We start from the raw sequence: 125526 nt of genomic DNA, 5'->3' as shown, positions 1-125526 counted from the left end.
GAAATCCTGGGAGCACTTAAACATGGATCTTCAGGTTTTCCTTCTTCACCTGGTTAATGGGGAACACACTGCAGGCACTTCTTCAGCTCTTGGACAACATGGATTTGGGACAACATGGATTTCACCTCGACTCTGTGTCCAGTTGTGGCTCCTGCAGGAGAGCCCTGGAGGGGCTGGAGCGTGTCCAGGGCAGGGAAGGGGCTGGGGAAGGGTCTGGAGCCCCAGGAGGGGCTGAGGGAGCTGGGGAAGGGGCTGAGCCTGGAGAAAAGGAGGCTCAGGGGGGACCTTGTGGCTCTGCACAAGTCCCTGCCAGGAGGGGACAGCCGGGGGGGTCGGGCTCTGCTCCCAGGGAACAGGGACAGGAGGAGAGGGAACGGCCTCAGGCTGGGCCAGGGGAGGCTCAGCTTGGCCAGCAGCAGGAATTTCCCCATGGAAAGGGGGCTCAGGCCTTGGCAGGGGCTGCCCAGGGAGGGGCTGCAATCACCACACCTGGAAATGCCCCAAACCTGTGGATGTGGCACCTGAGGACAATGGGGCTGGTGCTGGTTGATGGTTGGGCTCCATGATCTGAAGGTTCTTTTCCATCCTAAATGATTCCATGATTCTCTGATTCCCTGATCTGACCAGAGACCCCTGGATGGGTTTCCCCAAAGGAAGGTGCCATTCCTAAGAGTCACCTGTTCCTAATCCCTTCACTGCTGAAATTCTGGCCTTGGGAAGAGCTGCCCAGGGAGGTTTGGAGTGCCCATCCCTGGAGGTGTCACCTGGAGGTGGCACTCAGAGCTCTGGGCTGGGGACAAGGTGGGGATTGGTCACAACTTGGATTCCATGGGCTGGGAAGGCTTTTCCAGCCTCAGAGATTCTGGGATTCTGTGGAAGTGTTGGACTGTGAACTCGGAGGCAAGAATAGGAATTTTATTTTCTCTGTGACTTTGCTTTTCCTGTGTGTTCCTTTAACACCTCGATGGTCTTTGGGCCCTTCCCACTCTGTTCCTGATCCTGACAGAAAGGATTTGGGTTTGTGAGTCAATTCTCAAGCTCAGCTCAGAAATCACAGAATCCCAGGATGGTTTGGGTTGGAAATAACCTTAAATCCCATCCAGTGCCATGGCAGGGACACCTTCCACTGTCCCAGGCTGCTCCAAGCCCTATCCAGCTTTCTATAAAAATTAAAAATAATTTCCATTCTGTCCCTTACTCCAGTCTAAAATACTAAGAACATATCATTAATAACATTATATCACAACATTTTTGACTGGTGTCTTGTAGCTATAATGCACCAATGAAAAAAATCTATTTAAGGGGCTGAGTTACACAGTTTTCCTCTTATTTGACAAGAAAAAAAATCTAAAAAATCTGTGTTTATTGCCTCAGGAAGCTCCAACCACCTGAGCAGTCAGGGTGGAAATATCCTGCCTTTAACACACCTCACACTGCACCCCCAGTTACACACTCCTTACAACCAGGAGAAAAAAAAACAACCCTGAGCCATGAATTGTAATCTTACACTTGGAGTTTCAAAAGCTATTTATGTCACAGGAAAATGTAAACAGCTGAGGGTGTGGAGATCACTCTCACTGGTACAAGTTTTTTTTCCCCTGGTCCCAAATCAATATTTAAAAAAAAATTAATTTAAAAAGTTCTGTTCCATTCCAGTCCCCTTTGAGGTCACTACCAAACTTTTTCTTCCACATAAATGTTGGGCACCACAATTTTTCTTTAATACAACTGTCAGTGGTTTCAATATCTTTATTCAATATCTTTATTCAATATCAATATATTTAAATCCCAAATTGTTTTTCAAGGGCTATCAGCACTCAAAGATTCAGTCAATTCTACACATTAATTTTTCATTATTACTTTAATATTATTTGAAAATACTTTTAACAAAACACCTTTTTTTTTATTTTAACACTGTCTACTACAATTCATTGCTGCTGGCAGAATAGACAAGTTTTAGGTGCAATGTACATTTATTTTGTATTTATTTGTGGTTTTATTTTCCATACCTGTATCCTGTCATAGGTTATCTGCCAAATTCCTAAACAATTCCTCCATATCCATCAGTTTTCACACACAGGCCTGCAAAACTCACTGTTTTGTAAAGAAGGGTTGTTTTCACAACATTTTTAAAGATATCAACTTGCTCATCATCCTTCAGAATCTCACAACATCCAGTAATAACCTTTTACTGGGAAAAATTACCTAATTAATATCTTTAATTTTTTTCTGATTCCTAAGTACTTTTTATTCAGTCACTGTTTTCTTTCCCTGCCAAACTCTTGCAATATATTTTTAATTTCTAAACCACTTGTTTTGTTTTGTTTTATCCACTGTTCTTGTCTCCCCTGCACATTTTATAACATTATTTTCCTTATTTGCTAATTCTCTTCAGTGGCAAGTGATGCTCAGTGCAATTTTCACTCAGTCCAAGCCCTTTTTAAAGTATCTAATGACAGTTCCTTGGAGGAGATTCCCTTCAAAACGGTGTATTTTGGCTGGAAAATTAATTCATTCTCAAATACCTTTAAAAATCCTTGACCAATGTTGTGTTTTATGGGGTTATCTAATTTTACTGTACCTCTCTCAATTAAAAACAATTTATTTAGGTTTTTTTTTTCCTGGATATTCCTCCAGCTTTGTTTCATCTCAATCAGTTTTTCTCACCTTGCTGTGTGAGTAAATAAGTTTATTTTGTTGCCTTCTATAGTGTTTTCTCATTAGTTCTTTGAAGTCTGCTATACTTTAAAGCATAATTTTTAATAAAAAGGGAAATTCTTTGCAGTGGGGAAACATTTTAGAAAATATTGGTGAGATTAAACATGTCTACAGTCCATCTATCAGTGCAGAGATTTTAATTTCTTTTTTATCACCTTCCTTCTTTCAGGAACACCATCACTGGTGTGGTGCAGAGCTGATTCCTCCACCAAAAAAAATGGATTTCAATTTCCTTCCTGTTGTTCAGGGTATCACTTCTTTCTTCTCTTCCGTCCTTGGTGTTAAAGAACAGCTTTTCCACCCAGGGGCCCTGAAAAACAATTTGTCAAATGTATTATGGAAACCATGGAATGACCTTGAGATTGTCCAACACATGAACAAGATTTGAAATTACTTTTTAATTAGACTTAATTATCTCTGAGTTCCTTAAAAGTTTTGTTATAACTTTGTATAAACTGTAGAACTTCTCCCATTGAATTTCTTAAGTCAAATCCCTTTCAATCCAAACCATTCTGTGGTTCTACACCACTGCCCTTCGAGAAAAGATTTCAAAATAATTAAAAAAAAAACCCAAAAGACCAGAAAAACAGGTTCTGGATACCCCCCCAAAAAAAAGTTTGGGTAACTATAGCTTCCCTGTGGTTATTCCAAATGAGGAATGCTGTCATTCTAAACCAATTAATCCATACATTTCACCCTTGGGTTGAGGCAAATACAGAAATGGAATTATTCTGAACAATTTAAATCTATTTTCTGAATGATATCTCAGAAATAACCAGGTAGAAAAGTGGAAACGGTTTGGAACTGGATGATCTTTAAAGTCCCTTCCAACCCAAACCATTCCACGAGGATTCTGTGATAATGAGGAACAAACACAAATGTGTGGATCATTCTCAGTTCATACAGTTTTTCCCTTTGCTTTCAGTTCAGGTTCATTTGTTACTGGAATTCTTCTATTCAGTTCTGGCTCAGCAAAACTTGAGAACAACAAATAAAGATCCAAGTCAAGTTTGGATTTGGTTGACTCCACAAGTAGAGTTACATCCAAAATGGATTTGAGCAAAATCTGTACTCTCCTGGTTAGTTCTTTGTGATAAACTCAGTAATAATCAGAATATATTTATTTAATCCTGTTCTTGCAGCTGAACACGGCAATGCATGAACCAACAGCAGTAACAATTATAGAAATTAATTATAGAAATCTTAATTAAGATTAAGAGCTGTCCAACCACAGTAGCTACAACATTTCTACATGAATTCAGAGCTCCTCAATTACAGAATCCCAGAATAGTTTGGGTGGGAAAGGACCTTAAAAATCATCCAATTCCAACTCCCTGCCATGGGCAGGGACACCTCCCACTGTCCCAGGCTGCTCCAAGCCCCAATGTCCAACCTGGCCTTGGGCACTGCCAGGGATCCAGGGGCAGCCACAGAAAATCTGGGAATTCCATCCCCTCACCCTCCCAGGGAACAATTCCTGCCCAAAATCACATTTAACCCTCCCTTCTGACAATTTAAAATCATCCCTCTTGTCCTCATGAAAATTCCCTCTCCAGCAACAGGATTTCTTTTGGTTGATCCAAATTATAAATTTATATCCACCTCCCACTGAATCATTTTGGAAAATTTCAGCAAAATCAGTGAAAGAGTTGAGGCGGCAGAGCCAGGCTGGAATTTTGGGCACTGAGCCCTCTCATTGTCAGGAGCCTGCTGCCTTCATCCACTTGGAAAATCCTCCCCAAATTTGGGCAAATGGTGAGACTGACAATTTTTGGCTTCGTTTTGGGGAACAGGAATTCCTTCAGAAAATCAAAGTTAAAGGGGAAAGAGGCTTCTCAGTGGAATGTTGGTTCCCACAGCCTGGAGACGGGAAGGGAATTCACCTGTCACTACAGCTGGGCTGAGAAGTGATTACCTGTCCCACATGGGGATATTTCTCTCCTTGAAGTAGTTGTTTTATTCCTCCTGCTTTCTGGGTTAAGGAATTTTTGGGTTTATTTGTTTGTTTGTGTGTTTGTTTGTTTTAGGAGTTTGTTTTGCTTTTTGAGGTTTTGTTTTGCTTTGGAGGTTTGTTTTTTTTTTTGGGTTGGTTGAGGGGGTTTTGTGGGGTTTCTTCGGTGTGGTTGGGTGTTTATTTGGTTGGTTGTTTCTTTTTGTGGGTTTTGGGTTTTGTTTTTAAACAATTTTATTTACTCCACCTGCAGAGCTGCCCCAGCCCTGGGGCCCAGCCCAGGGAGGACGTGGAGCTGCAGGAGAGAGCCCAGAGGAGGCTCCAGGATGAGCAGAGGGATGGAGCAGCTCTGCTGGGAGGAAAGGCTGGCACAGCTGGGATTGTTCAGCCTGGACAGGAGAAGCTTTGGGCTGAGCTCAGGGTGGCCTTGCAGGGCCTGGAGGAGCCCCAGGAAACCTGGAGAGAGACAATTCCCAAGGGCTGCAGGGACAGGACACAGGGAATGGCTTCAAACTGAGAAATGACAAGTTTAGGTGGGATGTTGGGAAAAAAATCTAGATTTTCCAGATTTGCTGTGGCTGCCCCTGGATCCCTGGCAGTGCCCAAGGCCAGATTGGACACTGGGGCTTGGAGCAGCCTGGGACAGTGGGAGGTGTCCCTGCCATGGCAGGGGGGTGGAATTGGATGATTTTTAAGGTCCGTTCCCACCCAAATCATCCTGGAATCCTTTCTACAGAACCACCCTGAGGCTGCTGAGCTCTCACTGGGTTTGGACACGGATTCCTCAGGTGTTCCCTGGGTTTGTTTGTGGGCTCTGTGTTGCCAGGCACAGGGGCAGCTCCTGCCTGCACCAACAGGAGCTTTTCCTGGACACGAGGCTCCAGTTCCTAGAAACGAGTAACTGAAGTACCTTGGAAAAAGTTTCCCAAGAAAAACAGCTGATTGTGAAAATAATGGCAAAATAAATATCTCTACATGCTCAGAAATGCTGTCCAGGCTTTTATTTTCCCCTTTTGAGTTCTCCTTGTATGGAAGAAAAATCAAAACAAAAAAAATCCCTCTTTATCTGTCCCACAGTAATTAATTACAGCAATTAGCTGAGTCCTGCCAGTAATATTCGGTGATCCCATAAATGCTCCTTTCTCTCCCTCTCTTCCCTGAAATGTGGAATAACTTTGCTATCTCACTTTTTTCCCCAAAACAGGAGCGTGCAGTGGGTTTTGCCAAGTTTTCCATAAGTGCTGCAGGAGGAAGGGACGTGGATGGGTTTCAGCACTGAAGGGGTGAGGAGGAAAAGGACAGAACCATCTTCCAGGTACTCCCACCACTGCGAGTATCCGTTTATTTTATCGATATAAATCCGAATTTAATCTACTTTTAATGAATAACGCGTGAAGAATGAGGTGAAAATAATTCGGAAAGGAATAAAATTCAGAACTCGGCTCCTGCTTTGGAGATTTGGAGATTTCCCGCGATGGAGAATTCCTGTTCCGCTGGAATCGCAGGAATTCCGTCCCAGGCCACACCTGGAACAGACGGAAGCACTTCCCTCACAATTCGGACATTTCCACACCCAGCGTTTCCGTGCTCCAAGTTTTTAAGGCGAAATTCCTCACTGCGTACAACTGCAAAAGGCTTTGACTTCCTGAATTTATCGGACAAGTAACTGTGGGGACTGAGGCCGGGCCGCGTTTGGAAATTCAAAGCGATGAATCCCGTTTGGAATTAGAACGGAGACAAGTTCGCTCCTTGTTTACGTCGGTGCTTGTGGCTTTACAGTGTATTCAGAGGGATAAATTTCATAACAACGAGGCCTTTCACGGGCTCCCATTGTCACCGCGATAAGCGACACTCGCGGGCCGCTTAAGGCGGTGGAGGTCCCGCCTACAACTCCCATCAGCCCTCGCGGCGCCCCAACCCGCAGCGGGCGCTGCCGGCCCGCAAAGCACGCCGGGCTCTGTAGTTCCCCAGCGGGGGTGACCGCGTTGCGTCACTCACCCCGCCCGCGCGTTGCTATGACAACCGAGGGGGGCAGTGGGCGGGGCCGCGCGGGAAGCGGCGTCAGCGGCCGGGAAGTGACGGCGGGAGAGGACCCGGATGTGGCGGGGGGCGGGGCTGCCATTGGCCACGCCCCTCGTGTCACGTGAGGCTGCGGTCACGTGACGGGCGATGGGGACCTCGCTGGACGTGCGGGTGAAACGCGCCGGGAAAGTCTATCGCGATGGGGTCAGTCTGTCGCGATAGAGCCGCGGGGAACAGCGGGGAACGAGCCGGCAGAGCGGGCAGGAAGGCCAGTGCTGTCCTGGGGAGCATGGGGAGGAGAATTCCCAGCAGGTCAGGGGTGATCCTGCCCCTGTGCCCAGCCCTGGAGGCACCTCTGGGTGCTGTGTCCAGCCCTGGATCCTCAGCACAGCAGGGACAGGAGCTCCTGGAGCTGAGGAAGGGCCTGGAGCATCTCCGTGCCCAGGAAAGGCTGAGGGAGCTGGGGCTGCTCAGCCTGGAGAGGAGCCCCAGGGAGAGGGACATCAGTGTCCCTGGGTGTCCCATGTCTGTCCCTGTGTGTCCCTGTGTGCAGGGAGAGGCAGAGCAGGGCCCAGAGCCATTATCGAGCCCAGCAATTCCCTTGCACAGGAGGCACAATTTTCTCTCCACGGACAAAAGATGGCAGAACCCAGGAACAGCAGCTCGGGGAGAACTTGGCATCTCCTCCTCTGGAGATATTCCAGTCCCACCTGGACACTTCCTTGTGTCACCTGCTCCAGGTGACCCTGCCTTGGATCATCTCCAGAGGTCCCTTCCAGGCCCGGCTATTCTGGGATTCCCTGAGCCTATTGGGGACCCTCAGGCTCTGTCGGGGCCACTCGGGCTCTGTCGGGGATTCTCGGGCTCAGTCGGGGGCTCTCGGAGACTCTCGGGCTCAGTCGGGGCCACTCGGGGACTCTCGGGGACCCTCGGGGACCCTCGGGCTCAGTCGGGGCCTCTCGGGCTCTGTCCCGGCCCGGCCCGGCCGTGGCTCCTCTCTGGGCTCCGGGCCCGTGTCCCGGCCTGGTTTTCCCGCTGGGAATGGCCCGGGACCTTCCTTGGCAGCGGGAATTCCTCGGGAAGCGGAGTCGTTCGCCCTCTCCTGTCGGTGCTGTCGCGGTGTCGGCGTCTTTCCCTTGTGTCCCGGAGCTTTCCCTTCTGTCCCTGTCCCTGTGTCCCTGTCCCTGTGTCCCTTTCCTGGAGTTTTTCCCCTGCCCGGAGCTTTCCCGATCCCAGCCCGGGTTTCCCGGTGTCCTCCCCGAGCCCACAGGTGCTCAACTCCGGGATTTTGGGCATCGCCTTTGGGATTAAATGGTGCTTTTTTTGTCTTTCCCCTTTTCCTGGGTACCGTGGGAAGACCCTGACCCAGCTCTGCAAATCCTTATTTGGTTGGAAGGAATATTTTTAATATTTTGTCACTATTTACCTAAAAAACCTCAGTTTCTCACCAGCAATGTTCAGGTCTTTCTTTTTTCTTATATCATAAAAATCCTTTCCATCCACCAAAATTCCATTTATTGGATAATTTTAATCCTGGAAAACTGGATTTGAAAGGAAGGGTTTGCAGCATCTGTCCTACGATTGTCAGATTATCTGGAGAGTGGCTTTGGCAAAGCTGAGTTATTCCCTTTAGGAATGGCTCCAGAGTGGGAAATACTGTGTCTCACTTTCACATCATTTTGAGCATTATAAAATTATAAATCATTAGGATTTTGTTTATTTATCTATTTCATTTTCTCAGTGCTGTATCCGTTTTCAATTTGACTGATCTTGACTTGCTTTATATCACTTTTAAATGGATTTTTTTTTTTTTGTATGGAAAGGAATATTCTCTCTGTTTTAAGCTGAAATGAGGATATTTCTTGGTCAGTCAATCGGTCAGTTTTGTATTTACCTTCTGCTTTAAATCCATGTGGAAAGGTTTGAAATTTTAGTTCATTAGCAAGGAATCTGTAAGTCTGGGATGGAAACACAATGGAAGAGCTGGGATGCAACATGGATTTTTTGATAGGAATCTTGTAGGGACAGAAAGGAATTGAAAGAACCTTAAATTTCATTCAGTGACATGAGCAGGAGCACTTTCCACTGTCCCAGGCTGCTCCAAGCCCCAGTGTCCAACCTGGCCTTGGGCACTGCCAGGGATCCAGGGGCAGCCACAGCAGATCTGGAAAATCTAGATTTTTTTCCCACCATCCCACCCAAACTTGTCATTTCTCAGTGTGAAGCCATTCCCTGTGTCCTGTCCCTTTGGCCCTTGGGAATTGTCTCTCTCCAGGTTTCCTGGGGCTCCTTCAGGCCCTGCAAGGCCACCCTGAGCTCAGCCCAAAGCTTCTCCTGTCCAGGCTGAACAATCCCAGCTGTGCCAGCCTTTCCTCCCAGCAGAGCTGCTCCATCCCTCTGCTCATCCTGGAGCCTCCTCTGGGCTCTCTCCTGCAGCTCCAGCTCCTCCCTGGGCTGGGATCTCCCCTCAGCAGAGAGACAAAATTTTGAACCATTTTTTTTTTCATTTCTGAAGAAATACTGAACGAAAAAATTATATTTAACTTCAAGTCATCCTTTGTTTTCCTGCTCCCAGGCTGTGCCCCCTTCTCACATTTAGGGAGCAGCTCTGGGGTGAGTTGTTGCTGTGGGACAGGAAACTTCTCCTTTGTTAAAGCAGTTCACATGTTCAGGGTTGTCCTTGCTTCTCAGAGTTGAGCTGGACTCATTTTTTTTTTTTTTTTTAAAGCAATAACCTAATTGCTTGTGCTAATTAAGGCCCTTTAGCAGAGCAGTGCAGAATTTAGGTCAGCTTTTCTTTGCTGCCCCTTTGTGCTCCTGCCTCCTGTTCCGGCATCTCCCACTCTCTGCAGATCCTCTTCCCAGGCTCTCAGGATGTTTTCCTGATACCTCGACCCCCCTGACCTGAATTTGCCATCCTGTCCCATCAGGAAAGACAAAAATCTGCCAGAATTCCCAGTCTGCTGGAGAGATCCTGGTTTGGAGTGGTTGGGGGCAGAGTGAGCCGTGAGGATTTTGGAGGAGGGAGCCCTACCTTGGTCCTGTTTACCTGAGGAAGGAGCAGGAGAGGAGATTTATCCCCAGGGAACTTCTCAGTCACCTCCTGTCCTTTCCAGCTGGGAATATTTCAGAATTGAAGCAGATTTTCCAGGATGTTTTCCTGCTACCTCAACCCCTCTGACCTGAATTTGCCATCCTGTCCCATCAGGAAAGACAAAAATCTGCCAGAATTCCCAATCTGCTGGAGAGATCCTGGTTTGGAGTGGTTGGTGCAGAGTGAGCACTGGGATTGTCCCATGGGTTGTCCTTGGGGCCTGTTTGTCTGAGGAAGGAAAAGCAGAGGAGATTTATCCCAGGGGAGGAACCTGCTGTCCTTTCCAGCTGGGAATATTTCAGGATTGAAGTAGATTTTCCAGGATGTTTTCCTGCTACCTTGACCCCTGACCCCATCTTTGCCACCCTGTCCCATCAGGAAACACAAAAAATCTGCCAAAATTCCCAGTCTGCTGGAGAGATCTTGGTTTGGAGTGGTTGGGGGCAGAGTGACGATTGTCCCGTGGATTGTCCTTGGGGCCTGTTTGTCTGAGGAAGGAAAAGCAGAGGAGATTTATCCCAGGGGAGGAAACTGCTGTTCTTTCCAGCTGGGAATATTTCAGCATTGAAGCAGATATTCCAGGATGTTTTCCTGCTACCTCAACCCCCCTGACCTGAATTTGCCATCCTGTCCCATCAGGAAAGACAAAAATCTGCCAAAATTCCCAGTCTGCTGGAGAGATCCTGGTTTGGAGTGGTTGGGGGCAGAGTGAGCCGTGAGGATTTTGGAGGAGGAAGCTGCACCTTGGTCCTGTTTACCTGAGGAAGGAGCAGGAGAGGAGATTTGTCCCCAGGGAACTTCTCAGTCACCTCCTGTCCTTTCCAGCTGGGAATATTTCAGAATTGAAGCAGATTTTCCAGGATGTTTTCCTGCTACCTCAACCCCTCTGACCTGAATTTGCCATCCTGTCCCATCAGGAAAGACAAAAATCTGCCAGAATTCCCAGTCTGCTGGAGAGATCCTGGTTTGGAGTGGTTGGTGCAGAGTGAGCACTGGGATTGTCCCATGGGTTGTCCTTGGGGCCTGTTTGCCTGAGGAGGGAAAATCAGAGGAGATTTATCCCCAGGGAACTTCTCAGTCACCTGCTGTCCTTTCCAGCTGGGAATATTTCAGGATTGAAGTAGATTTTCCAGGATGTTTTCCTGCTACCTTGACCCCTGACCCCATCTCTGCCACCCTGTCCCATCAGGAAACACAAAAAATCTGCCAAAATTCCCAGTCTGCTGGAGAGATCCTGGCTTGGAGTGGTTGGTGCAGAGTGAAGATTGTCCCGTGGTTGGAGGGAGCTGCACCTTGGTCCTGTTTGCCTGGGGAAGGAGCAGGAGAGGAGATTTATCCCCAGGGAAGGAACCTGCTGCCCTTTCCAGCTGGGAATATTTCAGGATTGAAGCAGATTTTCCATTGTGGGAGAAGGGGAGGATAAACTCACAGAGTGTGTGAGGGGAGCTGTGTGCTGCTCTCCTGCAGTTCATCAGTTTTTCAGCATTAAAAACTCTGAGGTGACGCTCTTAGGATGCAGCAAGTTTGTACAAAGAATATTTTGTGCAAAGGACATCCTTTGCATTTTTGCGCAAGGGATATTTTATGGACAGCACATCCTTCATGGGATGATGAGTGACAACATCCCTGGAGTCACACAACTCCTGCCTTTCATTCAGATTCACTTTGAAACTCTTTCTTCATGTTCAATTTCTATTTTAAATCTCTTCTGCTCCACTCTGGAGGTGAATTTTACCTTTTCCAGTTGTGCCTTCCCTTGGCTGATCATCCCAATTTTCATACAGCAATTCCTCCTGGCAGTTTATTCCAACACATCAAACAGAACTTGACTGACCCAATGAGAGAGTTTTTCCATCTTCCTGGACAGGAAAAATCTTTATTTCTTTAAATCTTTATTTATTTAAACCTTTTTTTTTCTTTAAATCTTTATTTCTCGGTTAATGCATTATTAGTTTATTAGGTTTGAATGTTTCTTCTTCTGAGGATCAGGAGAAAAGTGAAGCAGGTTTAAATCTTAAAAGGTGTAAAGACAGATTTATTAATCAACACTGACAGAAAAGAATGAGAATCAAAATGAAACTTTTAAAAATACTTTTTTTTTTCTCTTTGCAAACCTTACTTTCTGACAACATAAAGAGAAAATTTACGATTTTTTAGTTAGTTTCATTACTTAAAATAATATTTTATCATTTTTTAGGGAGAGGAGTTTCTCTTAGAACTTTTATGGAGACATTGCTATAAGAAAACAGTTTTTTGGTGGCTCTCATCTCATGAATTTGTAGCTGCTTGGAAAAAAAACAACTTTGTAAACTGTAAAATTCTTTCAATTTAACAGTTTTTCTCTTAGCTGTGCTCATGGGCTTCTTTAGGATACTGTTTAAAGATGCTTTTTTTAGTATAAAACAAAAGTTTTTTTCTGTTTCTAAAATGACCTCAAGGAGCAGAGGGTGGTTTTTTAATCTTTATTTTCTTCTGTTCAAAATTCTCCATTGGATTAGAGTTTATATCAGCCTACAACTATGACTGGAACTTTGCAACTTAGATTTAGAAACTCAGGTTAATACTTCAGCCAAGAGGAGGGTGATATTTTTAAGAAAAAAAATCAAAATTTGCAGAGCTCTGATCCTGAATTCCTTCCTTGGTGTTTGTCTGTCCTGACAAGGTCACACCATTCTTTGAGAACAGGATTTTTTTTTTTTTTTTTCCAGTTTGGAGATCTCAAGAGTTCCACAGTCTAAAAAAATTGAATTTAAAGAAATGTTTTCCTCTTTTCCTCTTAGGAAATTCTTTCTGGAGTGGTGAAAAAAAAATAATTTAAACAAATGTTTTCCTCTTTTCCTTTTAGGAAATTCTTTCTGGAGTGGTGTAAAAAATGGATTTAAACAAATGTTTTCCTTTCAGGAAATACTTTCTGGAGTGGTGGTGTAAAAATATGAACTTAAACAATTGTTTCTGTCTTTTCCTCTTAGGAAATTCTTCCTGGAGTGGTGGTATAAAAAAATTAATTTAAACAAATGTTTTCCTGTTTTACTCTCAGGATATTCTTTCTGGAGTGGCGTAAAAAATGGATTTAAACTAATGTTTTCCTTTTTTCATCACAGGAAATTCTTTCTGGAGTGGTGTAAAAAATGAATTTAACCAAATGTTTTCCTCTTTTCCTTTTAGGAAATTCTTTCTGGAGGGGTGTTAAAAATGGATTTAAGCAAATGTTTTCTTTTCAGGAAACTCTTTCTGGAGTGGTGTAAAAATGAATTTAAACAAATGTTTTCCTCTTTTTCACTCAGGAAATTCTTTCTGGAGTGATGGTGTAAAAAAATGGATTTAAACAAATGTTTTCCTTTCAGGAAATACTTCCTGAAGTGGTGGTGTAAAAAAAATGAATTGAAAGAAATGTTTTCCTCTCAGGAAATTCTTTCTGGAGTGGTGTAAAAAAAAAATAATTTAAAGAAATACTTTCCTTTCAGGAAATTCTTTCTGGAATGCTGTAAAAGAATGAATTTAAACAAATATTTTCTTCTTTTCCTCTTAGGAAATTCTTTTTAGAGTGGTGTAAAAATTGAATTGAAATAAATGTTTTCCTGTTTTCTTCTCAGGAAATCCTTTCTGGAGTGGTGTAAAAAAATGAATTTAAACAATTGTTTCTGTCTTTTCCTCTTAGGAAATTCTTCCTGGAGTGGTGGTATAAAAAAATTAATTTAAACAAATGTTTTTCTCTTTTCCTCTCAGGAAATTATTTCTGGAGTGGTGTAAAAAATGAATTGAAACCAATGTTTTCCTCTTTTTGTCACAGGAATTTCTTTCTGGAGTGGTGTAAAAAAATGGATTCAAACAATGTTTTCTTTTCAGGAAATACTTTCTGGAGTGGTGTAAAAAATTGATTTAAAATAAATGTTTTCCTGTTTTCCTGTCAGGAAATTCTTTCTGGAGTGGTGTAAAAAATGGATTTAAAGAAATGTTTTCCTTTTAGGAAATTCTTTCTGGTGTGGTGGTGTAAAAAAATGAATTGAAACAAATGTTTTCCTCTTTTCCTCTTAGGAAATTCTTTCTGGAATGGTGTAAAAAATGAATTGAAACAAATGTTTTCCTCCTAGGAAATTCTTTCTGGAGTGGTGTAAAAAATGACTTGAAATAAATATTTTCCTCCTAGGAAATTCTTTCTGGAGTGGTGTAAAAAATGAATTGAAATAAATGTTTTCCTCTTTTCCTCTCAGGAAATTCTTTCTGAAGTAGTGTAAAAAAATTGAATTGAAACAAATTATTTCTTTTCCTGTTAGGAAATTCTTTCTGGAGTGGTGTAAAAAATGAATTTAAATAATTGCATTCCTCTTTTCCTGTTAGGAAATTCTTTCTGGAGTGGTGTAAAAAATGAATTTAAATAATTGCATTCCTCTTTTCCTGTTAGGAAATTCTTTCTGGAGTGGTGTGAAAAAAATGAATTGAAACAAATGTTTTCCTCTCAGGAAATTCTTTCTGGAGTCATGGTGTTAAAAATTGAATTTAAACTAATGTTTTCCTGTTTCTCTCTCAGGAGATCCTTTCAGGAGTGGTGGTCATCACCAGCAAGGACACGGTGCAGCACCAGGGGATCTCCCTCACCATGGAGGGCTCGGTCAACCTGCAGCTCAGTGCCAAAAACGTGGGTGTGTTTGAGGCCTTCTGCAACACTGCCAAGGTGAGAGCTGCACAGGGGAATGTTTTTAGCACAAAACCCCTTTTTTTTTCTCCAGTTAAACCTTTCCTTAAAGGCTCCCAGGTGGTCAGAGCTGCTCATGGTGTGGAAGGGATGGAAAGCAGGAAATGCTCAGTTTTCTGTGGAGATCACAGAGTTCCAGGATGGGATCCAGGATCCCAGGGCACAGGATTTGTGTCCAGACAACTCTGGAATATCCCCAGGGAAAGATAAATGAGGACATTTTGGGGAAATAACTCACACTGATGGGAGAATTTTCTTTCAGGCTGAAATGCTCTGCCATAAATAGTTTAAAAAAAAAAAAAAAGGTTATTGGATGATGCATTGAAGGGCTGTGATTTAAAGAAAAATAATGAATTGTGTGGTGGTGTTTTTTTTTTTTTAAGTGACTGGGTTTAATTGGACTTGTACCAGTCACTGTCTGTGGAGGCCGTGGAGAGGTTCATGAGACAAAACTTGGCAGATTCCTCTGGAGGAAAAGGGACCTGTGGAGCTCCTGGAAGGGCTCTGTGCTGCTCCCCAGCTCTGGATCCCAGCAGGGAAACTTCTCCCAGGCTCTCTGGCTCTGTCCAGAGGCAACTCCATTTGGAAAATGGTTTGGCTAAATTAGGATGGCCTGGAATCAGGGAATCACAGAAATTTTGGGGTGGAAGGGACCTTAAAGATCATCCAGTGCCACCCCTGCCATCGGCAGGGACACCTCCCACTGTCCCCAATGTCCAACCTGGCCTTGGACACTGCCAGGGATCCAGAGGCAGCCAAAATCTGGGAATTCCATCCCAGCCCCTCCCCACCCTCCCAGGGAAGGATTTTTTCCCAACATCCCACCTAAACTTGTCATTTCTCAGTGTGAAGCCATTCCCTGTGTCCTGTCCCTTTGGCCCTTGGGAATTGTCTCTCTCCAGGTTTCCTGGGGCTCCTTCAGGCCCTGCAAGGCCACCCTGAGCTCAGCCCAAAGCTTCTCCTGTCCAGGCTGAACAATCCCAGCTGTGCCAGCCTGGCTCCAGCCCTGGGATCCATTTAGTGACTTCTGCACTCACCCAAGAGCTTCGTTTCTTCCTTGTGTTGGAAGCCCAAGAGTTGGGGACGATAATGGTAAAACTGCAGAGAGAAAAGAAATGTCATGTCCAAGTCACCTCCCCAGTCAAACCAGAGTCAACCCTCACTCCAGTGAGAGACCTCCCCAAAATAATAACAAATTTTCCCCTAAATAATAATAGATATTCCCCTAAATAATAATGAATTTTCCCCTAAATAATAGTAAATTTTCCCCCTAAATAATAATAAATTTCCCCTTAAATAATAACAAATTCCCCCTTAATAATATTTTCACCTAAATAATAATAAACTATCCTGTAAATAATAATAAATTTTCCCTAAAGAATAACAAAATTTCCCCTAAATAATTATATATTTTCACCTAAATAATAATATACTTTCCCCCAAATAATAATATTTTTTTTCCTTAAATAATAATAATTTTTCCCTTAAATAATAATAATTTTCCCCTAAATAATAATAGATTTCCTCTTAATAATAATAAATTTCCCCTAAATAATAATAGATTTTCCCCTAAATAATAATAGTTTTCCCCCTAAATAATAAGTTTTCCCCTTTAATTAATAATAAACTTTTCCCCTAAATAATAATAAACTTTCCCCTAAACAATAATAAACTTTGGGAGGGGATGGCTCAGTGCTCACCTGCACAGCCTGGGTCATTCCTGCTGCTCTCAAGGATCATAATTTAGTAAACGAAGCTCCACTTCCCAAAGCTGGAGCTGCTCCTGATGAACCTCCCTGAATTTCTTTGGTCATTAATGTGATGCATTTCTAAAACTGAAATTTGAGCAAAATACTCATGTTTCTTTTCATTGTAAAAAAGGATATCCCAGAACTGTGTGTCCTGAAGTGATCCCAGGGATGGTGGAAATCCAGGAATTCTGGTAGAGTTGAGATGTTTTTGGTTCTCTGTCTCAACCTAAAGCTCTTTAATATTTATCCTTTCAGCCTATCCAGATCATCAGCAGCACCATAGAAATGGTGAAACCAGGGAAACTCCCCAGTGGAAAGACAGAAATTCCCTTTGAATTCCCGCTGCAAATGAAAGGCAACAAAGTTCTGTACGAGACTTACCACGGAGTTTTTGTCAATATCCAGGTGAGGAAACAGGAAATTTCATCTGCACAATCTCTTCTAAAGCAACTTTTAATCCATGGAGATTGAGGATGAGGTTTGATGGTGGTTTCTTTTCACATTTCCAGCCTTTATCCAGTCAATCTCTAAGGAATGATGGCACAAACAAGATGTTTTACCTGCAATACCTGTAACCTAAATTTGATCCATCCTGGTGTTGTGGACACTGATTCTGTTCCCTTCCTGGAAAAAAAAAACCCAAAGAAACAGCACCACAGTGTGGTTTTATTCCAAATAAATGTGTGGAATCTCCTAAGGAAAACTCCAAGTGTTGAGAGCAGCACAAATCAGGAATTATTTGCTTTGCTGGGGTGAGGAGCAGGAACATTCCCTGCCCAGATCCCTGTGGAATTCCTGCTTGAACACAATCTCGTAGAAATACAATTTTGAAATTTGATCTTTTTTTGGTTAAAAATTGCCTTAGGATAGGTGGGTTGGGCAATTTTTGGGGAGTTTTTTTAGGGGAAAGTCTTTCTTCAGTCATCTCCTCAAGGTAAATTCTGTGTTAGAAATGTTTTATTTTATTGGAAGGAAAAAACCAACCTAATAAACCAAATCACCCCCCCAGCAGCCTATCAGAAGGAACTAAAATAAATAAATCCCTTGGGTTTTTTTGGTTTTTTGTCTGTGTTTGGATGCTTTTTAAGTATTTTCCATTTATTTGATCACTTTCGGCTTCTTCTTTCATGTAACAGCTGCTGTTTGTGGTAGGGATGTCAAAAATGGTGCAGCACTGGTTGAGTTGCTTCCCATATCCCAAATAACTTGCCGTGATCACTCAGTCAGCTTGAGGTGCACTTTAATGAGGAATATTTGTTCTATTTTGTCATTCCTTCTCTCCTCTGTGTAGCTTTTCTTGGATAAAATACCATTTAAATTTAATCATTTAAATTTCAGCCAAACTTGGAGAGTCCTGCTCTCCTGAAGAGGGAATTGTGACATTGAGGTGCTGGTTAAGAGACACTTCCTAAACCTCTGGGGAGTTTCATTGTGCTTCTCTTTATTGATTTAGGGATTAATTGTGGGTTCAATTCTCTTTTCTGATGCAGAAACTTTGAATCAGACACTGCTGAGGGGTTGTGGGCATAAACCCCCAAATCCCTGGTCTGAGGGAGGAATTAAAAATCAAACAGAACAAAAAAACCCATCCCAACAAATTCCCTGTCCTATAAGGACACTGAGATGGAGTTTGTTGGAAGTGTAGGATTTCTGGGATAACCAAATTTTTACTATTTTTCATCCAATGAGTTTATGGCTCCCATTTTAGAGGAGTAAATTGGAAGCAGATTCACCTCTTTGCCTGATTTTAGTGCTGCTTTGAGCTCAGCTCTGTGGCTGAAGTTCCTCATGGAATATCCCAACAACTCTTCTCACTGTGAATTCAATCCCACAAGAAAATCAGAATTCAAGGGGCTGTGAATACACCACACTGATAATCCTTAAACCAAAACAGGCTGAAAAAACACCTCTAACTGCACAGAACACTCTGCACAGAGGCAGAAGGGAAGTGAAAAATTGGGAAGGAGGGAGGAAATCTGAATTAAAACTTTTTTTTCCCTCTTTTTCACCCATTCCCCCAGTACACCCTGCGCTGTGACATGAGACGTTCCCTGCTGGCCAAGGACCTGACCAAGACCTGTGAATTCATTGTCCATTCCCTGGTGAGTTGTGGTTTCTGTTCATTTAACAATAAATTTATTTATTTATTTTTGATTGATTTTTTTTTCCCCCTCACTTCACTTTAAGGGGAAAAAAACCCACCCAAATAAACCCATGGAAATTGTGATAGTGACACGAGAGATTACAGAAGTGTAGAGTGAGAATATCCTGAGTTGGAAGAGACCCCAAAAATCATCAAACCCAACTCCTGGCCCTGCACAGGACACCCCAAAATTCCACCCTGTGCCTGAGACCTTTGTCCAGAATGTAGAAATAAAGAAAATCTGCCCCCCCCAAAAAACATCCCAAAGAGCTGTTGCTTCTGATTAGAAAAGCCCATCCCTCTCTTAATTTTAAAGGACAAAAAGGAGTTGGTTTTCAGATGTTTTTACAGCACCCTGAGTTTATTCTCTTATTCATCCTTTGAGTTCTGAGACAATGGGGTGGTCACATAAGTACTGATGTCATTTTTCCAAACACTGTTTTGAGTTACCCCAGGAGTTCTCAGCCAAAGATTCCAGGCTCCCACAGCCCTGGAAATGGGACTTGGGGGGTGAAAATATCTGATTTCTGCTCTGAGTTCTGATTTAGAGCCCTGAATTCAGAAGCATCACAGCTGGGTCTGCATCAAGGTGGAAATCATGGAATCTTCAGGATGGTCCAGTCCCATCCTCACCCCAAACCATGTCCCACATCCAGATCCTGAACACTTCCAGTTCCTCCCTGAGCAGCTCATTCCATTGCCTGAGCATTCCTTGCGGGGAAAACTTGTTTCTAATCCCAATCCTTGTTGGGAGGAGGTTGGACTCCCAGAAAATGCTTTGCTGGTTGTTACAGAAGTTCCTGTGTTGAATTTGGGGCTGGTTTAGATTGAGCAGGACAGAGAAATGTCCCTTTTTCCATCTGTAACTTGCTGGAACATCCTGCTCCTATCATTCCTTTGAACTCTTAACAGGACAGTAAATATCAAAATCCTTTGTGTTAACTCAGGACTTGAGGTGGAAATGTTATTTTAGTTCTAAAGCACCTTTTTAAAAGATTTAGTTTGGTGTTAGAGACAAGTTTCCTGCTGGTAAGATTTCAGTGTTTTCTGCAATATGTGATGCTACATTTTATTGGTCCATTATTACATTTATAAATGAGCCACACTTGTCAGAGGAGTGACAAATCACATCTCCTGCAGTTTTTCCAGGGTTTATTTCTTGTTCCCACTACAGCACTTCTGAGCTCACCAGTCAGTAAATCATGAATCCCTCAGTCAGGGTGAATTAATGAGGTTTTACTGAACATATAATTCTCACTGTCAGTGCTCAATGTACCATTTCCCTTCAGCTTATTCTGTGCCAGAATTTGTCATTTTGGGAAAAAGCAGCCAATCTTTTGCTAATCTCTCCCATCTTGCAGCTGGGCAGCAGCAGCTGTTTTGAATTCTTGAGCAGTGAGGGCAGATCCTCACTCCAGAGTTCCAGATCAGCCTCTTGCTGGTGGAGAACAGGAATTTATAAAACAGATTTGAAGCAATGGACACACACAAGTTCATTTAGAATCTCCCCAAATTTAATAAGGAAAGGAAACATTCCAAGAGACGTGTAAAATGAATTTATTTTTGTGCATAAATGGGAAATTGAACTTTTTTTTTACTCTTTGCTTCAGATGGGGAGGGTATTCCTGCTTCTCCAGGTGGTTTGGGGCAGGCAGCTGTTGTGCTTTTTAATATTCTGTGTTTTGGGGATCACATTTCAGTTTAACCCTTCCAATTCCTGCAGTCACAGAAAGGGAAGCTGCTGCCCAGCCCTGTGGACTTCACCATTACTCCTGAAACTCTGCAAAACGTTAAAGAGGTAAAAGGATTTTCTTATGATTTTATTTTAAATGTAAAGTTTGTGTGTTTCTGAGTGAGACCAGAGGAGTGAAAAAAATCTACCTTGTAGATAATCACTTCTTTTTTTAAATTATTTTTCCATTTTCTTTTTTACTTTTATAAGCAAACAAGTGATTCTGCCTCATCTCTTGCACTGTGGGGACCAGCTGAAGGTGGAACTTTACTCAGGAGTGGTTAAATATTTTTACCCCTTTCCTGAGTGAAAGGTGGGAATGGAGCAAGGAAAAACATTCTATACCATGGACAGCCAAGAGCCTTGAAAAATGTTCATTTTGAGCCTTGGTTGTGCCTTTTTTTACAGCCCTCCGTGGCTTTGGGGAGCCTCGAGGAGGACAGGCTTAGATGGGATATTGGGAGGGAATTTTTCATCCCAGAGTGGCTGCCCCTGGATCCCTGGAAGTGTCCAAGGTTGGACATTGGGGCTTGGAGCAGCCTGGGACAATGGGAGGTGTCCCCACCTCCTGCAATACCTGATTCCAGATCCTGGATGAATCCAAACAGCCAAGCTCTGTCAGTTCTTCCCAGGAAAAGTCCATCCATGGGGTGGATGGAGGAGCAGGAAGGACACATGTCAAGGCAGAAGATTGTAGGAGAAATCCTGATACAAAGTGAAAGAAATAAATTTAAGCTCCACGAGGAATTTCTGAACTCTTGAGTTCTCAACTTTGGAACTTTGGAGGAATTTCCTACTTGTTTCAATAACTCCTCATAAGGTTTATTTCTTTTTTTTCTTACTCTGCTCTTCACATTGTCACCTTTTTCTCCTCCCTCCAACCCTTTTTTCAGAGAGCCTCCCTGCCCAAATTCCTGATCAGGGGGCACCTGAATTCCACCAACTGTGTGATCACGCAGCCGCTGACGGGGGAGCTGGTGGTGGAGAGCGCCGAGGCCGCCGTCAAGAGCATCGAGCTGCAGCTCGTGCGTGTGGAGACCTGTGGTGAGCCCACCCCGGGGCTCTGTGCTGCTTTGGGAGGACAGGAATCTGCCAGGGAAAAGCCAGAGATTCCCTTGGAATGGAGAGTGTAAACCCCATGTCTCTGGAAAGATGTAATTTTGAGATTAACGGGGGTTTCGGACAAAGATACGGGGGTAGGAAGAACAGCTCTTTACTAGGAGTATTAAAAATAAAAATGTAATAGTACAAAAAAAAAAAAAAAAAAAAAAAAAAAAAAAAAACCAAACAAAAAAGAAAATGCTGCCAGGGTCAGAATATAGCTTGACACCCTGTTGGTTGCAGTCCAGTCGAGCCCTCCTGCAGTGACAGATGTGGTAAAGCTTTTCCCCCATGGATCAAAGGTTGTGGAATCCCCTGGAAGTGCCCAAGGCCAGGCTGGACAGGGCTTGGAGCAGCCTGGGATGGTGGGAGGTGTTTGTGTTGGCTTGGAAAGACAGGTGTCTGCCAGGGAAAAGCCAGGGCTTCCCTTGGAATGGAGAGTGTAAACACCATCTCACTGGATTGTTGTAATTTTGAGATTAACGGGGCTTTCGGGCGAAGATATGGGAATAGGAATAACAGTTCTTTATTAGGAATATTTAAAATAAAAATGTAATAGTACAAAAAAACCCAAGCAAACAAAAAAGAAAATGATGCCAGGGTCAGAATATAGCCTGACCCCGTGTTGTTGCTCAGGGTGTTGGTGTCAGCCCAGCCCAGCCCTCCTGCAGGGCCAGATGTGGTTCTGCTGGAGCAGAGATGATCCTGTAGAAGGTCCAGTGGTGCTGAGCTGGGTCTGCTCTCCCTCTGGGAATCCAAACAGGCTGTGCTGCTGTTCCCAATGCCAGGTTTGATCCAGGTGGGAATGCTGGGCTCCTCCCCCTGGGTGGAGCATCTCCCCATGGGCTGATGGAATTGTCTCAGCCCTGCAGTGAGCCTGGATGGGCCAAGGACAGCAGAGATCCCCTGAGGGGAGGATGGGGCCTGGAAGGGATAAAGAAACACTGCCCCAGCTGGTTTAACAGCTGCCCATTGACAGGAGAGATCACCCTAGGTTTATGAGGGATGGGTCATGGAAGAGATAAAACACCTCCCCAGGGGTTTCAACAGATGATAACAGAACACACACTTTTGGTAACCCAAGGCAGTGGCAAGGGCAGGGAACAGGCTGCAGGAATTCCCTCCAGCCCTTCACAGGGGATGGGCAGTTTATAGATACAAGAACATAGAGTTTATTGTGCCCTGGATTTCATGGAAAGTTCTGTCATTCCTTACAATCTCTGCTGTTTAATCTTCCAGAGATAACACAGAAGAGTCACTGACAATTCTGCCTCATGGCTGTTATTGGTTGTGAGCAGTTCTAGTGGTTTTCTGTGTTTTATCTCAAGGTCATAAATACATGATAGTTTAGAAAGGTGTTATCTCAACTTCCCATGATGATTAGTGCTGATCTATTGATTATATGATGTAAAATTGTTCATTTTTTATATTTATAGTTGATTTCTTATATGCTTTAACATCTCTTTTCTAATTACCCAAAAGACCCAAAAGGTCCTTCCTTTTATTTTCTAGCTGCTTAAGCATCTATTAACTGCTCTTGTTAAGAGCCTTGTTTTTAAAATGTGTTAAATGACGTCACTCCAGTTTAGGGCCTGAACTGGTTGAATTTTTAAATTAAACAATACTTAAACTCCATATGGATAAATTTTGGCAAAAGGAAATCTTAAACTACATTAATTTAATAAAACTTACATATAACAGAATTTTCAGTTATCAGAATGTAAATCTAATACCAGTTAAATTTTAGAAGACTTAATAGAACTTAAAAGTAACATCACCTAAATTAAATAACACTTAAACTTAAAACTTAAATTTAGCATAAACTTAACAGGGCCTAAACTTAACAGAACTTAGAAAAATATAATTTAAATTGAGCAATACTTACACTGAAACAGGGAACAGCATGAAAGAAAGGCCAGAGCATTGAGGCTTTTTTAGGGTTTGCACTTTGGAGGAACTCTGATGTTAATTTAAATTATCTCTGTGATCCTTAACTCTGAGAAAACTTGCAGAGCGTTTTCCCCCTTAATCCTGGTGTATCTTCATTGTAAATTTTGGCTGCTGGTTTCTCTCATCTCCCTCCATTTCTTTCCTTGTGGGTTTTTTATCTTCTTTTCTTCTGTCAGAGCTGGAATTAACTGCCCAGGAGATGCAGTTTGTGTTCACACTCAGCTGTTTATTAATTCTTATCTCCAGAACAACTCAGAAGTTGTCAGTTCTAGCTACAAGGTGAAAAATGGCTCTAACTCTTTCCAAGGTCTTTTAAGCACTAATTGTCCAATTAAGAGATGACACCTTTATTATTTTTATTTTTAACCCAATAACCAAACACCTGTGGCCCGCAATGGGGACTTTTTATTATAAATAAAATTATAATACGTCACCCAAACCCATGAAGGAAAAGGTGAAAAAGAAGGACTCAGCCTATACCCTAAAATCTCCATCTTGCTTTATATTACTATAGTCTAAAGGTTTAAAATCCGAGTTTTGCACCCTGTGATATCACGCACTCCTATCCAAACTCCACACCCACAATCCCAGGGCTGTCACTCAATTTTGGGAGCCTTTTCCCCAACCTCAGGTGAAATGCAGTGTTTGCTTGGGGGGGTCAGTGCCTGTCAGCACAGAAATCCTGGAATTCTCAGTGCTCAGGGCTCCAACCCCTCCTATCCCCCTGGCCAGGCTGTGCTGAGGGTTATGCCAGGGACGCCACCGAGATCCAGAACATCCAGATCGCCGACGGCGACGTCTGCAGGGGCCTCCCCATCCCCATCCACATGGTGTTCCCCAGGCTCTTCACCTGCCCCACCCTGGAAACCACCAACTTCAAAGTGGGTGAGTAGCGGGAGAGGTGTTTTCCTGCCAGAGGAGTGGTCATTTTTCTTGGGGCAGGTGAGGGGATAAATCCAGCGGCGCTGCAGGAAGAGCTCGGGAGCTCAGTCCTGCTCATTTCTGTCATGGTTTGAAAGCAAAACAAGTGAGAGACTCCAAGTCAGAAATACAATTTAATAAGAAGAAAGGTAAAAAGGTAAAATAAAATAAAATAAATGCAATAACACAAAGGAGCAGTGACAGAGTCAGAACACACCCTGAGCAGGGTGGTGGGAGCAGTCCAGGTGAGGGGCTCTTCCTGAAGCAGTGATCCCACAGAAAGGTCTGGGAGCTCTGCTCCTCTGGGAATTCCTCTGCCTGGAATATTTCAGGAGCTCCTGCCTCATCCTGCAGCTGGGATTTAGCTTTCCTGAGGAGTTGAAGTAAGATTGCTGCTAGGATTCAACTTTTTATTGCTCCTAGGATTCAGCTTTCCTGAGGAGTTGAAGTAGGACTGCTGCTAGGATTTAACTTTTCTGAGGAATTGGAGTAGAATTGCTCCTAGAATTCAACTTTCCTGTGGAATTGCAGTAGAATTGCTAGGATTTAGTTTTTTTATTGCTAGGATTCCGTTTTTTATTGCTGCTAGAATTCAGTTTTCCTGTGGAGTTGAAGTAGGATTGCTGCTAGGATTCAACTTTCCTGAGGAATTGGAGTAGAATTGCTAAGATTCAATTTTTTATTGCTGCTAGGATGCAACTTTCCTGAGGAATTGAAGTAGGTTTGCTCCAAGGATTCATCTTTCTGTGGAATTGGAGCAGAATTGCTCCTAGGATTCAGTTTTTTATTGCTGCTAGGATTCAGCTTTCCTGTGGAATTGAAGGAGGAATGCTACTTGGATTTAACTTTCCTGAGGAATTGAAGTAGAATTGCTAGGATTCAATTGTTTATTGCTACTAGGATTCAGTTTTCCTGTAGAATTGCAGTAGAATTGCTCCTAGAATTCAACTTTCCTGTGGAATTGAAGTAGAATTGCTGCTGGGATTCAGTTTTCCTGTGGAATTGCAGTAGGATTGTTCCTAGAATTCAACTTTCCTGTGGAATTGAAATAGGATTTCTCTTGGATTCACTTTCCTGTGGAATTGCAGTAGGATTGCTGCTGGATTCAGCTTCCCATGGAATTGTGTCTCTGTTTTCTCCCCCCCTGGCAGAGTTTGAAGTGAACATCGTGGTGCTCCTGCACGACGACCATCTCATCACAGAGAACTTCCCCCTGAAGCTCTGCAGGATGTGAACCCCCACAGCAGCAGCAGGGAAGGATTTCCTGGGAATTCCTCAGAGGGGAAGTGGAATTTTATCCATTCCTGACTTCAGCTGGAGCCTCTTCACTTCCTGTGGGCACTTCTTGTGCTTCCACTTCCCTGGAGACGTGGCCAAGGCTTTGCCTCTCTGCATTTCCCAATCCTGCTGCCTTCAAAAACTCTGTTTTCCCCCCAATTTTTCCTCAGGTAAATCCTGAAGGAATCATTCTGGAGCTTTCTACACCTTGTAGAAGGATGGAGCAAGTTCCTCTCTTGATTTCATTTTGAAATACTTGTTCCAAAGTCCACTTAAAACCCAAAAAATCCCATCTCAGCCATACTGGGAGGGTGTGGGAATTGTGCTGGAATGGGAAATAAGGTCTTTGAAGGTGTAAAAAATGGTGCTACAGCTCTGGAAGGTGCTGCTGTGGGGTCTGGCCCAAAGGTGGATGGGAAATGAGTGATTTCAAATCACACCAAGGGAATTTTTGGTCAATTTGGGAACAGGAGTTGGTGCTGGAGGAATAAATTAATGTGTCTGTGACTCTGCAGCTTAAAAGAGAAGTAATTCAGTGAGAAATTACCTCCCCAACAAAACAGGTTGTGGATTTTGATGCTGTTTTAATGGAACAGCCACAACTTGTAGATTTCCCATTAATTTTCCATGTGGGGTAGAGGCAAGCTCAGTCTGTATTACAGAAATTGGAAGTGTAGAGATGAGCACCTAAAAAGTCAGAATTAATTAAGAAAACTAAGAAAAATAATTTCCTTTGGTTTATCCAGCAGCATTGCCAAGCAGGAGAATGCAATTCCAGTTTGGGCCCTGGTGTTTGAGGAAGAAAAAGCTGAAATTTTCATTTCAGTGTCTGGGAAGGGGGAGGAAAATGCAATTTACTGAAACTTAGCACTTGTCCCTGAGACCAGGGATGGTACAGGGGGATTTGGGGAAGAGCTGCAGCCCCCAAAAAATACTGGAAGCTGAAAAAGGATTCCAGAGCTGGAATTCTTAGCACAGAGTAGCTACTCACCCCTAACTCAGAGTGAGCAGAAATACTACACAAAAACAACATGAATTTTATTTTTTTATTGAAGTGGTAATTAATACATTGATTAATGAGAGAGGAGTTTAAAACTTCAGCTGGAGGAGATTTTAGCAGTGTTGGGGAACAAGTGATCCCTGGAATTGGCCAAGAGCTCCTGATCCATGTGATGCTCCCTGGATTAAGACAATTCCTTAATTAAGACCATTCCTGCACAAAACACAGAGGAAGTGTAACTTAAAAATCCTGTAAAAAAACAAATCCTTCCCATTTAAACAGAGCAGCTCTTCAACAAAGGGGAAATTCAAATTTCAACCCTATTTTGAAGTTAAAGAATTATGAATAATAATAATTTTAAATTCTTGCTTCCAAATGTAACTAAAAGTCATTATTTAAAGAATTTGAATCCTCAGCTGTGGATTTATGCAGAGAGAAGAGCTGCAAAGACAACACCAGGCTTGAATCCTGAGGAAGGAAATGTCTTGGTTTCCAATTCTATTGCTCCATCCTTTGGAGCAATAGAATCCTAAAAAAATCCTTTTATTTGTTTGATATTGGGATAAATCTGAGGGAAGAGCCTCCCTCTTCACAGGAATTATGCATTGGCCTTTCAAATAAAAAAAAATTAGTACTTTCAGTGTCCTTTAACCAAAAAAAACCCAATTTTGTGTGCTGCCAGCCCTGAACTCCAGAGCTTTAGGCAGGAACCAGGAGAAATCTTGGATCTGGGAGTGAAACCCCAGGGTTCTGTCTTGTTCCCCCAGCACTGGGGCTTGTGCTGCAGCCCCTTGTGGCATCGTGAATGAGGAAGTGGAGGAGGAAAAGGCGGCTCAGCTGGACTTGTTCCAGGCAGGAAGCTCAGGGAAGTCCTCAGGAAGCAGAGCGTGGACACGGCAGATGGGGCAGGTGCTGGAATGCTGCTTGAGCCACGTCCGGATGCACTGCGGGCACAGGGAGAGGGTCACAGGCACAGGCTGGGCAAGGGGAATCCAGCTGGAGGCTGGAAATCATTGGCACTGATGGGGAAACTCTTCAGCAAGTTCTACACCACTGAAATCTGGGGGTGGAGAATGGGTTTCCTGCTCTAATGGGATTTATTCTGCTGAATAAATGCCGAACGAATCGGCATTAAAACAAAAAAGGTAAAGGGGAAAAGCCACAGAAAAGTGGAGCTACTCCAACATAATCCTGGTTTTTTTACTTCATAAATCCCCACCAGCAGGAGGGCAAATACAGAGTTTTCAGGGATAACTCATTGCCTGAGTGTGCTGCCAGCAATCCCAACCAAATTCATTTCTCTGAAGAACCACTTTACTTTAAAAATACCAAAAGTTTTCTGACAGTCAGGGTGGCTGTGGGTCAGGTCTGGGGGGCAAAGGCTGGAAATGGAAATTGTGCCCTGTTGTTTAAGGGTCAGGGGAGGGTCAGGGGGTTGTTTTTAGGAGGAACAAGAGCAGAACTCACCTCTCTGTGGAAGTGGTGGCCACACTCGAGCTCGCAGCAGTCTTTGCTCAGCTCATCGTGACAGATGGCACAGGGATCCTCACTGGAGGCCTGGCCAGCAAAGGAATGCTCAGTTATTTAACAACCATCAGCAATTAACCTGCACATTCTGCTCAATCAATGAGCTCACTAACTTTAACCAAGTCTATTGAAGCTTTTGTACACAAAATAAACAATTTTTTTTATTTTTCCCTGAGATTGAGTCTTGTACACAAAGCACATGGCAACAACTCCACTGCAACAGCAGCAAACTTACATTGTCCTGCTTTTTCCATTTGGTTTTAGGTGTAGCTCCAGCATTTCCCCAGGGCTGCAGGTTGGGCTGAGAGGGGTTTTTACTGGAGGAGTTTTTAGGGGCTGGTGCTGCCCGGGAAGAGCCGGGGCCGGTTCCTTCCGCAGACGATTCCCGGCTCCGGGCTGGGGCAGCAGAGCCCAGGGACTGCCCAGCTCTGCCTGCTGGAGGTGGGGCCTGCACAGGGGTCAGAGAGGAACTGTGAGCCTTGTGGGGCTGTGCTGCTCCATTTTCCATGTGGGGAAGAGCAGCAGCCCCAGTACCTTGAGCTGGTGGTCCAGGATGAGCTCCGTGACACGGGCGAGGATCTCGTCGGGGCCCAGGTTGGTCCCGTTCCTCCTCTCCACTTTCCTGATGAAGGCAACGAAGTCTGAGCTGGAGGGACAGGAAAGGAGGGTCAGGGAGGGCCCCTGGAGAGCACTGCAGGCTCCCTGCTGGATCCCAGCAGCATCAAAACACACCAGCTTGTCCCAGGAGCTGTGGCTGCTCCCAGTGACTCTCAGTGACCAGGACAAAACCCCTGGACAATCACCAGAATCATGGAATGGTTTGGCAGAGACCTGGAAGCTCCTCTCATTCCAGCCCCCACTGCAGGGACACCTCCCACTGTCCCAGGCTGCTCCAAACCCCAATGCCCAGCCCTGGGCACTGCCAGGGATCCAGGGGCAGCCACAGCAAATCTGGGAATTCCATCCCAGGACCTCCCCACCCTCCCAGGGAACAATTCCTAATTCCCAGGATCCCACCCAGCCCTGCCCTGTTTAAACCCATTCCCTGTGTCCCGTCCCTCCACCCCTTATCAGCAGATCATTATCCCTTATCAGAACAAAATCGATCCTTTTTCCACTTGATCCCAGCCCTTGTTTCACAGCCCTCCTCCCCAATCCAGTACCTGCTGTAGTTTGGGAATATACTCTGGAGCTGGGCTAAAATATTTCCAGTTTCTTTGGGGAGCTTGATGTTGTTTGGAGCTCCAGAAGGCCTCGGTGGCAGAGCTGAGGGATCCTGGTTGGGCTGGGAGTCACTGCCAGGAATCCCTGCTGGGTGGGATGGTGGGAGCTGGTTGGAATGGGATCCCTCTGGAGCTTTGGGATGTGTTTTCCCAGCTGCAGGAGAAGCCTCAGAGGTGGCAGGGGCTGCTTTGGCTCCAGGCTGTGCTGGGAGTGGAGGCTGGGCTGGAGCTTTTCCATCAGAGCTGGAGAATGCAGGGAGGGCACAGGGATGTGCAGGGGCCAGGGAATAGCTGACAATGGCAGGGTCACACGTGGGGGCTCTGCCCGGGATTGCCTGGGAAAAAAAAAAAAAAAAAAAAACATAATTAAAGTGATTAAAACAAATTCAGTTCAACTCTGGGGCATTTGCAGGTTTGGTTGTGCCCAGGATCCCAAAGGTGTCACCACTTTATCTTAAAAACTCCTTTACATCAGGGCAGCCGTTTCACCTCGTTATTTCTCTCCTAAAAGGTCACTCTGGTGTCACTGCAGGAAAAATAGATTCCAAATGCAAAACAAGGGGCACAAAAAGTTCTTCTTTTCCCACTAAATTGGTGGTGGTTAAGTTGTCTCCATATTTTGTGTCAATAATTAGAAAGGACAGACCTAAAAGTAAGTGGGGAATTATGCAGGAGAGCAGGAGTGGAAGCTGCAGAAAAAGTGTAATATAAATAATAAAGAAATAATAATAAATACTAAAATAATAAAAAAATAATAATCTTAAATAATAATTATTAACAATGATAAAAATTAATAAATTAGACCAGAGCCCTGAATCTAAATTACACTCAGAACAAAAAAAAAAAAATCAAAAATATTTTCACCAAGATTTTCAGAGAAAAAAAAATTTAAAAGGAACAATCAGAGGGGTCAGAAGAAACTGCTTTGATTTGAGTGGATTTGAACTGCTTTGAACTGGTGGAGCTGTTGGGCCATGAGGAAATGTCTGTGACCTGGATTTTTGGGGCTGTTTTCATTCCCCAGAACTGGCTCTGCTCCACCTCCCTGCCTGCAGCTGAGGGTGGAGTTTGCAGGAATTCCTTTCAGGAAAAATTTCCCCATGGAAAGGGTGCTCAGGCCTTGGGAAGAGCTGCCCAGGGAGGTTTGGAGTCCAAAGGACACCTGGAGGTGGCACTCAGAGCTCTGGGCTGGGGACAAGGTGGGGATGGGGCACAGCTGGGACTCCCTGGGCTGGGAGGGCTTTTCCAACCTCAGGGATTCTCCATAATGGAGCTTCTCCCAATGGATTTTGGGGCTGTTCAACCTGGAGAATCTCAAGAAGGCTCCAGAGCCCTTTCCAGTGCTTAAAGAAGCTCCAGGACAGCTGGAGATGGAGTTGGGACAACAAATGCAGGGACAGGACACAGGGAATGGCTTCACACTGAGAAATGACAAGTTCAGGTGGGATGTTGGGGGAAAATCCTTCCCTGGGAGGGTGGGGAGGGGCTGGGATGGAATTCCCAGATTTGCTGTGGCTGCCCCTGGATCCCTGGCAGTGCCCAAGGCCAGGTTGGACATTGGGGTTGGGACACTGGGAGGTGTCAGGGTTGGAACTGGATGATCTTTAAGGTCCCTTCCAACCCAAACCATCCTGGAATTCCAGGATTTTGGTGCTGCAGGAACCCCACAATGGACAAAACCATCAGTGAGTGATTTAAACAGCTTTAACCTCTCCCTGAGGTGGGAATGTGCTGCTCCCCGGCCTCCCCCAGCTCCATCCTCATCCCCTTTTCCTCTGGAGCATCCCCTGGCTGCATTTGGTGTGTCCAAGGCTGCACATTCCAGTTCTCCCTGGACACCTCCCAGCACTGCTGGGGGCAATTCCAAGCACTGGGAATGCTGTGGGAGGTGGGACACTCACAACAAATCCCTCAGGAAAAGGAAAATCCACAACTTCCACTTTAGTCAGGCAGTTCCGGGCACCGTTTTTCACCTGCTCGATTTTTTCTTCATACTCAGCCTGCGAAGGGAGAACAAACCATCAGCAAATCCTCCACACCAGCAACAACCTGAACTCTTCATTAAAAATCACATTTTACGGCTGAACTTCTCAAAGAATTTCTTTTTATTTTTTTTTTTTTTTTTAAGTTTCATGGATATCTAAAGGTCACCAACAACAAAAAGAAATCAATTTGTTAATGTGGGACCCAATTTTAAAGGCAGATTTTTGCTTTTACAAAAGTGAATATATCCATTTATATAAATTACCAACCTTTCTTTCTTTGGTAATTAAAAAAATTCCCCTCAGTATTTGCAGGACAAGCTACTGCTGTTTTCAAAAAATACAATGTCATTTAATGTTTTCCTTTCCAAAGTTCAACTTGAGAAGCTTGTGGAGAGAAATGAAGTTTTACCTCGACTTTTTCCAGTTCTTTCTTGACATTTGAAATAAATATTTCCCAGGAATCAATGTAGGACTTCAGCACAGGAGCTGCTGAGGCTGAGCTGCTGGAATATTGAGGATTTACAGTTAAACTCCAACATTCCCATGATTTTTAAGACCAGTGGTGTTGTCCCAACAATTCCTCCCTCAAAAATTAATACCAGTAAAGTTTTCAAGGGTGAAAATCAGTTCCACTGCAGCCCTTTTTCCAGGGATACTGGGCAGGAATAACTGCAATTATTATTATTATTATTATTATTATTATTATTACCCAGATAATGTGATTTTCCCAGCTCAGAAAGACACAAGGATAAGGATAAGGATGAGATTCAATTTCCAGCTAAATTTTGTTTGTGGCAATATTATTTACCCCCAACTCTGTGCACTTTAATATTTTATATAAATCTCATCTATTCAATATAACTACAGAAGATAAAATAAAAATTATATTTGATGTAATTACAGAATATAAAATGAATATTATATAGTGAATAATTAACAAGCAGGAGTGGTGGAATTCCTGGTGGGAACTCCCAGTACCTGCTCTGAGCCTTCAGTATCCTGAGATTTCCCTCTGCCTTGGCAATGGTTCCTTTGAGCTTCCAGATTTCAGTTTCCTTCCAGGTCTGGAGCACTGAGACCTGTGGAAAAAAAAACAAAACAAAACCCAACCAAAACACAAGAAAAACCAAAACAAAACACCCCAAAAAAAAAAACCCAGAACAAAACAAACAAAAAAAAGTTTTTAAAAAATCAAGAAAAAAAGGGATAAAATCCTTAAACCAGATTTTAGTAAGAATTTAAACAAGAGTTTGAGGATACAAAGAATTTTCAAGTGGAATTTCCATCCCTGGCACTGTCGATGTTTAATCAACATTTTTATATAATTTCCCTCACCCTCCAATCAGCACAACCCCACAAAAGGTTTTTAAGGATATTTTTTTTTTCTGGTTGTACCTCTGCTGTAACAGCTCTTTTCTCACACTCCTGGCTGTCACTTTGACTCTTTTTTATCAGCTCTTCCAATTTGCCTTTTTCACTGGCAAATTTATTACTGTGAAAGAAAAAAAAATGAAATATTTGAGAACCATTGAGAGCAGAGCAATATTTAAACTTTGTGCCATTTTAGAGGGTTTTTTAACAGCTACTCAGTGTCATGCAATCAAAGGAAATGTATGAGAAGATGGTTTTCTTTATTCTAAATATTTAATATTTACTCATGGCAAGTAAAAGCAAACTTAGAGTAAGAAATATGGGTTAAAGTGCTTTTTTTTTTTACCCAAAGTGAAGCAGAAAAATGTAAATATTGCTGAAAGGAACACGAGTTTTACCTGGTCTCCAGAAATGTATTTAAACACACATTATATTGCTTTTTCTTGTCATCAATGGTCTTCAAATACCTACAGGAACAGAACATTTACTGAGTTTGTTGTGGAAAAGGTTTCTTGGCAAAATATGGAACATGTTCCTCTGTGAGAACCAGGACAATCTGCAGGGTTTAGATCCTGTTTAATCCCAGAGAAATTATGGAATTCCCAGCCCTGGAAATGTCCAAGGCCAGGTGGAACTAAATGTTCTTTAAGATCCATCCCAACCCAAACTATGCAGGGATTCTGTTCTAAACATATTTAAATTTATTGCTAATAAAGCAGTAATTAATATAAATACAGGGTGAGGATTTTTTTTAGGAGAGATTTGGCCCAAATTAATTAAGACTAAAGATAAAACAAAGGCGTTCAAGGAGCAAAGTCTGGGCTCTGGAAACTGAGAGAGGACGTTAAAATACAGCAGGAATTGTCAAATCTGATCAGGAGAATTATTGCTGAAACAGTTTCATCACTTATCTAAAAGATGTTTTAGATGTTTACATGTAATTTGCCAAAAAAATGGCAAATTCTTATTCAAAATAAGGGAGTGGCCATGTCCATATTTCAGCCTAACACTGGGAGAAAATGTCTGGCTGCTTTCACAACCAAAGATTAAATTTCCTTCAAAAATTCTGAAGCCTTTAGAGTGTCAGAATGAGGGGATGTAAATCTATTTACAGCTGTACCTCTCATTGGTGTCTGAGTGTTTTTTAATTGTGCCCTTCAGTGCTTTTAAATTCTCTCTGTTTTCTTTCTTCTCCTGCTGCCATTTCTTCATTTGTGTTTCTGAGTCTTGGTGGAACCAATCCAGCTCATTCTGGGACACCTGAAGGCAGAAAAGAAGAAATAAAAAATTCTAAAAATTGTGGCTTATTCAAATAAAAGTTGAAGCAGATTGAGGATATTTGTGATTAACCAGGGAATCCTGGAATGGTTGGGGTGGGAAAGACATTCTCAGTTTGCAATGCAAGATGTGATCAGCAGTTTGTTTTCTACCATCAACTGTTAAAAACAGTTTTAAAAGTGTTTCTTTATCTCTGCCAGGATCCATTCCTCATAATTTCATGGGGAATCTTCTGTTCATCCAGGCTCACTGCAGGGCTGAGACAATTCCATCATCCCATGGGGAGATGCTCCACCCAGGGGGAGGAGCCCAGCATTCCCACCTGGATCAAACCTGGCATTGGGAACAGCAGCACAGCCTGTTTGGATTCCCAGAGGGAGAGCAGACCCAGCTCAGCACCACTGGACCTTCTACAGGATCATCTCTGCTCCAGCAGAACCACATCTGGCCCTGCAGGAGGGCTGGGCTGGGCTGACACCAACACCCTGAGCAACAACAGGGGGTCACGTTGTGTTCTGACCCTGGCAGTGCTTTTTTTGTATTACTGCATTTTTATTTTAATTTTCCTAGTAAAGAACTGTTCTTCCTATTCCCATATCTTTACCTGAAATCCCCTTAATTTCAAAATTACAATAATTTAGAGGGAGGGGATTTACATTCTCCATTCCAAGGGAGGCTCCTGCCTTCCTCAGCAGACACCTGTCTTTCCAAACCAACACAAACACCTCCCACCATCCCAGGCTGCTCCAAGCCCTGTCCAGCCTGGCCTTGGGCACTTCCAGGGGATTCCACAACCTCTGATCCATGGGGGAAAAGCTTTACCACATCTGTCACTGCAGGAGGGCTCGACTGGACTGACACCAACACCCTGAACCAACAGGGGGTCAGGTTGTGTTCTGACTCTGTCAGGGTTTTCTTTTTGTTCGGTTTTTTTTGCACTACTGCATTTTTATTTTTAATATTCCTAGTAAAGAATTGTTATTCCTATTCCCAAATTTTTTTTCCTGAAATCCCCTTAATTTCAAAATTATAATAATTTGGAGGGAAGGGGTTTACATTCTCCATTCCAAGGGAGGCTCCAGCTTTCCCTGGCAGACTCCTGTCTTTCCAAACCAACACAGACACCTCCCACCATCCCAAGCTGGTCCTTGAACACTTCCAGGAGATTCCACAACTTCTGATCCATGTGGAAAAGCTTTACCTCAGTCTCCTCAATACTTTTTTTCAGGAGTTCTTCCAAAGCACTGATTTCCTCTGAGCTCCTGCTCTGCAACTGCTCAATTTTCTCCTCTGCTTCCCTGAGCTGTTCCTGCAACACCTGGTGCTCCTTTTCCACGCGGAGAATATCGCCCTGGAAATTAATCAGTGACAAAAAAACCAGTCTGGTTTGTACCTGTCAGCAGTTCAAAGGTCACAATTTCTCATTTTTATCTCCTGACACAGACATAAACCTGCCATTAACACGACTGTGAACTGTCTCCGTGCCCAAATAAAATATTTAAAAGCAGGTTTTGAGAGAGGAAATATTTCATAAACATTAAGTGTCTGAATAACTTAGAACAAAGCTCTCAGAACAAAAATCAAATAGCCGAACAAAGCTCAGAAATCATGCCATTGTGGGGCTGGGTAATGTTTACAAGAACATCAAAAAAAATCAGCCAAACGACCCAAAATATCTGTTAAAACCTGTTGTTTTCATTTCTTCACTGTTCAGTTTTTGGCCATTCCTTTAAGCTCCTTCATGGGAAATGTAAACCAGGATACAGGGAACTTACTTGTTGATTTTCAAATGGATGGAAAGGTGAAGTGTTGGTTTCTCTATCAGTGACTTCCTGATTTACCTAGAACATGCACAAAAAAAATCAAAATTTGATTAAAAATCTTCTCAGTTCATAGAAGAGCTGCTCTGGTTTGGAGCTTTTGTACCTCACTGAGGGTTTTACAAATCCAAACTCTAATCCAAGCCTATAAATGATGTAGGAAAACATTGTGGAGGTGATTCTGAAAGGGATTTTTTTTTTTTCCTTTCCTTGTTTTCATTGTCCACGAGCAATTTCAGTGAGTTCTGTGAGTCTCTAAACAAAGCCATGCTCTAAATGTGTGTAAAATTAAGATTTACAGGAGGTGTCTCACCCTCCTGTCAAGGAGTGGTAGAGAGTGAGAAGGTCCCCCTGAGCCTCCTCCACAAATCCAAACCCTCAGGTGTTGTGGAAGTGAAAATAAATCCCCCTGAACTCATCACAAAAGGAAAAATAATGACACAAGAAGGACTTTGTGTCCCTTTTAGAGACTTTATCTCTAAAGAGAAGGTGAAAGTTGTGTGCAGCACTTCCCTCTGTGAATACACAGGGAAAGGAGCTGCAAAACCTTCAGGCAAAACAACAAAATCCAGTGAGCAGCTCTGAGGAATTACAAATGGAAAATGAGTAATCACAGAAAGTGGCAGAAACTGAAACTGAAAGTTTTCAGGAATCTTGGAATGCTTTGGGTTGGGAGCGGAAGTTAAACATGATCCAGTTCCACTCCTGCCATGGCAGGGACACCTTCCACTGTCCCCAATGTCCAACCTGGCCTTGGGCACTCACAGGGATCCAGGGGCAGCCACAGCAAAGCTGGAAAATCTAGATTTTTTTTCCCAACATCCCCCCTAAACTTGTCATTTCTCAGTGTGAAGCCATTCCCTGTGTCCTGTCCCTTTGGCCCTTGGGAATTGTCTCTCTCCAGCTTTCCTGGGGCTCCTTCAGGCCCTGCAAGGCCACCCTGAGCTCAGCCCAAAGCTTCTCCTGTCCAGGCTGAACAATCCCAGCTGTGCCAGCCTTTCCTCCCAGCAGAGCTGCTCCATCCCTCTGCTCATCCTGGTGGCCTCAAAACCTCCCCAGCATCATTCCCACCCCTTACCTGCACAGCCACCATCCTGGTGTGAGGATTGCTCTTCATCCCAGCTTTATTTCTCCTTCCTTCTTCCTTTTTAGCCATTTTACCCCCTTCAGCTCCACCTGCACCATTTGGGAAAGCAGAATCCTCTTTATCCAAGTCCCCTGGGTGGCTCTGAACTCCTTTGCACTCCTGGATTCCACCTACAGAACCCTCAGGGCTGGATTTCCCACAGGGAATTGCAGATTCCAGACAATCCTGACGAGCTGCAGGAGCAGCATAAATCAGTGCAGGCTGTGCCAGGGGTAAAAATCCATACTGATAACCCCAGGAGCTCTGAGGTAAGAACACGGCGGGATCAAAACCCTTCAATAAAACCCCAGGAAAAGGAGCCTGGCTGGCCATGGAATCCACAGCCTCGCCCTCCAGAGGATTCCCAGAGGAGCAGGAGGCAGGGAAGGAGTAGGGGAAATATGCTGGAGTCTCATAATCTGTTAAATCAGGAGGTGCTGGTGATAAAGGGGATTCCAGGGGGTAGGACTGAGGCTTGAACTCCTCCGCGTAGGGATTCAAGGGCAGCTTGCTCCCTTGGGATTCCCCAGATTTATCGTTTTCTTCTTTATTCCCCGAATCATTCCTGCTTGGATTTCCTTCAAAAAGGGCTGAGTGTTTCCTCAGGGCAATCAGATTATCCACCACGATGAACTGATGGGATTTCAGCAGGAAAGGCTCCAGGCCACCTTCGTCCTCCACCACCTTGCGCGTCTCCTCGGGGAAATTCTCATATTCCCCAACCAGTAATTTATTATTCATCTCCAGAGGGCCATGTTGATCCAAGATTTGAGAGAAATAACTTCAAAAAAAGAAAAAAAAAGAAGAAAAGAATCATCATAATAAAGTTTTTAAAATGTAATTCTAAAAAAATTCTAAAAATTCTAAAAAAAATTTCACCAACATCAATCCATGGACACACCAGACCACAAGGATTCCAATTAATACAAAAAAAAAAATTAAAATTATGAAATAAAATCACCCTCCCAACTCAATGAAGCTGCTGAGTACAGAAATTTATACTCACTCATATAAATTCTCACAGATTGGATCTGGGTTGTTATTATTATTATTATTAATAATTCCATAATTGTTACTATTTGAAACATTATAAAGAGCTTCGAATTCCTCCAGTTGCTCCTGGAGATCTTCTGGGATTGCAAAGGGTTCATTTGAAAAATCTGGGTACCTTTAAAAATTAGGAAAATAAAAATAAAAATAAAAATTAACACAGCCTTGGTGTGTTTTTAAGGGATTCTTCTCCAGCAATGTGGGATTTGGGCAATAAAAGCAGAATCAAATACTCACAAATTATTTTCTTCTATAAAAATCTTCTCTTCTTCTCGTGGGGCTGTACTAACTCCACTGGATAATACTAAAATAGACTAAAAACAGATTTATTTTAGTTTTTACCCTCACAAAAACTCCTGTTAAATAATCCACAGCAAAGACCAAGAGTGACTTATTTACTCTGAAATTTGTTCTTTAAATTCATCATTTTAATTGTGCAAAATTTCCACTGTAAAACTAAGCCACAGCAAAGAAAATTCTTTATTTAAAGTTATTAATTTCTTCTTCAGAATATATTTGGGAGAAAAAAATGGGATATTCAGACCCAAATCCCTCTTTTTTTTACTAATTTCATCAACATTTAATACAACTTTTTTTTTAAATTTGAGTTTGTAACAAATTTACCATGAGCAGAATTTATCCCTAATTCCACAGGTGACTCTGGTTATTATTATTGTCCATTAAAGACATTTTAGTTGTTTTCATTTTTATTATCTAATAATTTAGAAATACACAAATAAATGCACCTAAGAGAGAAAAATAAATCCTGAGGAAAATACTCTTGAAATTCTAGAAAAATTATAAAAAAAGGTGAGGGCATGAAGCTGGACCTGAGGTTTTCAATAAAGTAAAATCCTTCAAAAGGCAGCAAAAAATTCAGGTAGAACAATATTCCAATAAAAATCTATAAAATAATGAATTATTAATAATATTCCTGAGCATGAAATGGAATTTTTGCACTGAATTCTCATCTTCCCATATTAAAATTAAAATCACAACAATAATTCAGAATTAAGCCAGTGGAAGGTGCCTCCAAGTCAGAGCCAAGGTTAGTCATAAATAAATTTAAAAATAGATAAATTTTAACAAAACTGCATCATTTGAGTCTTTAACAGCTGAATTTTACTTCAGTCAGGAGCCTCCTCAAGGTATTTACAAAACCAGCTCCTTTTCCCATTGAAAGCCAGAAATTCTTTGAAAAATTCCATTTTTAGGTGGGTTTTTAATGGGAAATAAGTGGTACCTGCTTTAGTTACTGACCTTTGAATCTTTCCAATTCTTCTTCCTGTTTTTGTTTTTAACTTTGATTTCATTATTCTGAAAGAGAAAAATCAAGTGAAGGCACAGGGTTGGCAAATCTCGTTTTCCAAGAAAGATAAAGATGAAGGAATTGAAATTTGAATTAATTCTGTAACAGGATTTGGGATTGCACAGGAACAGAACAATTTAATTACAGGTTTTTTAGGCTGTAACACTGAAATCAAAGCAGTTTCATTGTCCTGGTTTTCATTTCATTCTTGGAATTTCCCAATTCATGAAATGAAAAAGCAAAAAAAAAAAAAAATTTTAAAAAATCTGAATTTTATTTATGTGTACATTAAAAAAATCTGCATTTTATTAACATGTACATTTAAAATTCTGCATTTTATTGGTGTACACTTAAAATAGTCTACATTTTATTAGTGTACATTTAAAATTTTGCGTTTTACTCATGTGCACATTAAAAATTTTGCATTTTATTAATGTGTACATTAAAAACTGCATTTTATCGGTGTGCAAATTTAAAATTCTGCATTTTATTTATGTGTTCATTTAAAAATCAGAATTTTATTAATGGGTACATTAAAAAATACGCATTTCATTAACGTTCTTCATTTTACTCATGTGCACATTAAAAATTCTGCATTTTATTAATGTGCAGATTTAAAATTCTTCATTTTACTCATGTGCACATTAAAAATTCTGCATTTTATTAATGTGCAGATTTAAAATTCTTCATTTTACTCATGTGCACATTAAAAATTCTGCATTTTATTAATGTGCACATTAAAAATTCTGCATTTTATTAATGTGCAGATTTAAAATTCTTCATTTTACTCATGTGCACATTAAAATTTTTGCATTTTATTAATGTGTACATTAAAAACTGCATTTTATCAGTGTGCAAATTTAAAATTCTGCATTTTATTTATGTGTTCATTTAAAAATCAGAATTTTATTAATGGGTACATTAAAAAATACGCATTTCATTAACATTCTTCATTTTACTCATGTGCACATTAAAAATTCTGCATTTTATTAATGTGCACATTTAAAAAATCTGCATTTTATTAATGTGCATATTAAAAAATGCATTTTATTGGTGTGCAAATTAAAAATTCTGCATTTTATTAATGTGCACATTAAAAATTCTGCATTTATTGGTATCTACATTAATTAATTCCAAAGTTTTATTCTTAATCAAAACTAAATCTTGGATTTCTCAAGGTAAATTTAACTTCAGACAAGAACTTCAAGTGAAGGTGCCTCAAACACAGAATAAACTGAAATACAAAATCTCTTTCTGCCAATTGGGCTGGATTTTAATGCTGACACCAATTAAAAAGTGACTCAGAATGAGGCTCAATTCAGAAATTATTATTAAATAATTCAAATATCAAATAATTTAAGAAAAGAGATTGAATCTCCAACAAGTTTGAAGGACGAGGGTGCAAAATTATTTCCTTTTTTGAAACAGCAAAAAAAGTTCTTTGTGAGCTGAGGCCAAGCAGAAATGAAGTTCACTTACTGATAAATTTTCATTTCCCTGCTTCTTTAATATAATGGCTGGGTCATCTGTGGAGAGGATAAAAGTCACGGTGATTGATGGAAACAATAACAATTTATTTAATTCCCAATTTAACTGGGGAAATCACAGGGAATTATTGTTTTCTCATCCTTTATCCAAAGCAGCTCCAAAAAACTGCGGCTGCAGAATTTTAATGTTAAAAATAAAAATCAAATTTTTAATTGGAAAATATCAGATCCCTTTTTGCTACTCACCCATTTTATCAAAGAATTCATCTAAAGCTTGATGGAGGCTTGGAAAATGTTCTCTGTTTTCTTCTAAAAGCCATATAAAACATCGGGATTTCTCTAGGGGAGGGGTGAGGAAATAATCACTCATTTCTTGCTTTTCACCATCAGTTTTTGCCACATAATCAAATTTACTGCCATATTTCTGGTTCCACTGTGGGGTTAAAATAGAAAGGTCAAGCTCTTGCAGGACTTGGCCATATTGAAGGAGGAAGTTTTTTGTAGCTGTCAGACCTGGAAAAGATGGGAAAAAATAAATCTCAATTATTTAATTCTAGCTTTAAATTTGTAGTGCTTAAAATGCTTCATTTTATTGAAGAGGAATATCACATTTTAATGTTAATTTTTCATTTTATCTGCATGAAACTCTTCAAAGGGGAAGAGTTTGGTCTAGAAATTAAATGTACAGATGATGTGAGAGCTTTGGTGTCTTGGAAATGAAAAAAAAAACAAAAAAAAATGAGGAATGGGGTTGATATAAATTCTACTCTCACCAATTATTATTTGTATAATAATAATAGTATTTGGATTTATGAATTCTTGGAAGGATGTGGATGTGACAGAGCAAAATGAAGAACCCCCAAATCCCCAAAATTCCACTTTTTTTTCAATTATAAATCCAACAGCAAACATAAAATTATTTCCAAGTCCAATGGCAAAACCCCACTGCTGGAATTAAAATTATTTCCAAGTCTAATGGCAAAACCCCACTGCTGGAATTAAAATTATTTCCAAGTCTAATGGCAAAACCCCACTGCTGGAATTAAAATTATTTCCAAGTCCAATGGCAAAACCCCACTGCTGGAATTAAAATTATTTCCAAGTCTAATGGCAAAACCTCACTGCTGGAATTTTGGAAATCTAAATTTTGGGGTTTTAATGTATAGTAACACATGTGAGTCAAGATAATGGACCACCATTATTTACTCTCCAAAACCAGATTATTGTTATGCATTTCAGCCCATTCTGGAATTTTAAAATGATTAAAAGTTGTTCCATTTTCTCCTTCCTGCATTTCCAAACCCTTGGCAGAGCTCCTGCCTCACCCAGCTCGTTTCTCCCTCCGAAAATCAGGGAAAGGACCAAGAGGAGAAGTTTTATTTTTGCTGTTTTAAACCAAGAAAATAGAGAATTTTAGGAAAAAAAATAAAGATAAAAAAGAGAGGGCTCCAAACCCACCCAGGTTATCCAGGTGCTGCAGCCACTTGTGCACTTTGGGGTCCACCTCTCCCAGCTGGCTCAGGACGTGCAGGAAGCCCCTGGTCTGAACTCGGGATTTTTCCTGCATTAAGGAGCTGAGGAGCTGCTCCAGCAGCTCCTGGGAAGTGTTAATTTGGGAATAAGAGGTGAAATCCTCCTCTCTGATCACTCCCCAGGCCAGCAGTTCCTTTAATAGTTTGGCAGAGTCAGGGACAGCAGCTTTGATCTTTTGGGAATTCAGCCAGAGGTGCTGCAGGACCTGGTCTCCAGCGTATAAATCCTGGCCACAACCTGGAAAATTAAAAATATGGAATTAAAAAATAAAAAGGCACAAAACCAGCAAGATTTCATGTCCTGAGCACAATTCAAACCAAGCTAAAAGCACAGGTTAATTTGGATTAAATGGGTTTACACTGCTTTGCTTTACATTGAAAATAAAAAGATTTAAATAATTATTTTTGCCATCTGTCCTGAGCATTGTGAATTTGATCCAACATTGATTTAATTTTTTAAAACAATTTTTAAATTTAATTTAAGGTTTTTTTTTTGTTTAAAGGAGCAAACACCTTGCCCAGATTTTAGGATGAAGTCACAGTGTCAACATTGCCCTGCACTGGCTCCAAGGGTCACAACTAAAGGAGAGAGCAAAGATTTCAAACAAAACCAACAGGAAACAAATCAAAGTGATTTTACAAATCCACAGGGAAGCCAAAATCTCCCAAATTTTTCAGGATATGCCACTGAGCACCCAGAGAATCCCAAGCATGGGATTAAAAAAATATACACATGGAGAATTTAACAGGGAATTCCATGAAATTATAAATTAATTGTATCTCAAGTTGATAATACAGACAAAACAAATAAATTTTCCAACATCTCCCCTTTTCCTTTGCCCTGAGAAGCTGCAGGGGAAGTTCCCAGCTCTGGAATTTGGAGCAGCCAACATCCAGCAAGGCAAAAGCTGAAGCTTTAAATGCCTGCAAAGTCACAGACTGAAATATTTTGATTTCCCCCAATCATCTGAAATGTACTTTTCAAGTCACTGCAGGAAGGAGATCAGTCTGGTTTTATTTCAGGTTGGTTTTTTTTTCTTTAACAGCATCCCTGAAATCCCTTTTGGAGAATTGGAATTTTTCCCCTCTCCAGGCTGGTGCTGCAGGAACCAGCCAAGGAAAAAAAAAAAAATCAAAGTTTTCTAGAAGGAATTAAACCACACAGTAATTAAACCCACACAGTAACATCCCCAGCTGTTTGGACAATAAAAACCAGAATTGAAATAAAATTTATCATAAGAAAAAATGTGGATTTTTCATTTTTCAATATGAGAATTCTGCTGTAATTGAACTTGGGATATTGAGGTCCCAATTGGGATATTGAAGCTGAACTTGGGATATTGAAGCTGATCCCATTTGCTTTGTGCTGACTCAGAATCACAGAATCCCAGGATAATTTAGGTGGGAAAAACCCTCCAGGACCATCAAACCCAAACTGAGGTGGGAAAACTCTCCAGGATGATCAAACCCAAACTGAGGTGGGAAAACTCTCCAGGATCATCAAACCCAAACTGAGGTGGGAAAACCCTCCAGGATCATCAAACCCAAACTGAGGTGGGAAAAACCCTCCAGGACCATCAAACCCAAACTTTGATCCCCACCTCGTCCCCAGCCCAGAGACACCCCCAGGGATGGGGACTCCAAACTTCCCCATTCCATTTTTCCATGGGGAAATCAGCCCCAAAAAATCCCAAAAAATTTCCACCTACCCCTGTGCTGACTGTCCTGGGATTGTTCATTTCCCTCCTGGTTTTCCTCAGTTTTTTTCCTGGCAGAATTCCTGGCCGCTTCTCGCGCTCGTTTTCGCTGTTGTTTTTTCTCTTGTTTCATTTTTATCTTCCTAAGACTGCAAAAAAAACACACCTGAAAATTCAGCAGCGAGGCAAAAGTTCATTGAGGCGAAAAAATATCACACTGGGAAGTACAAATAGAATCAAAGTGTTTTTTTATTTAGAAGCAGAGACCACCAAACTTCATAAAAATATTGATGTCCTCAAGATGGGGCAACTTTTACTTATATTAAAGAAATTAGGATTGGCTTCAATGGTCTTATTTTAATTTATAACTCAGCATTTTCAACCAAATATTAACATTCTATTTCTTTCCTTTTTAAAAATCTGTTCTGTTTGTCCTCTCAGCTCAAGTCCTCATTATTTAAATGTTATTTTGACCAAAAATTTGCAAACTCAGTTATGTCAAAGGTCTGGGTGTATCAATGACTGCAGCAGCAGAATAAAATATATTTTTATTTACATTTTCTAAACACTGACACAAAATAAATCCTGTGGAGCAACTTAAATGCTTTTACCATTGGATTATAATGGGTTTTACCAGATTTTTTTTTCATTTATCAGGAAAACTTCCCAAAACTTTTGTAAAAAGGCATGAAAATCCCTCCTGCTTTGCTCTCAAATGGATTCAAACCTTACCTTGAACTTTTCTGTTTTACACAAGCCCTTGGTGGTTCCTTGGCTTTGGGGATTTTTTGTTCACACTGCCACAAAAGGAGGGACAGGACAGGAATGAAATTTGGGTTATGACACAACAAACCCCACAATAATTTCTGTTTCTCTCAGGTCAGTATTGCCCTGGGGAGAAATTCTCCATCTTCCTGTGGCTCTGGGGAGTTATTCCTTCAGGATTATTGAATTTATTGAATTAATTCCAGCCCCCATCCCTGATAATCTGACCAATTCCTGCTCCACTAGAAGAGGAAATTAATATTCCTAAATTATCCTCGTATTCTGGAGTTAAGGCAGCCCAATTTTTTTTTATATTTTATTTTACAGGTACATTCTCATCTTCACTTTATCCCCCCTTAATATCATAAATAATTTCATCTAAAGTATTTATCTAAAATACTTACTTCACATTTTACCTCCCCAGAAGAATCAAAAATAACTATTTTTGAAATCAGGCCTTTACAATCAGGAGTAAAACACATTTCCTTAAGGAAATCCTGCAGGAGAAAAGGACAAAAAAAACACCATTTATGCCTTGACACAAATTCATTTCTTAATTTCAAGTGAGCAAAGAAATTTAAGGAATCACAATCCTAAATTCAAAAATCATGGAAAATCTGTGACAATCTTTTATTTTTTCACTCCCTTCTCCAACTTCACACCCAAGAATCAACTTCCAGAATCTTGATTTTCCCTTCATTTCATCCTGGCTGCTGAAATTTTGTGGGAATTCCTTTACATCTCTCAATTCTATGATTAAAAAAAAAAATAAATTAAAAAATTCTAGTCTAGCAAAGATCTCACCTTATCATTTTTATCACTGTAGTTTGTTGTTTTCAGCTTTTTCCAGCAGCTGATGTGGAACTCCACTCTGCACTGCTGGCAGCAAATAACACGTATAAAACCCTAAAAAAAAAAAGAAAAATAAAATTGAATAGCTTGAAATCAAACCACGAGAGAAAAAAAAAAAAAAAAAGTGGATCATAGAAAAAGAGGCAGAAAATATCTCAAGTTTTACCTCTCAAGCTTTTCCCAAGTGATAATTTACCTTAAAGTCTGGGTCTGTAAAATATATTTGGATTTTGGAGTAGCCATGGCACTGCTGGTATCGACAGACAGCATCAGGCTCTGGAGGGAATTTACATTCCTCAATATAATTCTTTAAAGCCATCTGAAAAAAAAAAAAAATAAAAAAACAACAAAAAAACAGAATTATTGAGAGACAAACTGCACAGAAATCAGGAGGAAAAAAAAATAAATTCAATTTCTACTCCCAAAATTCCTGCAGTGAAACACATCCCTATTGGAAAAGCAGTGACTGATCCCCAAAAAAATCCTAATTTTTTTTTTTTTTTTTTTTTTTTTTTTTTTGTAGAAGATTGGCCTTTTATGGCCAAAATATTCCAGGGATTGTTTGAAATTCTGGCAGCTTCACACAGAGAAAAATTCAGGTTTATCCTGACCCATCCCAAAGGGGAGTTTTTCTCATTGGCCAAATGATAAAACAGATTATTGGGGCAAAAAATTGAGGGTTTTTTGGGTCATTTCTGAAGATTCCCAGGATAATTCTTGAAGGAAAACCACCAGAGTTAAACCAGGGCTGGGCTGGAATTGAGCTCAAATTAATAAATAAAACATCACCTGAAAACCCCTGAAAAATCTGAATTATCCAGAGATCCCAGACCAAGGATTTCTGTGTCCTGATTGTCTGGGACAAAACCCTGAGGTTGTTTTTTTTTTGGTAGGAAAAAAGCCCCAAAAATGCAGTTTTTATCACAAAAAAAAAAAAAAAAACTTGGAGGAGTTTGGCCAAGTCCATCCACTGAAAAATCTTCCAAGTTCCAAAATTCCCTCAGTGAGGAGCAGCTCCTGGGAATTTTATATAAATCCCAATATTTTATTTTATTTTATTTTAATTACATGGTCAAAGTTTTTTTTTTCCCATCTATATATTTCTATTTTTCTTAAAATTTTGGTTTTGTCACTCTGGTTTATTTTACCTCTTCTCTGTCCTTAAGAGTTCCTTAAAAATACATTTTTCCACCCTTCATTTTTATTTGTACATTATAAATTTTGTTTATTTTGGTCATTTTTTCACCTCCTCTTGTTCTTTAATGATTAAATTTGTTTGTTGTGAGTGTAAATTTTATCCCATGGGAAAAAAAGAGAAGTTGTTTTAGTTTTAAATTTTTTAATTTCAAAACTCAGAGTTTTGATGGTTCTTCTCAGAATTTTTGTGTGTTCACAGCTGAAAGTTTGGGAATGTGGAAGGAAGAGAATCAAACATGATCCCAAAATTTATTGGGGTTGGTTAGAAATTATAAATAAAAATATAAATGAAAAATTATAAAAATTATAAATAAAAATGATAAATGAAAAATTATAAAGGAAAAAATGATGAAAGTGATAAATTAAAAACTGATAAATGAAAAACTGAAAAATGAAAAAAGATAAAATAAAAATACAAATGATAAATAAAAAGTGATAAAAATGATAAAAAAAAGATAATTGAAAAAATGGATTGAAAAAATGAGAAATGAGATAAATGAAAAAAGTTATAAATGAGAAAATGATAAATGAAAAAACTGATAAAAGTGATAAATGAAAAATTTATGAAGGAAAAATATAAATAAAAATGATAAATTAAAAATGATAAATGAAAAAACGATAAATTAAAAATAAAAATGAGAAAGACAAATCGATAAATGAAAAAAGATGAAAATAACAATAAATGAAAAACGATAATTGAAAAATGATAAAAATGGTAAATAAAAAAGATGAATGAAAAAATGAATTGAAAAAAATGAGAAAAAACAAATTTTAAAAGTCATAAATAATAAAATTATAAATGAAAAATTATAAAGGAAAAAATATAAAAATTATAAATGAAAAACTGATAAATAAGATAAATAAAAGATAAAAAAAGAAAAATGATAAATGAAAAACAATTAAAATGATAAATAAAAAAGATAAATGAAAAAATAAATTGAAAAAATGAGAAAAAAATGAAAAAAGTTATAAATAAAAAAATGACAAATGAAAAATTATAAAGGAAAAAATGATTAAAATGATAAATTAAAAATGATAAATTAAAAAGAAATTATAAATGAAAAATATAAATTAAAACTAAAAATGATACATGAAAAAATTATAAAAAAGGACAAGTGAAAAATTATAAAAATGATAAATAAAAACGATAAATGAAAAAATTGAAAAAATGAGAGAAAAGATAAATGAAAAAAGGTATAAATAATAAAATGATAAATGAAAAAGAAAAACGATAATTGAAAAACTGATATATGAAAAAACAATAACTTGAAAATAAAAATGAAAAATTATAAAGGAAAAAATGAAAAAAAGCTATAAATGAAAAATTGAATGAAAAAATATAACTAAAAAAGATAAATGAAAAAATGATAAATTAAAGAGAAAAACGATAAATGAAAAAATGATAAAAATGATAAATGAAAAATGATAAATGAAAAAATGATAAATTAAAAACAATAAATTAAAACAGATAAATCGATTGATGATAAATGAATTGAAAAACAATCAATGAAAAAACAATCAGTGATAAACAACAAATAACATGGATCCTGCCAGGACCAGCAGCACCAGCACGATATTATTATTATTATTATTATTATTATTATTATTATATTTTTAACCAGACCTGTAAATTGTCTATTCGCGTCTCCTCGATGACCTGGCTGGTCCCTGGCCAGGTTAAAACTCCAGGGACAATCTTGTAATCAATCATCACCTTAGACCTCAGGAATTGATCAAGGGCCTGAGTAAACCTGCAATTTGGAACAGATTCAAAATAAATTTCCTAAAAATTTATTCATTTTATCCTCCCAGGAGCAACCAGAGGTGACTGAGAGAATGAGAGAACAGATCTCATTAAATGTTCTGTTTAATTCTTGAGTTAAAAAAAATCTCCCCAGGGATGTAAAAACCACCAGGTGGGGACAGCTGGGACAGGACTCTGCTGGATTTGGGCTTTCCCTGAGTTCAGGGAGTGGGAATGGCTCTGCCTGGAGGTGTTGGCACATTTGTAGGGACTTTTTTTGGGGTCAGGACTGTCAAAAAAACCCCACAGGAATCCCAGAGTGCAGCCAGGGAGGAGAAATTCCCTCTGAGCATCGCCCTGAGCAGGGGCTTTTAGCCATCCTACAGGAGGGAGGGAGAGTTTGGCATCAAAACTTCTTTATTTGGCATCAAAACCTCTTTATTTGCCATTAAAGTTTCTTTATTTGCCATTAAAGCTTTATTTGGCATCAAACCTTCTTTATTTGGAATTAAAACTTCTTTATTTGGCATCAAAAGCTCTTTATTTGCCATTAAAGCTTTTATTTGGCATTAAAGTTTCTTTATTTGGCATCAAATCTTCTTTATTTAGCATTAAAACTTCCTTATTTGGCATCAAAACATCTTTATTTGCCATTAAAGCTTTATTTGCCATTAAAGCTTCTTTATTTGGTATCAAAGCCTCTTTATTTGCCATTAAAGCTTCTTTATTTGGCATCAAAACCTATTTATTTGGCATTAAAGCTTTATTTGGCATCAAAACTTCTTTATTTGGCACAATTTTGGCAAAAATTGGGCAGGGAGGTGGAGACAATTCCCTGAGAAATGAGAGAGCTCCAATTCCAGCTGTGCAAGGCACTGACACCTCAAGGAAAGCAGAGATAAAAAACATCCTGCACAAAATATCTCTTTTTTTTTTTCCCTGAGAGGAGCAAGGGGAAAAAAATCTTCCCCCATTCCCCATCCCAGTGGGAAGCTCAGAAGGAGAAAAGTTGGGAATGAGGGAGTGAATTCCAGCCTGGGATAAAGGAGAGGAGGAAAAAGGGGATTTTAGTTGTTTCATTCTCATTTCCCACTCTCCAATTCTATTTTAATGGGCAAGAAGTTCTCTTTTCCTCATCTTGAATGTACTTTTTTCCTCCCACCTGGAGTGTTTCCTGTGAGGGATTAGGAAGTGTTTTTACCTCCCTGTTTTTTACCTCCACTTTGAAGCTTTTTCCATGGAATTTCTCCTTTCTCCCAAAGAGGAGCAGGATCACAGCTGGATAAGGAGCTCCCAGCCAACCCACAACAAGATTTTAGGGGGAATTTTGATCCCACAGAGCATCAGGAATATCCCAAAAATCCCTCCACGAGCTTCCCACAGCTCCTTTCCCCAGAGCAGCCAAGATTCCCAAGCTCTCCACACTCCCCAAAACTCCCCCAGGATTTTCTGGATGGGTGGGAGCAGCTCCAGCTTTTTATTTTATTTTTTTTTTTTTTTTCAGTTTGTTTCTTGTGTTGTCCCTGAATTTCAGGCTCTCCCTGTCCCTCTGGGCTGTGCCAGCTCAGGGAAACATCCCTGGTTATCTGCTCCAAGGAATTTGAGCCTTATCTCAGCCCAAGGTCCCTCTGCAGCTCCCCAGGGAGGAGATAAATTCACATTTTTTTAGGATGGGTTTTTCCCCCAGAACAAAGAGGGTTTGTTTTTTACCTCTGAGCTCTCCCACACTCCCAAATATTTGGGATTTATTTGGAATAAACCCCAAATATTCCTTCAAATCTGCTCCCATCAGCAACAAACTTCCCCTTTATTTGCATTAAATCCATTCCATTAAATCCACCTGATGGATGAATTTAATGATTAACACAGAAAAATTAGAGCCCACCCAAAGCAAAGTTCCTCAAATAAAAAAGATTTTTCCTTGACATTTTTCCATCAGACCAACCTGTTTTGCCTGAAGTAAACCCTCCCAATTCCATAATGGGCCAAACAAAAACAACTTTCTTCTGGATATTGCACGATTATTTTCTGAAACTCATCTTCAGCCTTTGCCAACGCCTTCAAAAGAAACATGGAGACGAAAATATATTGAGTTTTGTCAGAATATTCCCACTTTTCTTGGGGTTTTTTATCCTCCTTTAGGGGTGGGGTCAGTGTGTCCTATTCCTTGATCAGTCTTAGGAAGAATAAATTGAATTAAACACCTTTGGGATCACAGGCACAACATCCTTTTCTTTGATTAAAAAACAATTTATTCTGTGAACACAGACTTGCTGTAACATAAAGGAATTAAATGACTGAGCTCAGCTGTTTCTAAATTCAGTGTGAGACCAAAAACTGCAGGAAGAAACGCCCCAAAAAAAGAAAAAAAAGTCAACCCACACCCAGTTCTGGTTTTGCATTTTCCAGAACCCAAAGCAATTTCTGGCTCTTGTTTTAGGGGCAGAATATTTATGTTGAAAACACCAGTGCAGAGCAGAAATAAAAATTATTGACTGTAATTTCAATGCTCATTTGAAGAAATTATTAAGAAAATTTTATTTGATAGCCTAAATCATCCCAAATCATCAAGGATTTAATCCCAGATATTCAACTGTAAAATTCCAAAATGTGTCCTGAGGTTTCCTTTTTCCCCCTCATCTTCTCAGTTAGGAAGATATAAAAAAATGGATGGGAAACTGCCAAACTGGGCTAGAAACTGGAATTAAGGCAGTATTTAAATATAAAATAAACATATAAATATATATATTAAAATATATAAATATATATGGTCTATAAAAGTATATTTATAAATATAAATAAGGATATAAATTTATATTATAAATAATTAATAAAATACATTTTATATCAGGTTAAATAAATATATAAAAGAAATAAATTAAAGCAAAAAATATATAAAATAAGTAATTATATGTATTATATATTATATAATATATATAGTCTATATATAGTATATTATATATATAACACCATTTTTATATATATATATATATATATATATATATATAAAAATATAAAATAAATTATATAAATAAAAATAAAAATACAAATGAATTCATATCCTACCTCAGGGTGTCCTATTCCCAGGAGGGCACTGGCATGTCCATACAGGAATATAACATAATTAATATTAAGAATATTCACATATTGCTAAAACAAAAAAAAAAAAAAAGAAAAAAAGAGTCAAATTATAGGCACAGCACAACAAAAACACGGTAAAAATACTGTAAATCAATGAAGAGAAATCCAGGATGACTTTTGGGTCAGAAGCTGATTGAGTTTCCAAAATTTCCATCAAAATTTGCCATCAAAATCCTTTTTACCCATCATGAATCAAGGCCCATCTGACAATCACAGAAAAGATCACCAAGTCCAACCAACAATGGTGTGTATAGTAAAAAACTCACAATATTTGATATTGCTCTTTTAGGAATCTTAATTTGGAATATTTAGGAAATAAAGACGGGGTTATATCAAAATATTTGACTCTGCAGCCAAGAACCCAATAAAATGATAATTATTTTGGGGGAAGGGAGGAGTGGCCCGGGGTGGTGGGAAGCAGGAAGGCCCAAGGGACGGGATTTGGGGGATTTTACCGAGAATCCTGCAGTGTAGAGGGCACTGAGGAGTTGGGCAAAGGCTTGTTCCGCGCGCAGACACTGCTGCTCCTGCAGCGCCCTGCAGCCCTCCCGCGCCAGCCCCGTCACCTCCTCCGGCAGGGAGCTGAAATCCACCTGGGTGAGGCAGGAAAAAATCTATTTTACACCTTTGTTTTAGAGGTTTTTTTAGAATTTTTTAAAAATAAATGATGGTATTTTGGTAAGTGTTTTTTATGCTGCGCCCAAAATAGGTCTTGTGCTGTTGTTGGGTGGTTTTCACATCCTCAACTCACAATTTGTAGGGAAAACATTTGGCCCAGTGTCCCATAGTGTCAATATAATAATCTAATCTAATCTAATCTAATCTAATATCTATATTATACATAGTACATATAATATATAAATATATATTATATCTAAAATACATATAATATATATAAAATATATAATATATAATATATGTATGTACTATATTATATATGTTATATTATATAACTTATTATATTATATTTTATAACATAATATTTATCATACTATATATGATATATAATATATTTTTAATAACTAATATCAATATTACAATATATAATATAAAATATATTATATATAACATAATATATATTATATAATGTATTATAATATATATAATATATATTATCTAAAAGTATAATATAACAAACGTAATATAATACAATATAATACATAGTTATACATATATAGTTAATATAGTTATGTATAGTTAATATAATACAAATAATATATAATAATAATATAATATAGATCTAAATAAATATAAATAAAAATATAAATAACTATACAAACTATATAGTTAATATAGTTATATATATAGTTAATATAAATATCTACAAAAGTATATATTATAGAATTATACGTACTGCATATAAATATACACTATACCTATAATATAATGCAATGTAATAATATAATATAATATAAATATCTACAAATATATATTATATAAAAATGTATATTACACAAAAATATATATTATACCTATAATGTAATGTAAGAATATAATATAATACAATATAAATTATATCTACAAATATATATATTATAGAATTATATATATTGCATATAAATATATGTTATACCTATAATATAACATAATGCAATGTAATAATATAATATAATGTAAATAATATCTACAAATATATATTATATAAATATATATTACCTATAAATATATTATACCTATAATGTAATGTAAGAATATAATATAATACAATATAAATAATATCTACAAATATATATATTACAGAATTATATATATTGCATATAAATATATATTATACTTATAATATAATATAATGCAATGCAATAATATAATATAAATATCGACAAATATATATTATATAAAAATGTATATTACATATAAATATATATTATACCTATAATGTAATGTAAGAATATAATATAACATAATATAATATAATATAATAAATATAATTAATAATATCTACAAATACATATTATATAAAAATGTATATTATATATAAATATATTATACCTATAATACAACGTAATAATGTGATATAACAACGCGATGATATGACGTGATATGACGTGATATGACGTGATATGACGTGATATGACGTGATATGACGTGATATGACGTGATATGACGTGATATGACGTGATATAATAATATTTAGGATGACTCTGGGGGAAGGAAGGAGGCTGTTGAAAGCACAAATGTGAATTTCTGTCCCAAAGCCCAGGAGGTTTCTCAGAGCTCACCGTGATTTCTGGGGTGTTCAAGGCTCTCATCAGGGGCAATAAAATGGGACCATCCCTGTCCAGCAAAGCTCCATCACCCTCCAGGCCAAGGGATTTCACATCTGGGCTAAAATCCACCTGGAATGTTTAAAAAGACAGAAAATTCAAAAGAAAACAACATTTTCTCTTTTTTTTTTCTTTCAAAAACAAGCAAAATATTTGCTTTGGAAAAAAAAAATTTGCTAAAACACTTTTGTGACAGTCAAGTGGAAATTCTGAGTCCTCCTGAATTGTTCCAGCACAATTTCACTTTTCAATTCCACTTTTGCACTGTTTTTTCCCCCAAACAAGGTGCATTTTTATAAAATTTTTGGATTAAATTTTTCATGGAGCTGCTCATCTCTTCAAAAACCCAATTTTTATTCTAAATTTCTCTCCAGAAAGCCGCAACTTCAGTTCAAGCATCATTTTAATTCCTATTCCATATTAAAAAAACAAAACAAAACCAAAAGCACAACCCAGACTTTTGCTTTTCCTCCCTTTTTTTTGTATCCAAATGTTTTTTGGAACAGCTGAGAATTATTTCCTCCTGCAATACTTTGTGTCCAGCTCATCTGGAAAACTTTCAGAGTCCATTATTTCACTCTGTCATTTGTTATTATTTTATGCTAAAATTATATTTTTGTTTTCACTCTTGATACTTCCTGAAATCTGCAGGGAGACTTGTAAATAATGAAGATTTATTTTAATTTCTTAAAAGTCATGGATTAATGCTGTGCCATGCAGTTACAGAAAAGAATAAATTGTATTAATTTCATGGTAAGTTCCGTGACATATAAAGCAAATTAAATTAATGAAGATGTTCCTTTCAGCACCAGCAATTAATTAGCAAAACAAAAATAGGTATTTTATAGGAAATTTTTTAGATATTTTATAGCAGAATCTGCACCTTCTCCTAAATTCAGTTTTGTCCAGAATAGAGATTTTTTTTTTTTTGGTATCTACATCCCCCAATTAACAAGGATGGAAGAATTAATTATGGATATTCCCATTATTTCCTTCAGGAATTCTTTGGGGCCGAGACCATTCAAGGTATGAATTTTATAGTGTTTCCAACAGCCATTCCACAAAATTGGGATATTTCCAAGTGTTTCCAAACTGGGAAAATAATCAATAACCAAAATCCACTGGAAAATGTTCAGGCAGAAATTTGGGAAGGTTTTTTTTTTCAATGATCTCAGCCAGGTTTTATAGCAGGAGAAAAAAAGAGAAACCAGAAGAAAATAACAGAATAAATCAGTGTAAATCAGAATAAACCACAGAATTTCTGCCTCTGATCAAAGCCACGCAGTTAAATTTTGGAATTAACCAAGATTTTGTGCAAAGCTCCTAAAAAAAAAACCCCAAAAACCAAATTATTTCCAATTTAAGGCTCTGAATTGCCATTACCTGTGGCACAGCACAGAAACTTTTATCCTCCATGGTTTTAGATTCCCTCTTCAAATCCACATGATCCCTACAAAATAAATACAGGATAGGGGCACCAAGGGTTTGTAAAAGTGCTTTAAATCTCAATTTATTTTCAATAAATTCTGGTTTTCATAGGTCTGATCAATTCCTCCCCAGTAGAGAAGCAATTTTGAGGCTGGTTAAGCTGCTTTAAAAAGAATTTGTTCCAGAGGAAATGAAAATATTCCTCTTTTCTTGAAGTGAAAGGAAAAGGAAGCCACTAATAATAATATTAATATTAATAATAATAATTATTATTATTATTATTCAGTTATATAACCTCTCCTGTGGCAAAATTTAAATTTTCATACCTACACTGGTACTTAAAAGAAAAAAAAAATTATGAGAGAACAACAGGATTGTGCTGAAATAAATATTGATTCAAAGAAATTTGGGGTTGTGGGTCACACTTAAATTAGGATTGGGAATAATCAGGTTTTCTTAAAAGCTTGGGCTCTTCTGCACCAGAAATTTGCCTTGGAAAAATTATCTTTAATTTTTACATGGCAATTTTCCCATGTAGAATATATAAATTTATCACTTTTTGCATGGGAACTTCCCTATTTTCACGTAAAAATCCCATTTTTGCTGCACCCTCATGTTTTGAGCCATCCCAAACACAATCCAAGAACCACTGGAAATAAAGAATGATTTCCTCTCTGCTTGGAGTGGACCTATAAATATTATAAATATATATTTTTATAAATATAAAACCTATAGTTCTACCTCTATTAATTGAATTTTGGCCCCAACCATTCACATTCCTGTTCCATTGGCCTTAAAATCAGATTGTGCTTTAAGTGAAAAATTAACTTTTGATGGTGTTTTAAGTGAAAATTGGAGCCAATAAACATCTAAAGGACTCCAAGCAAAGTTCTTTCTTAATATAAAACTCACAAAACCAGATTTCATCTTTTTTTCCTGAGCTCAGGGAGGAGTCAGAGGAGTTTAAAAAAATTTCTTTGGTGCAAAGAGGCCTTGGAAAGGAGATAAGAGTGAGTTACAATTATTGCTGGAACTTTGGATGTAACAACTGCAACAAAACTCCTCTGCTTTAACAGCAAATAATTCAAATTATGCCTTCATTTACTAAAATTCAGCTGGGCATGGAAGATATTCAGTTTTCAAGAATTAACTGTGGGGAAAAAAATGGAATTTTGGGGACTTTTATCCACTGTCAGGATGTAAAAAATCACACAAAGCCATCAGCAAGCAGCAAACACAAGCTGTGTTAATCTCCCATGGAACAAGTCAAAATAATGATAAATTTGAAGAGAATTAGTGTTTCTTACCTCATCTTTTCATAATCACAACTTTTGGTTTTTGCCTTTCGTTTGTTTGGCTGACTTTGGTCTGTAATGGGGAAAAGGATTTTTAAACAAAATTTAAACCAAATCTAAATTTGCTTCCCTAAAACAAAAAAAAAGAAAAAAATGCACTTGGAACTCACATTTGCCTCTATAAATTGTGGAGATTAAAAAGTGACAAAGTCAAAACTGACACAACCAAAAAGTGTTAATGCCATTAATTTGATTTTAGTTTTGGTCAATAATATAGAGGATTAATAAAATCCTAAAGGGGAAAGGCTTCAAACAAATGGAAGAATCTTAAAATCCTGCAAGGTATGACCTGGCTCCATAAAATTTGGATTATTAGAGTGGACTCCAGGCTGAAGAAATCAATCTGTCCTATAAAATCAGTTTGATAATATTGATAATAAAATTTGATCAAAAATAGTAGATAATATATACTTTAATTATTATATAATTATATAGAATTGTATTTTAGAATTGTATATTATAATATATAAAATATGTATTATAATTACTATATTATATAATTATTATAGTATAGATTATAGATTATACACAATATATAATTATATATTATAATTATATAATTGTAATATTATAATTATATAATTGTATATTAGAATTGTATATTAGAATATATAATATAATATATATTATAATTACTATATTATATAATTATTATAGTATAGATTATAGATTGTATTATATAATTATATATTATTATATTTTTTATTATATTATAATTATATACTTGTATATTAAAATGCACACATTGTACATTAGGCAATATATTATAAAATAATATTCTCCAATATTTTATATTAAAATTGTTTGGGATTTTTTTTTTTTAATAACTCTTGGTGACCAATCAGAATTTTCAAAGGGAATAACAGACCCCTATGGAAGTCCAAGTTTCCCCGGGAAAAAAAAAAAAATTATGAGGATGAATTTTTCACCTCAAAAATCCCCAAGTTAAAAGTGAATTTCAAGCCCTGCCAATCTCAAATGTAAATGAACAGACACAGAGAGCCCTGGCAACAAAATAAACCAATGAGGAAACACTGAATGACCAAACCAAGGGAGGATTTATCACTTTTAACTCTCCAATTTCACCCCAAATTTACTTCCAAACTCCAGAGACCCGACCCTGCTGCTGCAGAGGGAACAATTCCTGAGCAACAAGGAAGGAGGAAATGTGGTGTTAATGCTTTATTGTGATGGGCAAACCCAGGAATTCCTGCCATTAACTGCAAAAATCACCTTTTTTTATTTTTTTTCTTTTCTTGGACACACCCATAGGAGAAACAATCCAGCACCTGGATTGAAACTTTTTGGAGAACTGGGTTATTCTTAGGCTGAACTACCAAAAAATCAGATTTGAAAACAAGAGGAGGAGTTATTAATGTGATATATGAAATTTTAGCAACAATCTGTGCTTAAAAATGATACTCCAAGAGTATTTTAAACATAAAATACTGGGAAATTGTGGAAAAATGCAGCTGCTGCCCTGGGTGGTGTGTCCCTGCAGGCAGGGGAGGTGTCCCAGAACATTCCTCACCCCAATCCTGCCCAGGGGGCACCTCCAGCCCTTTGCCAGGAGCATTTGCTCACCCAGAGCTCCTCAATGAGCTGGAATTGAAATGAGTCAGGACAAAAATCACTAAGACTGGACATGTTCAGGATTATGTGACGCACCACTCCTTGGGTGGAACTCATGGGAAATCCACAAAGATACAGAAAAAATCACCACAAATTCCTCTAAACAGAGACATTGAAATGATGGAGAAAGAATCCTCCTGAAAGCACCTCCAGCACATCCTCCTTTAACCATCCAAATGCTGAGAAATTTCACTTTTTCTTCCATTTATGTGCTGCTTTACCATAAGGAACCAACCTAACTCACAACAAAACCTTAGTGAAAAGCAAAGAAACCATTGAAGGAAGAAATCAATAAGCATTGTGTTTTGTTTTTAACTGAATGATCCCATTTCAAAAGCCATTCAACAGAAATTACTGCAGCAACAATTCCCACAGAAACAATTCCTCCCCTCCACAACACCCAACTTTAAACTGCTTCTTCCAGATGAAATTAAAAAAAAAAGCTTCTAAATAAACTTAACAAGCAAATCCAGCTAATTTAAGTTAAAATATGCATTAATTCGACAGAAAATATCATTTACTTACCCCACAAACGTTTAAAAATATTAGAATTAGAATCACTTTTCTTAGAACTTTCCATCAGGAGCGACCATAGGTATTTAAAAAAAATATACACCAGCTCAAAGAAACAGTACATGAAGACCAAAAACAGGAAGTAGCAGGAAAAATAAATCAAAAAAGCAAATAACTTTACAAGAATAAAATGTGGCATTAAGTTCTTTTCCATTAAAACTCCTGCAGGTTCAGAGAACAAAGACAAAGGGGAAAAAAAAAAAAAAAAAAAAAAAAAAGGCTCTTCCTCCCCACCCACAGCAAACTGGGGCCAGCCAGTCACTGGGAGCCTCCACCCCCCCTCCAAATCAAATATTTTGCTTTACAAAAGGAGGGGGAGGAGGAAGGGGAAAAGAGAAAGTGAAAATAAAACAGTGAAAATTAAATAAGAAAATGAACACAAGGAGTGGGTCGAAATCCGCGCTCTTTGGCCAAGAAGTGGCAGATCTCTCCCAGCATCATCATCATCCCCCTTCCTTCTTTTATTCCTTAAATTCCTCCAAAAATCAGCCACTCTGCCCCTTCCCCAGCCCCTCTCTGTGCCCTTCCAGGGGAGAATTTCTGATTTCCTGCCCAATTTCATCCTCTGTTCGTTCCGCGCCAACGCGGAGAAGGGAAATTCTCTCTCCCCCTGAAGCTGCAGGATAAGAGCTCAGAGCCCAACCTGCCAAGGAGATAAAACTATGTCAGAGGGGCACAGAAGATGCTGAGCACAGCTGGGAACTGGGAGGGAGCAGATAATGAGGATTACAGGGGGAGTGTTGGGGCAAAATTACACAATTTTGTAACAGCAAACGCCCAAAGTGGAGCTCAAGGAAAGGAAACTCCAAATTTTGGGGGTTCTCAGTGAATAAAACCCCAGAGAACCCTTTGAATGAGCCTCCAGGGCCATGAAATGGCCTCCAGGAAGAGGTGGGTGCATGGAAAATAATTCCAGAAGTGCTGTTGAGGTCTTTGGGTGTGTCCAGCACTGAGGATGAGGAATGGCTGCTTTGGAATCCTCCAGCCTGGGTTAGAGTTTGGTTCTGGTTTTGGTTTCAGCATCACCTCCCTCAGCTCAAGGCCATTCCCTGTGTCCTGTCCATCCAGCCCTGCCTCCAAGTCCCTACTCCAGCTCTCCTGGAGCCCCTTTAGGCACTGGGAGGGGATTTAAGGTCTCCCTGGAGAAATTTAAGTACTGCTTGAACAAACAATGCACTAAAGTATCAGTTACAACCACTTATATTGTGTAATGACTGATTAAAATCCCTTTTTCTTATCACCATCTCCACCAGGATTTATTTTACCTGGATGAATATCTTGGATTTGTCATCCTTCATCCCAAGGGACAAACTCACCAAAAGGGTAAATTCCACCCCAAGAAAGCCTTGGGCATAAAGCAGTGCCCAGGTCTGTCACTAAACCTGGCTCCAGCCCCAGCCAGACTCCTCCTGGAGAAGGGATTTACAAAGGCAGGAGTTCCTCACCCTCCCAGGGAACAATTCCTGCCCGAGATCCCATCAAATCCTCCTCTGGAGCCATTCCCTGTGCCCTGTCCCTCCATTTTTTGTCCCCAGTCCCTCTCCAGCTCTCCTGGAGATCCTGTAGGCCCTGGAATGGGATTTAAGGTCTCCCCTGGAGCTTTCTCTTCTCCAGAATAAAAAATAATAATCATTAAATGATTACTTGAACGAACAATGCACTAAAGTATCAATTACAACCACTTATATTGTGTAACAGACTGGTTATAATCCCTTTCTCTCATCATTATTTCCACCAGGATTTTTTTTACCTATATCAGTATCCTGGGTTTGCCATCCTTCATCCCAAGGGTCAAACTCACCCAAACTCAAATTGAAAGAATCAATTCCACCCCAAGAAAGCCTTGGGCATAAAGATCTGTCACTAAACCTGACTCCAGCCCCAGCCAGACTCCTCCTGGAGAAGGGATTTACAAAGACAGGAGTTCCTCACCCTCCCAGGGAACAATTCCTGCCCAAGATCCCATCAAATCCTCCTCTGGAGCCATTCCCTGTGCCCTGTCCCTCCATTTTTTGTCTCCAGTCCCTCTCCAGCTCTCCTGGAGATCCTGTAGGCCCTGGAATGGGATTTAAGGTCTCCCCTGGAGCTTTCTCTTCTCCAGAATAAAAAATAATAATCATTAAATGATTACTTGAACAAACAATGCACTAAAATATCAGTTACAAGCACTTATATTGTGTAACAGACTGGTTAAAATCCCTTTCTCTCATCATTATTTCCACCAGGATTTTTTTTACCTATATCAGTATCCTGGGTTTGCCATCCTTCATCCTAAGGGTCAAACTCACCCAAACTCGAATTGAAAGAATCAATTCCACCCAAAAAAAGCCTTGGGCATAAAGGTCTGTCACTAAACCTGACTCCAGCCCCAGCCAGACTCCTCCTGGAGAAGGGATTTACAAAGGCAGGAGTTCCTCACCCTCCCAAGGAACAATTCCTGCCCAAGATCCCATCAAATCCTCCTCTGGAGCCATTCCCTGTGCCCTGTCCCTCCATTTTTTGTCTCCAGTCCCTTTCCAGATCTCCTGGAGTCTCTTCAGGCTCTGAGCTCTCCCCAAAACGTTTTTCCAGGCTGAACAATCCCAGTTTTCCCAGCCTGTCCTCACAGAAGAAGAAACTCTTCCTTCTTTTCTCCATCACCATTTAACATCTTTCCAACAAAAACAACTTCCCCACATTTTTCACCTCCCAAAAAATCCTTCAGCCCTTCCAGAGGTTCACAGAGCTCCCACAATCAGCATCACTCCTCCTCCTGCTCATTTATAAATCAGAGTATTTTCTGATACACCTTCAGTGGTTTCCTAAAATTTGATTTTCAAGGGCTCTGTGCCACCTCCTCAGGTATTTAAACATGTCAGGAACAGGCACCGAAGTGAGAGCAAGTGGTAAAAACCCCCAGGAAAGGATTTTCTAAAATTCCTCAGGAAAGGATTTCCTAAAAAAACCCTCAGGAAAGGATTTCCTAAAAAAAAAAAAAAAAACCCAGGAAAATTTAGGGAAGGATTCCCTAAAAAAAAAACCCAGGAAAGGATTTCCTAAAAAAACCCAGGAAAGGATTTCCTAAAAAACCCCAGGAAAGGATATCCTAAAAACCCCCAGGAAAGGATTTCCTAAAAAAAAACCAAACAAACAAACAAACAAACAAACAAAAAAAAAACAGGAAAGGATTTCCTAAAAAAACTCAGGAAAGGATCTCCTAAAAAAACCCCAGGAAAGGATTTCCTAAAAAAACCCCAGGAAAATTCAGGAAAAGATTTCCTAAAAACTCCCAGGAAAATTCAGGAAAGGATTTCCTAAAAAAACCCCATGAAAATTTAGGAAAATATTTCCCTCTGAATCTCAGAACTGCCTGAACTTCACTTTCAGTGCAATAAAAGTAACTCAGGCACTGGGGGAGTTTTAGGGGCTGGGAGCTCTCTCTATAAAATTATATATTCATTAAAAAAATAATCAAACATGACCAAGGAATCACACAGCTAAAAATCCACTCTGCCAAATATTTTTTTGGCCTCTTCCCTCTTTAGCTGCAGAATTGTTTTCTGATGGAGCTTTTATTAACCACAAATTAATTGGAAATTATTGAAAACACAGAATTCTCTTTGATTTAAATCCTGGCTCAGGGGGAGGGAAAGCATATCCAGCCTGTGACTCAGATTTTACTCTTTTAATTCCAGTTTCAATCCTGAATTCAGTCACTTCAAACCACAAAAGCCTTGAGGAATTAAGGCAGAAATGCAGAAGTGACTAAGGAGGAAGTAAAGGATGATTGCCCAAGGAGGTGGAAATGGCAGGAAATGCACTTCTGGTTATTAATTACAGCAGAAACAGAGGAAGGAGTGGCTCAGACTTCATAAAAAAAATCAAAAATAAACTCACTTGGAGGCTGCTCCAGCGTGGAAACTTTGCCTTCTGTTCTCTGGGGTTCAGCCACCACCTGATGGCAAAAATATCAGATTACAAAACTCAAACTCATCTCCCACACGGGATGTAAACAAAGAAAAAAAACAAAACAAAACAAAACACCAAAAAAACCCCAAACCAAACCCCTCAGCAATGAAAATGTGATGTGTTATGTTCTTAATCAAGAAGTAAAGAAGAATAATTTCATTAATCAGAGTGTTTCTGTAAAGGTTTCCCTCCCCAGCCTGTCTCAGTTTAGACCATCTCCAAACCTGACAGGAGAAATGAAATATTCCCAGAGGAATTTTGCCCCTGGGGAAGCCAAACTCCCAGACCTGCAGAGAGGAGAGAACACAAGAAGAGCCCCGAGCACTTCTGGGCCCTTCCCCAGGTTTGTTTTTCCATTTCCTGCCCTCCTGCTCTGGTTTCGTTTTCCCAGGGCCACGTCACTGCCCAGGGCCCTCCCCCTGCCCCGAGAGCACAAACAGCTCTGCCCAACTGACCTGGAAACTCACTTTATTTGTCTGGATTTGGCAGCTTTTTTATAGTGAACTTCATGGGTTAAATTGTAATACATAAATAGAGGTTATAGCATTATAATGTATGTCTCTTATATACACAAACCGTAACTTTTAATATATTTTTATATATATAAAATGTAATTTTATATAATATTTTACCACTGTATATATGATCATATATCATTATATAATTATTATAATATTTTATGTCATATTATGTATTATATAACATACTATCCATTATGATTCGTATTATTATATATATTATATTTTATATATAATATTATATCTTATATTATATATTATTATTTTATATATATTACATACTTTCTATATAATATGATACATAATATATAATGTAATATATGATTATATCATATATAATATGATATAATATATATCATATCATATATAATATGATTACATAATATAAATTATTATATACGTTATATATAGTATATTGCATTGAGGCATAAAGACAATATATTTCTATATATTATATATGTTATCTATAATATGAAATATATTTCAATATACATTATATATAGTATTTTATATAATATATTCTTATTTATATATAATATATAATGTATATTATGTATATTATATTGCATTGAGGAATGTAGACTATATTTCAATATATATAATAGATAATATATGACATATCTATTACATACAATATATGACATATTATACATAATATATTGTATATATTATATATAATATGCATATACATATATTATAAATTATATCTGTTATATATATTTATAGATAATATGTAAATTATCATTTGTTATCTTACAACAGCAGCAAAGACAATAAAAATGGCACAAATCTCTCTTTAAATTAATAACTGCTTATGAGTCATTAAAAAAAAATTAAAAATAAAAGCACGACAGTGGCCACCTCCTCTAACCAACCACCTCCCTCCTTCTTAAAAATCCCAATTTCTGAGGTGGGTTTGGAAGGAAATACCCCAGGAAAATACAGAATTGATGAAAGGATTCCAGGCACAGGAATTCCTGGAGTTTGGAAGGAAACACCCCAGGAAAAAGCAGACTTGCTGTACCTTGGCCTCGAGGCTTTGGGCACCCTGGGGATTTCTGGGCTCAGCCTGGGATTTTTTCTTCTCTTTTTCTGCTCCTTTCTGCTCTGGGGGGACCCTGGAAGGGGATTTTGAAGAAGTGCAGCCCCTGATGTGGGAAAAGAGAGAAGAATCCCAGTGGTTTTCTCTGTATTTTACATTTATGTGACACGAAAATACAGATTAATTCAAATTACAGAGAGAATTCTCCATATTTTACATGGATATGATGTGAAAAAACAGATTAAATCAAATTAAAGAGAGAATTCTCCATCTTTTACATGTATATAACTCAAAAAAACTGAGATTAATATGAATTAAAGAGAGAATCCCTGTGCTTTTCTCCATATTTTATATATATATGACACAAAAAACCAGATTATTGCAAATTAAAGAGAGAATTCTCCATATTTTATATGTATATGATGTGAAAAACCAGATTAATTCAAATTAAAGAGAGAATTCTCCATATTTAACATATGTATGACACAAAAAAACCCAGATTACATAAAATTAAACAGCGAATTCTCCATATTTTACATATATATCACACAAAAAACCCAGATTAAATCAAATTAAAGAGAGAATTCTCCATATTTTACAGGTGTATAATAAGAAAAAACAGATTAATACTAATTAAAGAGAGAATTCTCCATATTTTACTTGTATATAATATGAAAAAACTGAGATTAATAAAAATTAAAGAGAGAATCCCTGTGCTTTTCTTCATATTTTACACATACACGATGTGAAAAAACAGAGTAAATCAAATTAAAGAGAGAATTCTTCATATTTTACACATATATGATGTGAAAAAACAGATTAATACAAATTAAAGAGATAATCTCTGTGCTTTTCTCCATATTTAACATGTATATGATGTGAAAAACCCAGATTAAATCAAATTAAAGAGAGAATTCTCCATATTTTACACATATATGATGTGAAAAAACAGATTAATACAAATTGAAGAGTGAATCCCTGGGTTTTCCTCCATATTTTAACATGTATATGATATGAAAAATCAGATTAACACTAATTAAAGAGAGAATTCTCCATATTTTACAGGTATATAATAAGAAAAAAACAGATTAATACAACTTAAAGAGAGAATTCTCCATATTTTATATGTATATAACACGAAAAAACTGAGATTAATACAAATTAAGAGAGAATCTCTGTGCTCTTCTCCATATTTTACATGTATGTGACACAAAAAAACAGATTAATACTAATTAAAGAGAGAATTCCCCATATTTTATATGTACATAACTCGAAAAAACTGAGATTAATACGAATTAAAGAGGGAATCACTGTGCTTTTCTCCATATTTTACATGTATATGACACAAAAAAAAGATTAATTCAAATTACAGAGAGAATTCTCCATATTTTACATGGATAGGATGTGAAAAAACAGATTAAATCAAATTAAAGAGAGAATTCTCCATATTTTACAGGTGTATAATAAGAAAAAACAGATTAATACTAATTAAAGAGAGAATTCACCATATTTTACACACATATGATGTGGAAAAACAGATTAATACAAATTAAAGAGAATCTCTGTGCTTTTCTTCATATTTAACACATATGTGACATAAAAAACAGATTAATTCAAATTAAAGAGAGGATTCTCCATATTTAACATATGTATGACACAAAAAAACCAGATTAAATTAAATTAAAGAGAGAATTCTCCATATTTAACACGTATATGACACAAAAAACGCAGATTAAATCTAATTAAAGAGAGGATTCTCCATATTTAACACGTATATGACACAAAAAAAACAGATTAAATCAAATTAAAGAGAGAATTCTCCATCTTTTACATGTATATAACTCAAAAAAACTGAGATTAATACGAATTAAAGAGAGAATCCCTGTGCTTTTCTCCATATTTTATATATATATGACACAAAAAAAAGATTAATTCAAATTACAGAGAGAATTCTCCATATTTTACAGGTGTATAATAAGAAAAAACAGATTAATACTAATTAAAGAGAGAATTCACCATATTTTACACACATATGATGTGGAAAAACAGATTAATACAAATTAAAGAGAATCTCTGTGCTTTTCTTCATATTTAACACATATGTGACATAAAAAACAGATTAATTCAAATTAAAGAGAGAATTCTCCATATTTAACATGTATATGACACAAAAAAACCAGATTAAATTAAATTAAAGAGAGAATTCTCCATATTTAACACGTATATGACAAAAAACGCAGATTAAATCTAATTAAAGAGAGGATTCTCCATATTTAACACGTATATGACACAAAAAAACCAGATTAAATTAAATTAAAGAGAGAATTCTCCATCTTTTACGTGTATATAACTCAAAAAAAGTGAGATTAATACGAATTAAAGAGAGAATCCCTGTGCTTTTCTCCATATGTTACATGTATATGACACAAAAAACCAGATTAATACAAAATACAGAGAGAATTCTCCATATTTTATATGTATATGATGTGAAAAACCAGATTAATTCAAATTAAAGAGAGAATTCTCCATATTTAACATATGTTTGACACAAAAAAACCCAGATTACATAAAATTCAACAGCGAATTCTCCATATTTTACATATATATCACACAAAAAACCCAGATTAAATCAAATTAAAGAGAGAATTCTCCGTATTTTACAGGTGTATAATAAGAAAAAACAGATTAATACAAATTAAAGAGAGAATTTGCCATATTTAGCATGTATATAATATGAAAAAACTGAGATTAATAAAAATTAAAGAGAGAATCCCTGTGCTTTTCTTCATATTTTACACATACACGATGTGAAAAAACAGAGTAAATCAAATTAAAGAGAGAATTCTTCATATTTTACACATATATGATGTGAAAAAACAGATTAATACAAATTAAAGAGATAATCTCTGTGCTTTTCTCCATATTTAACATGTATATGATGTGAAAAACCCAGATTAAATCAAATTAAAGAGAGAATTCTCCATATTTTACACACATATGATGTGAAAAAACAGATTAATACAAATTGAAGAGTGAATCCCTGGGTTTTCCTCCATATTTTAACATGTATATGATATGAAAAATCAGATTAACACTAATTAAAGAGAGAATTCTCCATATTTTACAGGTATATAATAAGAAAAAAACAGATTAATACAACTTAAAGAGAGAATTCTCCATATTTTATATGTATATAACACGAAAAAACTGAGATTAATACAAATTAAGAGAGAATCTCTGTGCTCTTCTCCATATTTTACATGTATGTGACACAAAAAAACGGATTAATACTAATTAAAGAGAGAATTCCCCATATTTTATATGTATATAACTCGAAAAAACTGAGATTAATACGAATTAAAGAGAGAATCCCTGTGCTTTTCTCCATCTTTTACATGTATATGACACAAAAAAAAGATTAATTCAAATTACAGAGAGAATTCTCCATATTTTACATGGATATGACGTGAAAAAACAGATTAAATCAAATTAAAGAGAGAATTCTCCATATTTCACAGGTGTATAATAAGAAAAAACAGATTAATACTAATTAAAGAGAGAATTCACCATATTTTACACACATATGATGTGGAAAAACAGATTAATACAAATTAAAGAGAATCTCTGTGCTTTTCTTCATATTTAACACATATGTGACATAAAAAACAGATTAATTCAAATTACAGAGAGAATTCTCCATATTTAACACGTATATGACACAAAAAAACCAGATTAAATTAAATTAAAGAGAGAATTCTCCATCTTTTACATGTATATAACTCAAAAAAACTGAGATTAATACGAATTAAAGAGAGAATCCCTGTGCTTTTCTCCATATTTTATATATATAAGACACAAAAAACCAGATTATTACAAACTAAAGAGAGAATTCTCCATCTTTTATATGTATATGATGTGAAAAACCAGATTAATTCAAATTAAAGAGAGAATTCTCCATATTTAACATATGTATGACACAAAAAAAAACCAGATTACATAAAATTAAACCACAAATTCTCCATATTTTACATATATATCACACAAAAAACCCAGATTAAATCAAATTAAAGAGAGAATTCTCCGTATTTTACAGGTGTATAATAAGAAAAAACAAATTAATACAAATTAAAGAGAGAATTTGCCATATTTAGCATGTATATAATATGAAAAAACTGAGATTAATACAAATTAAAGAGAGAATCCCTGTGCTTTTCTTCATATTTTACACATACACGATGTGAAAAAACAGAGTAAATCAAATTAAAGAGAGAATTCTTCATATTTTACACATATATGATGTGAAAAAACAGATTAATACAAATTAAAGAGATAATCTCTGTGCTTTTCTCCATATTTAACATGTATATGATGTGAAAAACCCAGATTAAATCAAATTAAAGAGAGAATTCTCCATATTTTACACATATATGATGTGAAAAAACAGATTAATACAAATTGAAGAGTGAATCCCTGGGTTTTCCTCCATATTTTAACATGTATATGATATGAAAAATCAGATTAACACTAATTAAAGAGAGAATTCTCCATATTTTACAGGTATATAATAAGAAAAAAACAGATTAATACAACTTAAAGAGAGAATTCTCCATATTTTATATGTATATAACACGTCTCCATATTTTATATGTATATAACACGAAAAAACTGAGATTAATACAAATTAAGAGAGAATCTCTGTGCTCTTCTCCATATTTTACATGTATGTGACACAAAAAAACGGATTAATACTAATTAAAGAGAGAATTCCCCATATTTTATATGTATATAACTCGAAAAAACTGAGATTAATACGAATTAAAGAGGGAATCCCTGTGCTTTTCTCCATATTTTACATGTATATGACACAAAAAAAAGATTAAATCAAATAAAAGAGAGAATTCTCCATATTTACACGTATATAATATGTGTAAAATAATATGAAAAACCTGAGATTAATACAAATTAAAGAGAGAATCCCTGTGCTCTTTTCCATATTTTACACGTATACGACACAAAAATCCAGATTAATACAAATTATTCCCATTTTTAAAGATTCCATCAATCATTTTTTAGAGCTTCCAACTGCACAGTCCAAACTTGTGCAATGATGAAGCAACAGAAAAACAAAAAAAAAGAAACAATCCCACAATATTTTCTACAAAAGGGACTGGAATTGAATTATTAAAATGATCTATTTAAAAAATAAATAATTAATAATGGCAATTAATTGTTAAAAATTAATTTTTAATTAATTGCTCTGCTGCCCACATTGCTTTGGATACCCAAGATAAATTTATTTAATTATTAGGAATCCTCAGTATTCCTGATCAATTCTTGAATTCCATTTTTATTTATTGATGGACAACAAAAATCTGTGCAATATCCCCACGATGCATCACCTAAACATTGTTAATTAAAAATAAAATCAATTAAAAGCAAAGCAAACTTGCCAATTCCTTACTCACTTCTTCTCAGGCTGAGGCTTCTTTGCCTTCTGTTTATGTTTAGTATCTACAAAAAAAAAAAATCAAACCAAAACCAATTAAATTAAATTAGAAACTGAATAAATATTTTAAATAAATTAATTAAAAATAAAATTAAATAAAAATAAATAAAATAAATAAATTAAAGTAAAAAGAAAATTGAATAAAAAGAAAATTGAATAAAAATAAATTAATTAAAAATAAAATTAAAGAATAAATTAAATTAAAGTAAAATAAATTGAAAATTAAAATTAAATAAAGAATAAATTAAATAAATCAATTAAAGTAAAAAATAAATTGAATAAAAATAAAATTAAAAAATAAAATTAAATAAAGAAAAAATTAAATAAATAAAGTAAAAGAAAATTGACTAAAAATAAAATTAAATAATAAATGAAATAAAATAAAAAATTAAATTAAATAAAAAATAAATTAATTAAAAATAAAGAAAGAATAAATTAAATAACTAGATTAAAGTAAAAAGAAATTGACTAAAAATAAAATTAAATAAAAAATAAATTGAATAAAAATAAAATTAAATAAAAAATAAATCAAATTAATAAAGTAAAGTAAAAAGAAATTGAATAAAAATAAAATTAATTAAAAAGTAAAATTAAATAAAGAATAAATTAAATAAATTAAAGTAAAAATAAATTGAATACAAATAAAATAAATAAAAACTAAAATTAAATAAGAAAAAATTAATTAAGAATAAAATTAAATAAGAAATAAAATTAAATAGAAAAATTTAAATAAATCAAATAAAAATTTTAAATAAATTCAGTATAAAATTGAAATAAATTTAACTTAAAAAATTTAAATAAACTAAATTTTTTAATAAATTAAATTAAAAAATTAAAACAAATTCAATTTAATAATAAAAAAAAAATTAAAATAAATTAAATTAAATTAAAAATAAAAAACCTAAGCTACTTCCAAAGCAAATTTCCCATTTACCGGCACTTTCTTGGAGGCTCTTTTTGATTTTCTCACTTTGCTGGACGAGTTCCTTGAGCCCGTCGGGGTTTTTCCGGCACAACTCCTGGGCCCTTCCATTGGCCTCCAGGGCCAGCTCAGCCCTGCCCAGCAGCGCCAGCGCTTTGCAGTAGTGGTGGTGACCCTGCAGGGCACAAAAATTGACATTTTAATTCAAAAATTGACATTTCAATTCAAAATTGATATTTCAAGGTTTTAGCTGCACCCAGGAGATGAAAGATTTCCACCCAAAAATGCTGCTGCAGCAGCAAAAATCACTTTTTTTTTTTAATAATTCAGCTTTCAGCTGATGAATAATCAGATTTTTTTAAAGCTCAGCACAGTGAAACTGAGATAAATGGGAAGAATGAAAAAAGTTGCATTTTTTTTGTTGTTGGTTTTTTTTTTTTTTTTTTAAATCAAATTTGGGTGGGTTTTTTTTGCTTTCTCTTCTTTGAAAAAGATCAAATTTGTTTTATTCCCCCCCTAATCTCAGCTACTCTGCAATTTTTCTAAACATCCCTTATTTACTCTGCTTCAGGCCAGGAATATTGGGAAATACCTGTTGGCCATTAATCAGGATTTTTTTTTTAATACTATATTATTATAGGATATTTTTAATATTATTTTTTATATTTATATCTGCTTATTTTTTTAAGCATTTTGATAACTCCCAACACAACAAACATTTTCTTGCACCTCTTCTCAACACTGAGAGACACCTCAAAAATAACATTTTAAACCCAAAAACCCCAAACAAATGCACTTGGCAAGAATTTTCACTCCATAAATCTCTGTGTTCATTCATTAAAAATCAGCTCTGGGTTCTCATTTTGCTCAAAAATACCCAAAAAAAGCTGATTTTGGGATGTTAAAGACACCAACCTTTGGCCAATCAGGCTTGAGGATTATGGCTCTTTTTGCATCAATTACTGCTCTCCTGTAAAAGAGAAGGGAGGGGAAAAAAGAGGAAATTTATTATTTATACCCCCCAAAATAATACAATATATTGGTATAAAAAAAATTTAAATAATTATATTATATTTGTAATAATATTACATTATTATTATAATACACCAGGCTGATGTAAAGAGCGTAAATACAAATATAATAAATTAGAATATTAAAAAATTTGAATAAAACAGCAGCCCACAGAACTATAGAATGGTTTGGGTGGGAAAAAAGGACCTTAAAATCTGATTTTCCACCCCAAAATGAGCAGGGAGACCTTTCCCTGTCCCAGGTTGCTCCAAGCTGGCCTTGGACACTTCCAGGGATGGGGAAATCCACAATCCCAGCTACAGGCACATCATCAGAAATAATCATTTGGTGGTTTAGCTTTAAAAATGCCCATTTTCTTAAAAAATATTCTCTATTTCAAATTTCTTCTATTTCGAATTTCCTCCATTTCGAATTTCCTTGATTTTCAATGTCCCCAATTTTGAATTTTCCCTATTTAAAATGTCCTTTATTTAAAATTACCTCAATTTAAAATGTCCCCTATTTTAAATTTTGCCTATTTTTAATGTCCAACATTTTCAATATTTCAATATTTTCCCCTATTTTGAATTTCCTTTATCTTAAATTCCCCCTTTTCCAAATGTCCCCTATTTCAAATGTCCCCTATTTTCAATTTCCCCAATTTTCAATTTCCCTTTATTTTCACTTTTCGCCATTTTCCATTTCCCCCATTTTTAATGTCCCCCATTTTCAATAGTTCAATATTTTCCCCTATTGTGAATTTCCTTTATTTTGAATTCCCCCTATTTCAAATGTCCCCTATTATAAATATGTCCCCTATTTTCAATTTCCTCCAATTATTAAATTTCCCCAATTTTCTATTTCCCTCATTTTCAACTACCTCTATTTTCAGTATTTTCCCTATTTTGAATTTCTCCCATTTTCAATATTTCAATATTTTCCCCTATTTTGATTTTCCCTTTTTTTGAATCCCCCCTATTTCAAATGTCCCTTATTTCAAATGTCCCCTACTTTCAATTTCCCCTGTTTTAAATATGTCCCCTATTTACAATTTCTCCCATTTTCAATGTCCCCCATTTTCAGTATTTCAATATTTTCCCCTATTTCGAATTCCCCCTATTTCAAATGTCCCTTATTTCAAATGTCCCCTATTTTCAATTTCCTCAATTTTAAGTTTTCTCTTATTTTCAATTTCCCCCATCTTCAATTACCCCCATTTTCAACAGTTTCCCTATTTTGAATTTCTCCCATTTTCAATTATCCCCATTTTCAGTATTTCAATGTTTTCCCCTATTTTGAATTGCCCTTATTTTGAATTCCCCCTATTCCAAATGTCCCCTATTTAAAATATGTCCCCTATTTTCAATTTCCGCTTATTTTCAATTACCCCCATTTTCAATATTTCAATATTTTCCCCTATTTTGAATTCCCCTATTTTAAATATGTCACCAATTTTAAATATGTCCCCAATTTTCAATTTCCCCAATTTTCAATATTTTCCCTATTTTGAATTTCTTCCATTTTCAGTGTCCCCCATTTTCAATATTTCAATATTTTCCCCTATTTTGAATTCCCCCTATTTCAAATTTACCCTATTTAAAACATGTCCCCTATTTTCAATTTCCCCTTATTTTTAATTTCCCCCATTTTCAATTATCCCCATTTTCAGTATCTCAATATTCCCCCTATTTTGAATTTCCTTTATTTTGAATTCCCGCTATTTCAAATGTCTCCTATTTCAGAAGTCCCCTATTTCAATTGTCCCCTATTTAAAATTCACCCTATTTAAAATATGTCCCCTATTTTCGATTTCTCCCATTTTCAATTTTATCTTATTTTCAATTTCCCCCATTTTCAATTTCCCCCCATTTTCAATTTTATTTATTTTCCATCAGCCCAGGCCAACCTTTCAGGGGTTACTCACTCGTACTGCCTGGTGAGAATGAAGCACAGAGCTCTGTTCCCATACAGGAGATGGTTTGTAGGGCTTGGAAAAAAAAATAAGATTATAAGGGTTAATAATGAGTATTCTTATTGAAAACCATAAGGAGAAGATTAAAAAAAAAATCAATTTTCACCAGGTTTGCCCTCAAAAACAAAAAAAAACCTCCATGGATTTAAAAGTTGTCACTTTTAAATTATGTGACATTATAATTGTGGGATTATTTGTAAGATTTGAGCTCATCAACTTCCAACTAATCCCAGTTATTCTCAGCATACTCTTAAAAAACTCTGGAAAACCCAGGATCTCCTCTGCTTTTTTCAGGATTTCCTGAATTTCTACCAAGTTCTGATTTTCCCTTCCTGACCTTGATCCAAAGGGCTCCATTTGGCAAAAAAAAAAAAAGGTTGAAATCAGTTTGAATTTGGGACCAAAACCTCTCCTACCACGGGGCACTGATGGGGATTAAAATGGATTTATTCACAGAATATTAGAAATTAATTGATTAAAATGAATTGTTTGTGATGAGACCTCAGTATGGATAAAAGGGAGGGTGAAGAAATCAAAATCTGGATCCTTTTCAGGTTATAAATGTAAAGTCAAAGGCTTCAGAAATGAAAAATCCAACTCTTTGCACGAAGTGGTTCTGTGCAAAGTGGGATTTGATCAATTTTCCTGTATTTTATGGACACCAGGATGAGTAAAATCAGCATTTCCAATGGGGAACACACCAAGCCTGCTGACATCCCAAGGGAAAGGGAAAAAAATGCCCTAAAAATTCAAATTTCATCCCTTTCTCCCTTCTGCAGAGCCCAGGGAAGTCCCCAGAGCCTTTCAGGAAATGCCTTCAGGGAAGAAATTAAATAAAGGAAATAAAAGGCTGAGAGCTGCCAAGACCAGGCACTGAAATATTTGTTCTTCTTTATTCCTATTGCATCATCAGAATAAAGATAAATAATGATAAATATTGGCAATATTTGCAAGAGTATCTCGAGGGAAAACACTCAAAGTGGTTGTTCTTTAAATAATTAATTTCCTTTCAGGTTTGTTCCTCTTCCTCTTGGTCATTTTCAAACCCTAACAGGACTTTTGGAGCAGCAAAAGCACAAAAAAACCCACCAGAAATGGGGGAAAAAATAGAATAAAAAATGGGTTATAGGGTTTTCTTAAAAATCAGGTATTATTTGGCTTCTAATTGAAGTGGTTGATTCAAAATTGTAGAAAATGAGGATAAATGTGAGAGCAGCTCTTACCAGAACTCGATGGCTTTTGTGTAGGACACGATGGCACTGCCCAGGTTTCTTTGGGAAAATTCAGCGTTTCCCCTTTGTTTCAGGGCTTCACTTTTCTGTAGGACCAAGGACAAAACCATTTATCCACTCAACTCATTTAATTCAGCAGCATAAAGGTAATTATTTCATGTATTAAATGGAATTATTTATGCCAGAATTGAACAACTCGAGCTTGTGCAACATTTCTCTTTCACGATTTGGATATTTTTTACAACCCTTGATAACCAGAACTCCGCAAAAAAAATAACCCAAACCCATCCTGAGAGTTTCCCTCACCTTCCTGGAGCTCTCACAGGTCAGAGCTTCCAATTCTGCCACTAAATCACAATCCTCCAGAGCCACTTTGGTGATGTAACGTTTCCCTGGAGACAAAATTTCAGGAGAACACAAGAGGGTGAGGAATTAATTCTTCAAGGCTTTCTCCTCTTTTCTCCCACTAAAATCCCTGCTCTGCCAGCAAAACCTGACTCACAATTGAATAAATGGAATAATTTTGGTGATAAGAGACTTTAAAATAGTGATTCTAACAAATCTGGGCTTCAAAATTCATTTTCTTTTTACTACTGGAGAAGCCCAGAATGAAATTAAGAACACGAATTATTTTAGGATTTTTAAGAGCAAAGGTGATGGAACTTTGATCACTGAGAATTTCAGACTTTCTGTGCTGACAGGAACTGACCCCCAAACAAACACTGCATTTGAACTGAGGCTTTGGAAAAAGTTTCTAAAATTGAGTGACAGCCCTGGGGTTGTGCCTGTGGAGTTGGGATAGAAGTGTGTGATATCACAGGGGGCAAAACTTAAGAGTTTAAGTGTTTAGAATACAGTAATATATCTATAAAGATGGAGGTTTTAGTTTTAGGCCAGTCCTTCTTTTTCACCTTTTTCTTCATTATTTGGGTGGTGTTTTGTAATTAGATAGAAAAATCCTCATTGTGGGCCAGGGGTGGTTGGTTATTGGGTTGAAAGTAAAAATAATTTAAATTAAATAATTAAAATCCCTTTCTTTCTTTCTTTCATCATCATCATCTCCACCAGGATTTCTTTTACCTGGATCACTATCTTGGGACAAACTCACTCAAACTCAAATTAAAAGGATCATTTCCAGCCCAAAGAGGGAGAGAGGATTTCTCTGGAATTAAAGACAAAGAGGTGCTGCTGCTTTGCATTCCTGGGTTGTGAATTAATAAATTAATTCAGAGAAAAATGTGATTAATGCAGCTCTTTTTTCCAGGGAAAACATCAACTTCTTCCACCTGTAGCCATGAATTATTCTGGATAAGAAAACCAAGGCACAAAACCATCAGGGTTTGTCCTCAAAAGCCACTCAGGGCTCTCCAAAATCATCCTGCACTTCCCAGGATGGATGGAAAAGGGAGGGATGGAAGGGAATTAAAAATTAAAATTGGGTGGAAGTGGCTTCAGATCCTCTGGAGGAAATGAAAAGGGAAATTCAGATTATTGGGGTGGTTTCAGGGACGCTCAGAGCAGGGCAGCACCACCTGAGGGTCTGAAAATCCACAAAAAAGTCCACCAAAAAAATAACAACCTCCACACAAAAAAAAAAAAAAAAAAAAAAAATTAAAAAAAATCCACAAAAAGAAAACTCCATCAAAAGAAAAAAAAAAGAAAAACTCCACATGAAAAAAACTCCACACGAAAAAATACTCCATCACAAAAAAAAACTCCACTACAAAATACACCAAAAATCCATGAAAATCTGCCAAAAATCCACCAAAAAATCCACAGAAGAAATCCACAAAAAAAAAAAATTCACAGAAAAAAACCAAAACAACAACACAGAGGAAAAAAACAACAGAAAAAAACAACAGGAAAAAAAAAAAAAAAAAAAAAAAAAAAAAAAAAAAAACAACCCAGAAAAAAAAATCCACAGGAAAAAAAGTCCACAGGAAAAAAAAAATCCACAGGAAAAACAAAATCCACCAAACTCCCCTTTCCCTTCCCCTATTTATCTGTTTAATTCCCACACATTAGGGAGTTGTGGAGAAAATCCAATTTTGATTTTGAGCCACCTGCATTTCTTAATTGGCCACTTATCCTCAAAAGACCTCGAAGAGAAGGAGACACGGCTCCATTTTTTACTTTTTTTAGCCTGAAGTGCTGCAGAACTCAATTTGTGAGATAAGAATTAACAAACATCTGAGCCTGAACACAAAAATTCCATCTCAGGCATTTCATCCCAGGTGTGGCAATAAAAAAATAAAGATAAAAGCAACACAAAGGTGTAGAATTTTTTCCGTGGATGGCGGGGACAAGGAACTCTGCAGAGCTGAGATGTTCTAGAAACACGTGGCTTTATTATTACAAGGGTGGTGGGTAAAGGGGGCTTTGCCTTCAGCCACCAGCCTGGGCTGGAGCAAAGCCCTAAAGAGAGAAAGGGGAGAGAGAGAGAGAAGAGAGCTCAGGGGTAGAAATGGGGTAGGAGCAGGGGAAAAATGTGGGGAGAAAACAGGAGCAAAAGAGAGAGAGAGAGAGGAGACGCCAAGAGGGTAAGAGAAGAGAGGAGGGTAAGAGAGGTGAGAGGGCAAGAGAAGAGAGTGATCACCTTGTTACAATACCTTATATCTCTTTTTGTGTTGAATATTCTAATTTACAGCGATCACTTTGTTCCAATCCATTTTATCTCTTTCTGTGTTGAATATTTTAATTTACAGTGACCAACCGGAGTGAGATACAAAAACTACAGACTTTGCACGCAGCCTATAAGAACTACTACATTACCATGTCATTTTATATTCTAAACTTTAAAAGCTACATTTCTTATCTGTTTATTCCCTGATGCCTTTGGCAGAGTGGAAAGGCAACATTCCTGAGTCTTTTGTTTTCCTGTCCTTCAACCCATCTCCAGCTCATCACCGTTTTCCTGCCTGCCATGCTCACATCTCAAAACTGGCTTTCATTTCTATTTCACTCACAGCTTTTACATCTGCCGTATCTCTTACCATTCAGTCATATTCAAAAGTCCTTCCTGTCCCATCTTTCCCAACACAAAGGGATTTATTTTGGGTTTCTGGCCCGTGCTGGACTGTCCATACTCACACTCAGTGAAGAGAATGGCGAGGTCGACGCGGCTGTAGCGCCCGAGCTCCTGCAGGCGCTGCAGGACGTTGGAATCCCCCACACACCTCACCCAGTCCAGGGCCTCTTCAACGTGGTAAAAACCCTGCTCCAAATAGGAAAAAAAAATTAGAAAATAAAGGAAAAAAAAAAAATCGTTGATGTACAAAGTAAAGTGTTGGGAGCTTTTGTTTGGGGTTGAGTTGTTTTGTTTTTTTTTTTTAACGGGGAATAAATAGAAATAGCGAAAGATGCAGCTTGGGGTTGAGCAGGGAGTTTCAGGAAATGAAATAAGAAATGTTTTATTGGCTAAATTTAAAATAAAATCCACAATAAATCCCTTCGACTGCTGGGAATATTCCTCACATCCTCTGGTCTAGGTCAGCACAGTCACAGTCACAGTCACAGTCCTGCAGCCAATTCTTCTGGCCACAGGAAGAATTTAAATGGTGGGATTTGATTTAGAAAATTCTGAAATGACTGACAAATACATCCTATATAATATTATAATATGTATTATTATTGTTATATATATAAAATAATATATATCATATGATATATATTTTATATATAATATATATTATGCAATATATAGAATAGATATAATATATTCTATATGTTATAAATTAAATATAAGTATGTATAATACATAATATATATTTTATAGTTTTTATAATATGTATTATGTTACATATAAATAAATATAATATGAACTTTATATATAATATAATACATTATATATTACATATATTACATGTATAATACACATACTACATATTTTATATATATAATATATATGAAACATGTAATACATGTAATACATATTATATATATATAATCTGTATATATATAATATATATAAATACATAAGATATATCCATATAAATATATAGAAATGTATCCATATATAAACCTCCTCAAATCTGATACAGAAACTTCCTGGTGATGACTGAAATTATTAAAAAAAATAAATAAATAAACCTCTCAGATTTTAGAAATCTCTTTGTGATGAAATTATTTTTAAAAATATATCAACCCTTTAAAATTTGATTCAGAAACTTCCTTCTGATGACTGATACTCATATATATATATATATATATATATATATATAAACTCCCTCAAATTTGATTCAGAAACTTCCTGGTGATGACTGAAATTAATAAATAAATAAATAAATAAATATATATATATATATATATATATATCCTCTAAAATTTGATTCAGAAACTTCTTCTTATGGCTGTTGAAAAATAATCTTTAAAAAAAAAAAAAAATCACATCACTAAGATGAACATCCCCAAAACTAACAGCAAGTGGGGAATCCCCAGTTGTGTTTATTCTGCTTTTCCTGCTGCTGTAATGCTGATTTTTAAAACAAACTGGGGGAAAAAAGGGATTAAACCCAGGGAAATTAAGGATTTTCCCAGTCCAAAGTTTCTAATTAATGAGTTCAGTTCTAGCAGAAAGTGGATTTTTGTAAATAAGAAGATGGAGCAGGAGATTTCCCATCCCCACTCCCCCAAAAACTCACATTTTCAATGCCACTGCCAATCCTCAGGATGCCACTGATGAAATATGGGATGTTCTGGAACAAGGAAAAAGGAAAAAAAAATCAAATAAAAAAAAAAAAAAAATCGATTTATTGAGATGTGAGAGTTTGAATTTCTGCCTGCTCAGGTTCAGCTCAGGGACATTTCCTGCTCTGCTGGAATTCCCCATCCCTGGGGCAGCTGCATTTCACATTTTGGCTGAGAAATCCATGTTGGCATGAAAAGAGGGAATTCCTGGATGGAAATTTCCTGCTGAGGAAATTCAGCCCCTCTGAGCACTTGTGGAATTCTCTAAATACCAAAAAAACCCACTTGAAATATCCAATTAAACACCCCAAAATCTGCTCCTCCTCCAAATCCATTTCACTCCTGGATGTACAACCCAAAAAACCCCAAAAAGAAATTAATTAAGAAATATATTCTACCTAAATTTAAAAAAAACCCCCAAAATATGTAGCTTGGGGTTGAGCAGGGAATTTCAAGAAATGAAATAAGAAATGTTTTATTGCCTAAATTTAAAATAAAACCCACAATAAATCCCTTCAGCTGCTGAGGATATTCCTCACATCCTCCTCTCCTCTGTTTTAAGTCAGCAACAGCAGCAAATTTAAAATAACATTTGTTAAATAAATAACTCATTTAACATTTGTTAAATAAGTTAAATAAGTTATTTGTTAAATAAGTCATTCATTCACCCACCAACTTTATTCCTGACTGCAAATATTTCCTAAATTATCCCAACTGGAATAAAGCCTTGGCCAGAAGAAATTTCTTATCTGGAAATTATCAAATTAACTCAATTATCAAATAATATCTTCACTCCAGCCAAAAGGAAATAAAACTAATTTAGGATTATAATCCCAAAGTGCTTCAATTAACACATGTTTGAGAATTTAGAGAGAAATTTAAAATGCAGGACTTACAACAACTCTTTTAATTAAATCAGCAAGGTCTTCCAGGATATTGTACTCATGGATTGTGCTCATGAACAGTGCACTGCTGGAAAACAAAATAAATTATTATTTAGAGAAACACCAAGCTGTTCCAGGCTCTTAATTATGGATATTTAGGGGGATTAGATCTAAGGAAGAGAATTTTATTTTAAAAAAATTCCCATCGAGCCTTTCAGAAGAGGAAGGAGAAAAATAATAATATGATTAAAAAAAAAAAAAAAGAAGAGAAGGAAAGGTGTGGCTGCTTTTGAAATGTCACATCTCCATAAATCGTGAAAAACCCCCAAACTTCAGCTACACAGAGTCCCAAAGATTCCAAACTTCACATTCACAAAGATTCCAAACTTCACATTCCCAGAATCCCAAAGATTCCAAACTTCACAATCCCAAAGATTCCAAACTTCAGAGTCCCAGAATCCCAAAGATTGCAAAGTTTACATTTCCAAAAAAGATTCCAGACTTCACATTCCCAAAAAAGATTCCAGACTTCACATTCTCAGAATCCCAAAGATTCCAAACTTCACGTTTCCAAAGATTCCAAACTTCAGAATCCCAAAATCCCAAAGATTCCAAACTTCAAGTTCCCAGAATCCCAAATTTCAGAGTCTCAAAAAAAGATTCCAAACTTCAGAGTCCCAAAGATTCCAAACTTCAGTCCCAAAATTGCAAAATTCCAAACTTCAGAGACCCAAAATCCCAAAGATTCCAAACTTCAGAGTCCAAAAATCCCAAAGATTCCAAACTTCAGAATCCCAAAGATCCCAAACTTCAGAGCCCCAAAATCCCAAAGATCCCAAACTTCAGAGTCCCAAAGGTTCCAAACTTCACATTCCCAAAAAAGATCCCAAACTTCAGAGTCCCAAAATCCCAAAAATTCCAAACTTCAGAGTCCCAAAGATTCCAAAATTCAGATTCCCAAAAAAGATTCCAATTTCAGAGTCCCAAAAAAGATCCCAAAATTCAGAGTCCCAAAGATTCCAAACTTCAGAATCCCAAAATCCCAAAGATTCCAAAATTCAGATTCACAAAAATTCCAAACTTAAAAATCCCAAAGATTCCAAAATTCACATTCCCAAAGAGTCCAAAATTCACATTCCCAGAATCCCAAAGGTTCCAAACTTCAGAGTCCCAAAGATTCCAAATTTCAGTCCCAAAATCGCAAAATCCCAAACTTCAGTCCCAAAGATTCCAAAGATTCCAAACTTCAGAGTCCAAAAATCCCAAAGATCCCAAACTTCAGAGTCCCAAAGATTCCAAATTTCAGATTCACAAAAATTCCAAACTTCAGATTCCCAGAATCCCAAAGATTCCAAACTTCACAAACTCAGTCTTAATATTGGGGGTTTTTTGGGTTGTTTTATTTTTTTGTTTTTCCTGTGGATTTCTGCAGCACTTTTGAGCCCTCCTGGGAGCAGCCAAGGAATTTTCACAGGGGAAACAAATAAAAAATGGGGGAAAATTTGGGAGGAAAAAGTGGATTCTCACCGATATTCCTCCACACAGAAAGTGCTTTCCCAGGAGAAGAGCAGAGACCAGAACACTCGGATTTTCATCACGTTGCAATATTCTATTAATTTCTCCACGGGCTGACTGCACCACACCTCACAGGGATCAACTCCTCCAAAAGGGGAAAAAATGGGAATTACAGTGCAAAATTCAGGCTTTCCAAAGTGCCAATAAACATTAAAATTAATCATTATTTCAGGTATTCCAAACTGCTAATTAACTTTAAAATTAAGGGTTATTTCAGGCTTTTCGAAGTGCCAATAAATATTGAAATTAAGGATTATTTCAGGCATTCCAAAGTGCCAATAAACATTAAAATTAAGGATTATTTCAGACATTTATTTTAAAGTGCCAATAAATACTGAAATCAACCATTATTTCAGGTATTGCAAAGTCCCAATAAATATTGAAATCAAGGATTCTTTCAGGCATTTTATAAATATTAAAATCAAGGATTATTTCAGGCACTCTAAAGTGCCAGTAAATATGAAAATCAAGGATTATTTCAGGTATTTTAAAGTGCCAATAAATACTAAAATCAAGGATTATTTCAGGCATTTTAAAGTGCCAATAAATATTGAAATCAAGGATTATTTCAGGCATTCCTAAGTGCCAATAAACATTAAAATCAATCATTATTTCAGGTATTCCAAAGTGCCAATAAACATTAAAATCAATCATTATTTCAGGTATTCCAAAGGGCCAATAAACATTAAAATCAAGGATGATTTCAGACATTTATTTTAAAGTGCCAATAAATATTAAAATCAATCATTGTTTCAGGCATTCCAAAGCGCCAATAAACATTAAAATCAAGGATTATTTCAGGCATTTTATAAATACTAAAATTAAAGATTATTTCAAGCATTTTAAAGTGTCAATAAACATTAAAATCAATCGTTATTTTAGGCATTCCAAAGTGCCAATAAACATTAAAATCAATTATTATTTCAGGTATTCCAAAGTGCCAATAAATATTGAAATCAAGGATTATTTCAGGCATTTTAAAGTCCCAATAAACATTAAAATCAATTATTATTTCAGGTATTCCAAAGTGCCAATAAATATTGAAATCAAGGATTATTTCAGGTATTTTGAAATGCCAATAAACATTAAAATCAAAGATTATTTCAGGCTTTCCAAAGTCCCAATAAATATTGAAATCAAGGATTCTTTCAGGCATTTTATAAATATTAAAATCAAGGATTATTTCAGGCACTCTAAAGTGCCAGTAAATATGAAAATTAAGGATTATTTCAGGCATTTTAAAGTGCCAATAAATATTGAAATCAAGGATTATTTCAGGCATTGCTAAGTGCCAATAAACATTAAAATCAATCATTATTTCAGGTATTCCAAAGTGCCAATAAATATTAAAATCAATCATTATTTCAGGTATTCCAAAGGGCCAATAAACATTAAAATCAAGGATGATTTCAGACATTTATTTTAAAGTGCCAATAAATATTGAAATCAATCATTATTTCAGGTATTGCAAAGTCCCAATAAATATTGAAATCAACCATTATTTCAGGCATTTTATAAATATTAAAATCAAGGATTATTTCAGGCACTCTAAAGTGCCAGTAAATATGAAAATTAAGGATTATTTCAGGTATTTTAATGTGCCAATAAATACTGAAATCAAGGATTATTTCAGGTATTTTAAAGCATCAACAAATATTGAAATCAAGGATTATTTCAGGCTTTCCAAAGTGCCAATAAACATTAAAATCAAGGATTATTTCAGGTATTCCAAAGTGCCAATAAATATTAAAATCAATCATTATTTCAGGTATTCCAAAGTGCCACTAAACATTGAAATCAATCATTGTTTCAGGCATTCCAAAGTGCCAATAAACATTAAAATCAAGGACGATTTCAGACATTTATTTTAAAGTGCCAATAAATACTGAAATCAACCATTATTTCAGGTTTTCCAAAGGGCCAATAAACATTAAAATCAAGGATTATTTCAGGCATTTTATAAATATTAAAATTAAAGATTATTTCAAGCATTTTAAAGTGTCAATAAACATTAAAATCAATCGTTATTTTAGGCATTCCAAAGTGCCAATAAACATTAAAATCAATTATTATTTCAGGTATTCCAAAGTGCCAATAAATATTGAAATCAAGGATTATTTCAGGCATTTTAAAGTCCCAATAAACATTAAAATCAATTATTATTTCAGGTATTCCAAAGTGCCAATAAATATTAAAATTAATCATTATTTCAGGTATTCCAAACTGCTAATTAACATTAAAATTAAGGATTATTTCAGGCATTCCAAAGTCCCAATAAACATTACAATTAAGGATTATTTCAAGTATTCCAAAGTGCCAATAAATATTGAAATCAATCATTATTTCATGTATTTTAAAGTGCCAATAAACATTAAAATTAAGGATTAATTCAGGTATTCCAAAGTGCCAATAAACATTAAAATCAAGGATTATTTCAGGTATTTTAAAGTGCCAATAAACATTAAAATCAAAGATTATTTCAGGCTTTCCAAAGTCCCAATAAATATCAAAATTAAGGATTATTTCAGGTATTCTAAAGTGCCAACAAATATTGAAATCAAGGATTATTTCAGGTATTCCAAAGTGCCAATAAACATTAAAATCAAGGATCATTTCAGGCATTCCAAAATTTTAATATTTATTCCAAAATTTTAATATTTATTTTAATAAATATTAAAATCCAGGATTATTTCCAGCCTCTCTTCCTGACAAAATCATCAGGAAAACAAAAAATCAAATCAAAATCAGAAGTCAGCCTGATTCAGGGATCTCCAAAATCATTTCCCAGGATGGATGGAAAAGGGAGGGATGGAAGGGAATTAAAAATTAAAATTGGGTGGAAGTGGCTTCAGATCCTCTGGAGGAAATGAAAAGGGAAATTCAGATTATTGGGGTGGTTTCAGGGACTCTCAGAGCAGGGCAGCACCACCTGAGGGTCTGAAAATCCACAAAAATCCACAAAAATAAAAAAATAATCCACAAAAAAATCCACAAAAATAATTTAAAAAAAAAAATCCACAAAAAATCCACAAAAATAAAAAAAAATCCACAAAAAAATCCACAAAAATAAAAAAAAATCCACAAAAAAATCCACAAAAATAATTTAAAATAAATCTACAAAAAAAAAATCCAGAAAAATAAAAAATATTTAAAAAAATCTCAAAAATAAAAAAACCACAAAAAATCCAGAAAAATTTTTAAAAAATTTAAAAAATTTCAAAAATAAAAAAAATCCATAAAAAATCCACAAAAATAATTTAAAAAAAATTCCACAAAAAAATCCACAAAAATAAAAAATAATAAAAATAATCCGCAAAAAATCCACAAAAATAAAAAAAAAAATAATAAAAATCCACAAAAAATCCACAAAAATTTTAAAAAATTCCACAAAAAATCCACAAAAATAAAAAAAAATTAAAAAGTCTCAAAAATAAAAAAATCCACAAAAAATCCAGAAAAAATAAAAAAAATTTAAAAATCTCAAAAATAAAAAAAATCCACAAAAAATCCACAAAAAAATTTTTTAAAAAATTCCACAAAAATAAAAAAATAATAAAAAAAATCCACAAAAAATCCACAAAAAAAAAAATAAAAATCCACAAAAAATCCACAAAAATAACTTTAAAAAAATTCCACAAAAAATCCACAAAAATAAAAAAAATTAATAAAAATAATCCACAAAAAATCCACAAAAATTAAAAAAAATAAATAAAAATCCACAAAAAATCCACAAAAATAATTTTTAAAAAATTCCCCAAAAAATCCACAAAAATAAAAAATAATTTAAAAATCCACAAAAAAAATCCACAAAAATAATTTTAAAAAAATTCCACAAAAAATTCCACAAAAAAAAATCCACAAAAAATCCACAAAAATAAAAAAAAAATTAAAAATCCACAAAAAAATCCATAAAAAAAATCCACAAAAAATCCACAAAAATAAAAAAATAATTAAAAAATCCACAAAAAAAATCCATTAAAAAAAAAATTCCACAAAAAATCCACAAAAATAAAAAAAATAATTAAAAAACCCACAAAAATTCCACAAAAAAAATTCCCCTTTTCACATTTATCTGTTTATTCCCACAAATTAGGGGGTTGTGGAGAAAATCCAATTTGGAGTTTGAGCCACTTGTTTTTCTACAACTGGGAAGTTTTTCTACAACTCTACAATTTGTCCTTGAATCCCACACAAATGTCTTTATTTATGGAAATATTAGTGAATATTTAAGTGAAATCAGGAGAAACAGATGGGAATTGTTCCAGGGTAACATGGAGACAACAATGTTTCTGCTCAGAAATAATAATGAGCTCATTTTCAGGCCAAAAATTAAGAAAAATAAAATCAAATAGCAACTCAAAGAGCCAAGAAATGGAAGAAATTGGTTTCATTTCCATACCTCTCTTAGGATTAGTCAGCACTGGCCGCCCAAAGGTTCCATGACCCTAAAGATAAACACATTATTTAAATATTTCTATGCAAATATTTATAGATTTATCATTTATTACATTGCAAAGCCAAAAAGCAAACAAAGAAACCCAAGCCAGGAAAAAACAAGAAAGCATTTTGTTGCCTGAAAAAAAAAAATAAATAAAAAAAGAATATTTACCTGCACGCCCATAAAAAATTAATGGTAATTTTTAATTTAAAAAATGTCCATAGGTTGATTATGAATTACAGGAAAAATCTTTACTTATTTAAAGAATATTTTCAATTCTACTAGAAGAGGATTTTAGGAATTAATAATTCAAAAATGAGGCAGCAAAATCGTGTTCAAGAGTATCTGACTAAAATTAAAGGTTTAAGAAGGTAACACAGGTTTTTTAAAGAATAATTTAAAAGAATTTTAAAAAATTAAAAATAATAAAATCAAGTAAATAAAATTATTAAATAGTATCTAATTTATTTTTCATGTTTTATTCAATTTTAATATTTAATTTTACTCAATAATAAAATAATTAAAAGGAATTAAAAGTAATAATTAATAATAATTTTGGCAGTGAATGTGTATTTAAATAAAACCATCTATAGCAATAGAAGAGGAGTTGATTCAGCATTTCACGTTATTCTAAAGGGGTTTAAACTCCATTTGAGCACCTCAAGCTGAAGAAGAAATGATTTATTTTGATTTATAGATCTCTACAAAGTCAGTTATTTTAACAACAATGATAAATGTGTGATTCAATAAACTCTGCACCACAGGAAATTCTGCATTATCACTTCACAGAAATTATAAAATCCATGTATTTAACAGGCCAGGACACACAATAACAAAGGAAGGAAAAAAATAAATAAACTGTGATTTAAAAATCAGCTCATCTTGAAAGACGACTTTAAATGAAGTTTTGTTTTGGCAGCAGCAAACACCTCCAAAAAAAAGAAAAAATTCTTCAGTGATATAATAAATAAATCCTGAATGGAATCCCAGCTCTACTGGTACCAGTCCTTTGGAAAAGCAGAGCTTTACCAAGGAAAAATTCAATTTATTTGTGCCTTGAAAGGGAGGACAAAAGGACTGATAAAGGATTCCTGGTGAGCTCTGCAAGCAGCACAAAGGGGGAAATCTGGGATTTCTGAGATTCCTCAGCCACAGCAAGAAGGAGGAAAAATAAAAGAGTCAAGAAAAGTATTCCTGGAAGTGTGGAAGAAGAAAAGTGTTGCAGTTTGGGTAGAAAAAGTGACTGAGAGGGAAAATTCTTCAGGAACTGGAGGGGACAGGACACAGGGAATGGTTTTAAGATGAAGAAGAGCAGGGCTGGATGGGATTTTGGGAATTAGGAATTGGTCCCTGGGATGGAATTCCCAGATTTGCTGTGGCTGCCCCTGGATCCCTGGCAGTGCCCAAGGCCAGGTTGGACATTGGGGACAGTGGGAGGTGTCCCTGCACATCCAGGGGTGACACTGGATGGGATTTAAGGTCCCTCCCAACCCAAACCAGGCTGGGATTCTGGGATTAAATAAACAGAGCCTGACTGGGCACAGAGAAATGCAGAAAATTGGAAGGGATTGGAAGAACAAAAAAGAGGCAAGGTTGGAGTCACTGTGCAGAGCTGAAATCCCAGGAGCCAAGAGCTGAAATCCCACAAGCCAAGAGCTGAAATCTCAGGAAGCAAGAGCTGAAATCCTACAGAACAAGAACTGAAATCCCACAAGCCAAGAGTCAAAATCTCACAAGCCAAGAGCTGAAATCTCAGGAAACAAAAGCTGAAATCCCACAAGCCAAGAGCTGAAATTTCAGGAAACAAGAGCTGAAATCCCACAAGCCAAGAGCTGAAATCTCAGGAAACAAGAGCTGAAATCCCACAAGCCAAGAACTGAAATCCTACAGACCAAGAACTGAAATTCCACAAGCCAGGAGCTGAAACCCCACAAGCCAGGAACTGAAATCTCAGGAACCAAGAGCTGAAATCTCATGAACCAAGGGCTGAAATCCCACAAGCCCAGAGATGAAATCCCACAAGCCCAGAGATGAAATCCCACAAGCCCAGAGATGAAATCCCACAAGCCCAGAGATGAAATCTCAGGTGTGGCCCTGATTTTTTCAGCCCTCTGATGTTTACATTCTGTACTGGAGTTTTCTCACACATTGTAACACAAACAAAGAACGATGTTTTGTAAATCCTGCATTCCTTCCCTGGGGAAAGACAAATTGATGGATTTCTGGTTTGACCAGCGGGGTCAGAGAGGTGTCAACCTCATCCCCCAGTCCCTGATCAAACTCCTAAAGCTATTTAAACTCTGATCCCAAAATAAACTTCCTTCTTTCTCATCCTCACAACCTCATGGGTGAGTGTAGTTTTTGTGTCCATCTGGTGACACCCAGGAGCCAAGAGCTGAAACCCCACAGAACCAAGAGCTGAAATCCCACAAGCCAGGAGCTCAAATCTCAGGAATCAAGAGCTGAAATCCCAGGAAGCAAGGGCTGAAACTCCAGGAACCAAGGGCTGAAATCCCAGGGACCAAGGGCTGAAATCCCAGGGACCAAGGGCTGAAATCCCAGGGACCAAGGGCTGAAATCCCACAAACCAAGAGCTGGAACCCCATGGAGCCAAGAGCTGAAATCCCAGAAATCAGCAGCTAAAATCTCAGGAACCAAGGGCTGAATTCCTAGGAACCAAGAACCAAAATCCCACAAGCCAAGAGCTGAAATCCCAAGGACCAAGAGCTGAAATCCCATAAGCCAGGAGCTCAAATCCCAGGAACCAAGGGCTGAAATCCCACAGGCCAAGAGCTGAAACCCTACAAACCAAGTGCTGAAATCCCATGGAACCAAGAGCTAAAATCCCACAAGCCAGAAGCTGAAATCCCACAGACCAAGAACTGAAATCTCAGGGACCAAGAGCTGAAATCCCAGGAACCAAGAGCTGAAATCTCAGGAACCAAGAGCTGAAACCCCATAGACCAGGAATTGAAATCCCACAGACCAAGAGCTGAAATCCCACAAGCCAAGAACTGAAATCTCAAGAACCAAGAGCCGAAATCTCACAAACCAAGAGCCGGAATGCCAGGAACCAAGAGCTGAAATCCCAGGAACCAAGAGCTGAAATCCCACAAGCCAAGAGCTGAAACCCCCACAGCTCAAGAGCTGAAATCCCACAAGCCAGGAGCAATCAGCAGTGCAGTGAGTGACAGTGTCAGGCTGAGCTGCAGCAGCTCAGGAATGACCACAGGACCAACAAGTTGGGCAAGTTCTGCTGCCAGAGCTGCCCTGGCCCCTTCAGTCCCCCTGTGCTGCTCCAGGGGACACAGCCCCGGGCTCTGCCCCAGTTTGGGTTTTTTTGATGGGAATAAAGGCCAGGGTGAGGCACCTGCACAGCAGTTTGGGTTTGGGTAAAGACCCGCAGCAGGATCCTGCACTAAAACATATTTACTGCACCTTTTCTTGTGTTGAAAAAGTGTTTTCTGCCCTCTCAAACCTCTGTCCTGAGATGGATCTCCAGTGAGATATAAAATGATATCAGATCTGGAGAGCTGATCAGAGAATCCCAGAATTATTTAGGGTGGAAAAGGACTTTAAATATCATCCTAATTGCACCCCTGCTATGTCAGGGATACCTCCCACTGTCCCAGGCTGCTCTAACCCCAATGTCCAACCTGGCCTTGGGCATATCCAGGGGCTGCCACAGCTTCACCAGGCCCAGACCCAGTTAAAAACTCCCCTGGAACATCCTGGAATGTTTTCCCATCGTATTCCAACCCTCACTTACCAGCTGAAAGCAGGATGGGAAACTTCCAGAAGCCATGGCACATCCCCCTGGGGGAAAAGGGAAGATGAGAAACACACCGAGGGGAGGGGGGGGGCAGGAAATAAAAGTCAAAAACAAGAGTTGTGGCAACACCACAGCAATAAACCTCACTGTGCCCGGGTTTTGTGAAAGATGTGCGTTTAAAACAGACATCCTAACGCTGACTAAACTGCTGTGACATGGACTAAACCACGCTCTACATCCGGCAGGAGCTCGGGGCGCTGCCTCACCCCTGACAGGAGGCTCAGGAGGGACTTTCTCTCTGCCTGGTGAAGGAGCAGCATCCCCGGGATGGCGGAACATCCCCGGGATCTCGGCACATCCCCGGGATCTCGGTTTCACCCCGGGATGCCGCACACCCCGCCCCGTCCCGTCTCGGCGGCTCCCGGGCTCCCCCGCCCCCGGAAAGCCCTGGGCTGGCGGCTCCCGCCGGCACAGCCCTGTGGGTGCCGCTGCCCCCAGAGCCCGGAGGGGCTCCCGGTACCGAGCTCCGCCTCAGGCGGGACACAAACCGGGCACCGAGCGGGGCGAGCGGGCTGGGAGAAGGCGGCCGAGCAGGCATGGCTCTCTCCCTTCATCCCTTAATCCTTGGATCCATCCCTACACCCATCCCTATATCCCTATATCGCTATATCCATCCCCGGATCGCTCCCCTCACTCACCGCTCCGCTCCCGCCGCCGCCGCTCCCGCCGCCCCAATCGCGCCCCTCCCGCCGTACGCACCGCCCATTGGCCGCCCGCCCTCTGACGTCACATGCAGCGGCCAATCGGCGGGCCGGGCGCCTGCGCGCGAGCGCGGCCGGATGCGGGCGGGGCGGGGCGCGGAGGCGGGTGAGGGAGCGGCCGGTAGGGGGCGCCCTCCCCCTCCTTCCTCCTCCTCCTCTTCTTCCTCTTTTTCCTCTTTTTATTATTTTTCTTCTTTTTATTCTTTTTCTTCCTGGTGTCCCCGGCTCTGGAGAGCAAAGGGGCAGAGCCCAGCCTGGCACGGGGGTGGGAGGAGGTTCCTGGCGGTGGAAGAGAGGGAGGGAAGGATGCGGCCCCCTCAGCCCCTGAGGAGCTTCCCGGGAATTCTGTGATCTCCTCCTTCCTTTAACTCCAAAGGGAAGAGCCCGGGATGGTGGAGAACTCCCCGGCCCCGCTGCCGGAAAGGGCGATCTACGGATTTGCGCTTTTTTTGGGCTCCTGGTTTGGTTTCAGTGAGTATCCCGCAGCTCAATCCATCACCCCCAAACATTACTTTGCTGTTTTCCCATTTTAATCCGGTTTTTTTTTTTACGTTTTCACGTTCACTTAACACTGGAAGCAGTTGTGGCCTTACCTTCCTCACCAGAGTACTGAAAAATAAATAAATAAAGTCAATCTGGTCAACAGCAGTGGAAAATATTTTGGATTCTTTCAGCTTTTCTCTGTTGGTGTAATGGATTTTATATCATTTTATATCTCACTGGGGATCCATCTCAGGACAGAGGTTTGAGAGGGCAGAAAACACTTTTTCAACACAAGAAAAGGTGCAGTAAATATGTTTTAGTGCAGGATCCTATTTACTCCCTCAGGTGAGTTGGGTTCAGCTCCTCTCCCAGGAAGAATCAGAAAAAAAATTCAATATTTTTTTCATTACAGTTCTGTCCAAACACTGCAATTCCACCTGTTTTTTCTTCCCATTAAATGTCCACTGTGAGATCATTTCCTGTTTTAATCTTAATCTCTGTTCAGATTCCTTTGGCTTCTTTTTATTGGGGCTCGTTTTGTTTTGTTTTGTTTGTTTGTTTTCTTCATTGTTCTGCAGTTTAACTTGGAATAAATTCTTGCAGGAAATCAGAAATTAAATGTGAAAGCAAATATAATACTGATCCCCTATAACCAGATACTGGGCAAGGTTTGTGTCTGAGAGGGAAATTCTTTTGGGAGAGATATTTTTGTTTAAATAAAAGCAAAATTTAGGAAGTTTAAGACACCCTCAGTCTGACTGTGAGTTTTTAATTTTGTTGTGCAGTTCTGTACCTTATCTGGGCTTACATTCCTGAGACTTGGCTCTTCTCCCTGGGACTGACATACTGGCCTCAAAAGTAAGTTCAGCCAAATTAAACTCTTTAAATCTTAATTATTTTCAAATAAAACTTTTTATTATGTTTTTTAAATAATGGCCTTGCATTAAACCTATTTTTTCCCCTGATGATGAAGGGCTGAAATGTTTCTGAAGCATTTTTTTATGGTGAAAATATTTCCTTGTGCCATGAAATGGATAATATTGGGATGTTTTAGGATAAATTTGGCTTTTTGCCTTCAGGAAGTTTGCTGATGGAAATACAGCAAATTTTAGGCCATAATTAAAAAATAAACACCTTTTTTTTAGAGGTTTCTCTGATGATCCCTTCAGGATCCAGAATCAGAGGTGTTGTTCCTTTTCCTCCTGAAGAAATTCATCACAGATACAACACCAATGTTAAAACTGATTGATTATTAAGCTTTTGTTCCTAAATGTAAAATTTTAAATCCTTTTTTCTCAGATACTGGGCAGTGGCCCTGCCAGTTTATCTCCTGGTGACTGTGGGAATTGGGTATATTTTGCTTTTTGGGATTAACATGATGAGCACAGCTCCACTCAACTCCACTGACACCATCACAGGTAAATTTTCCTGCTTATTTTAAAAGTTTGATCTTTCACTGAGAATTCTGGAAAATCTATCAAGAATAAAACCCAAATTTCAACCCTTTAAATATTTGAATTCTTGGAAAATCCTGGTTGGGTTTTCAGCATCCTTTAAAACAGCTAAATTTGCAGTGTTGAATTGTATAATTAAATAAATATTCCTGGAAAAGCAGGATCTGCAAGCCATGAAATGTTCTCTTTATCTTTTGCAGATAACTTTGCAAGAAAGCAGCAGCAGAAGAAATTCCAGGAGGAGGCAATCCCAGCACTGAGGGATATTCCCATCAGTGAAGTCAACAGGATGTTCTTCCTCCCTGAGAAAGGGCTCTGCAACAGCAGATAGTTGTTATTAAAACAAAACAAAAGATTAATAAAAATTACAGTTAAAATCTCTCCAAGCTGAAAATAAAAACTCCTTCAGCTTTTTTTCCCCTGAGTTTCTAATTAAACTTATATGAAAATATTTTTTTTATTATTATTATTCACCTTAATAACCTGCATTACTCTTGAGAACTGTGCCCCAATAATTCATCTGGTTATTCTTTTAAAAATATAAAAAAAAGTGGATTTAAAAGTGTTCTGTTACTTGCAGCTTTTTCTGCTTGGAATTCCCCTCTGAGAGGGGAAAAAAACCAGCTTTTACAGAGTTTAATTCTATTTCTCTTTGAATTCAAGGAGAGAAAATGTGTTTGGCAACAGTCAAGACACTTGAGGATTTTTTAATTGTTAATTGGAAGTATTTGCATTGTAAATATATAATTTGCCTTTGTAAATATTAATAAAATGTGGGTGATTTTTCAATGTTCACCATTTTCCTGTGGTTCTGGGAGATTTCTCTGGGTTAAGGTGTTTAATACTCCATTTTTCTTCACACAATTCTTTATTCAGCCAAATCTGTTGATCCCCCACCCTCCAAAATTATCAGATTTTCTGAATTACCAAAAAATAATAAAGGTGAAGATTTGCTGAAACAAGCCTTGAAATTACTTTTTTAAACTTATTTTTAAGAATACTGAAACAAAATTCAAGGAAATATCTGGAAACACAGGAACTGACAGGTCCATGCTGTTAAAACTCAAGGTTAAATGGTTCTGATGTTTTAAATTTAACTTTTTTTTTGTTTATTTCCTTTCTCCCAAGTGTCACAAATTCAGTTTTATCTCCAGGACTTGATGTTATTTAGGTTTATTATAAAGCCCAGTAAATAGAACTTCATTATTTATTAAGCCTGTAACCAACTCCAGCAGAGAATTTAGTTAAAAAATATTATTATTTCATTAAAAGTAAATAAATTTTTTGAGAATTTGTGGGAAAAATCCTATGCCAATTCTTTAGAAATCTATCCAAATTATCAGCAGTTGCACTGGAAAGTTTTAGGACTTTGTAACAATGACTTTGTTAATATATATATATTATAAATATGTAATAATATATGTAGCACCTATAATAAATATTTATTTATTTATTTAAATTTATATTTATAATAAATATAACTCTGTAATTAGTTGGACGTTCTGCTTGAATTTGAAGGAAAAATCTCCATGTTCAGAATTTAAAAAAATCAATAAAAAATTTAATTTTCCTCCTTACTGAAGGAAATAAGTTTTTAACATTTCACTTTGAAATACTGAATTTTAGGTGTAAAAATGAATTTGTGTCTAAATGAAAACAGCATTGATTCCTGTGCTAATTTTAACTTATTCATGAAGTTTTGGGGTTTAGTTTGCTGTTATTCCTTGATCCTTTTATTAAATTTTAATTTTCATTAATGATTTAACTTCCATTAAATGACCAGCAGACAGGAAGATGTGTTTACCCTTTTGTCACTCCTCTCATCACATTCCAGACATTGAAGTATTGACTGTAATTTTTTTTCCTGTGTATTTTCCTCCCCTTTTCCAATTCCATTTGGAATTCTGAGTCGAGGGCCACGTTTGGGATCATTTGATGGAAGGATTAATTCAGGCTCTTTGTTAAGGATCCCCAAATCCCTTCAAGATCAAGGAAAGCCACTGGAAAACACAAATTAAAGCATGTAAACCTTGGGCAAAGATTGGAGCCAGTGATTAATTTAATTTCTCTTTAATTTCTCTGCAGGACCCCACAACGATGGGAGAAGCAACAGTGAGGAGGCCAAGGAGGGGCTGTTTGTTCAAGGAGAACTTGCAGGGATCAAACCCTAATCTTTGCTTTTCTGTCACTGCTGCTTCCAAAAAGGCACCGTGGTGACCTTTTCTTCAACCTGGGCACGTTTGACACTTCAGAAATTGCCTCTGGGAGCAAAATAAAAGCAGGTATTTTGTGGCATTTGGGGGCTAAAATATGGTTTTTTGGGAATTGGGGATCCACAAGTGTTGCCTGTGACTGTGATTGAGAACATAGACAATTCTGCAAAGAGCAGAGGAGGGTTTTTTATGTAGATTTATATAAATTTTGCCTTGGATATTGAGGGAAAAAAAAATCTCCCCCATGATTGAATGGTGGTGCCTCTCTACAAAACATCCCTGGATATCAGGTGTCCATTCTTCTCAGAGCCTGAGGGGAAACTAAGTAAATAAAAGGGGAAAAAAGCCTAAATTTGCCCTTATTTTCACCTTTCTGCCTTTCTGGTGGCACAACTTGTAGAGTTCAATCCACTGTTGTGTCCCTGCTGGAATAAAGACAGGGATGAAACTTCAGTTTTGGATTTAACTGCAGCTTTTTGGGTTCTCCTGCAGTTTTTATCCTGTTGGGGGTGGATGATATTTTACACATTGTGATGTGAAAATCATCTGGTGGGGCAGGAACAACCCAGGAGGGAAGGGAAGGGAAGGGAAGGGAAGGGAAGGGAAGGGAAGGGAAGGGAAGGGAAGGGAAGGGAAGGGAAGGGAAGGGAAGGGAAGGGAAGGGAAGGGAAGGGAAGGGAAGGGAAGGGAAGGGAAGGGAAGGGAAGGGAAGGGAAGGGAAGGGAAGGGAAGGGAAGGGAAGGGAAGGGAAGGGAAGGGAAGGGAAGGGAAGGGAAGGGAAGGGAAGGGAAGGGAAGGGAAGGTGTGTGGGGAAATGTGACACCATAAAATAACATCGAGGTGCCGCATTGGAATGGGGCTGTGCCAAAGGGGAAAATGGAGCCAAATTTGTGTCTCTCTCTTCTTTCCATCTTGGCAGGAGAGGGAAGGGTGATAAAAACATGGACTGGGAGGAAAGGCTGGCACAGCTGGGATTGTTCAGCCTGGACAGGAGAAGCTTTGGGCTGAGCTCAGGGTGGCCTTGCAGGGCCTGAAGGAGCCCCAGGAAACCTGGAGAGAGACAATTCCCAAGGGCTGCAGGGACAGGACACAGGGAATGGCTTCACACTGAGAAATGACAAGTTTAGAAGGAAAAAATCCTTCCCTGGGAGGGTGGGGAGGGGCTGGTCTGGAATTCCCAGATTTGCTGTGGCTGCCCCTGGATCCCTGGCAGTGCCCAAGGCCAGGTTGCACATTGGGGACAGTGGGAGGTGTCCCTGCCCATGGCAGGGGTGGAACTGGAGGATTTTCAAAGTCCCTTCCCACCCAAACCATCCTGGGATTCTGTGACAGATTGGAGAATCCAAGTGCCAGGTCTGTAGGAACTGACAATGGACAGAACATGGATTCTTGGGCTCCAGGCAGTGCCTTGAAGCCTGTGGGAAAGCCAAGGACAAAACTCTCTCAGTCTGGCTTGGGAAATCGTGAGGAGGAACCCAAAACAATCCCTATAAACAATCCCTGTAGATATCATCATCCTCCTCCTGACACCTGGTGTTTGCTCAACTTGTTCACTGCTAGAGATGTTCACAACAAGGTGGTGCCCTAAAGGACCAATCACACTCATTGTACCCAAACACTGTATAAAATAATCTGCCTTTCAATAAACTTTGCTATAATGAGCCATCCTGAATTGTTACAACACCAGGTCTATTCTGTGCTCTGAGATGAACTGATCCAAAATTTTCCCTCATGATCCATGGAGCTGCCTTTGACAGGGAGGAGCTGAGGGTGGATTGTTCCAACCAGCCCTTCTGGAAACATGATGAGCTCTCTCTCCTTCAGAGATGAGAGACACTGCCAGTGCAGCTGACTCTGAACAACACTTGTGGGAGTGCTTTATTATTCAGTTTATTCGGAGCTTTATTGATAAATATCCTAAAAACTGTTGTTCTAAATAATGAGCTCAACAATTCCCAGATTTGCTGTGACTGCCCCTGGATCCCTGGCAGTGCCCAAGGCCAGGTTGGACATTGGAGCAGCCTGGGACAGTGGGAGGTGTCCCTGCCCATGACAGGGGGTGGCACTGGATGATCCTTAAGGTCCCTTCCAACCCAAACCATTCTGGGATTCTATGATTGGAAAATTCAAGTGCCAGGTCTGTACTGCGCTCTGAGATGAACTGATCCAAAATTTTCCTTCATGATCCATGGAGCTGCCTTTGACAGGGAAGAGCTGAGGGTGGATTGTTCCAGCCAGCCCTTCTGGAAATGCGACTGAGCTCTTCTTCAGAGGTGAGAGACACTGCCAGTGCAGCTGACTCCGAACAACACTTGTGGGAGTGCTTTATTATTCAGTTTATTCGGAGCTTTATTGATAAATATCCTAAAAACTGTTGTTCTAAATAATGAGTTCAATAATTCCCAGGGAAGCTGTGGATGTCCCTGGATCCCTGGCAGTGCCCAAGGCCAGGCTTGACATTGGGGCTTGGAGCAGCCTGGGACAGTGGAAGGTGTCCCTGCCCATGGCAGGGGGTGGCACTGGATGATCCTTAAGGTCCCTTCCAACCCAAACCATTCTGGGATTCTATGATTGGAAAATCCAGGTGCCAGGTCTATTCTGTGCTCTGGGGTGAACTGATCCAAAATTTTCCCTCATGATCCATGGAGCTGCCTTTGACGGGGAGGAGCTGAGGGTGGATTGTTACAACCAGTCCTTTTGGAAATGTGACTGAGCTCTCTCTTCTTCAGAAGTGAGAGACGCTGCCAGTGCAGCTGACTCCGAACAACACTTGTGGGAGTGCTTTATTATTCAGCTTATTCAGAGCAGGATAAATATCATAAAAACTGTTCTAAATAATGAGTTCAACAATTCCCAGATTTGCTGTGGCTGCCCCTGGATCCCTGGCAGTGCCCAAGGCCAGGCTGGACATTGGGGCTTGGCCTGGGACAGTGGGAGGTGTCCCAGCCCACTGGATGAGCTTTAAGGTCCTTCCCAACCCAAACCATTCCATGATTTCCCTGGTGTTAAGCAGATCAACTTTTGCTGTTCCCTAAAGCATTGTCCAGGCCATCCCAAAAATATTTGGAGCATAAGGAATTCTGTCAGCTCAACTGGATCATCCCCAACCTCCACCATGGCTGGGCAGGGGGAGAACAGGAGCAAAGACAACCCAAGACCCCCTAATCTAAAATAAAAAGCTGCTAATATTAACATTTAATATTAATATTAAATGTTCCTCCACATCTATGCTAAGGGGTCTACAAACATTAAAAATGCAACAAGTCTCTGCGAACTTCAATTTCATTGGTGGGTGGAAATCATAAAATCTCACAAAATCCCCAAAATATTTGACTGATCTTGTGCAAACATATATTTTGCTCACCTTTCTTGTGAGCCTGAGTTGGTGAAATGTTTCATTCAGAGTCCTGCTTGCTGAGATTTGAATTTCCAGTTGAATTTTCTTGTTGAATTTCCAGTCAGCTTTCACCCAGCTGGGATGAATGGGGGGTTTTGTATCTCTCTGTCCAGGAACTGAACTGTTTTCTGAGGAGAAAGTTTGGAAGGATTCAGTTTTGTTCTGCCAGTTCCCTTCCACAGGGGTTGCCAAAGTCACTTTTGTTGGGATGCTGTGCTCGGGATGAAAAGCAGCTGAGAGATGAAGCCAGTGCAGAATAAATGACATTAAATAGGAAATGTTTCAGTGAATTGGGTGGATTTTGTCTCTGGAGCTCAAAAGCATCTGTTAGAAATATTGCCTGTGCTCAGTTCTGCTGCTGTTATTCTCTCTGTATAAATTAAATTTAGAGAGAAAAAAAAAATCCTGGGGTAATTCTTTTTCTCTTAATCCAAATTAATCCTGAGTCATATTTAGAAAAAAACACACATTTCTCTGGCCTGCAAGGATATGCTTCCCTTGGATATTTGTATCCTCCAGAGCTTAAAAGCTCCTGGAAGCAGAATTCAAGGCTGTTGTATGAAATAGAACTTAAATTATGATTTTTCATACAGCAGGAATCTGAAATTGCAGGGGTTTTGTGGAGACATCCCTGTACCAGGAAACAAGAAGTTTCTTTTTTGCTTTTTGCCATCATTTTAGGGAATCGAAAATGAAAGCAGCATTTACTGGAAGTGTTGCAGCTGTTGAATTCCCAAGGGAAAAAGCTTTTGTGGCACAGAGACCTGAGCCAAGAATTTCCCATCTGCTCCCAGCCTTGCCTTTGAAGTGCTCAACTCCCCAGGAACTCCTTTCTGGGGAGGGAAGGGAGTCTCCCTCCCCAAAATTTACAGGAAAAAAGGCTTTGTCACCTTTGTCCTGTAAATGATGGATGGCTCTGAGGTCACTCTGACTCTGAGGTAAAAAATCAGAAGTGGGAACTGAAAGTTCCCAATCCCAGAGATGCTGCACCTGTTCACTTTGGGGCTTCTCTTAATTATTAACCAGCTCAGAGCAATTTTTTTTTGTGTGTGTTTAATGAGTCATCACAGAGCAGTGAAATCACCCTGGATGATTTTCTGTTTGCTTTTGCTGCAGACTCAATAAATTATTTTAGGGAATCTTGTGAAATGCCTTCAATTATCTGTGTGTGTTTGGAAGTGGGGATGTGGAAATTGATCCAAAAGCTGAATTTTCCTTTTGTCACTCTGGGGTTTCAATTTTCAACTAATACTTGTCATTCCTTATATGACAGGATGTCTCCTGGTTCAAATTTAATTAATGAGCCTCTTTTGAGTTGGCAAAAAAAAATTTAAAAATATTAAAACATTTAACATCAATAAAATATTTTAAAATATTTTCAAAATCCTTCATTCTAATAGGCTCATTCATTTGGAATCTGAATTTTTCCAGCCTTCAAATGTGTGCCACTCCCTTTGTTTGCCAGTGGATGACTGAGGGGAGGAGCTGCCACACACCTGAAGGGGTTCTGAAAACTCTCTGACCTTATCTCACACCCACCAGAGGTGCAGGAAAGGTCAAAAATCTGCAGTTCTGCATTTGCTTTGTCTCTGGGGAAACCGTGGCAGTTTGGGTTGGAGTTAAGGCATGTGAAAGATAAAAAAAAAATTAAATATAATGAGAGCAAATGGTTAATCCTTGAGGTATTTAAAGGTGCTGGTAGCAAGGCAAGTGCTGAGAAACTCTGAGAATAAATAAAAGATTGTGGGGAAGCCAAACAGGTGCCACACAATGCAAGTTTTAATGTAGCGTTACATTAAATTCTTGGTTTTAATCAAATCACTTTTTTTCTGGCTGGCAAAAGATCACAGGGGGGAAAAATCTGATAACAAAAGAATGGCAGAACCCCAGAAAATACCACAAATGTTGTTTAGAACCTGTGGATTGGACTGGAAATGGATGAGGCCAGTTGAGCATTCAGCATTTTCAGCAAAATAAATATTTCCCATGGAGCCAATAAGCAACACTTGCAATAATTCTTTGCCTCATTTCAGTGTGTTTCCAAGCCTTTGGGTTATTTTGGGGCTGTACATTACATTATTCAGCCTCATAATCAATTCAATTTTCACTTTCTCAGGGCTGCAAAGTGTTTTAAAATAATGACCCAGCACAATGCTCTCAATGTTCTGTATCTGTGTCACTGAAACCAACCTGATTTAAATCTTTGCTTCAGCCTCAGGGGTTTATTTGCAAGTCTCTAAAAACACAAAAGGATTTCCTGCCATTTTCCAGTGCTTTTGACTCACTCTCCTTGGAAAGAGAATTATAAACAGTTTCTTTTTGAGCTCTGCTGTTATTTCTCTGTTTGGTCAGACGTTTGTCCATCCATTCCTGGCAGATCTTTTTTTTTAAATTCTTCACTTTTTAATGTGGATTCTGAATCTCTCAGGGCTCACTTCTTCTTCTTCTTCCTCTTCCTCAGACTCAGCCTCATCATTGTAGAAGTGAATTGTGGCTTGTACAGGAAAACTGGCCAGAACTTTCTCTCCAACGTTAGCAAGAAACTCCTGGGATTTGGATTTGGGCAAATAAAGCCTGAGAAGAAAAAAAAAAACCCCACATTTTAGGAGAAAAAGTTTAACAGTGCAAACACTTGTCCATCCAATTAAGCTTGAACATTAAAAACCTATTTTTTAATTGATTAATTCTAGAATTAGGATTTGGGTACCAGGGTTAGATTGGGGTTGGTGGCCTGAGGAACAGAGGTTGATTTTAGTGGATTTTGTGTCTCCAGGTGGAGGAGGAGGAGGTGTGGACTGATTTATTTATTTCAAAATCCATTTGATTTTGATCCATAAATTTATTTAGTTCCAAATCTACATTGTTTTGTATTAAAATCATAAATGGCCCCTCTTTGGTTTCACTTTGGCAGCAATTAAGGTCCCACAGAATTTCAGCTGCCACAGCTTTTATAACAAATGCTTGTGAAGAAGAGGAATATTCCATTGATTTTCCTCCCCTAAAGCAAAATCCCAATCAGGAATTTCCTAATTAAGGAATCCAAACATTGGTGAAAACCCTGATCAGTCTTCCAGCCTTAAAAAGCTTTACCTGGAGTTTAATTTTTAATCAAGAGCAAATTAAAGCAACCTCAAATCTTTACCAATCCCACTCCATTAGCAGCTGCTCCCATTAATTAGTTGGGCTTAGTGAGCAATAAATGTAAATATAAATTAGGTGAGGCAATAAAAAAATGAGGTTTTAAAACGACTTTTTCCTTATTTTCATGTTTTTCAGGCTCTGTTCAGCCTGGGCATCTTTGGGATAAAAAACTGTGCAGTTTGGTGGGGAATTAAATTACTAAAATTTGGTGAGTAATTACGTTACTGAAATTGAGATTTTCCAGGGATAAACTGATCCTTCTCCTGAGAAGGAAGGAGTTTCTTTTTTTGAGTTTTTTGTCACTTTTCCTCTCTCGGGTGACAGGATTGGACTCACCTCACTAGATGCTGAAATCCCAGGGCTCCTTTTGGTCTCAAATTTATCACTTGACCATCCAATTCTGGCTGGAAAGAGACACATTTTTTAATTAGAATGGATTCAAAATTAAGATCTCACTTCTTTTCATTAGGTAACTGGAGAATTCCACAGTAACTTTTTGACATCATCACAGTGGGTCTGTTCTCTCACAAAAATAAAATCTGAGGACCTTTCTTGATTGTGCCTCAATCTCTAGTTTTGTTCTTTCAGCCTTCCCACCCAAGTAAATAAAACCAAAAAATCACAATGCATGTCAAAGCCAGCAAGAGTTTTTTTAAAATTCAATTTTTTTTATTTCCTCAGTGGTTTAACTTATAGCAACATCCCTCCAAAAAAAAAACCAATAAATAAAATCACACAGATGAAAACATGTTTTTTAAAAGTAATTTTCACTTAAAACTCCCCCTATATACAAAATATCACATCCAGACTATGCCTGGAGATTTCAAACTGAGGTTACTCTCTTTTTATTTTAATATATATAATATATATAATTAAGCAAATATTAGATATTAAAATAAATATATATTATATATCATATATATAGTATATAAGCAAAATTATATTACATTATATATAATAATATATAATTAAGCAACTATAAAGTGCTGTTGAAATGAGGGTTGTGTGGAGTAAATTGTTTCTGCAGTTCTTGATGTTATATATAAATAATTTAATAATATTATATATATAATTTAATAAAATTATATAAATTATTACATTTTTATTACTGAATTACATATATTAATAATATATTAATAAGAACATATAATAATTCTATATTTAACACAAAATACAAGATACTCTCAAGCATCACCATGCACAGACCCCTAAGTTAAACCATGTTTTCCAACACTAAAGAAATGGTTGGAAGAACAAAAAAAGAAATTACCAAGCCTGGTTTCCCATGTTCAATCCCTGCTTTTCCATAAGGAATTTCTCATGTCCAATCCCTGCTTTTCCATGAGAAATTTCCCATGTTTAATTCCTGCTTTTCCACAAGGAATTTCTCATGTCCAATCCCTGCTTTTCCACAAGGAATTTCCCATGTCCAATCCCTGCTTTCCCCCAAGGAATTTCCCATGTCCAATCCCTGCTTTTCCCCAAGGATTCTTTTCCCCAGGCTTTGCTCTCACCATTTGTTGGTTCTCCGTGGCCTCCCCATCCCTTGCTGGGAGCATCCAGGGCCTCCACAAAGCAGAGCTGCAGGAAAATCAGGATAAAATGGAATCATGGAATATCCTCAGTTGAGAGAGAGCACCAGGATCATGGAATCCAACTCCTGGTCCTGCACACTCCCCCTCAAAATCCCACCCTGTGCATCCCTTAGAGTATTTTAATTTGATAAATGAGATTTTTATGGCAATATTTGGTTTTTCCCCACAGCCCAGCCACCCTCTGACCCATTTTTCACCAAGGGCTCTTTTCCCTTTAGGATCTCACAGCTCCAAGTTAATTCCAGATGGTTTAAACCACCTGTTATATGTGTGTATTATAAAATTGGCTTTTCGCAAGATGTATGCTATATGATTAATAACATAGTAAGGATATAAAGATATAAAGTTTATTTCTGCTATTGGTAAGACTAGATATAAAGGGAGTAGTTGATGTAGCAGCTGCTTAAACTGTCTGTTTGGTTGGGATAACATCCAGTGAACATGTAAAGAAGACTCTGCTGCTGATAACACCAACTATCAGCATCTATCACCCGCAGCAAGCACAGACCAAGGCCCAAGCTGGACGCGATAACAAGGACACAGCCACGAAACACGCATGCTCTAAAAAGGCGGACCCAAGGAGGGACCCGGCAGGGCAGTTCCTGGAATATGGAAACTAGTTTATGGAATTTCATATATCGATATAACGAAAAGGGTATTTAACGAGTATCCCTGAGAAGGCAAGGTGTGGACTTGGCCAAGTGCCAAGTCACCCGGCCGGCCGTTCTTGGTTTTTTCTTATCTCCTAATTGTCTTAATTATTTTATTAAACATATTTCTTAAAATTTACTAAAAAGTGAACCTCGTTTTTCACAATTTGGGGGCTCTTGCCGGGATATACCTCATCCCTGAAACCCCAGGAAATCCAGAAGGGAGGGAGGCGCCCCGCCTGGGTTTTTGGCGGCCCAAAACTTTGTTTTTCCTGGTGAGAATTGGGGATTGCAGGTAAACATCCGAAGAGACAAGCAAGGAGAAAGAAAAAGCAAGTAAGGAAAAGGGAAAAGGCTCCCTAAAACTGCAGTATTTTTGCTCCATAAAAACCTCGTGCACGAAGAACCTGGAAAAGAAAATGGTTGTGAGTATTTCTCAGGGGAGCGGGTTAAAAGGGGGGGTCTGCGTGCTGTGTGAATGAGACACTGGCTGGCTACTCCAGACTGGTGAAGCGAGTGGGAGCTTCTGAGGCTGCGTTTCCATTATCTCGCGAGAGAAATGGCCAGTAAGGAAGCGAAGTGAAAGAAAAAAGTGTGAAAGTGACCCCCGGGTCTTTGGGACGGGATCCCAGAGGAAAAAGGGGGTTGTAAAAAACCCCGGGTGGCTGGGATGGTCCCAGGGAGGGGTTGGACCCCTCAAGGGAGCCGATAGTTTTCCTATACAACCCACTGGGAAAACAGGACACTGGGGGGGGGAAACGTTTGAACCCCCTGGTCTGGGACGGGGTCCCAGGAAAAAGGGTTACGTAAGACCCAAGAGCATTTAGGGTTTGGCCAAATATAGGTATTTTGGGGTTTTTGCCAGATTGAGGATAGAAACACAAAAAGCCTTGCAGGTGTAAGGTCCAAGACACCTGGGCTTTGGAAAAGGCTGCCAGGTTGAGGAATACTAAAGGCTTGAAAAGTGTGATAATCTAAGAACATCTGGGGGTTAGTCAAATACCTATGAGTAAAAACTAACAATTTTTTTTTAAAAAAAAAAAAAGGGTACCAATCTTTTTGTGTTGTCTTTGTGTAAGTGGAAGTAAGTGTAGCTGAAGAGGTGTGCTTGTTGTGGAGTTTATTTGTGTTAAAGAAGTGAATTGTTGAAACGGTTAAAATGTCTGAATGGAAAGAGGGGAACTGCAGGCCAGAGTGGAATTCTGAGGAGTTGTGCTCACAAACAGGGGGAACTGCAAGGGAATTAATGAAGAATTCAGGTTCAAGAAGGTTGTTTGCAATGGCAGAAACGCGGGAAGCGGAATGGGAGGGGGAGGAGAAGGATTGGGGTCTCTTTGAAGCGTTAGCCCCTGTGCTGCTGCCTGCCCGCCCCTGCCCCTGCCCCTGCCCCTGCCCGCAACTGAAGTCGCCGCCTGTGCTCCCGTTCCCCTCGGCCCCCGCGCCAGCCCTAAACCCACCGGGAGCTCAGTCTCACCCAGCCTTGGCTGCCCTGACCGCGGCCGCCCCCGCCTGCCACGCCGGGGGTCCCACTGCTCCAACCACTCCACCGCCGTCCACTTTCCCCGCAGCCCTGTCCTCACCTGCTTCTGTTACAACAGAGGTGGTTCACACCCCCTCGTTCTCGGAAGGCTCGGCGTGGAGTCCTGTTTTTCTCCCCTCTGCCTTAGAAAAATTAATCCATAAAACAGATTCTGTTCTTACATCTGTAATGAATGACTTTCTCTTTGAGACAGGAAGCCTAGTTAGAATCCAAAATTGTCTCGATTTGAGTTTTGAAGACAGAAAGAAGGGAGAAAACCAAACTCCGACAGAGATACATCTAAAAGAAAAACAAAAAGTTTGGTTTTCAAGGGATGAATATTTTATAAAGCCTTTAGTGACTTTAAAAATAGGTCCTAAAGAGGAGGTATTCCAATTTTTGGTGGATCTTAAAACAGAGAAAACATGTATCATTAAAAGCCCCATAGGATGTAAAGTAAGTAAAGAAATCTCAGAAATGGTGACTGCAGAAGGGAAAAAGTTTGAAGCATACATTATAAAAAACATAGTAATTAAAAGGAATACCAACATATGGATGGGAAATATATTATTAATGCCTGAATTGGGTCTTAATGTGTTGGGAAAAGATCTAAGAATATTATTGGGAATGAAGGCTATAGCAGAAGAATAAAGAAAGTTTGGCAAAAGAAGAAAAAAAAAATCCTCTTAGAAAAAGAGAGAAAATGTATTGATAGTTTGTAAGAAAATCTTAAAGAAAAAAATGGGACTTTAAAAAAAAAAAAAAAAAAAAAAAAAAAAAAAAAAAAAAAAAGGGTGTAAAATGTTTACTGACTGGGGAATAATGCATACCTGAAAAAGATTGGGAGAAGAAGAGGGCTGTATAAAAAGAGGATTGGTGCAGTTTTGCAGATTAATGGGGAAATTCATTTTGAAGAGTTTTTATTGTTGTTGTTATTGTTGTTCTTGAGTGAATGTATGTGTAATATAGACTGCTGAAGTAAAATAGGAGTTTTTGTTTTGAAAGATGGAGTATGCAGCACATGGTGCTGTGCTGCTGAGCTGATGAGTTTTTCTGTGCCTCGGGGGAAAAAGGGAGGGGGTGGTGTTTGGGCTGTTGGATGGCAGAGAGGAGACCAGGCAGTGACTGAATGGAATCCTGAAGGTGGGACAGAAGCTTGGAGAGTCTTATGTTAGAGGTCTTGAAAGGTTTTTTGAGAATTTTGGAAATTCTTAGAGGTCTTAGAAGTTGTTTTTGTTTGGTTTGGTTTTTGGTTTTTTGGGAGTGCATTGAAATTGCCTAAAGAGATAGCTATAAGACATCAAATGCTGGGGGGGTGACCTCAGAAGTAGGAAGAAATAGTTTTAATGAAACAGGAGATTGGAGTCAAAAGAGTTGTGAGAGTTCTGGTGTTTGATAAGAAGGAATTAGAAGAAGAAGGAATTATGGATGAAATTAGATCTTTTGTTATTGGGAATTTTTTAAACAAAATTTATGCTCAAATGCCATGAGTAAAATGTATGTTGGGAGTCCAGATGCAACCCAGATTGGAACCTGAAAGTAACACCCTATGAGATAATGTTTAAATTATGAAATAAAGAGAAATTAATGTTAAGAGGGTATAGCTTTACAATTGCAAAAATGGGAGAGGAAGTTCTTTAACCCCACAGTGGGAAGATGCTTTTTCAGGTATTGCAGGCAACTGAAGCTGCGGTATGGCTGAAAAACTAAAGCTGCAAGTTTTAAATCAACGTCAGCAAAATCAAGAGACCGGTGTGAGAACCCAAGAATGAACTGTAGCATCTAAACCAGGTGATACAAAGTTGAATTTTAAACAGAGCTGAGTGGTCATGAACTGGAAAAGACTCAAGTAAATTTGGAAGTTATGAACAAAGGACTTTCTCTGTTTTACTTCTCTGCGTAACACCTAAAAATCAGTCCGGTCTGTCAAATGCTACCTCTGTTTCTTCACAGCTACAAAGGAAATGGACTTTCAAGTAATTCTAGTGTAGGGAGTTGAAATTGAAATATGTAATATTGTTTGTTTTTTTTTTTTTTTGAAAGTGTTTATGTCACTCCACTCTATAATATTGCAGGTATGTGAAAATCACAAGAAGAAGACGGGCTCCATATCCCTAACATTTTGGCTAATTTATTTTAGGTTTTATATCTTACAGATGTTTTTGCCTCCTTTATTTTTCCTATTTTTGTGTGTGTTTAAGGTACTTCTTTCATACTAACTTAAAGACATTTTATTACTTATTAATCTGTTTTGTTTAAAGAAGGAGGGCAGAGAAGAGCGCCTATGTGAAATACCAAGAAGATATGTTAGTGCTCACAAAATATAGGGTGAACTACTACCCGGCAGAGTGGGAATTAAGGAAAGAGTTCTCAACTAAACTGGTACTGTGTCAAAGTTAATACAGGAGCTGTGATTCCTTTGTGTACACACACAAACATGCAGATATTTGTAACCAATACAAGACATTCTTCAGTTACGCTGGCAGCGTTGTCCCCACAAAAAGGTACAGATAATTACTGATAGAAATCTAGTTCTGTCAAGTTTATTCTCAAGAGCAAATTTTTCTTCTACTATTTAGAAGTCATGAGAAGGGATATAAAGATTTGTTCTTCAAATGGGTGGATCAAAAATAATTTAAGGTACTAACTATATAACTTTATAAGGTGGAAAAACTTTGTCATTCGCCTCTTAGACAGAGGTTGAGATGTAGGTATTGGTTGAAAAGTTTTTTTTTTGGAGGGTTTTTTCCTTTTTTTATGGGCAGTTCTTTGTGTGTCTTTGTTAAGAAACTTTTGAAGGTGTTTTGGTTTTCTTTTTTTATATAAGAAGATGTCAGATTTTCTTGTAGAATATAAGGAGAGATAGTATGAATGACAAGATACTTGTTGCTTGGAAATATTATTGTGGTATATGCAAAATTTTTCTAGTAGTTTCATTTATTTCCCTGCTTGATAAGTTACTATGAATTTTGCAGAAACTGTTTTGGAAGGTTTTTTTTCTTAGTTTTCCAGCTGGCTGCAGATAAGACCTAGCTCACAAAACTGGTGGTGTTAATTGTCAAAGGGGGTTCTTATCGAAGTTTCTAAGGAGTATCTAATCTTTCAAATCAATGCATGTCAAATTGAGTGAGTGTGTTTGCCTTAGATAGAAATAAATCCTATAGTGTATGTATCTTTCTAAGTTCTCCTAAATAGTGAAGGAAAATCTTCTAGAATAGCAAGAATTCATTGTCTTCCTGCCCTAAGAATAGGCTGAGCAGAGGATTGGCCCAACAGAAACCTTCAATATGATAAAACTCTAACATCAGAAGGGGTAAAAGAAGTTTCTGTTGTTTTTTGTTGTTTTTTTTTCTCTTCTTTTCACTCTGTAGTTTAAGTTATTTTTTTTTTGTTGAGTAAATTTTTTTCTCTCTTTCAATTTCTTTTTAACCTGTCCCTCAATCCTAGTTACAGTTAAAAAGGTGGAAGCTTTCAAAAATTAAATGGTATCAGAAGTGACATGGAATAGTTGAACTAAAGATGCAGTTTTACTCAGAGTGCAGCTATGGCCAGCATAATTAATTGTCAGTTCTAAAAAGGCTTTGCAGCTGGCCTTTGGATTAAAAGACTTTACTGCCTTTTAGTGATGCATGTGTACATATATCCCAGTAAATGGGGATTACCAGTGCCTGTTGAGTGGGAAATACCTGAGGAACAGTGGAGAGAATTAAGGTTTAAAAAAAAAAAAAAAAAAAAAAAAAAAAAAAAAAAAAAAAGGTCAAAGGCAATTTGTCTGAAAACTAACAAACAAACAAACAAAAAGAATTAACAAGGAAATAGAGGGCAAGACTGGGTTGGCCGCTGTACTTGCCACCAAGAAGATCATATACTCCTGCTGTGGGTAGCAACCCCATAGGCATGGAGGGTGGAGGTATAAGCCATACCAGACCTCTGTTATTCCTTTTTCTGTCACTTCACTCATTCTTTGTCTTTTGCCTTATAGGATATTGGCAAAATCATGCTACAGATACTATTGAAAGTTCTATATGAAAAGACACTGAGGTTCCTTTCTTATTACACATACCCGTATCGACAGTCACTGTTATAACCCATCCAAATTAGATAGTTGTATTCATAATTGGGAAAATATTAAATTGTGGAAAACTTAAGGACCAGTGGTGACTGGTTGGAAAGTAAGTGTCTATAAGAGGAAATAATGGAAGCTAGAAAACAAGAAATATGGCTCAAAGCCAAATGAATTATAAAAAGAAGAGGTGGGGTTTGTTATATGTGTGTATTATAAAATTGGCTTTTCGCAAGATGTATGCTATATGATTAATAACATAGTAAGGATATAAAGATATAAAGTTTATTTCTGCTATTGGTAAGACTAGATATAAAGGGAGTAGTTGATGTAGCAGCTGCTTAAACTGTCTGTTTGGTTGGGATAACATCCAGTGAACATGTAAAGAAGACTCTGCTGCTGATAACACCAACTATCAGCATCTATCACCCGCAGCAAGCACAGACCAAGGCCCAAGCTGGACGCGATAACAAGGACACAGCCACGAAACACGCATGCTCTAAAAAGGCGGACCCAAGGAGGGACCCGGCAGGGCAGTTCCTGGAATATGGAAACTAGTTTATGGAATTTCATATATCGATATAACGAAAAGGGTATTTAACGAGTATCCCTGAGAAGGCAAGGTGTGGACTTGGCCAAGTGCCAAGTCACCCGGCCGGCCGTTCTTGGTTTTTTCTTATCTCCTAATTGTCTTAATTATTTTATTAAACATATTTCTTAAAATTTACTAAAAAGTGAACCTCGTTTTTCACACCACCCTAAAATCTTTTTATTTCTGCAGGAAACCCCCAAACCACCTCTCCCTGCCTCTCTGACAGATTCTCTGTGCTCTACTGACTGCCCTGGTTATTTTTTGAGGCAGCAACTCCAGCATTAATCCAAGGAGGACAATCTGATCCAAATTAACTCAAGGGAGCAGAGGGAGTGCTGGGGGCTGTCCCTGCCTTTTTTTGGTGGGGTCACCACGACTCTGGATGCTCTTCCCACCAGGATTTTCCATCTCTGATGCTGTGCAACAGATCCAGCTGGAGAAATGGAAAAGTGCTTTCAAATAAACATAAAGAGGAGGAGGAGAAGGAGGAGAAGGAGAAAGGAGGAGAAGGAGAAGAGAAGGAAGAGGAGAAGGAGGAGGAGGAGAAGAAGGAGAAGGAGAAGGAGAAGGAGAAGGAGAAGGAGAAGGAGAAGGAGAAGGAGAAGGAGAAGGGGAAGAAGGAGAAGGAGGAAGAGGAGGAGAAGGAGAGAGGAGGAGAGGAGAAGGAAGGGGAGAAGGAGGAGGAGGAGAAGGGGAAAGGGAAGGGGAAGAAGAAGGAGGAGGAGGAAGAGGAGAAGGAGAAGGAGGGAAGAGGAGAAGAAGAAGGAGAGAGGAGGAGAGGAGAAGGAAGAGGAGAAGGAGGAGGAGAAGGAGAAGGGAAGGGGAAGAGGAAGGAGGAGGAGGAGAAGGAGAAGATTATCACAACCTTCATTTTAATTCTGAAATCCCCACTTAAAAGGAGGAAGTTTCAGCACAAGAAATAAAATAACAAGGAGCACTTCCAGCAATTTTACTTTCAGTAACAAACTTTCAGCATTTTGCCCTTTACTCCTGAGGCTGATGAATGTTTTTGGGTTTCTGGTCAATGGGATAATCCCATACTCACAGAGTCCCAAACTGGAAAAGCCTCCCCCATTCCTGCCTTACCTGCGCAGGTGCTGCCCCGGCCGGGCCGGGAGGTGCCGGCAATCCCGGGAATCCCGGCAGCGGCTCCCGGCTCTTCCCTCCATGGATTTTGGGATGTTTTAAATGCCGGGAGAGGCTCCGAGCCCCTCCTGTGTGCGAACCGCCAAAGGAACTCACCGCAAACAAACAACGAGATGTCCTGAAGGACAGGGAGGTTTTGCCCAGGGGTTCAAAGGTGGGACAGGTCTCACCTTGGAGGCAAAATCAGAGGGGTTTTGTTAGGTTTGGTTGGCAAATCCTATGGGATATATTTATATTTACCATATTTATCCAATTTCTCTTTCTGGTGCTGTTTTACTGAATGTGAATTTGCAGAATTCTCGGGGTTGTTGCAGAATCAGGATTTGCTCTTTGTCAGGTAAACTCTGGAAATGCATTTTTGGGAAAAATCATCCACAGCCTGTCCTAAAAAAAAAAAAAAAAAAAAAAAAAAAAAAAAAAAATCTAAGTTCTAATGGGAACTTTCTTCCCAGAGAAGGGAAAATAATTTTATTTAACTAATTTTAATTTTATTAATCTGATTATTTCGTGTGAATTGGGCACTTTCAGTCTAAACCTCCTCCCTCCCATGTTTAAATACCTTGTGATATCTGTAAAGTCGTAAATAAATAAATAGTGCAAAAAATAATTGTATTTTCATTCCAAATAAAAAATGACATGCAGAGTCTCAATCCCTTTGAACATTTCTGTGCTAAAATCAGTGCAATTAAGAGAACAAAGAACATGGTGAACAATAGTAAAAAATCCAAAATATTTGTTAAATAACAGCACAGGTCCTGAGGAAAACCAGCAAATTTCTTAAGTGTAATTAAATATCTTGCAAAACTACAGTCTGACCTCCACATATTTAATTGCAGCAGCTCAGTTTTATTTAGTCCTGGCTTAATTTGAGAGTTGAAAGGGAAGATTTGATATCTGTGATCTTGCAATCAGATCTGGATGTGAGGAAAATTGATTTATTCCCCTGCCAACACGGGTATTAGTGCAGGACTAGAGCCTAAACTGCTGAAATGGGACACTCCAGAAGATGCAAAGTTATTCTCAATTAAATCTAATTATTTAATTCTCAATTAAATCTTTTGATAAAGCCCTGCAAGCCAAACCAAATTTATTGGTTTAGTTTTATTTAATATTCAATCATATTATATTTTAAATTTATTAATAATTGGTTAAATTTGGTGTAAACCAACTTTATTACAAAATTATTGAAAATACAACTTTGGTGATGAAGCTGCAATGGGATTAAATCTAGTACCATGCAGCAAAAAATGTGAATATTACATTAGAGTACTAATCAATCCAACCACACAATTTAAAGTGGCATTTTTGTGGAAATCATTAACTAAATTCAGGTTCCTTTTGGCAGTACATTAAATTTTAGTGTAAGGAGCTTAATTTTAATATTTGGTGAAGAACACAGAATCAGCAAAGTTTTCCAAGCAGTCAGGGGAATTGTTCAAATTTCTGACATTACCTGGGAATACCTTTGACAAGTTCAACTCCTACAGAAAGATGAGCCCCGTGCTAATCATTTTGTGTTAATTAAAAAAGGTTTTTATCTCTGTGAGAAATGGGCTTTATGCAGTTTCCTCATGAAGGCAACTGTGCATTTGCAAGAATAAAGGGTTTTTACTCAACATAAATTGGTATATTTGGGGAACTTGGAGACCTCTACAGCATTTCTAGTTTTGAATATCTGATATTAACCAAAAAAAAAAAAAAAAAAACAAAAAAAAAAAAAAAAAAACCAAAACAAAACAAAACAAAACAAAAAAAAAAAAAAAAAAAAAAAAAAAAAACAAACAAACAAACAAACAAAAAAAAACCACAACAAACCCACAGGCACTGATAGCAGGCAAAGCTCCTCCCAGAGAAGCTCATGGAAATAACTTTAAGAAGGAGAAGGAACCAGCTGGTGACAAAGCACAGCAAGGCCAGTCTCCAAATATTCTTTCAAAGTCCAAAAGAGAAGCTCAGCTCAGCTCAGCTCCTCCAAGGTTACACAGCAGAGCTGGGAGGTTGGAGGGCTGATATCACTCCCTCTTTGTTCCAAGGTTTCCTTCCACCCTCCTGTGAAGAGGAGCTGACTGATGTAGTGATTTTATTTTAGAAAACCTACTTTAGTAAATTCCCTGGTGGATGCAAGGCCTTGGTTTAATAATAAAAATAATAACAACAACAGAATGTTTTCCCAAGCTAAAATTCTGAACTTTTCAGTCAAAGCTTGTGATGATTATAACAGAAACTAGAAAACCTCCAGCAGTTTTACAGCTCTGCATTAATTCTGTGTCAGCACAGGCAGGAGCTGGGCTGGAAACAGGGACTGATTCTCCTTTAGATTCCCTTGCATGGTGAGGCTTTGATTTCTCACTTCCTCATAAACTTTTCCAGGGTAGGGGGACCTCAAAACTCAAGAAATGCTTCATTGATTTGAAATCCTGCATCCAGGCCAGGATTTGGAGCAGAGCACGTTGCTGCCTGTGGGAAGGTCACACAAAGAGCCAGGCTTTGTGCAGCCTCAGGGGTCAGCAGTGCATGTGCTGTTGAACTAAGGAGAAAGTGAATTCCAGAGCTCAGAGCTCGATTTGGAGGTTTTCTTTCTTTCCTTTGATGTGCCCAGGCAAGTGTTTGGGCTTCCTGCAGGAGATAAAGCCACACAAAGGAGCAATGTGAGGTGCCAGGTGAGGAGCACTGCAGATTTGTTCCTCTCTCTGTAGGGCAAGTATGGCAGCAGCATACTGGGGTTTCCTGAAGATTGAGATGAAGAATTCCTTAAAATATTTGGCCTTAAAACTGAAACTGTAAATCTGTTTGTGCCATGAGTTGTAGAAATATTATGTCCCATCCCTGGAGGTGTTCAAGGCCAGGTTGGACAATCAGAAAATCACAGAACCCTCAGGGCTGGAAAAGCCCTTTAGGAGGATCCAGGGCCACCAGCACCAGCCCAAAGCCTGTCCCCAAGGGCCACCTCCAGCCTGTCACTCCAAAGCTCAGCTGAACTTCATCTCAGCCCTTTGGCTTTGGAGGAAGCTGAGCTTTGGATGGGAGGGACCATCCTGGAGACTCCTGACAGCCCTCAAGGGGCTGAGGCTGGGAGCAGATGAATTGGGAGTTGTGGCCCCCTGAAGATTTGGTGGATGTGCAGGTGCCTTTGGCTTTGATTCCATGGAATGGCCAAGGTGGGAAGAGCCCCTGAGGATCAGGCAGTGCCACCCCAGCAGCACCAGCATCAGCCCAAAGCCTGTCCCCAAGGGCCACCTCCAGCCTCCTCCTGAACACTCCCCCAGACAGTGACTCCAAACCTCCCTGGGCAGCTCATCCCAAGGCCTGACCACTCTGCCAAGGGAAAAAAACAACTTTTCCTGAACATCCCCAGGCACGTTGGCAGAAGAATAAATCAATAATCCTCACATCCAGATCTGATTGCAAGATGACAGATATCAAAACTTAAAACCATTTCCTCTCCTCCTTTCACCTGAAATGGGAGAGGGAGAGCAGAGCCAATTCGGTGTGGTGGTGTTTTTTTTGTGGTTTTTTTTTTTTTTTTTTTTTTTTTTTTTTTTAAATCTACAGAGCCAAATACTGTAACTAGAGATCCACTTAGGGATAAAATAGTTATTTTAGAATATTTGTTGCACTGAATTTCCAAGTGCAGGAGAAGACCTTGAGTTCAGAACAATAAAAAAAAGATTGAGGTTTCCTGCCTTGTTCGGGAAACAACATATCTGTCAATGTAGGTGTTGGCCTCTTTCTTGTAACCTTGCATTTTGCATTTCCTTTTTTACCTTCTCTCTTCACTCACACACTGAGCATCTGCCAGGATCGGAGTGATCCACACCTTCCTTTCCCAGAGCTGTTTTGGGATGACTTTCCCTATAAAACACAGGAAGTATTTGGTAACTTTTGTGCACAGATATATTGGAGGAGTAAAGGACAACTTTCCGCCTGTTGTGAGTTCTGAAGGAGCAATTTGTGTTTGCAGCACACATGCAAATTTTTACAAATACATATTATAAACTTGGCTTTTCACAGATATTAAGATAAATGCTAAATGTAGAATATTAAAACAACTTTGGTTTTATTTCTGCTATTAACAAAAACTTAGACATAGTAGTAGTAGCTGATATCATTTTGAGTAAACTGTCTAGTCAGAATGAAACCCAATGAAAATGTGATAAAGATCCTGCTATTAAAATGCTCATTATCAGCATCTGCCATCAAAAAAAAGTATAGACCAAGGCCCAAACTGAAAATGATAAAACCACAACCAAAAAACCACACATGCTCTAAAAAAGCAGACCCAGAGAGCAGCAATACTAAACAGTTCGTAGAAAAATATAAATATGCATAATATTAAATATATAAAAATATGAAGTATAGAAATATGCAACAAACTGATAATAAGAAAAGTATTAAAAAGGTCCCTCCAAAAATTAAAAGTGTGCTCTTGGCTGAATGTCAAGCACCCAGCTTGTTTTAGCACTTTATTTCTCTCTCCTATTGTCTTTTTATTAAACTTTTTAAATTTCACTAAGAAAGTAAACCTCATTTTTCACACAAACACTGCAGTTTTATTCCCTGACAGGAGGTTCCTCACTCTGAGGTCAGTGCTCAGCCCTTTCTCATTTGGTGAATCCAATGAACCTGCTGAAATTAAATGAATTTTAATTTGCTTGTGGCTTTGGTTGCTACAGGAACGGGAACTGGAGACAGGTGACTTCTCCTGGTTCTCTGTGTGGGATACAAAAGGGAATATTGTGCCTTTAGGACACCATCAATGTGGGAATAAGGTCAGGGAGCAACGTGAAGTCATCTCTGAGGAAGATCCTTTCCTGTTGTCCATCTGGATAGTTTTTTGGAGAAGCAGGAGATTGATCCTGGGCTCCATCACAACTGGTGGGAGCAGCAGGTGAGGGAGAACTGTGTCCCTGTGTCCCCCCAGGTGAGGCCCCACCTGCAGAGCTGCCCCAGCCCTGGGGCCCAGCCCAGGGAGGACGTGGAGCTGCAGGAGAGAGCCCAGAGGAGGCTCCAGGATGAGCAGAGGGATGGAGCAGCTCTGCTGGGAGGAAAGGCTGGCACAGCTGGGATTGTTCAGCCTGGACAGGAGAAGCTTTGGGCTGAGCTCAGGGTGGCCTTGCAGGGCCTGAAGGAGCCCCAGGAAACCTGGAGAGAGACAATTCCCAAGGGCTGCAGGGACAGGACACAGGGAATGGCTCCAAACTGAAAAATTACAGCTTTAGATCGGATATTAGGAAAAATTTCCTCCCTGGGAGGGTGGGCAGGCCTTGGCACAGGTTTCCCAGATTTGCTGTGGCTGCCCCTGGATCTCTGGCAGTGCCCAAGGCCAGGTTGGACACTGGGGCTTGGAACAACCTGAATTAGAGCAAAGTGTACCTGACCACGGCAGGGGGTGGAGCTGGATGGGCTTTAAATCCCTTTTTACCCAAAACCATTCTGCGATTCCCAGAGAAGCCGAGTCGTGGCGCCGAGGACAAGAAGACCTCGCCTGCTCCTCCTCTTCCTCCTCCAGAGCACGCCTACAACTAACCCTCTGCAAAAAGACACTCCGAGAGCCACTTTTAACGACTTGGAGCGATCTTTTATTTCTTTTTTTACACCCTCTTTCACCGCAGAGCCGCTTTCCTTCTCTTCCTCTTCTTCCTCCAGAGCACGCCTACAACTAACCCGCTGCAAAGACACAACGCTCAGAGCCACTTTTAACGACTTGGAACGATCTTTATTCCTTTATTCCTTCATTCCTTCATTCCTTTATTCCTTTATTTACACCCTCAGAACTGCGGAGCCCCGAGGCCACCGCGCGCTCCCCTCACGCTGAGGGGAGGAGGGGGAAAGGGGCGGAGCGGCGCGAAAAGGGGCGGGGCGCCCAGAAAGGGGCGGGGCGCCGCGCGCGCCAGGCCCCCTCCCAGCCAATCAGCGCCGGGAGCTCCACTCCCTCCCTCCCTCCCCCCTGACGCCAGCGCTGCGATTGGCCGGGAGCGGGCGGGAGGGGCGTGGCGCGGCGCCCGCCATGCTGATCACGCTGTGTTACCTGTACCTGTGGGCGCGCTGGGGGCCGCGCTCGGCCGCGCTGGTCCGCAGCACCGTGCGGAGGCTGCACCGCTCCCGCTGCTCCTTCACCTTCTGCGCCCGACAGCCGCTGCCTGAGGAAAAAGTGTGCCTCCGCATCGGGGGAAAGGTGTTCTGCACCGGCGAGGCGCAGGTAGAGCGGCGGGAGTGAGGGATGAGCGTCCCAGTCCCAGCGCGGCAATGGGGATGGGATTTGGGGTTTGGTTTTTGGGGGATCGGTGGAGGGCGGGGGTTTGGGGTTGGGAAAAATGGATTTCCTGGCGCTGTCACAGCCAGGGGGAAGGAGGAGGGGACACCCTTTGGTAGGAAATGTCAGTTCTGGTGTGGTTCGCTCTCCTCGCTGTTTGCATTGCAGATGGGCCGAGGGATGCTCTGTGTGATACAAAGGTCTGTTTATATGTATTTATATGTGTGTGTGTGTATTTAGTGCGGCTTTGCAAGGACAGCTGTGGTTATAGGAAAGCTTGGCTGGGAGAGCTTGATGGAATTTCACAGAGTCACAGAATGGTTTGGGTTGGAAGAGATATTAAGATCATCCTGGTGAGATCATGGGCTCCAAGCCTGGCCTTGGGCACTTCCAGCAGCCGCAGCTTCTCTGGGCCCCCTGTGCCAGGGCTTTCCCACCCTCACAGGGAACATTTTCCTCCTAATATCCCATCTAAACCTGCTCACTTTCAGTTTAATGCCATTCCCCCTTGTCCTATCATTCCACTGGGAAAATCCTCTTTACATTTTGACAACATACTTTGAGCACCTATAAGGCTTTTAGTCTAAAAATATTTGTTTTATGGGTTCAAGATTCATGTCGGGGCTTTAAAACGTTGCTGGATCTGCCCTGGAATGTGAACTGAGCCTTTGGTTCCTGAGATCCTTGGTCTCCTCCGAGGAAAATGTGGTGGGAAATGAAAATCCCATTTTTTTTACGAATGAGCAGAGCTGTGGCAGCCCATGACAGTGGAAAAATCCTGCGCCTGAACCATTTCCATTCGGCACTGCTGGATGCAAAACTGAAAGTGAGCTTGCTTGACTTGGAGGATGAAAAGTGGAATTCCCTTGGCACTGCCCCCAGCTAGGCTGAATTATTTAAATGACTCCTGCATTTTCTCTAAATTTGTCACTAAAACGCCAGAATTGCTCTGGGTAAGGCTCTTCTTGATCTCTGCTCTTGGGCTGTGTCTGTGGTTGGGAATTGTTTCAGTTGTTCCAGGCATTGCTGGGAAGGGATTTATGGAGCGTGTCAGTGCCTCTCTCTCTTCAGGAAGCAGAAAAGCTTTTCAGAAATTCAGTGGGTAAAGAGAACGTTTGCAGCGAAGGAAAACAAGATTAGAAATGCTGCTGGAGTTGGTTCTATTTAAAACTAGTTTTTTTTTTTTTTTTGCTGTTTAATGAACAGATTATTTCACACTGATGGTGTGATTATTTCAGACTGATGGTGGCAACCTCAGAATCTTTCCCAGCCAAGTTAAATGTTTAATTCACATTCCAATAAAACAAAGCTTTGTTTAGAGGACTCCTGCCTCAGCTGCCCTGGGTTATTGTTCTAAGTGAAGAGGATTTCAGCTGATTTCTGCTCTTTGCTCCACTCCTGCTCGTTTCTGGAACAGCTTCTCCTCAGTCCTTGCACAGCCAGCACATTTTTTTCTGTCTGCAGTGTTGTTCATGCAGCCTGATTTTATAATCTGCTGGGTTTATTGGGAGCTGGGAATGCCCTCTGGGGAGCTGCAGCTTGGCACAGAAGACTCAGGGCTGTTATTCAATATGTTTTTTATCTCTTTAAAATTCGTGGTGACAGCCTTTGAGGATCCCCGGGGCAGGTCCTGGTGAGCTGCATCACTGAGGAGCTCTTTACATCATCTGTGAAGAGATAAAATGTTAATTAAGATTATTTTTTTTTTGGCTTCTGGGCAGCCAGCAAAGCTCCTTTGCTCTCCCAGTAGCTTGGACTGTGATCAGCAGCTTGCTCAAGACACTGGCGAGTCATAAATCATCACCTGGGAAGGCTTTTTTTGGGTTTGATCTTTAGCCAAATCGGATGTTTAAGGTGTTTTAAAGCTTCCTGAGCTCAGTTCACTTTCCTGTGGGAGAAATCAATATTTGCTTGTGCAGCTCCCGTGCTCACCAAGGGTGGTTGGATCAGTGAAGTGCCCCCCAAATCTCAATATTCTGTGTTTTCATTTGAGGTGTGCAGGGATGAGCATTTTTAGTGTCAGAAGGGAATTCTTTCCTGCTCCTATGTGGAATTATTGAAGTTGTGTAAAGCAAAGCAGTTATTTCTAATGTTTGCCATTTTTAAAAAATATATCAGACAAATGAAGTTCAAAGCAATATCTACATAAAAATTAAAAATTGAGGTAATGTTTTCCTGGGGAGCTGTGAGGTGTCTCAAACTGGTTTGGTGATTTGCTGATTCCAGTTTTGAGCTTTATTTGTTCCTTGATGAGGGCAAGAGAGGGAATCTTTTGTAATTGAATGAAGAAAAACTTCTGTCCAGTGGTCTGCTGGGTGGTGGATAGAACAACTTAGAGGAAAATCGATTCTGAATGAATTATTTCTTTATGTTGTATGAATTTCACAGTGAGTGAGGAACTTTGATGCAGATAAATGAGGATTCAATATTGATAGTGGATGGGAGAGGAGGATCAGGTGAATGAGGAATGTGACAAATGTCCCACAAGAGTCACAGAGCCAGTGGCTCAGGGGTTTTGTGTTCCACTCTCTCTTCATGGAAAACTGAAAGCTGCAGTTTGAATTGGCTTCAAAACGTGGCTTGTCACTTTCAGTTTTACTTTTAGTGTTCCTTTGTAACAGCTCAGAACTTTATCCCAACTTTATCCCTTTTTTTGTCTCCTGGGGAATGTGAAATAGTCATCACCCTTCCTTGCAAGGCTGGAGGGTCGGATTTGAACTTAAGCCGGGCATAATTTAAAAAAATAATTCTATACAGACATTCTTTTCCTTTCCCATTTCTTCTACAGTTCCTTGATGACTTGAACAGGTGGAGTGCACTTCTCATTTCCCCCCTGGTTCACCCTGAGAAGCTGCTGCCAGCAGAGCACATTGCCTTTGTGACAGAGAGCATCTCTGCCCACACTGGCAACTTCCAGAGAGGCCCCGACTCTCCAAAGGAGGTGAGGAAAACCCCTCTTTGTGTCTTGCATAGAAAGGATGTTATTGGGAATAAAAAGGGAGTTGATTCATTTGGTTCACTGTTAATGATTAAGTTCTATTTTGTGTTTCAGACACAACCAGAGATGTTTTGTTGAGGCTCTTCAGTGGCATTTTTCTCTGGCTGAGGGTGGGAATTGTCCCTCTGTTCTCGAGCCAGACTGGGAGAAGTTGGGATTGTTCAGCCTGGGGAAGAGAAGGCTCCAGGGAGAGCTCAGAGCCCCTTCCAGGGCCTAAAGGGGCTCCAGGAGAGCAATTCTGGACAAGAACTTGGCTTCCACTGCCAGAGGACAGGGCTGGATGGGATCTTGGGCAGGAATTGCTCCCTGGGAGGGTGGGGAGGGGCTGGGATGGAATTCCCAGATTTGCTGTGGCTGCCCCTGGATCCCTGGCAGTGCCCAAGGCCAGGTTGGACATTGGGGCTTGGAGCAGCCTTTGGAAAATCCTTCTCCTGCTTTTTTTTCAGCCCCCTTTAGGCACTGGAAAGCTGTAAGAGAGGAGAGATGGATCTCTCTGCCTCCAGGGCAGAGGGGAAAAGGGCAGATGTGCAGGATGTCTCTGTGCAGGCTGGAACAAAAACATCTGGAATTCCAGAGCTCCTCTATGATCCAGCTGGTATCAGCCCTGGGGCCATGGATTAGAGTGTCCCTAAGGGCCATCTGTCACCTGGAATCAGGTTTCAGGCTCTTTATTGGAGTTCCAGGAGGTCACATCCAGGTGCTCATGGCCTGTCTTCTTCCCTGGACGAGGATCTTGTGTTTTCCAGGTCATTTTTTCCAGGAGATGATCCAGCAATCCCCTGTTGGAGTGAACATGGGGAGCAAAGGCTTGGTGAACAGATTTATCTGAGGGCAGGGACAGGAGGACAGGCTGGGAATGGGCTCAGCTCCAGGTTTGGGGTGCAGCAGTCAGACTTTGGGGTGCTACAATCAGACTTTTGGATGCCTTCACCCCCTGCCAGTCCCATTGCAGAGCACGGATTTGGGGCCTGTCAGTCAGGAATGATGTCCAGAATTGCTGTTTCAGGGAAATCCTTGGTTTCATGGAGCTCTGAGGCACCCAGGGCTTGGTGGGACTTTCTCTGCTGAAATCTTCTCATCCTGATTCCACTGGGCACACGTTTTTCCTTGGAGAAAACCTGCATTAGCTGCTTTGGGAATGACTTTATTGCCTTTGGTAGGTGGGATCCATCCAGGTGGGCTTTGCTTCTGGAGATGAATGAGCTGTGCCCTCCCTCTTCTCTCAGAGTTCCCCTGGGCAGTGCTGGCCCAGCTCAGATGGAAGATTTTTATTTTATTTTTACTTTCATTATAACAGAAAGATCCACAAAAACATCTGCATTGAAGCTCTAATTATCTATTCTTTTCTCTTTTTTTATTAATCTTCTTTAGTTTACTTTCATTTTCTTTAGGAAGGAAAATTTCACGTTCTTACGTGGACGTTAATAATGAATTTGATTTACCAAGCTCAAAAGTGATAGTCCAGGCAAAAAAAAAAAATCAAAACTGAAGAGGAAAAGGACTGCTGATTAATTTTGTTTATTGTTTTTCTGCGTGAACACAGTGAAGTGCTCTTAATTTTGGGACCTCTGGCTGTCACCATAGCCAGGGGCTGTGGGCACAAGCTGCTCTTGGGGGAATTTCTGGTCAGAAAAGCCATTTTTTGTAGGAATATCAGTGATCTGTGACTGGTGAAAATGAGGGGGACTCAGAAAACAAGAGTGTGAATAATGTCTCATCTCCTCTTAAGAGCTGCCCTTTCATCCTTTATTCTGACAGGATTTTGATTTCGAATTGGAAAATATTCAAAAGCTGGAAAACAGTGGAAAAATTTCGAAGCTGTAAAATATTCCCTGAGGGTTTTTGCTCTGCTTGTGGAGCCAGTCCAGTGGATTGTTGCCTGAGCAGGATTTCAGGGTCAGAGGTTTTGGCAAGAGCTTTACTTTGTGAGTTCCTCCTGTGGGTTCACTTTATTTGCACTAGGCAGCAGTAACTGCATTTTACATCTGAGGTTTTACTTGGTGCCACCAAAGAAAGGAGCAACAGATCTTCCTCGCAGTTTCCAGGTGTGGGTGTTCCCTACTTGTGCCTGTTCTTTGGATAAGAAAGGAGATTTAAATACTCTGGGAGTAGAAGGATCCTCTGCCACCACATTGAGCCTGGGATGTGCTCTGGAGTTTAACCCCAAAGTGGTGAAGCCCCACACGCTGCTCCCCTTTTCCTTCTGGAAAGGGAAAATTTTCACAAAGAGTTAGCAGAAGTCATGGCTCAGGAGATCACCACCCAGATTTCTTGTTAGATATCCAAAGGCCAGAAATAGAAATATGGATTGAAAAGCTCACCTGCAGAGCTGCCCCAGCCCTGGGGCCCAGCCCAGGGAGGACGTGGAGCTCAAGGAGAGAGCCCAGAGGAGGCTCCAGGATGAGCAGAGGGATGGAGCAGCTCTGCTGGGAGGAAAGGCTGGCACAGCTGGGATTGTTCAGCCTGGACAGGAGAAGCTTTGGGCTGAGCTCAGGGTGGCCTTGCAGGGCCTGAAGGAGCCCCAGGAAACCTGGAGAGAGACAATTCCCAAGGGCCAAAGGGACAGGACACAGGGAATGGCTTCACACTGAGAAATGACAAGTTTAGGTGGAATGTTGGGAAAAAATCCTTCCCTGGGAGGCTGGAATTCCCAGATTTGCTGTGGCTGCCCCTGGATCCCTGGCAGTGCCCAAGGCCAGGTTGGACATTGGGGCTTGGAGCAGCCTGGGACAGTGGGAGGTGTCTCTGCCCTTGGCAGGGGTGGGAATGGGATGATTTTTAAGGTCCCTCCCAACCCAAACCATTCTGAGATTCTGTGACTGAATGGTCTCATTTGGGTTGTGCTAATCAGAACCTCCTTTGACAATGACTCAGAAAGGAGACAGAAGCATCAGGGTTGTTCTTTCTTATTGTTCCCTTGGGAAATACCACAAAATCAAAAGTTGGAGCTGGATTCTCTTGGCTGTTGTACAATTAAATGTAAACCATTTAACTGTAGTAAATAAAAAGGTACATTTATCTGATTATGAACAAGTGGAATAGCTGACAGCTCATCCTCAGCATTCAAAATAAGTTTTTCCTTACTTCAATCACCATTTTACATCTGGTGTGTGGTGATGAAAAGATGAACCTCATGGAAGGTTCATGGAATTTCACTTTGTCTCCCAGTTTTTGGAACATGGCAAAGGCTGATTTTTTGGTTTTTTAGGTCACGAAGGCAGGTGCTGCTTCCTTGTCTCTAAAAATTCCTTCATGGGAGAACAACTGGTTTGTGTGTCCGGTTGTGTCTCCTCTTTGTGCAACGGGTTTTCTTTCCTGGGAAAGGGAATTTTGGATGTAGATAAACATCTCGAGCCCTCTGGGCTTAGTTAATGCTTCTGATAATTTTTATTCAACCCCTGTGGTTTACTTTTGTTCTTTTTATCAGCATTCTTGCTTGGAGTTTGTGCTGAAGGAAACAAACAGAATTTTTCTTACAGAATGTGATGATGCTCTGCTGCCGTTTTGTTGCTGGGAACTTTCAGAGCCTTGATCTTTGGGAGATAATTCCTTTGTCCTCCCAATTTGCTCCCAACACTTGGTGTGGATGTTGTTCTCTTCCATCAAGGCTCAATCTTTGCTGCCTAAAGCCAACCCCTCCCTCAATAAATTTTTGAGTTGTATTCAGTTCTCCTGCAGCTCATCTTGCAAACTCACAATATTGTTGATACTTGGGGGATTTTTTTTTTCCATGACTTTTCCCAACTGAAAGCCATCCATATGCTCTGTTCTAGATTGTCAAGTGGTCAGAGTTTTGTTCACCCTTGGCCTATAAACCTGGTGAACCTTTTAAATTAATTGCTGAAGCCAGTGTAGATAATTTCAGTAGCCTTGGAATAGCCTTCCTGGAAGACAGGCTGCAGATGGATAACGGGATGGTGCCACACAGGATTGTTTGTAAGTATCCTCCTGATCATTTTTAATAGCCCAACATATCTGGTTTATGATTGTTTTAGGAATTTGAAAATAATTTTTATACCTACTTGAAAAATCTGCATTTATTTGGACAGAGTTTTCTTCCTGTTGGGATTCCAGGCAGTTGATCCCTTTGTAGCTCTGCTTTGATTTCATAGGATGGGGGAGTGGTTTGGGTTGGAAGGAGCCTTAAAAATCATCCCTTCCCACTCCCTGTGGGCTTCCACTATCACAGGGTGCTCCAAACAAGAAGTTAGAAAATACTTTCTTTAAGTCTTGTCTGTTAGATTAACAAACTAATTAAAAAAAACCCCAAACCTGAAAGTTTTAAAGCAAATGTTCTCTTTTTTTTTTTTTTTCCTATTTGAAATAGAAGTGTATCCAAACCTGAACATGGATTGAGAACAATTTGGTTGGGCTTTTTGTTTGTTTGTGGGGGTTTTTATTTGCTTTGCTGTTTTTTTTTTTAATGTAGATCACAGTGCACTGGCACAAATTAAGGAATGACAAAATCAACAACATTTAACTGAAGTGCAAGAAGACAGGGATATTCTCCCAAAAGAATCTGAAGGGAAATTCTGCCTCTCTTGGTGCTTTTTTTCGCATAAATATTCCCCCAAGGAAGAATGGAAGCTGAGAGTGTCCCAGCCACTCCTTTTTAAAAATGTTTTCTGCCTCTTTTTGCTTCCAGTGCTGTGTGGAAGCTGCTCCAGAACAGGCTGGGGGAGGCTCTGGATGGAATAACAGAGGTTGGAAGCTGTGAAATTCCCTTGGGATATCAGAAAAAAAAAAAAATAAATCTTGCTTCGTGTTTCTGCTCCAAAGGGGATGTAGTTTCATAAGGAAAGGGATTGAAGTTGGATCCGCAACAAAATTTTGTTAATAAGTTTCTCCCTGAATTAAAAACACGATAAATTTATTCGGTTTTGTGTGAGTGGAGAAGGATTCAGTAAAATTTTTCAGATTTTGCCTTGAAGTGTTTTGGTGGCTCAGCAGCTGAAGAAACCCTTCCTTGTGAAGAGTATCTTTTTCTCTCCCCTTTGCTCTGCACATTTCATGCTGGCAATAATCGTCTTTGCTCTTCTCTTCTC

At 38.6% G+C, this 125526-nt stretch overlaps 5 protein-coding genes across 8 annotated transcripts in view; 3 read left to right on the top strand and 2 right to left on the bottom strand.

Annotated features, from left to right (window-relative positions):
* Nucleotides 1-6801: 6801 nt before the first annotated feature.
* On the top strand, nt 6802-26268 carry VPS26C (VPS26 endosomal protein sorting factor C). The gene is made up of 8 exons (XM_083884331.1): nt 6802-6895; nt 14314-14457; nt 16485-16634; nt 18251-18331; nt 20096-20170; nt 20998-21148; nt 23888-24040; nt 25228-26268. The coding sequence occupies exons 1-8, from the start codon at nt 6839-6841 to the stop codon at nt 25308-25310; spliced, it is 894 nt and encodes a 297-aa protein (XP_083740457.1). The 5' UTR covers nt 6802-6838; the 3' UTR covers nt 25311-26268.
* Nucleotides 26269-26386: 118 nt separating this feature from the next.
* On the bottom strand, nt 26387-90959 carry TTC3 (tetratricopeptide repeat domain 3). 4 transcript variants are annotated; one of them, XM_083884006.1, is made up of 47 exons: nt 90915-90959; nt 90214-90260; nt 86406-86451; nt 81959-82091; nt 80444-80519; nt 79502-79555; nt 77952-78075; nt 75168-75253; nt 74853-74947; nt 73582-73644; nt 71562-71616; nt 70659-70821; nt 69684-69729; nt 64201-64324; nt 62587-62644; nt 56458-56518; nt 55106-55172; nt 53678-53794; nt 51914-52051; nt 51384-51467; nt 50263-50375; nt 48198-48324; nt 45573-45695; nt 45329-45430; nt 44929-45021; nt 44492-44556; nt 43772-43908; nt 41989-42300; nt 40777-41043; nt 40523-40569; nt 38995-39051; nt 37972-38048; nt 37691-37852; nt 36637-37465; nt 35514-35579; nt 34940-35089; nt 33581-33720; nt 32859-32927; nt 32485-32581; nt 32068-32168; nt 31499-31592; nt 31006-31104; nt 29045-29439; nt 28416-28527; nt 28117-28329; nt 27822-27911; nt 26387-27298 (listed from the first exon to the last, which is right to left on the bottom strand). In XM_083884006.1, the coding sequence occupies exons 2-47, from the start codon at nt 90247-90249 to the stop codon at nt 27188-27190; spliced, it is 5874 nt and encodes a 1957-aa protein (XP_083740132.1). In that variant the 5' UTR covers nt 90250-90260; nt 90915-90959; the 3' UTR covers nt 26387-27187. The 4 variants fall into 4 exon arrangements, with proteins under 4 accessions (XP_083740132.1, XP_083740134.1, XP_083740133.1 ...); XM_083884008.1 differs by having other exon boundaries at nt 31499-31589; XM_083884007.1 differs by having other exon boundaries at nt 80444-80516.
* Nucleotides 90960-90986: 27 nt separating this feature from the next.
* PIGP (phosphatidylinositol glycan anchor biosynthesis class P) lies at nt 90987-93282 on the top strand. Its single transcript, XM_083884365.1, has 4 exons — nt 90987-91448; nt 92246-92318; nt 92760-92878; nt 93115-93282. Exons 1-4 carry the CDS (start codon nt 91367-91369, stop codon nt 93243-93245), a joined length of 405 nt encoding a protein of 134 aa, XP_083740491.1. The 5' UTR covers nt 90987-91366; the 3' UTR covers nt 93246-93282.
* A 7136-nt stretch (nt 93283-100418) lies between these two features.
* Nucleotides 100419-105619, bottom strand: RIPPLY3 (ripply transcriptional repressor 3). The gene is made up of 4 exons (XM_083885217.1): nt 105612-105619; nt 103180-103246; nt 102002-102069; nt 100419-101098 (listed from the first exon to the last, which is right to left on the bottom strand). Exons 2-4 carry the CDS (start codon nt 103222-103224, stop codon nt 100921-100923), a joined length of 291 nt encoding a protein of 96 aa, XP_083741343.1. The 5' UTR covers nt 103225-103246; nt 105612-105619; the 3' UTR covers nt 100419-100920.
* Nucleotides 105620-117237: 11618 nt separating this feature from the next.
* Nucleotides 117238-125526, top strand: part of HLCS (holocarboxylase synthetase) — a gene marked incomplete at its 5' end in the record, with an annotated part of 120756 nt that continues 112467 nt past the window's right edge. Inside the window, 3 exons of the mRNA XM_083884098.1 lie at nt 117238-117429; nt 120272-120424; nt 124255-124417. Of these exons, the coding sequence (XP_083740224.1) occupies nt 117238-117429; nt 120272-120424; nt 124255-124417 (508 nt within the window). The remainder of the gene's footprint in view (nt 117430-120271; nt 120425-124254; nt 124418-125526) is intronic.

Source organism: Zosterops lateralis (assembly GCF_965231275.1).
Source record: "Zosterops lateralis genome assembly, chromosome: 2".
NCBI lineage: Eukaryota > Metazoa > Chordata > Aves > Passeriformes > Zosteropidae > Zosterops > Zosterops lateralis.
The sequence above is the reverse complement of the archived record's forward strand: the minus strand, read 5'-3'. Positions and strand labels throughout refer to the sequence as shown.

Coding starts and splice junctions, on each gene's coding strand:
- VPS26C (XM_083884331.1), top strand. CDS start 6,839: ATGGGGACCTCGCTGGACGTGCGGGTGAAACGCGCCGGGAAAGTCTAT. Junction 6,896..14,313: donor GGAAAGTCTATCGCGATGGG/GTCAGTCTGTCG, acceptor TTTCTCTCTCAG/GAGATCCTTTCAGGAGTGGT. Junction 24,041..25,227: donor AACCACCAACTTCAAAGTGG/GTGAGTAGCGGG, acceptor CCCCCCTGGCAG/AGTTTGAAGTGAACATCGTG.
- TTC3 (XM_083884006.1), bottom strand. CDS start 90,249: ATGGCTTCTGGAAGTTTCCCATCCTGCTTTCAGCTG. Junction 74,948..75,167: donor CCTGTGAGAGCTCCAGGAAG/GTGAGGGAAACT, acceptor TTGGTCCTACAG/AAAAGTGAAGCCCTGAAACA. Junction 44,557..44,928: donor CTGGGGAGGTAAAATGTGAA/GTAAGTATTTTA, acceptor CTTTTGTGGCAG/TGTGAACAAAAAATCCCCAA.
- PIGP (XM_083884365.1), top strand. CDS start 91,367: ATGGTGGAGAACTCCCCGGCCCCGCTGCCGGAAAGGGCGATCTACGGA. Junction 92,319..92,759: donor CTGACATACTGGCCTCAAAA/GTAAGTTCAGCC, acceptor CTTTTTTCTCAG/ATACTGGGCAGTGGCCCTGC. Junction 92,879..93,114: donor CTCCACTGACACCATCACAG/GTAAATTTTCCT, acceptor TATCTTTTGCAG/ATAACTTTGCAAGAAAGCAG.
- RIPPLY3 (XM_083885217.1), bottom strand. CDS start 103,224: ATGCTCCCAGCAAGGGATGGGGAGGCCACGGAGAACCAACAAATG. Junction 102,070..103,179: donor CCACGGAGAACCAACAAATG/GTGAGAGCAAAG, acceptor GTCTCTTTCCAG/CCAGAATTGGATGGTCAAGT. Junction 101,099..102,001: donor GGATTTCAGCATCTAGTGAG/GTGAGTCCAATC, acceptor TTTTCTTCTCAG/GCTTTATTTGCCCAAATCCA.